The 106,261-nt window shown below is 40.0% G+C and overlaps 4 protein-coding genes across 11 annotated transcripts; 2 read left to right on the plus strand and 2 right to left on the minus strand.

Annotated features, from left to right (window-relative positions):
* Positions 1-8,966: 8,966 nt before the first annotated feature.
* Positions 8,967-26,544, minus strand: pcdh12 (protocadherin 12). Of its 4 annotated transcripts, none has more exons than XM_037077953.1 (6): positions 26,491-26,544; positions 23,233-26,138; positions 19,935-20,017; positions 15,673-15,824; positions 10,735-10,899; positions 8,967-9,776 (listed from the first exon to the last, which is right to left on the minus strand). In XM_037077953.1, the coding sequence occupies exons 2-6, from the start codon at positions 26,092-26,094 to the stop codon at positions 9,517-9,519; spliced, it is 3,522 nt and encodes a 1,173-aa protein (XP_036933848.1). In that variant the 5' UTR covers positions 26,095-26,138; positions 26,491-26,544; the 3' UTR covers positions 8,967-9,516. The 4 variants fall into 4 exon arrangements, with proteins under 4 accessions (XP_036933848.1, XP_036933845.1, XP_036933846.1 ...); XM_037077950.1 differs by having other exon boundaries at positions 19,935-20,020; XM_037077951.1 differs by having other exon boundaries at positions 19,935-20,020; positions 26,495-26,539.
* Positions 26,545-45,620: 19,076 nt separating this feature from the next.
* gm2a (GM2 ganglioside activator) lies at positions 45,621-51,168 on the minus strand. Of its 2 annotated transcripts, XM_037077857.1 has the most exons (6): positions 49,870-49,939; positions 49,560-49,712; positions 49,238-49,374; positions 48,810-48,870; positions 47,701-47,883; positions 45,621-47,580 (listed from the first exon to the last, which is right to left on the minus strand). In XM_037077857.1, the coding sequence occupies exons 3-6, from the start codon at positions 49,270-49,272 to the stop codon at positions 47,425-47,427; spliced, it is 435 nt and encodes a 144-aa protein (XP_036933752.1). In that variant the 5' UTR covers positions 49,273-49,374; positions 49,560-49,712; positions 49,870-49,939; the 3' UTR covers positions 45,621-47,424. The 2 variants fall into 2 exon arrangements, with proteins under 2 accessions (XP_036933752.1, XP_036933751.1); XM_037077856.1 differs by lacking the exons at positions 48,810-48,870; positions 49,238-49,374; positions 49,870-49,939 and adding an exon at positions 50,913-51,168.
* Positions 51,169-52,526: 1,358 nt separating this feature from the next.
* Positions 52,527-84,410, plus strand: shtn3 (shootin 3). 4 transcript variants are annotated; one of them, XM_037078239.1, is made up of 17 exons: positions 52,527-53,074; positions 60,321-60,381; positions 73,245-73,339; positions 73,749-73,917; positions 74,299-74,396; positions 74,825-74,906; positions 75,328-75,422; positions 76,244-76,390; positions 76,934-77,087; positions 79,420-79,597; positions 80,209-80,279; positions 80,717-80,820; positions 81,266-81,280; positions 81,624-81,686; positions 81,867-81,996; positions 83,296-83,599; positions 83,703-84,410. In XM_037078239.1, exons 1-17 carry the CDS (start codon positions 53,003-53,005, stop codon positions 83,830-83,832), a joined length of 1,968 nt encoding a protein of 655 aa, XP_036934134.1. In that variant the 5' UTR covers positions 52,527-53,002; the 3' UTR covers positions 83,833-84,410. The 4 variants fall into 4 exon arrangements, with proteins under 4 accessions (XP_036934134.1, XP_036934135.1, XP_036934137.1 ...); XM_037078242.1 differs by lacking the exon at positions 52,527-53,074 and adding an exon at positions 54,403-54,538; XM_037078240.1 differs by lacking the exon at positions 81,266-81,280 and having other exon boundaries at positions 52,528-53,074.
* A 4,438-nt stretch (positions 84,411-88,848) lies between these two features.
* Positions 88,849-92,530, plus strand: thoc3 (THO complex 3). The gene is made up of 6 exons (XM_037076021.1): positions 88,849-89,081; positions 89,696-89,852; positions 90,616-90,820; positions 91,483-91,644; positions 91,769-91,869; positions 92,068-92,530. Exons 1-6 carry the CDS (start codon positions 88,902-88,904, stop codon positions 92,229-92,231), a joined length of 969 nt encoding a protein of 322 aa, XP_036931916.1. The 5' UTR covers positions 88,849-88,901; the 3' UTR covers positions 92,232-92,530.
* The last annotated feature ends 13,731 nt before the right edge of the window (positions 92,531-106,261 follow it).

The following is a 106,261-nucleotide window of genomic DNA, read 5'->3' on the forward strand; positions in this document are numbered from 1 at the left end:
TAGATATAGATATTGACATGGATGGCTAACTGCTTGCCAGCACTATCTTCATGTTTCACATACAGGCATGAGTGTTTTTCTGTTTCTAAGTGTTGGCAGTAAAACTAAGTGTTTCCCAAAATGTTTAACTATCCCAAAGGAGAGAGAGTCAAAGACGAGCTGTGTTGTCAAACAGTGTTCAAACCCTTAGAAGCCGTTCACGTACTTTGTATTGGAGCATCACTACTACTGTACCAAGTAGCATGTGTATTTGAGCACGGGGATAATCTACATTCAGTGTTTCTCACCAAACCATATTGCATGTCTGTAAGGGGTATGAATATATTTTCTTCCTCATAAAACCTTTAAAATGCTGATTGTGCTCTTTCCTGCCTTTGTCGGCATGCTGCATTGTATCTTGGGGTGTTATCACAAATAAGACAGTGACCCACTCATAGAAAAACAGCTCAGTAGCAGTAGGTCAGGTCACAGACTGCACATGGAATTCTTCATACATTGAAGGTAACAATGAAAGTTAAATTATCGAATTTCACTTTGTTTGACTGTGAAACCTCCAATGATAAAAGTTACAGGACATAACTTTTAGGTGTAGTGTAGCTAACTAGCTATTGGGTGCAGAGTTTGATATTATAGAAAAAGGTTTTTTTAGTAGTATTTTTTTGTAAGTTGATACGCAGCTTTCTGTACAGCAACATCTCATCCACTCGTCGCCATTTTTCTGTTGGCATTTTCATGGATGTTGTTCGCTTTGTCAGTTGATGTCATTCCTATTTAGTTAAGTTCACAAATGGGAGCACACTGTGAATGTTGGGGGGAAAAAAAAAAGTTTACAAAGTTTGACAGCAAAGTTGTGAAGCAGTGGTGGATGTCCGTGTGTGCTAATCCTCTGCTGAAAATAGTCCACAGCAAATGAACATTTTATTCCTGTTTATGAGTGTTTGTAAAAACTACAAGGCCTGGCTGTTTTAGAGGAATTATTTAGCCTTTAAAAAAATCTATATGTGCGAGGTTTTTGTGTCACTGGTGGGCAGGATGATCCAGCCCATGGCTGGTTTTGATTTTACAAAAATTGAACCAAAGAATTCAGGATCCTTCAACTAAAACTACTGAAACTGGAGGTCATTATGTACTTTTTAATTTTTCCATTTAATTTTTGGCAAAACTGGTAAGAAATGATAAAACTGGGAGCTAAAATGTTTCCCATCATCACATAGAAAATATAATAATAATAATAATAATAATAATAATAATTCAATCTTGCTATAGCCAACCACAGCCTCACCAAACATTCAAGGCCACATGTCGATTTGTCCCATACACATGCCGGTGCCATGGTAACGGCAGTAAACAATCCTGTACTGCTCGCCGTCCTCAGCAGGGAGCTGACAGTAACATCTGAGAACATCTCGTTATTAAAAATATCGTTTATTTGAACAGAGTTTGGTGCAGAGCTGTAGCAGTTGGGGTTTTAATAACGACAGTGCTGCAGCTGCTGTGATGACTATAAAGTTTGTGGTGTTAGAAATGTTTCCTCATCTTAAAGTAGTATGTTTTGGGGGCATCATTTGTTGTGTGACTGATCATTGATCAGTTATCGATTTAAAATAAATAAATAAATAAAAAATTTTAAAAAAACTTGTTAGATGTGATATCCATCACTGAGGTTGTGGAAGGAGAAGCTGTGGATAAAACACTTGGCCAGACTCATCCTAATTTGAGTCTCATGTTTTGAGGCTGCAGTTGTTCATCCGCAGGCTGCTGCTGCCCTCCGGTGTTTCTTGCAGCTGCAGCATCAAACTGAACAACATCTCTGCTGCTCCGATGGTCTGGCATGGTGTCCATCGAGTCATCAAGCAGCAAAGGAATCAAACTCAGAAAATACTGCTGTGGAATGGTATGTTAACCTTACTACACAATAAACACCTCACCACCTGAAGCCAGAGGCAGATAACGTGGAGTGAGGTGAACTTATAAGTCATTTTCGTACTGCATTTTACATATACAATAGATTTACATAGAGCAGGATTAGTGTTATCATTCAGGTAAAGGAAGAAAGTGTGTTGTTATTGTCTTATTGTCTGTTATTGTATCCCGAACCCCTAACCCATCTTTTGCTAACCCTAACTCTTAAGTGTTTTTTTGTGCCTTAACCTAACCAGAGTAGAAGAACAGCATTGTCACAACATAACATTGAAAAAGGAGCTTAAAGAAATGTGAAGTTTAGCATTTCTAAGGCTGTGCAGACACGAATTCTGCCTCTTTGGTTGAGACATCTTTTCTCGGCACAAAGCCCGAGGCTCATTTTCTACCAAAATACCACCAACTCACTTTGTATTGAATCATCTGAATGAACATCCCACATGTGTACTGTATGCTCTGCACTGGGAACCAACATACTACACAGGTGGTCGAGAGACATCCAAGGTCAGAAGAACACTACCTGCTGGTGTTGGTTATTGCAAGTCATTTAAAGTTTTGCAGCCAGAGTTAAAATTCTTTTCTACATACAGAGGTAACTTGTATGTGATATCTTGACTTTCTGCTTGTATAAACTGGTGATTTGCTGTTGCTCCTTTTATATCAATCGACCTGTTTGGTCAGTCAGTGTTCAACTGAATAATTTATTTTGTATGTACTGTAAACCTCAAGTTATAAAGTTAACAACTCTTTAGTGGTTCTGTGCCCCTTTTTGATAAAAGAAATGATAACTTATAGGAACTTGGAGGAAAACAGGTTAAAAAAAAAAATCGAAGACTAAATAAATGCTGTTTCGTGCAGCTGCAGTCAGAAGTGGAGGCTGTAGACTTCAGGTGAATTCCGACCGCAGGGGGAAACCTCCCAAAGAGAGCCTTTTTAATTGGTCTCTTTTCGTCCACCACTTGGCAGGAATTTGGTCAAAACAATCAATAACTGCAGCCTGAGTTGAAGCAAACTACCAGAGTTTCAGAAGCATGTGTGGAGTCTAAACAGCAAACACAGCTCAAAGAAGCAGCCTACGGCAAGCCTGGAGGCCAAAACCCACCAGCAGTTTAACGCTCTGAAAGTTATACAGTACTTACAAATTAGCAGATAGTTTCACAGCATTATATATTCCCACTGGTGTTTCTATAAGAAGAAAGGGGTGATTGATGAATTGATAAAAATCATGAGTTGCTACTGTATATTTTATCAGTCTCATCATGTGTAACTTAAAATGTAACAGCAGAGAGTAACAGCCTGACTAACTGACTGACTGACCAGCCATAAGAATCCCAGTCTGATCTAGAAACTCTGATCTCAGTGCTGTTAGCAGTAAAGGCAAAACAGCTGATTGTATCAATAAGCCAGTTGCTTTTGTAGAAAGAAGAGCCAATTTTGAAGTGTCTAAAGTCATGGTGGTGAGGGCAAACATGCAGACTTTGACACTCTCCATCCAGTGAATGTCTGTCTGTTCACTTGTTTTGCCTCAGATTACAGTTAGGGTTAGGGCTGGAGCTCATGCCATGATAATATAATTCAAAGACTAATAAAGTCAAAGGTAGAATCAGTAGGATTTTTACCAGCTGTTTCTGAACTGTTTGACTGACTTCAAATAGATACATTTTGGGTTGGTAAAGTGTCCAGAGCAGCAACAAAGTGAGAAAATAAGAAAATCTTAGTCGTTAGTTGATGTAGGGAAGGCAGTGTGCAATGACGCCCAATAAAAAGAATCAAAAATTCCCCTAAAAAGACTTTGATGACCTTATTGATCCTTTTGGGAGGTTCCCTCTGGGAAATTGAAGCTCCACGTCACACACACAGCACTGTTACACACATATACAGTAAAATAGATACACATATAAATAAATAAATATAAAAAAAACACTGTAGGAATAGAAATAAATATATATATGTGTGTATACAATATATATATACTGTACACAGATACACAGTATCTGTGAAAGTTATGTTATTGCGCATGGTTATTGTAAAAGTAAGAGTAAATGTAAAAGTCTGTCAGTCTCTCTGTTCAGCTGTTCATCTGTTCACCCTCCTCCGTTTGATGAAACGGGGGGAAAAGGAGTTTTTCAGTCTGTTTGTTCGGCTCTTTGGAAGGAGCAGCCTGTCGCTGAACCGGCTCCTCCGGCTGCTGGTGACAGTGTGCAGAGGGTGGCTGGCATTGTTCAGAATGCCCCGCAGTTTGTTGAGAGTTCTCCTCTCTGCCACTGTCACCAGAGGGTCCAGCTTCATGCCGACCACTGATCCGGCCCACTTTCCCAGCTCTTCCGACCTGGAAAGCTCTGCCTTTGACGTGCTCCCGCCCCAGCACACCACAGCCTAGGGAATAATGCTGGCGACCATGGACTGGTAGAACATCCACAAGAGCTTCTTGCAGATGTTGAAGGATCGTAGCCTCCTCAGGAAGTACAACCTGCTCTGAGCCTTATTGTCCAGCTTCATCGTCTCCGATACACCCCACGATGGCTGTGTCACCTAGATGCATCAAACTAAAGGAATGAGCCTGTTTTGAAAATGTGAGGAGGAGAAAGTTCAGATGTTTGTGTTCAGATGTAGTGAGGGGAAGTCAAAAGAAATACTCAAGTATAGTACAGATACTTGAAACATCTACGTGAGTATTTGTCCTTTTTTACCTCACATATCTGCTCTTCATGTTCTGAAGGCTCAGTGGCAGACATGCTTTCTTTTGTGCAATAATCCATTCTTCATTTTCTCATGAAAAATCCCACCTGGTGACATATTGAAAAGCAGAGTGAAAGCAAGGTTTATAGGGAACCAATGTGTATGTGGATGGTGTCATTTTTCTGCAGCGAGGTCACTGCGACATCAGTATTGACTTCAGAATCATTAGTTAAGGCAAACTGTCTGTTGTCACTCTAACAGTTGATATTATTTTTTTGTGTGTGTGTTGCTGAAGTAAAAGACCTGAAAACTTGTGCACAGCTCAATAATTACAATACATTAAAACATTAATTACAATCATTTAGAGTAATTTTCACAATAAAAGAGTTAAACATAGTCAAGTCCTATCATGAGACACGGAGTGGTTTCCGTGGACTTAGTATGTTTCTCTGTTAAAACTAAAGGAAGAATAAAGAGCCGATGACTTCATCGTGCTGCATTGTTTCTCTGCACTTCTTAAACCCATCCCGCTTATTAAAGTACAACTAATAACATCAGCAGAGATCAGAAATCCCAAATCAATAAAAAAGAAAACATGTCTGAGTGTAAATTAAACTCAAACCAAAGTCCTTTTCCTTTCTCCCGTTCTCTTCTTTAATACAAACAACAGTTTATTTCCTCGGCCTAAAATTGTATTCCAGCTCTTTCATCATTCGACATGACTGGAGCAAAATTAAACACCTGTTGTTCCAACTCTGTTTCCGTACGTCTGGCTTTATTTATTGTTCCTTTACATATTTCCACGGAGGCCTGGCCGGCTGTGTTTTATTCCGCAGCAGGTGAATCTACTTTTCCTCCTCCTGGGATTTGCTCTCCGGCCCAAACGTCCTCACATTTGTGCCAGAAATGAGTTTATACTCGGTGCGTATTATTAGGCTTTACAAATAAAATACTAGTGTTGTTTTAATCGAGTTTTTATTGGATTTTGGAGTTTCTCTAACATTCTGTAACTCACAGGTGGCACATTTAATAGCAGACTGTGCATTAGCAGCTTCCAGATCTATTTCCTGCCTCAGGGCCGCTGCTCCCACACCTACCTGTTTACTCTCCATCTGTGGAGGAAGGAAAGTGTTTGTTTTGCTCTTTTTTGCTCCCCGGTAAATCTAAACTGGACCAGTTTGTCTTATAAATTAATATTTTTCTCTACAGACCGGGGTCTTTATAAATGCTCAGCACTCATTGGAAGTGTCCCAAGAAAAGTTGGACTTTAACTCACTAATGAAAGTAGTGGACTGCTGCAGACTCTCTGCACTAAGTTTACTGGGGAAAAGAAACAGAAAGAGGTTGATGAATGAATCTTAAGGTCCACGAAATACACCTGGAAGCTAAAACAGAAAGTACTGAAACGGTAATGCAAGAAGAAAAATGTGAGTAGAGGAAAAGTAAAGGACGGAAATGATCAATCAGTAAAATGAATTCCATCTAATCTAGCAATTAGTCTTAGCCTCCAGAAAAGGTTATATTTACAAAGATTACTAATGAAAACAGGCACAAAAACAGTCTAGTTGATTCTTTAGAAAATGATGACGCCTACAGAGCTTCATATTATGTGGGATGAAACATACTCCAAATATCTAGGAACCCATCCAAACTAGTTCATCGCAAAGACAGGTGATGGTTGTCAGAGATGATCAGACTCACCAGGACTACTGTTGGCAGTCAGACTAACATAGCAGTTGGTTTGGTTGCATTTGGTTTTCTGTGGTTCAGTTACTGTTGCGTGTCACATAAAGCTGTATTCGTGTGGTTTTTTTGTGTTGACATGCAAAATAAGCAAAACTTAAAGCAGAACAAATCTGATACTAAGAGAGAACGTCTGAAAAGTATAATGATGGGAATATAAGATAACAATTATAATAATAAAATAACATCACATTGAAGGATTTTGAGTCAATCTTTAGACAATATTCAAATGCCATACGTATGTTCAACTCAACCATAATGTGCACTTATAAATGTATCTGTGTGTGGTTCACAGGAGCGTAAACTGAGAGCTCGATATCGTTCATGTTTCAAATTTGAAAGAGGAAGAAATCCCTGCAGTTTCAGCTTCATCCATCCACCATAGTGACGATCATGACTTCTTCAAACTGAGTGCAGTTGTCCGTCTCCTTTCTTTGCATTGTAATTCATCAGTTGCATTAGAGAACACCATGATACTTCACTATATACAACTGTAGCATAATTCATTTTCCTAAATCCTGTTTTTTATTGTGCTCTCAAGGGAAACAAATTATTTATTTTAAGACTGGATTTGCTGTCTGTTTTTGCTAAATAACTAATTTCTTTGCTGGTTGTTCCTGAAGCTGCCACCAGGTCGTGCTGTTGCTCATGTTTTATTTGAAGCTCTAAACAGTATGCGTGCAATGTGTCCCTACAACACCAGATGGCGCTTTGCACAAGGGAAACATATGAGCAGTTTTTATCCACCTACCTTTCACACTTGTGAGAATCCTATACCTGCAGTTCTTGTGTTGAGGTTCACTTTCAACCATCTGTCATTCTAACCTTCACACAAAAATAATCATCATCCCAAAATAAGCGGCTGACTTTGAGGAGCCCAAATGTTTGTTTGATCCCACAGAAAGATGGTGATGAACCATAATGGGAGCAGATGTTTGTCACACACACACACGTGCACAAACCATCCAAACCACCAACACACAGCAGAAGAGGAGGACACACAAGCATACTACAATAAATTATAAAATGGGATGATTTTCCAGTGAAGTTTTGAATGTTGTTTGAGTTGAGATTTCTACACTTAATAACCTGAAAACATGATGACCTCTTTAGACATCCAGTTTTAACATGATACACAAACTTTATTGAAAATGTTACACAACATGAAAATGTGTTCTTGACACAAATAGTTTCACATATTTCCTCTATAAAATAAGTTTTACACACATGTTCTTAATACAAAAAAGCTTTAGAAAAAAAAATCTTGATACAAAAGGTTTTACAAAAGACTATTTACAAAGTGCTGTTCATCTGGTTTGTAATATTCAGTTAAAAAAAAGAAAAAAAAATGCTGCAAGTAAAGAGTAAGACAACTTTGGATAGAAGTTACACCAATAATTTAACAGACAACAAGGAGTTACGGCAACTTAAAATTCATTCAGTTGATATTCCCAAATCCTCTTGAAAAAAGCGACAATAACCTTAAAGTTTACTTAGAGGAGGTGGTGGACACAGGAGGTTCAGACGAAGCTGCTCTACTGTCAACAAACACTTTTTCTTCTCTGTATTCAGCTTGTTTCTGTTTAGTCTTGAGAAAAAACAAAAGACAAAGAGACGTTTCCTTCTGGTCGCCGGCTCGCTTTCTGCCAGCCAAAGAACAAAAACTGCCTCCCAGTTTATTATGTCCTGACACATCCGTCCTGAGTTAAGACGTAAAGTTTCACTGTTCCAAGTCAGAAACAACAAGAAAACCAGACAACCTTTCAACTTTCAGACTGACCATTAATATTAATTTCTCCTGCTGTTTTAAGATCTCACTGTCACTTCCTGTTTTCCTTCATATTGTCTGTTTTTTCTCCACCTCACTTGACTTTCTGTGTAAATGATCTCAGACTACATCTGTTGTCCAGTTTCTGTTCTCGTCTACAGACTTTTTTTAATTTTAATGCTCCTTCCTCCGCTCAATTCCTTTAATTAACTGTTAATCAAACCTGCATTTAAATTATTGATGCTAAACATAAAACAAGTACTGTAGTGGAGCACCATTTTAACAGGATCTGTCATTTTCGACACACATTCCAGTCACCAGAATAAAATGTTGGCAAACCTTGGATGCGTTCTTATTAGTACATCATAGAATCATCAATATCTCAACAATGATTGTCATATCACATTCAGGTTAAACGCTTATGTGCAGACCATTATGTCAGGAGGTGAAGAGGATGGTGGTAGAGCTACAGTATAGCTAGGCAAGATGGGTTCCAAGCCAAAGACCACTGTTCAAGACTGTGTCTCAACCTTTGTAAGCATTAAAGACTATATTTTTCATGAGGTGTCGGAATATTTTCCAGTTGTGTTAGTGGCAGCAAAACCTGGTACTTAAGGCAAAACATGAAGATAATGAAAGGTAAAGAAGTTTGAAGTTTCAGCATGTCTGTAGATGAGATTACTTGTATCTAGTTTCCCCTCTAAAAGTAGTGGGAAATAGGGGCAGTGAAGAAACAAAGTCAGAGGAAAGATGCAAACAAAAGACCTCCTTGTTGTACCAGAAGAAGACCGAGGACAAGTTGTCTCCTTGCTGAATTTTATCTCCTGAGTGATCTGTTTGCATGAATGTTTTTTGTTTTTTTTGTTTTTTTTTTCTTGTTCTGTATCCCTACAGAATTGTTTCTTTACAGTTGTGAATTTTACAAAGAAATAGATAAAGTTGCATGAGTTTGCATAAAATCAATACTTCCTCAGCTCCTCTGTTTCATCTCTCCATTCCTGAGTCTGGACATCGGTGCCAGAATATTTATAGACCTCAATTCTCAAATGGCATCACGCCGCCTCTCCAATCTTTGAGCCTGAATATGTGACCAGGACCAGAGCTACAAAAGCACCCACAACAGTCAGATTAGTGTGAATATAATGAGCCAGACATCAGCTTCATGTTCACTCTTAGTCCTCTTTGGAAGTGACACATCCTTTTATAAGTAACCTCTAATTCTACAAAAAATAATTAATCATGGCAGTATTTACAGGTGCTGTCATATCTAATGATATGATATTTGATCATTAATGCCTCTAAAATCCCAAAATACTCCTCAGACACAGAGGCGTAGGAAACATTTCCTGATCTGAGCTACTAGTCTGCTCTCAGTCTTTTCCAGTGTAACGTGTCACGTAAGAAACTTATTGATATAGTCCTGAGGTTGGAGCCACACCCGACCTCTTCTCTGTGTTCCCAGAGTTCCTTGGTGCGTTGCCTGGGACGGTCATAGCGGTGCCATCCAATCCAAGCGAGCGGCGGTATGCTGCAGAGAGTCGGTACAGGACGTCAGGCCGCGGGCCGGGGTGGGCGTCAGCTTTCTGCGTCATCAGCATCTCAAACAGAGTGCTGACCTCTGACAGGAGGGCGCCGCCCAGTGGGCCGTCCTTCTCTGGAGTTTTACCTGAGAGGAAGAGAAGAAGAGGGGAGGTGTCATTAACAGAAGTTGTACTTACTACTTCTACTACAATATACCAATGAATTAATCAATCATCGAATAATTGCCTGTACATTTTGAAACAGAGAAAAAAATTAATGGTAACTATTAGGGCTGTCAAAGTTAACGTGTTAATTACACGTTAACGCAGCAACCTCTTAACGCGTGATTAACGCTCAACATTAAAGTGGCAGAAGAATAAGTAAGGCAATCAGAAGAATAAGAAGCAGGGTTGGCGCTCGGGAAAAACACGGTGGACTGAAAAGGCGAAAGTGAGAGGAAATGGAGAAAGGACTTATGAACGGCAAATTCACTCTCACTGCCAGACGGTTCGGTCGATATGACAAAAGTTGTCGTACTGTCGACATGAAATGAGTTACCATTGAAGTACGTCGAGTCTCAAATATCATGTACAAGTCAAACATGGCAGATGCAGAGAGCCCACCGCCCCCCGCCAAAAGCAGACATCACCATGTTTTTATCCCATTTAGGGTGAGGGAATATTTTTGAGCCTTTTATTTTCCTGCATGATTGGAAGTGTTGAACAAACACTTTCAAAAAGCAAGGATATTTGCCTAACCCTAACCCTTTCTTATGTTGTTAAAAGTATTAAGAACATGAAAAAATACATCAAGGTACACTTAGAGCAGAAAAAAAATGTGCCAAAAAATCACGATTAATTGTGATTTAAAAAATTTATCTTTTGATAGCTCTTGTAAGTATGCAAACATTTCTCGTGAAGAAAGGCAATGTGTTCAAAAGATAAAGTGGTGAGATAAAGAAATAAAAATCTATATTTGTTTCAAGTAACTAAAGTACACTTATTATTATTATTATTATTATTATTATTATTATTATTATTATTATATTTCAAATGGCATCAACAAATCAGATCAACAAATGGCAGCAGTTTTTTGTGTTTTACCAAAGGTGGAGAATGATGAGGAGTCCAGGGCGTCGCGGGGAAGCAGCTCGCTGTCAGTGGATGGAGGTCCATTGGGGACAAAAACGTTGTCGTGGTAATCAGCAGTGAGGGGTAGAGAGAGTCTGGCCATCCACGCTGGATCGTTGACCTCCGAGAAGACATCATCTACAGAAAGAGATCCACATAAGATGTTTTATTGGTCTACGGTTCATTTCAGGGCTGGATTCAAGTCCTTGTGCAGATCAATGATTGAAGTCACAGGGAATAAACAATTAAGAGATTATAAAAAATGTTAAGTGGGGGGGACTTACAGGAGGTGCCACTTTCAAATCTTGCTAGCTCATTCACTAGCTCTCCAGGATTGTAGACCCTAGCTTTAAATATGAGGATTTACTGCTTTTCTCTGAACTTTATCACAGTAAATATTAAGATTTTGAATGTTACTGAAATCAGGGTCCTGCAGTAAAAAGGAAACTCAAAAAAAGCAACCTGGCTTTATTTGTGAATGTATACGAGTCAAACTTTCGTGTAAAAGCATAATTACCACAAAAGAGGTGTAAGTAAAACATGAGCCGTGATCTTAAAGTATTTAAAACAACAAAGGCCTCTTTAATTATTCATTCAGGCCAGAAGTTGATGTTCTAGATTGGTTTCTCATTTTCTAAACTGAAATCTGAAGGGACTCATTTATAAAATCCTCAGACACCCAGTTGGATATACCTTCAACAGGACAGATTAAAAGTAATCTCTTCTTTTAGCTTCTCTCTGACTGCTGGATGAGAATATGGCAGGAAGAGAAGAAGGAAACGACACAGTGGTTTTATCTGGCAGCTGACAACAGGCTTTTCCTGCCATCCATGGCGTCCTGACGCGCTCCCAACGTACGGCAAAACATCACGTCCACACCGACATAACACCCCCCGGTGTGTTCGCTGCCTCCAGCCTGACATTCCTGTCAGTGTAAGAGGCGTAAACACCGGGTGTGTCCGGGTGAAAGCACACAAACCGAGTCTCTGAGTCACAAACAAACACGTCCAAGAAGATTATATAATTATACGTCTCTTTGCATTTATTCATTTACTGTAAAACCTTATGTCTGCTGGATGTTTTCAGATATAATGCTCTCGTTTTGTCCGATCTTATCCTCATCACTTCCAGTTTATGTCCTGTTCTTCCTGGTTGTGTCTCGTTTATCTGTTCACACAACATGTCTGAGCTATTTAAGTTTCATCTGATCTAACTGAAACATGGAAGAGCCTCTCCCAGCACGGAGCTGGAATCAGCTCATGCATGTGGAGGATTACTTACGGAAGGTGAGGGGAGAGAAAACACAACTTGTGATGAAAAGAAACATGTTCAAAGGGGAAAGACGAGCATAGACGCCTATACCGCAGGTTAATATTCTCATTAATGTAAGTTTTGAGAGACATTAAAGAAAATGACAAAAAAAAAATGCCTGAGAGTGTCAAAGAAAAGGAGAAGAGAAATTTTGAAATCTAACCTTTGCAGAGAGGTGCTATTCATGTAAAGTTGTGACTTCTGTAATCGCTGACTTTGTTTGGTTTGTTTGTCAGCAGGATTACAAAAAGATACAGAGCAACATGAAGTGTTGGTGCCCATCTTGATGAAAAGTGGTTTACAGTAAAATCCTATTATTTAAATACATATGTAGGGTATTCAAACATTTTTGTGAAGAATGATACGTTTTAGTGTTAAATTATTTATGACAGGATGAAATGATTGTCGCAGAACCAAAAAAAAAAAAAAAAAAACGCCTCTCCAGTTTTAATAAATACACTGAAAGTCTTCCAGCTCTGGTTTGATGTGGCCTGCAAGATGTACCAGTTACAAAATAAATCAGTAAAATAAGTATATAAAATCAGTCTAAAAATTATAAGAATATAAGTTGCCATTCTTGTAAAAATGCCCTTCAAATATGTAGGATTCCTTCATGCTAATTATGAACCTGTGTGAGTCAGTAAATAAAGGAAACTTTTGATCACCTTTCTGAATCGTAAAAATAAAATACAAAAGGTGTGGCCCACCATTGACTTTCAGTTTTGGGAATCAAAGAAAACAAAAATGGAGCTCATTTAAAACCAGATTGTTTTAATGATGAATGTCAAATGTGAATGTACTAGTAATCATTAACTCAAACCACAGATTAATGAAATGGGGTCAGAGTTCAACACTGTGGGTCTCTGCACTCAGTCTGCTGAAGAGCTGTGGTCTCCTTCATCTAACCACGACCAGATGTAGAGAGTTAACTTACGAACACACACATAAGCTTAACACACACACACACACACACACACACACACATACATATATTATTCACCCCGTGTGGCACAAACCTCCCCCGGAGTTAAGCCCCCTCCTCCTCTTTCCTCCTTTTGTTTTGGCACTTTTTCACCACAGATCCTCCCAATGCTCAATTCTCCTGAAATTACTGAACGTATCGAGTTTCAGCAGATCCTGCACAGATAAAAAAGTCTGCTACAATAATGTCTTTCCCTGCATTTAACCTGTAGGCTAAACCTCCCTTAACCCCTTATTTTATCTGGAGAATCAAATTTGAACACATTTTTTTTTTTTTTTCTGGGCCAGTCATTATTTTGCAAGCACTATGATGAGGATTAGAGCTTGACAGATACATTCAAATCACAGACAGCTGCCTTAAAAAGCCCTCAAACCCTTCAAACTAGATTGTAATATCATTGTGAATGAAGAGAACATGTATTACACATTAACATGGTAAAATACCGCCATCATGAACGTAACTTTAACAACATCTGAAGAAGAAAACACACATCCACATTCTTTTCCACAGAACCATAAACTCTTCTTTCAACAGCTGTAACATCACCTTCTCACCTGCACAAAGGAGCAGGTCTGTGTGTGTGTGATTCATCGTGACAGTCCTCAAGGTGAAGCAGTTACAGTCAGAAAGAAAAAGTAAGAAACAAAGAGAGAGGAATGTGTTGCTGCGACGGCCTCATCAAAGCTGAGCTGTCTCAGTACGCTGGTGTGAGTTACACTGATAATACAGCCCCGCAGGCTGGACGTGAGTCAAGCATCACACTCACACCACAACACACTCCCACTCACTCTTTCTGTTCCTCTCTCTCCCTTCATAAAGTGACGCTCACTCCACCATCATCAGGCAGTAAAAACCCCTCTTTACGCCCAGGGCTCTGACCACTACAATACTAGGAAGAAACTGTTTAACACACACACACACACGCACACACACACACACACACACACACAGATACTCACAAACAATGTGGCCTACAAACCAAGCTGGCCTTTACACTGTGGAATTCCCAGCTTAACAAAAAGCCTCCAGTATGTTTGATGTTTGGCAGCTAAAACTCCTTAGTTAGACTTTGAAAAAGTGAGAGCCATGGTTGACTGATTAAAATGAGTCCTGCCTCGCTACCCAACCTCCAGAGTGACGCTGACTGCTAACAAAAATTCCTTGCACAACTGCTGTAATTAGTAGAGGCTAACATGCTAATAACACAATGTAATGACCAAAAAGTTGGATTAATGGTTCCATATCAACATTCTAACATATTCATGTTGATGATAATGTCACTAATATAAGAATACTATTGTACAAAAACATGCTAAATGCTACATGCCAATAACCCAACATGCTTACAACTTCAATATGCTAACACTTACTTGCTAAAATATTTTAGCAATGCTTACATGCTAGCATGCTAGGTCTATCACTGTAACATTATAATAACAATGTAATCCTTATACAACTAATCAAATGAGCATATAACACTGGCACACTAGTAACATTAGCATAATATCACCACCATGCTAATAACCCTAACATGCAGCCTAGCCCATATGCTAAGACCATGACTATGGTAATAACACTATCACTTTTTATCTCTGATACTTACAATAAAAGGCTAATAATATGCGACACTATCACTTCCAAGCTTAAAACCACTACATGCTTAAAAACATAACATGCAATACTAATAATGCTGAAAAGACTGTCTGCTATGATACTAACAACCTAGTAACACTATCTGCTAATAAACCTTAAAAGCTAATAACAATGTTGTTCTTATCAAAATAACTCCTGCACACTGCATAACTGCACAAACAGCATATGATGCTAACAACTGTAACATGCTATTATTACTGTCATGTTAATAACAACACACTAATACTAACATGCTATTAAAACTAAAGTATACTAAATAAAAAGTTATCATGAAAACAATCATGCTAATGAGAGCTAACTAAAACTTAAATGCTAATTACATTAGTACCAAAAAAACATCAAGATATCTCTGTTGGAATCGGAATAATGTTCAGCATTTTTTTATAAAGTGAGCTGCTGAAACTACACTTGCTTTTTAAGAAAACTTAACTGATTCTAACAAGACATTTTATAGTTTCAGTAGTTCAGTTTTGGGGAATTTTAAGTGTGAAAACATCACATTTGAAGACAAAGAAAGAAAACATATCTATCAACAGTTTGAATTTAAGTAAGAGACTCAGATGAATGGAGCGTGTGGGTGGATGTGGATGTAAAACCTGCGACTGTGTTATTTCCTGCTGTCTTCCTGTTTTCTACATTTGTCAGTATGCGTCCATTGTGAGTGACCAGTCTGTACGTTCTACAGGGGCTGAAGTTCAGCTGCTTTTGTCCCCGTGAATCAAAGAGTTTCACCAGGAGGTCACGGCTCAACTCAGTGACACCAGGAGACTTTACACAATCATATATAGACAGTAAAGACAAACATTGTAGAGTCAGACTATACCAGAATTAGAAACATCCCCAAAATTTGATTCCCTAGTGACTGGAGCATCTCATTCACCATATCCCAAGAATTATTGTTAAGCAGCAGATGATTTTGTTGCGCCTCGATCAATGTGTTACTGTTTGTGTTTATGTGTGCGTACCTGCGTTGTTGAGCAGGTTGTTAAGCCCCTCCTCCAGCTGTGGGTCTATGGGCGACTCTCTTCCTGGTTCCCAGTCGACATCTCCAGCCTCGCTCTCACCGTGTCCGCTGTCTTTGGTGCTCTGCCAATCAGAGCAGTCCTGACCTCCATATCTGCACAGAACGCACAACTGTCAGGTAACATCAGAGATGACACGTTTCTCCATCGAGCATGTCCGAAAACACAGAGAGGAATTTTATCTCAAGTGTTTCAGTCCAACTGAATAGGCACGTCTAGTTAAGTTACATTCATCAGTTTGATTTGAAACAAATTCAGTAGAAAAGTTCATGTTTTTAGTCACACGTTTAGAAAATAAACAAAAATAGACCAGTGAAGTCAAGTCAATTTTATTTGGAAAGCCCCAAATCACAAACCACTCTCTTACACCCTTCTTCATTGGAGGCTTGATAATTCTAGCCATGTTTATGATGACAATAAACTGAAATTTATCATGGGAAGTTGGGAAATCTCTAGCCATGTATGAGGCAATAAAACCAGGTGCATTAAACAAAATGTCTGGACATCCCGCTGCATTCGTGCCAGCAAAAAAAATGAAGAAGCAGATCTCGGGACAATACCCAGCCATGCTTAAAGCAACAAAATCCAGATATTTTTGATGGGAGGTCAGAACATCTTGTGCTGTGTATTTGAAGCCAATACATGATCTTTTCCTAACCCTAACCTAAGCGGTGATTGGGCTGAAATTGAGGGACAAACATGGATATGATGACCCCTGAGCAGGCCTCTCCTTTCAGGACCATGATGGGCTGAGATTGGTCATCAGGAAGAATTAGGTCACCTGGTCAAGTTGCAAGACACAACGACACTTCGATAAACTGGTGGCAGTCCGCCACTCACTCTCTCCAAGTGTCCACCCTGTTTGGTTATGTTGTATTCAGCTTGTCTGAGCCTTAGTTTGCTTCTAATTCACGTAAAATACTCTTATTTTAGTTACAACTCATGTGCATTCTCCCCTCCTTTGTCCAGCTGCGAGCCAGTTTGTGACATGAACAAAGAAACATCACCTGAACATTTTATTTATTCTTTCCCAAAGAGAAACAAAGAACAATAATCCTGATTTGAAAAAAAAAAAAAAAAAAACACAGACAGAACTCCAGTGCTAGATCTCAAGATCAGACCAGAGGTCTGTCACAAGATAAGATGGTGATAAAATGCCTGAGCTATTAGCTGGCAAATCCACTGATAACACCCCCAACCTCAGCACACACACGACTTTAAACCTGAAGGGCTGCGCAGTATCTGAGTGTGTAGCTGCAGGCGGGCTCAGACAGGAAGTACCAGTGAGATAACGGTGAGCTCACAGATGAGTTAGTCACTCCAAAGCAAACGTATACAAACTCATTTTATTCAGGCACTGCAGATTAAAATCTTATCTGAGTGTGAGGTGAGGAGATGATTTCACCTCAAGTTACTTCATGACAACTCTCAAAAACTAATGCTAATGTTCAAATAATGATTAGGACCTAAAACAATTGGAATCATGAACAAAACAAATACTAATAATAAATCCTTAATATGGAATAATATGGTGTGTTAATGTAATGTGTGTTAATGTTAATTAATGATAATCTGGAAAAAAAAAAAAAGGTTTGTGTGTGTGTGTGTGTGTGTGTGTGTGTGTGCGCGCGCATTTGTGTGTTATTTGCATTTGCAACAGTGCCATGTGTGTATCAAGGTGATGTCAGATCTAATCTCATCGCCAGGTTGCCGCTGAGGTAGCTGCTTCCTGTTAGAGACTCTGAATCACTCAGACAAAGCTGCCATAACTTGCCTGCACACACACTTAAACACACACGGACACACACGCAAACTTGAATACTTCAGGGGTTATGAGACACTCTTCCTGTGACATTGACTATTGGACTTTTGTGTCCTGTTTGTCTGTTGCTGTTATTTCAGTCACAGCAGGTCAGTCGGTCAGAAACACGGACAACTTCTGACTTTCACCACATCAACAAAAAGCAAAAGTCAAGAGCAGCTTTACTCTTACTTTGTCTCTGTTTTTACCCTGAATAAGAAAGATGTCGGGGCATTTTCCCAAAGTGGGCCCCAGGCTCTGTTTTTGTTATTGCTTCAACCGGTTGCTGCTATCCTGACTGTGAATTTTGATTCAGCCATATTGATTTTCTGTTTCTGGAACAGTGAACCGCACAAAGGTGAAGTAAGGACAGAGGGGGTTAATTCAAATAAGGAAGATTAAGAATTATTGGTGAAAGGTTCACCCAAAAATTGAAATTCAGTCATTTGTCCTCATATGATGGAAAATCAGGTGACATTTTGTACTCCCCAAACATTTCTGGAGTAAAACGGTGTTGCAGCATTCTCCTACACAACTAGATATGAATAAAAACATTAAAAAAGCAACTCAATAAAACATAAAATGGCTCCATGCAGCAAAGTCTGTGGAAACCCCAATATCCAAATTAATTTGAAAAGTTATTTATGTTATTTACCCTTTTTTTAAAGCAGAAATTGTCACTGTAACTGCTAAGCAAAAAGTGTTAGCTTGGAAGTGGGTGAACAGGCTTGATCGCACTTTAAGGGTGGAAATAAAATATTTTAAAATCACTTTGGGATCACAGGGTTTCTGGAGACAAGGATTATACCAGACAATCTGTATGGATCAGTTGTTTGTCTTCAGCTACTTCAGTTATTTAGCAGCCAGAAATGTTTTGTGGACTATGACACTTCACCTGACTTTCCTTCAGCATTGAGGGGGGAGATGATGACTTAATTTAAATCAAAATTTGAACATTTCTTTTAATACATGTAGCAGAACCATCACTGAGTCACTGCTGGTAATTTGGTGGTTCTGTCACAAATATCATAATAACAATGAAAACTTTCTGCTCCATGTACTTAAACTTTGTCTATCACAGCTATATAAAGGCAGTGAATATATGGTAAATGATGTTCATGGTGTCCAGGGCCATGTTGAAAATGAAATGTTGCATCTCAAAGAGTCTCAAATCTGTTTAAATCTGCAGCCTCCAGTTTGGAGTGTGGTGCACCACAGCACAGTGACGTTATGTGCAACTGGCCACTGAGTGATAGAATCACATGCAAATGACACGAGGATGCTACATTATAACCACATACACGTCTGCATGAATCAGACCGGTTGCATATAACCAATCATTTATGCAGACGTGTCAAAACAAACAAAAACAAACTAAACTGTCATGCAGAGCTAAACATCTGTGAGTCCTTAAGATAGGCGGCATTCCCCTTTAATGTCTGTCTGTTCCGCTATCAGAGGCGGCCTGGTTTGATCGGAGAGCACAGCAGTGATCACAGTCAGCCAGCTGGCTTCGAAACAATCCTCTGAGGATGAAGAGAGTGATGGAAAAGAGGAGGAAAGATAAAACATCAAGATGTTCTGTTGTGAAGTCAAGCAGCAAGGTCAACAGAACAGACTGTGGTCAGCTGTAGTGACCTGTGTTAACGGCCTCATTATTACCACCTTGAAGATTTAGTTTGCACTAAAGGGATACAATTATTGCATTTTTAAATCTTCTAATACAAAACATCTGAGTTTTGTCAAATCTGTGCTAAAAAAAATCTTACATCACGTGTTGGCGGTTAAACAGAAAAAAAAAAACACAAACAGCCACAAAATAAAGCCAGCGTCTCTGTTGTGTTTTCATTTTGAAAACCTCAGACTGAAACCCACAGGAGAGACAGACAGTGGGAGGTCCCTCTCACCACAATATACATGAAGTTACAGTCAAATTAGATTACTTTTTACTGTATAGTAAATGACACATAATCTAGAAAATTCCCAGTATGTGCCCTGCTGTTAACTTCATCTAAACGTTGAACACAGCACAATCTCTGGTTTATTTATTTAGTTATCAGATGAAACCCATGCATTAACAACTAAACGACCTGTTTCAGTCCATATGCCGTTTAGTATAACTTTCCACATACAGCCTATGACATCATGCTGACATTTACTGGTATGTTTTAAATTATGTTGGGAACTGCTGTAATCTCAGTTTTTTGGGTGTGAGTTAATGGAAAATGACACCAAATGGAAATCTGGAGGCTTTGTATCAAACACTCTTTTACTATGCACAGGAGGAGGAGCTTTTTGGGTTGACTTTGTTGTGGGTTTGTTGTGTCTGTTCTTCAGAGGAGGAGGATGGAGGGAGGAGTGGGAGGATGGAGGGATGTATTGAGGATGAGCGAGTCGGACTGACCTGCGATGAGAGTATTTGTTCCCCCTGAAGTTTGGCCTCGGCTGCAGCTGACCCTGCCGGAGGAGGGAGAGGAGCTGGGAGATCTGCTGCAGGGAGGAAGGAGAGACAGACAGAAGAGGAAAAATGATTTTCCACATAGTATAAAGACTTAATAAAGACACAGTAATCATTCTTTTCATCATCAGCTAAACTGGAACCATGAAAATCGATCCAGCATATCAGGGGTTTGAAAAATCGACTGATATTCCAACATTTATTCTGGTCGCTTGGTTAACTGATGAGTCTTCTTGTGTAAAATACTCCAGCTGATCGTGAATATTCGACCAGTGAGTGTGTCCTTGTGTAGTTTTAACTGCTGAACGGTACATGCAGCTGTTTTCAGCTCTGCTAAGGTAGAGAGTGAGTAAACATTATCAACTTTTTTTTTTTTGCTTAGTTCTACAGTGTGAGAACCGAGCGGCTGCGTCTGTCTCACTGCACATAGCTTTATGCTGACAGCTCTGTTATACAGCGGATACACACTGCACACCAGGGAGGAAACACACACACACACACACACACACACACATTGGTGAAGGTGTGTGTGTGTTGGCATTGCTAATATATGACTTTGTTTAAGCCATGACATTAGTGTGTTTTTGCACGTGCATGCTGCTGCAGCCACAGGAAATGGTCTCTACGTAGAAGCCTATTCTTCTCTGGCCCGTTTCCTTCTAGGATGGGCTGCGAAATATGGATGAGTGGAAGAGCTCTGTGTGTGTGGGTGTGGGTGGGGAGGTGTTGAGGTGGAGGTGAACTGTAAATCCCCCTCCTCGCTGGCGTCCAGCAGGCCTCTTCCTCTGCGACCTCGAGGGAGGAGAGAACCGTCTGAAGGCCAATGAGTGCCAACTGGGCCAGCTAGGAGGTTACAGGAGGAAAAGAGGGGGATTCTGGGTAAAAAGAAAAAGGCCTCTTCCTGTCTCTAATGGGATTCACGTGAGGATGTCGGACCTGGCCGAGCTCTTTGTTCTGTGTCTGCTGGGCGTTGGCAGCAACTTTTGCCCTCATTGACGCAGGTCTGTGTTTTAACCAGCGCAGCTTTTCTGTAGGTCTGAAGTGTTCAAACTAATGTTTCTGATGACTCTCTGATTGTTAATATCTGTCTGAATGTTTCTGGATGATTTATTAAGTATAACTGATAGATTTGAAATGGATTTTCTTCTGCTTTAAACAGCACCTAACAGTGGCTCTATCTATGTTTTGGTTAAACTTCATATTTGATTGTAGTGGACCAAAGCTTTCTAAAGATACCACATATGTCATGCAAAATTTTGGCAAAATGTATTTTTGCTAACTGAAGCAAGTCCAAGAGGATAGAAACTGAGCCTGACCCGAGCTCGACGGGAGTTCTGTTTATTAGGTCAGAACCCAACTTGAGCCCAATACATTTAATGTAAGGTGAAGCACTGAGTTTGTGCTACCCTTTCATGCTGCTGTTGCCATGATTACCACATGTCTGTTGAGCCTGATTACAGAGTGGATGACTGTAAAAAGCTTTTATGATTTAAAATTTAGAAAATAATCTATACACGTATTTTATTCCTATGGTTACAGATGTACTTGAGTTACATCCAAGCAGTAACTGCTGCTGTCCACTGACGTGATCAACCCAAAACAAACCTGGATATCATTTCAAAGTTTTGTACCAAAATGCCTGTAGGGTTCCATCAGGTCCCAATGGTTCAGGTCAGATATTCATGCTTTAATAGAGTGCATAGCCAATCAGTTATGGTTATGGTTCACTAAGCTTCCCTCATCCATGAATGCAGAAGAGCCCATTAGTTCAGTAGTCAGTTCAGTGTTGCTCCATCATGCTGACCAGCAACATAAAAGCACAGACTTTAAAACAACGCAGCCAACCACAAATGTAATTGTTTAATCCATGGTCATTCAGTATCTGCAGCTGACAGGCGGTGCTCTGCTTCAGTATCCTACTCTGCACTCTGAGCTGCTGTTTTTAGCCCAAGCTGTTTTGCTTTCCTCCGACTGCACCAGCGCGGTAAATGTGATTTTTGGGTCATTTGTAAGCATGTCAGGGTGGTGTTAGTTTACACTACAAACACATCACAGCTTACTTTAGTCGTCCCATCCATACCCTCCTCAGAGCCTGAGTGTAGTCCCCCTCCTCCACATCCTCTTTTACCTCCTCCTCCTGGTTTCAATATGAATCTGATATGTGATATTCAGTAAAAAAGCCTGTCGGAGTTTCTCGAGGGGGATTACTGTCTGTGACACATGAGCACCTGAATAAACTCACTGCTTTTTCTCTTCACAGTCATCCGTCAGCTAGTTATACCCCCCTCCACACACACGCACACACACCTCTACCCGACTCCGACCTTCAGGCTGTCTGAGTAAGTCACCATACAGGAGGCTGAGAAAGCAGAGAGGCTGATGGGAAAGTGTAAGGAATGCTGGTGTGTGTGTGTGTGTGTGTGTGTGTGCGTGTGTGTGTGTGTGCGTTTGTTTGTTTGCGTGTGTGTTGTCTCTAATGGACTTCACTTCAGAATAATGTCAAAGCCTGTATGGGGGATACTTAATTAATCCAACTCATGTAAGCACATATTGAAATGAATATGATCAGTTTTAGATGGTGCTGTATTAAATTTAAACATTTGCCAGCAGCTGTGCATTAGTCTTAATGCTGAAGAAAAATAGATAGTAAAAAAAAAAAAGATACTGAGGAGGATGTAAATATGAAAATATCAATAAAAAACACACATTAGACATTAGGGGAATCCTCACTGCAATGCACATCAACTTGCGACTGTTGTGCAGTTATTTTCTGCCTGGAATGAGCTCAAGATTATGAGAAATAGGTTGTAGATAGGGAATTCCACAAAAGTCCTTAACATTCAAATATTAAATTACAGTTAAATTGTAATAGTGTTTCTCTGAAAAGAGAAAAACACCTCTTGATGTCACGCTGTAAAAGTGTGCTCAATATTACAAATCTCGCCTGGTCAAATGTGACTTCAGTGTAAACAAACATGGCGGACGAACCCGAAGATGCAGTAGTACTTGTTTTAGGGCCTACTGGCTGAAAAAAACAAAACCAAAATGAAACGACTATGGAAAAAGTCATGGAGACGGTGAGAGCGTGGGCTGTATGTGTTACAGCACGAGTTGGAGGTGAGTAAAAATTGTCACAAGTATTACAGATAGCTTCGAGAGCAGCGCTGAGCGCTCTGTCCACTGTGACGGAGGCCATGCGTGAAAGGGTTAAAGTGAAAATAAGTTGATAAGATACCAAACTCACCTGCACTTCTGGAGAAGCAGATGAAAGCTCTATGGAGTCTCCAAACGCAGCCATGGACAGGCGAACCAGGTTACGAAGCATCTGCCGATGTTCTGCATCGTGCCCCCCTCGTCCCTCCGAGGTCTTTGGCCTCCTGAGAGTTGCCTGAGATGCTGAACACTGCACTTCCTCGTTTTCCCCCTCAGCACGAGTCTGGCGCTTCAAAGTGCTCGAATGTGATACTGAAGAGGATGATGAAGGGTTCCTGGATGGTTGAAGAGTCCGGTAGGACATGGCGGGTGTCAGAGGTGAAGAGCCATCAAGTTCAATGTTTCCAGGTTTCCGAAGCGTTCTGCTGTGGTGGGGTTGAGACTGAGTGGCATCCCCTTCTGGGTAGCCTTGGGAATGGAAGCTAGTGTTCATGATTGATGGCGTTAACGTATACTGTCGCTCAGTTTGTAGATCCTCTGACGTCATTTGAGTCGAAGAAAGAGGCTGGGCTTCACTGTCATCTTCAGGAGGATCCTCTTTTCGCCCTCTAATGACGGGAATTAGCTGGATGTCTGACTTCCTAATGTTCTTCTGAGGGCGCCGTGGGTGGCGGGTGTATGTCGATTCTGCCTGTCTGCAGTTGTAAGCCCGGTTGTCCCGTTTCTCTGGGCGGCAGAACGTTGTCACCAAAGCAACAGCCAGCAGAAGCAGCAGGCAGGTGGCACCCAGGCAGATCGCCATCATCATGGTGAAGCTGAGCTGTCCGCGGTTACCTGGTGACGAATTCTTCAGGTGGTCCTTGAGATTGATGAAAGTCACCTCTAGAGTTGCCTTAGTGGCCAGGCTGGGACTGCCCATGTCAGACACAGCAATGTCGACCTTAAAAGTCTTCCCGATTAGCTCAGTAGCGTTGGTGGTGTTAACAAACAGCTGCCCTGTAGACTCGTCCAACCAGAACAATCCATAAGCGTTCCCATCAGTGATGAGGTAGCTGAGTTGTCCACTCAGCCCCGAGTCGGGGTCTTCTGCTCTTATGGTGGATGCAAGGAACCCAACCTCTCTGACTGAGTGATTGATCGGCAAAGTGGTGGATGCCTCTTCCATGTCATTCCCAAGCTCGGTCACAATCTCCCCCCTGTCTGCATTGACAGGAACACTTAGAGAAGCCACACCCTTTCTGGGTTTGGGCTCCTTGATGACTGGGTAGTTGTCGTTCACATCCTGGATGTCGATTTGCACTGTGGCTGTGCTGGTGAGAGGCGGATGACCCTGGTCGACGGCCTCTACAATGAAAGAGTAGGCATGGGAATCCTCGTAGTCCAGTGGAAGCTTGACGCTTATGATGCCGCTTGTTGGGTGAATGGAGAAAGACTCTGTGTCAGATTCTACTTCATTGCCATTGCGTATGAAGTAGGACACTCTTCCGCTGAGCTCCAAGTCGACATCGGTGGCTTCTACTTTTAAAGCCTGGTAGCCTGCCAAGTTGTTCTCCTTGAAGGATGCCTTATAGATGGAGGTGGAGAACACAGGGGCGTTGTCATTCTCATCCAGAACATGGACAGGCAAGTGTTTGATACAAGACAGTGGGGGATCTCCATAATCCTGGGCAAGGAGAGTGATGTTATAATGCATCACCATCTCTCGATCCAGGCTGCCATTGGTGACAATCATGTAATTGTCGCCATGGATACGTTTAAGGCGGAAAGGGCCTGATCCTTGCTGAATTTGTGCTCTCACTTTGCCATTGTTTCCTGAATCTGCATCAGAAACCATCACCAGAGCGAGGAAGGTGTCTTCTTGGGCTCCTTCTAGGACAGTCGCCACTGGTGAGTTAGGTGGAGTCCAGGTCATGTGTATCCTTGGTGCATTATCATTTACATCGCTAAGCTTGACGTGCAGTTTGCAGTGCGTGGGAATCGCATTCGGCCCGCGATCACGGGCCTGTATGATCACTTCATAAGAGGTCTGGACCTCATAGTCCAGGGGAGCTAAGAGACTCACAGCTCCAGTTTTTGGATCCACATAGAAGCGCCTCTGAACCTCCGGACGAGTGTGCTTACTGAGTGAGTACTCCACCTCCCCATTCGCACCTTGGTCAGGGTCAGTAGCCTTGAGGTTGATGATGGTCGTCCCACGGGCTATGTCCTCAGGTAGCTCCACAGTGGGGGTGCTGTCCTCAAACATGGGACTGTTATCATTAGAGTCTTGAATATTAACACGGACTAATGTGCTGCCAGACCTGGGGGGGTTCCCTTTATCCCATGCCACCAGGGTGAGATCAAATGAGGCCTGAAACTCCCGATCCAGTTCTTTGATCACCACCAGCTCAGCCTGCTTTGTCCCACCTGGAGCTACAGTCACATCCAGAGCAAAGTGTTGGTTGACTGACAGGGAGTAGGTCTGGAGGCCATTTGGTCCTGCATCAGGATCCACAGCCCGGTCCAAAGGGATTCGCATCCTGAGGCCAGCTGTCTCTGAGATCTCCACTTCCTGCACTGCACTGGGGAAGCTGGGACTGTGATCATTCTGGTCCATCACCTCCACCCGAACCCGCAGGCAGTTCACAGCACCACTCTTCCTGTAGAGGACGCTAAAGGCCAGCTCGCACAGGTCTGACCCCCGGCACAGCTCCTCCCTGTCCAGCCGGCCCTGGGTGGACACGATCCCATCTCGAGTGCTGACAGAGAAGGGAAGGGCTTTTTCGTGCTCCACCACCTGGAAATCCTCAAAAGGACCACCTTCATCTCTTTGGCGGAGGTCATCCACCAAACGGCCGACCCTGGTGCCTGCAGGCTGTTCTTCCCAAACCCGATACTGGATGGTTACTGATGATGGCTCAGAGGAGCGAGCGCCAGAGCAAAGACTCAGGAGCAGAAGAAGAGCCAGCAGCATAATGATGTGAAGTAATCTCCTGACTAGTGGCTAAACAGACATTTCTAAAAGTCAGTACAAACGAAAGAGACAAAATTATTTTAAAACTGTGTTCTTTTGAAAGTTAAAAATATTAGTAAAGTATATCCCATCTATGTATCTGTAAGAAACATGATATGGAAAGATGATCAAATCCAATTTTTCTTTAGAGTAATCTACAATTTCTTCTCACAAAACAAACAGCCTCAACCAAAAGCAGTGGAGAAAACTGTTGGTTTTGTAAAACAAATACCTAGAAAAGAAAAGAAAAGAAAAAAAAAACTTGATACAGGAGACAATTATAGCAACCTACAATTAAGATATCATCCTCTCTGTTCATAAACCTCTAGCCTCTCTCTGCCTGCTGTTATTACTCACTCACACAGCTGCTGGCGTCCTGCCTCTCACTTCATCCTCAACTCAGGAAAGTTTTGCTCAACTGAGAAAGTTTGGATTTGGGTTTCCACATGCTAGCGGAGCCTCAGCCAATCCAAAGGGAGGAGGAGGGTCATATGCAAATGTATCCAGACTCAAAACAAAGAGAAAAGCCCTCCTGCCCTGAGGAGACTCGGCACAACTCTGGAGTGCTTTTAAAGAAACATGACACCGCCTTCTCTTCCCCTTTCTGTCTGTATAAAGTCATCACGACCTGCAATCTGAGCACTTAAGATCATTTGGAAAATGTGTGTTTCTTCAAATCCCAGAGGGAGCAGGACATATATTTACACTTCACCACAGTGATATATGATTCAGGCTTTTGCTCTGACAGCAGAAATACATATAGGGCATCATCATAAATACAGTTTCACAGCTGTCAGTCATCAGTAAACTTCTTTGTGAAAGCAGTCAGGCTTTTTTTCCCCCTCAGACTATAAAGAGTAAACTAGTATTGTGTATTCTTTAAATCCAAACTTTAATGTGTCCACAATTGAAGACAAATTTCTCTTCTTTGAGCTTATACTTGTTTTTAATGTGTGTCCTTGGAAATGAACCAGATAATATGGTTGTTTCAACACAAGGAAACACTATCCTTGAAGACTCATTCAGCTATGAAGTGAATGCTGAAAATTCAGAAGCCTGTCCTTAATGTGACACAACTCACATTCCAGCTTCTTCCAATATATAATTATGAGGAGTTAAAGCATTCATCTCCAACCATGTCCAGACATTTCTAGCAAATCAGGGGCAGGAGCTCATCCCAGTCATTCCTTTGCAGTTAAAGGTTTGTTTGTTGGTGAAGGGAGTCCTTTGTATCACGTTAAATTATCATGAATTCCTGCTCAGTGATGGAACGATGGAGAAGCCATGCACAGAAGATGTATTAGATAAGCAGCTGATCAATTAAGATTTGTTTCCAGCAAAAAAAAGATTAAATTCCTGCAAACACTTCTCACCTCTGCATTGATTCGATTCATTTATATTTGACTCGCCATTTCGGTTACGAAGATTTCTGATGATCATGATGGTTGTGATATCTTGAGAAAGGTCTTTGTGAGCAAGACCTTTATTAGTAAATCAAATCAATGCAGAAAGGGAGTTTACTCGTTCCAGAATTAGATATTTTAGATGATTTGATTCTCTGCACTACAAAATGAGATGGGTGAGGGTTGTGTGCATTTAGCCTTCCACTCACTGTAGAATGTGTTTATATTAAAGATTTGGTCAAAATAGATGATTGTCCAGTGTTTGTGAAGTTTCGGAAAGTTTCATGTACTTTTTCAAAGTTTTCTCACTCCCAATTCATCAAATACGACAGCTTGGCGAGTGGCCTTAAGCTTCAACCTGTGATACTCTACCCACACTTCTAGTGTCAGTTTCGTATGTGAAGGGTTCCATTGATAGCAACTTTGCAATAATACACAAGTAACATTTTGTTAAATTTTCCAAATAAAGCATGATGACAAACAGTTCACATATTGTGACATATCATGACTTTCAGATTGTTAATAACTTGTTGTAACATAACGTAATTTATGTCTAAGGAACTAAACACACACAATATTGTATTGTATCATAATACTGTCAGAATTACAACCATTTAGTATACATTTAAGGGTGATCAGCAGTAACAGTTGGTTGAAAAAAAAATCATTAATCAATGTTTGCTAATAGTCAAACCACTATTATCTTTTAATTAATAAATTTACCTATGAAATTCTTCATATACCATAATTGCAAAAGTAAAAAAAAAAAAAATCAGGTGCTTAAAATAAACAATTGGTCAATCAATGGTTTATGAAGCATTGACGTGTTTGTTGACCACTGAAAAACTATTAACTAAAGTGTAATTCCATATAAATGTACTATTCATTAATGATGGTTGTTATAAGGTGTTATCTGATCAACGCATGCTTTAAAGGGCACAGAGATATATTTTCCTTGGACAACTTTCCAACACACTTGTTTTTCCAAGTGGTATTATTGTTGGTGCAGTTTTTGCAAAAACAACTGCTTCGTTTTAAGTAGTTTTAGTGTTTCTCAGAGTCGCAAATAACAACAACACAGGACAAAGCATGAGTTTATCCATTCATTTACTCTATAATAAAAATATGAAAGTAGACAGAAATGGTGCCAGACCTGACCAGATCATCAGTTAACCTTCTTTTCCAGGTGATTTCATGCCTTGTGGAAGACAAAATTGTTAAGTGATAGTGAGGTTTACAGGGAACCAATCTAGTACAGATTGTTTCATTATTCTATATCCATTATATTGTGCAACTAAGTTAAAGTTTAAGTTAAAGTTATAACTCAGAAGACATGTCAGTGGAAGTTTGCAGACTTGAGGAAATCCTGTCACAGTCTTTAAAAAGACTATGGAGAAAACATTATATGAGACAGTGCTTTAGATGAAGATATTTCTGTCTCTTCTGGCTCCGGTCAGATTAAAATACCTGCAGATACCAAGTTAAAACCATTAAAACCAGTCAGAGCTCAACAGCTGCAGATCCACTGAGCTGAATGACTTCCCAGCATGCTCAGCGCTTATTTTTCATTCAGTCCTGCGGGCTGAGAGAGAGTCAGGCCGAGGAAGGTTCAAGAGTATCACTTTCCTCTCGGCTCGGAGGGAGAGCAACTGTTTAAATCATAAAGACATCAGCGCTGTCATCTTCTAATGCACAGAGAGATAGATGACTGAGGACATACTGACAGGGTTAGACTGCTCTGCGCCTTTTTTTTTTTTTTTTAATGCCTTGAGCACAGGCTGAATGCCACCTAATGCCATTTCACTGAAGAGAATGTAAACATATCCAAAACTCTGCAACTCACACAAAAAACTTTCAAGATGGATGAAATACACAAGAACTATTAAATCCTAAAGGGAACCAGAAAAATTTAAAATGACTTCTAAGTCTGCAGTCGCCTGTTGAGGTGATCCAAACCTGAAACATCCAGGCAGAGCAGAGGTCAGCCAATCAGATTAGATTATCAGCAAAACAAACACCGTGAACCTCCTCTCTGCAGCCAATCAAGAGAGAGAGAGAGAGAGAGAGAGAGAGAGAGTAAATTCCCAGTTGAAAAAAGTTACAGGAAGTGAGTGCTTTTGCAGACACACACAGGAACACGTCTGTTTCTAATTAATCCACCACCTGGATGAAGGTTTGTGGTCAGAACATAGCAGACCATCAATCTTCAACTTTCTTCACTTCAAGACGCTCAGTTGAAGCTATTCAACATTAACTCATTCAGTGTTTCATCGTTTGCTTTCATTCATTGTCTTTGAAGTTTATTTATAATGTTTCTTGTGTTCTTTAACTGCTGGAAATGTCTGAATGAGACTTTACAGTTTGACAGGAAGGAAAAACTGAAATGAAAACTAAATGACTGAACAAATTAAGAACATATGCAACAGCTGCAGGGATTTGGGTCACGTTTGTGATTAAGGTTAACCTTTTTTCAGCATTATCAGCAAGTATAGCTGATCCCTCCCTCCTCTTCCATGGCTGATAACAGATCACAGCATGCTGGCTTATCACACAGACGTGTGTGTGTGTGTTAAGTAAAAGAAAAACTCCCTGAACTGTTCAACACACCACAATTATCAGTGTTCTAAGCAAACATCCAACACATTCTTCAAGATACTGAACATTGACTGGCCTTTTTTTGGAACCAGTTCCATTTAATATAATGTAATGTGTTATACAAGAGGAGGCAGCCACAGTGAGCATAATGAATAAGATAAGAAATCACCAGTCATTCGTGAAATAAACCGGAAGCTTAGTGTCAGAATCTGTCCAGCGGTGGCCCTGGATGTCATCAGGTCATCATGGTAAGTGACACCCTTCACCAACAGCCCCCTGTCCTGTCGATGACAACTTATTATAGCCTTAATAGGTGTGTAGAAAAGTGGCAGCAGATTTAAAGCTTCAGCCGAGTGTGTGTGTTTACGTTTGTGTGTGACCCCATTAGCAGCCATTAGTGCTTCATTCAACAATACATTCACCTTTTGTTTAGCCCGTCTGTGTGTGTGTGTGTGTGTGTGTGTGTGTGTGTGTGTGTGTGTGTGTGTGTGTGTGTGTGTGTGTGTGTGTGTGTGTGTGTGTGTGTGTGTGTGTGTGTGTGTGTGTTAAAGGCAGGATGTAGCTGATCTGCTGACCCACATGTTGCCAGATAAGGATCAGAGTGGAAGAAGACAAATACCACACTCTCCTGTGAGAGGATACACAGTGTGTGTGTGTGTGTGTGTGTGTGTGTGTGTGTGTGTGTCTCACCCCATTCATTTTCATATTAACTGATTGTGTTCCAGATGAAAAATGATTTTTTTTGTAGCTGTCCCTTGTCCAAAAACTACTAAAGACACCTCAGCAAGCCACACTGATGCACTCAGTGATAAGTTCCTTCATTAACATGAACACATACACTGTCAGGCAGCCACAGATAATCGTCTGCCATTCTTAGAATTTCTGTGTTCAAAGGGCAACATATCCTCAGACCCAAACATCTGAATCCAAAAATCAAATTGACAACAACCTGACCACAGCAGCATAACAGCAACACACATACTGGACCTTCCTCTAAAGGTCACAGGTGGTCAGGTTTAAAACATTTTGTTTTCGGTTAGAATGACTATGTTTTAAAGTAAGTGAATTAACTTTACTACTTTACTGAGTTAACATAACTCTCCATTGACATTTGGTTTCACGCTGGACTTAAACAGCAACCTGCTTGATAAAAGTCCTCCACTTGTTTGACCCAACCATCCACCTCGCCCTCCTCCCTATTTGGACTTTCTTGCATTAAACTACTCCTAACTTCCTCCTGTGCTGCTGCAATAATTACTACGGCCACTAGAAGTCACCACCTTACAACAAACGTAAATATGGTACATAACAAGCTGCTGAACCTGCGTCGGATTGGTGGATCCCAGCTGACAACAGGTGATGACACCAGTTTGTTCACACCCAATCAGTGATCGAGCTGAACCCGTTCACCTCCAGTTCTATTGTTTGACTGAACCACTGATTTGTGTCTCCTTCTCCTCTTCATCACCTCCACCACCCTTCTTCTCCTCCTTAAACATTTCTGCAGACATTCCTCCTCCTTCTCTCCTCCTCCTCTCCATCCTGCCTCCTCCTCCCTCACCTCTTCTCCTCCCCTGCATCTGTGGACGAGTTTCCTGTTGCAGGAAACAGCCTGATGGTGGAGGTCAGAAACAGGATGTCCTGCAGAGAGGAGAGGAGAGGAGAGGAGAGGAGAGGAGAGGAGAGGAGAGGAGAGGAGAGGAGAGGAGGTAACTATAGAGGAGATGAGGAAACTAGAGGGGGGCAGAAGAGGAGATGATAATGGAGAGTTAAAATACGGACAGGAGAGAGGAGAGGACAGGAGGAAACAGGAGAAGAATCAAGGGGATAAAATAAAGTAAGGCGAAAAGAGGACAACAAACAAGGACAGGAGATGAGAGGAGAGTAGTAGAAAGAAAAGGAAATAAGGATAGACGAGGAGATAGGGAAGCAAGAAAGGAGGGAAACAAGACAAAATGAGGTGAGGAAATGAGAGAAAAGACTGAAAAGGAGGACAGTTGATGAGAGGAGGAAACAGAGAATAGATGAAATGAAGAGAGCAGAAGTAACACGAGACTGAACAAGGAGAAGAGAGGAGGAAAGGATGAAAAAAAGGAATCCTCAAATAATATTTCCCAGATTCAGATTCAGCCACTAATTCAGACACCGGGACACATCAACATGGGTGGCACTATATCAGAAAACCTTTCTTTTATATTAATGCTAGCAAAGTGTTTGGAGGACCCAAAAAGTAGTATACTTGAAGTTCATTTTATTAAGTATGCTTGAGTATAAGTACAGCAAGTTTACTATGGACCATGTACTTGTAGCGTACTAGAAAGTATACTAATTTAATACATCTTCGGACTGAATTGGAACATTTTTAAGTTTAAAAGTATACTTTAAGTATACTTTTACAAGGTCATTTTAAGTTTACAGAAGTACACTTTCAAGTATACAACAAGTACACTCATCTATATACTACTAGTGTACTAAGTATATACTTCTCATCCACATTTTAGTTTATTAACATGTAAGTTTATAACAGGGTTAATACCTCAATGCAAATGTGTGGAGTGAAAAACATTTTTTACTGTTAACTTAAATGTAAGCACAAGTCAATGACTTGACCTTAATCTGCACTTACATCAAGATATGCTAAGTACTAGTATTTATAACTTAGCAAGTTCTGGCCAGACAATTGCCATTTATTACCACACACACTGACAACTTAACAGACGGGGACTCTCTCACTGAAAACTCCCCTTCACTCATGGTGCCAACATTTTTATCATCGTTGTTAACTTGACACAATTTAACCACAGAACAAGGATGTGAATTAACCCACAAACGTCTTACACTTCATCTTATTCACAACCACATTCATGATCCATAATTACACCAATAACAACAGTACCTAAGAGTTTTTGAGCCACAGTCCACAAGGGGCGTTACAGTATACTAAAGTACAAGTATAAGCTTTGGTATTAAAATATAAGTGTAAGTCTAAGTATTAATGTACTTAGTCTTAGACTATTCTTTATACTTTTCAGTATAAGCCAAGTATACCTCAGTATACAAAATAGTATATAAAATATAGTATATAACAAGTACACTTCAAGTATACTGCCTCAGTTTTAGTATAAAATAACTATACTTGTAGCACACTTGAATAAACTACTTTTTGCTAAGGGGAGTTTGGAAGAAAGGTAATTTGCTCCAGCATTATTGGGCATAACATGGGTGGATATGTCCTTCAAAGTTTCAGAATCTGGGTCACATCTGAGGTTGTGTGTTGATGTTTTATGTTAGATTTCAACATGTATTATTTAATCATTCTGTTTATTACACTCACTCTCTGACAGTGATCTCTGTGGCGTCTTCCTTCCTTGACGTTCCACATCCTCATCCTGATCTGCTGTCTCATATTGTGTGTTGTGTTTATATGAAATAACGTTTGGCAGCTTGTTGCTCTGCAGATGAAGCGATGATGCATTTTACTCTTCCTGTTTGTTTGGAATGAAGACAACTGCATGCAGAACTGACACAGGAATAAACAATCAAATCAGCTAATTTTAAGAGAACATCTGTATAATACCGTCATCATTTAACAGTCGTGTTAATGAACTGGTTAAATAAAGGCGACACTGAGCTGCAGACGGAGGAAACAGCAGCATCTTAACATTTTTGTGTGTATGTCTGCAGGATTAATAGTTTCTTCCTGTGATTGTGGATCTTCCTCCTTCTCACCCACACCTACTGACCTCATCAGAGCGTGCGCGCGAGCACGCACACACACACACACACACAAAATATGTGTGTATCAGGGATGAATATCAGGATCAAGATTCTGGTATTTCCCTGGATTCTTTTATCAAAATCTTCTGGTATTCAAAACCACACTGAGACACTGAGACCACAGAGGTGTGACCACTCACAGAGAAAGGGTGCTGCATCAGAGTAAAGTACTGTGTGTTTAAATGTCTTTATTTTATCAGCAACCACAAACACTGATACTGATAATATCAGTCACAGTAATCACCCTGACAGCTAATCACTATACCCTGGTTTTCATTGTACTATTTAAAAAAGTTTTTTTTTGTTTGTTTGTTGGGGGGTTTTTGTTTTTTGTTTTTTTTTTGTTTTCTGTCTGCTAGGATCTTTTTACTGGTGTGCAGGGGCAATTTTTGATTTACTGACTTGTTGTGATCGATAACCTGATCAGTTACTGGCTTTTCTTTTTGGAGTCAGGGTTCTGGAAGCAGCAAGTGCTTGGAGCACAAGACCCCATGAAAGAGAATCTGGTTCAGTCTCTTTAATGAAGTACTCAGGAATTTATCCAGGCAGAAAAAAAAAACGTTGACAATGCTTCATATAAAAGAAGCACATGGAAATAAGTAAGTAGTTATAACATATGAATAAGTGGTTGCAAAACAATGGGATGAGCAGGGCATGGAAACAGCTTGAGTCAAAATGAGTCAAGGTCAGATTTAAAGACTATATTCAGGGTCGAGAAGTGATGAGACTGGAATGAAATGTTTCCCAACATGATGGGTCTGTTAAAAAGAGAGCTCTCTGCTGTCATACAAACTGCGGAAGTGGGCTTATTTTAAGATAACAATGTATATATATATATATATATATATACTATTTTTTTTTTTAAAGTTTTTTTGTTTGTTTGGGTTTGCAGGGGCAATTTTGGATTTACTGACTTGTTGTGATCAATAACCTGATTAGCTACTGGCTCTTCTTTTTGCCATTTTAACCATGGTTATATATATATATATATATATATATATATATATATATATATATATATATATATATATATATATATATATATATATATATATATATATATATATATATATATGTATCAGGCTTTGTAAAATATGAGTCTTTGTATGTGTGTTTCTTGTTCGCCATGCTTGTGCTGTACATTTTGGGATAATGTTAACCAGCAGCACAGATGACCACTTAAATGATGTTTGATGGTGATCATTTTCAAAATATAAAGCATTTTTAAAAGGAGCCATCAAACGTGTGGAGCGGTGAGATAGAGAGCAGATGCCCATGCCTCTACAAGGAGATCAGGAGAACATCCTCCTGCCTACTCTGAAAAACACTGAGCAGCAGTTGGACAGCTATCGTATTGAGTGGCAGGAGGACAAGTCAAAGACTCTCCAGGAAAAGGAGCAAGAGTGGGAGGAGAAAGAGAGCTCCATGAAGTCCAAGCTGGAAGATCTTGAGAGCCAAGAAGAAAAAGAAGAAAAAGTGGTATAGAAAACTATTCTAGTGGAAAGGGGATTGCTCTTTGGATTGCCTTTCCAGAGGTTTCTTCCTGTGCTCCTTCTTGGTTGATCTCAGGTCATGGGGAGTTGTTCCTCATCTTCTCAGAGAGCTTGGACTGGGTGTCTGGTCCTGATCTGAGTCTGCAACACTTCTGTAACCATGGCAACTTGTGGGTACAGACAGAAACACTGGTAACAATGAAAACACATCCATAGCCATAGAAACACGCCTGTGACAATGTTAACACAATGGTAACCATGGTAACTATATATAAAACATTGAAATGTCATAACTAGATTAACCATGAATAGGCATAGATAACCATGGAAACACATTGGTTTCCATGATATTTTCTAGAGTGTTGAAATTTTGTAACTAGACTAACCATGGAAACACATCGGAAACCATAGTAACCAGCTCTAGAATGCTGAAATAGTATAAGAAGAGTAACAATAGAGTTGCATAAGTAACCATGTCAGAATGTTGAAATGTTATAATTAGAGTAGCCATGGAAACACATTGGTAACCATGGCAAACTGTTCAAGAATGGAGAAATGGTATATTTAGAGTAACTGTGCCCATGGTCAGCAGTTGTAGAATGCTGAAATGCTTTAACAAGAGTAACCATGGAAACGCGTGGGTAACCATGTCCGAAAGTTGTTAGAATATCTATGGACGAGGATGTGATGTTGACTGACGATCCTCCTGAGCTTTTCATGTAATGTTGCACTCTTCTGATGAATGACTTTTGTAAGAGTTTGATTTGTGTGTACAGGAATTGTTCATCAACTGAATTTTATCATATCAGTAACCATGGTAACAGTTCTAGAATTTTGAGATTTTATAACTAGAATAACCATGGTAACCAGTTTTAGAATGTTGAAATGTTATAAATAGAGTAGCCGTGGAAATATGTGGATAACCATGGAAACACACAATATCCATGGAAACATGTTGATAACCATGGTAACCAGTTCTAGAAAGTTGAAATGTTTGAACAAGACAAAACAAGTGTAACCATGAAAACGTATATATATATCCATGATAACATGTCGGTAACCATAGTACCATTTCTAGAGCGTTGAAATGTTTCAACTCGAGTAACCGTGGTAACTAGTTCTAGAATAATGAAATGTTTTAACTAGAGTAACCATGGTAATCATTTCTAGAATGCAAAAATGATATAACTAGAGTAAGCATGGAAACACATAGGTATCCATGGAAACATGTCAGTAACCATGTTAACCAGTTCTGTAATGATGAAATGTTTTATAATGAGAATAACCATAGTAACCAGTTCTAGAATGTTGAAATGTTTGAACTACAGTAACCATGGTAACCAGTTCTAGAATGTTGAAATGTATTAATAAGAGCAAACATGGTAACTACTTTTAGAATGTTGAATAAATGTTACTAGATTAACCATGGAAACACATAGATATTCACTTAAACATATCGCTAAGCATGGTGACCAGTTCTAGAATGTTGAACTGATATAATTAGAATAACCACAGTAACCAGTTCTAGAATGTTGAAATGAAATAACTAGAGTAATTATGGAAAAACATGGGTGTTCATGGAACAATGTTGGTAACCATTGTAACAAGTTCTAGAATGTTTAAATGTTTTAAGTAGAGTAACCATGGTAAGTAGTTCGAGAATGCTGAAATGTTTTAACTAGAGTAACCATGGAAACACATAGATATCCATGGAAATATGTCGCTAAGCATGGTAACCACTTCTAGAATGTTCAAATGTTTTAACTAGAGTAACCATGGAAACTAGTTCTAGAATGTTGAAATGATATAATTAGAGTAACCATGGAAGCACATGGATATCCATGGAAACATGTTGGTAACCATGGTAACCAGTTCTAGAATTTTGAACTGTTTTTACTAGAGTAACCATGGTAACCAGTTCTAGGATATTGAAATGATATAACTAGAATAACCATGGAAAAACACAAATAGCCATGGAAACACGTCAGTAACCAGGGTAACCAGTTCTACAATCTGGAAATGTTTTAATTGGAGTAAACATGTTAACTAGTTCTAGACTCTTGAAATGTTTTAACTAGAGTAACCATGGAAACACATAGATATCCATGGAAACATGTCGCTAAACATAGTAATCAGTTCTAGACTGTTGAAATGTTTTAACTGGAGTAACCAAGGTAACCACTTCTAGAATGTTGAAATGTTAGACTTATAGTAACTATGGAAAAAAACATAGATATTCATGGAAACAATTTGGTAACCATCTTCACCAGTTCTAGAATATTGAAATGTTTCGATTAGAGTAACCAGGGTAACAAGTTCTAGGATGTTGAAATGACATAACTAGAGTAACCATGGAAACATATTGCTAAGCATGGTAACCAGTTCTCATATGGTGAAATGATACTTGAGTAACCATGGAAACACAGATATCCATGGAAACATTTCAGTAACCATGGCAACCAGTTCTAGAATGCTGAAATGTTTTAACTACAGTAACCATGGTAACCAGTTCTAGAATGTTGAAAGGTTTCAACTAAAGTAACCATGGTAACCAGTTCTAGAATGTTGAAGTGATATAACTAGAGAAGCCACGGAAACACATAGATATCCATAAAAACATGTCATTAAAAGGGATGTAAATTATATAGTAATTCATTAATCGATAGTTGTTTCGTCTTATCGATCGATGACCAATTAATTGATAACCAGCAATTTTTCTGAGAAGCTGAATTTCCCTCTGAATAGGTTATATCTACTGTATAGGTAACACAAAATGCTATCTTCCTTATGATATAAAGAAAAAATGCAAATCATTTTCCTTAATCAAAGATTTATTCTGGGCTCACTTGAGGGCAGGGAATAACATTATGGTAGCATATCAAACATATTCTGAAAAGAAAATATCAAAATATTACACAGGCTACTTAACCTGAAAATAAATTGGGCATTCTCTCATCTGCGACATTAATAGCAGCATCATAAAAAAAAACACATTCCTTAATAGAAGAATACAGTACCATGTAGGCTACTTTAACGTGAAAATAAATTAGTGCACTGTCTCTTAGCAGCATAATAAAATAAATAAAATCAATTCTGAAAAGTAAATAAAGTGTCATCTAACCCATGTGGACTATTAGCAGCATTTATAATCCCCTTTAAACTGCGAAATGTGACAATATCACAGTAACATTAGTGTACCAGGGGCCCATTGCACAAAATTAGGATAAGTGATTAAGCCAGGATATCTTGGTTATCATGGGTCAACTTTTCCGTGATCTGGTTGCACAAAATAATAATAATAATAATAATAATAATAATAATAATAATAATAATAATAATAATAATAATAATAGATTACATTAAAAACGGGATAGGGGCAGTAGGATATGTTATGGTATAAGTTACCATGGGGATTTATTCTGTGGAGCTAGCCTGCTCCAGACCAGGCTAAGTTCCAGGATCTATTTAATCGCATCCCTTATCTCAGTCAGCAGTCATCACAAACGGAAACCAATAGTTATTCCTGCCCACTACGCATTGTTATCACATATAACATTGTGATGAATTATGATTTTAGATGATGTTGCTATCATTAGTTAATTTACAGTTTCCCATAGACTATAAGGCTATATATAAAAGTATGGAATATTAGGGCCACAGAGGAAAAATAAAAATCACAGACTTAAGAATTAAGTCATAAATTTACGAGAATAAAGTCATAATATTATAACCCCTTGTTTTAGAGAAGGAGAGTTGTTAAAATGAGGGCTGTGAAGCATTTCATGGAATTGTACTTCAGTATAGGTTTCACAGACAAGGAGAGACTTAATGTTGTGGCACATCAGCATCATGTTGTCATAAGTATCAGGACTTTTAAAAGAATATGCAAGAAAATGCATCTTTTCCGCAAAAAGAACCAGTCTCATAAATTTATGACTTTTCCTTGCTTCCTCAGTGTGGCCCTAATACTCCGTTGTATAAAATACACATCCCATATAAATAAAAATACACATCAAAGTGTAACATTATGTTCCTTTATTGAATAAGGATGAAGCAAAACGGGTAAACTATCAGCTTCTTTCAAAACTGAAGTCACACAGTGAGTCTACAAGATGGAAAGCACAGAATCAAAGCATATTATACAACACAAGGATAAATACATATTCAAAGTTCTCTATATAATACACCATGCATGTCTGCACACTGAAATAAGTGCAGGACAAATCCATACACATCAAATGAACAGACAAATGAATGGATGCAGTAGCCTCCCTACAAGCTTGTACACACACAGTATACAGCACAAACATCATAAGAGGGCAAATGAATTTAAATTACATTAAAAAAAACACAAATTCTAAGTGCACCAATAACATTGGGGAAACCTGTAACACAAAGTAATGAGTATGCTTCTATGACTGTTAACAGGTGTCCTGTAACTTGTAGATTCTCTTTTTTTTTATATACCTGCAATCCTATAGAACTCCTCTTTGATGTCACAGAGTCTTCTGTGGCCAGGGAAGGAGATGAAGACATCTGACAATGCTTTTATAGCCAGACACACACTCCTTATTGTGCGGCAAATTGTGGCCTTGTTCAGCTGTTCTGGATACCCCACTGAGTACAGGAAGCCTCCAAAGGCGCAAGGCCACACAAACCATTTGCTCCACACTCAGTTCATGGCTCCGTGCTGTGCGGTGTTTAATCCTGGGACCCAGCAGTCTGCACAGATACCTGATGCCATCTGCAGAAAACCTGTACTTTTCATACAGATGGTCATCAGGGAAGGCCAGTGGGTCCAACTGGTCCCTGAAGACCCTCTCTCGCCTGAAGGCTCTCCTGAGCACAAGTGCTTCCTCATCCACAACATCTCGCAGGAATGGGCACACCTTTTTGGCCTTCATATAGGCCAACTATGTCATTTGACTTAATAAAGGGCTGACCTTTTATTATTATTATTTTTTTTATTTAAGATGTGTCATCTTCTTGGAACTGGGGGAGGAAAGGAGAATAATGATTAATACATTGTGTTACAGTCAGGATACAGTGTGCATTGAAGGCATAACTCACCTCCCACTCAAGTATTTTTTTTTTTTTTTCAAGGTCCAATTTTCTAATTGTCCTCTTTTTTATTTTGGACTCCAGTGCAAGGTTTTCCATCTTTTTTTCCTTGTCCTTTGAAAGGTGTTATATAAATTAAAATTCAACTCATTCATAATCAGAGTACAACTGTGTTTTTGTAGATGTGAATGAACTATTTGGATTGTAATTCTGATGTTTCAGCGGAGCGGTGAGTGTGTAATTGTGCACTATTTACGCATTCAGGCGGTCAGCAATACTTTGCAATGCTTTTTCTCTTTGCTTTATTGCTGTGGCAGTGTCTTCTTTCTTTTTAATTATATCTTTTACCTCCTTGTATGCCTCCATGAGGATTTCTGCCTCAGACGGGGAAAAGTAATCAGTGAATCTGTGATCGGTGGTGGGGTCTATCTGAGGGAGCCGTGAGCTGTATACTTATCCAGGATTAGTTTCACCTAGCTTGATGAATCCGTGTCTGCTCATCCTGGCTTGGTCTTTGTGCAACCAATTAAGCCTGGACGCTCTTGTTTTGGATTCATTGAGCTCAGCTCAGTCACTTATCCTGGATGTCTTAATCCTAGTTTTGTGCAACGGGCCCCAAGACTGGACTGTCGTAGCTCTAGTTAACTTAAAATATCGGCTGCCTCATAATAGATGTGTCTGTCTTCGTAAAACAAAACAAAAACACCCCTAGTGCTCCTCATTGCATAGATAGTCCTATCTATTTTTGTTCAAGAATATCAGCATATCAACATTTTCAGGAATAAGTCAAGTGCGCAGCCTATTAGCAGTTAGGCCAGCTGCTGAGAATACACGCATGGTAACCAGTTCTAGAATGCTGAAATGTTAGAACTAAGGTAACCATGGAAATGCATCAGTAACCATGGTAACCAGTTCTAGAATGCTGAAATGTTAGAACTAAAGAAACCATGGAAACGCATCAGTAACCACGGTAAACAGTTCTTTGCTTTTCATGTAATCTTGCCCTCTTCTCTCAAATGACTTCTGTGAGAGTTTGATTTACCAACTGGCACAGAGTCACTTGCTGTCAGCGCTCTCTTACTCTTGATCTGATTGGTTGAAATTAGTATGTAATAGATGGTAAGTATTTCTTCAAAGTGCCTGCCCTTTTCTGTTTTGAGGGGTGCTTGTGGTTTAATTTGACCAATCAGAAGTAAATATTGACAGTTCAGCTGAATGAAAACAGTATAACTGTCATTAGTGACAGAGTAGTGCCAAATTAACCATTAGTCATTCCTGTTTGCAATATACCCATGACTGCACAGACAACTGTCACCTGATTACTGTGATACATGATGATTCTTAAGGAAATTCTGGAGATAGAAGGAGCTCATTTTTTTTCTATGATTACTAAGCAAAATTATGAATTTTGTTTGTGTACTGAAATGAAACTATTAAAGGTTACTACTGTAGTTCAAAATCAGATTTCTTCTTCTTCTGTAACTTAATAAATTGTACACAGAAACTGAGACAGAAACATCCAGATAAAACCAGTTTAAAGTCAGTCATGCTCTGATGATGTTAGCAAACTCAGCACTTCGACTCTAATTTGATTTTGCAAGTCAAACTGTGAAGTGGAGCTAAAAAATAAAAGAAATAAAAATGGACTTTGATTTCATTTCATTCAAAAGTCACTTTAGCACATCTTAGTGAATGCAGACACTTTCATGTTTCTAATACTGGAAATTAACTCATGATCAGAATTATTGCACTGTTATTAGATTTACAAAATAATCTCACAGACCAGGGAGTGTTTAAAGTATCTCAGCGCTAATAGTCAGTGGTAGGGCTGAAAGTGATGTTTAAATACAGAAACATGTCTCCTCAGTTTCAAAAGAACCTGTTCAGAGGAGACAGCAGAGGTTTTGTTTTTTTAAAAATCATATTTTTTTTAAATAATAGATTTATACAAACAACTAGATACCAAATGCAAAGATGGGGCCTATTCAGTCCAATGAAAACTACTCAGCCTGTGAAAAAAACAAAAATGTTTTCTAGCTCCCAGGTTTACTTCAAGGAAAGTTTTGGAAATGTTACACCCATTGCAAGAGCATAAGGAATTAGAAATCTCGGAGGTGGATGTTAAAGTGCTTTTATTACAAAAGTTCAGCTGAATTCATGCCGCCCACATTAACCTCCTCACAGCTGGCATTTCAGCTATCACTAACAGAGAAGAGGCTAAATTCCAAGAGCACACCAGAGCACACAGTAATCAATAAGTCTTACACACTTAGCAAGTCAACATATTTCAAAGTTTCACACACATGATTGCAAACCATTTAAAATCCCAACACACCTTAAACTTTCTCTGACTAATGTGGATTCAGCCTGGCCAAAGTTAAGAAGTAGATGGGGGAAGCACACACATGGATGACAACAAACAAATAAAGGGAAAATAGAAAGATAGTCAGCCCAGTCAGCAATATATGTTGTTGTTTCCAGCTCACTTGCCAGAGCCGACTAGACACAGAAAACTACTTTCCTTCACCTTCACCCCCACAGTATGGAGCGAGCTGTACATCTGCCTCACTCCACCAGTCTGAACTTAACATCCCAAACGTGTGTTCCTAGGCCTCTATCCTGCAAACTCCACTAGATGGTGCATCTCTCCTTTTTTTCTAAAACCACCATAGATCAAAAATTGAGAATAGGAAGAGTCAGAGAGGTGTCCAAAAATGTAAGCAAGGCTGGGCAGCATCGTCGTATCCATGTTTAATCCATGATTTCAATGATAACTTGTGATACAACTCTTCATCCCTTGACTTTGCTGACGGTCTCTGCAATGTGTTTTGCTCAGGTGCAGAGCAGTGTGAATATTTCTGCCCTCTCATGGCCTCGATCACACAATGCAGGTATAAGAAATGACATTATAAACCAAGTGTATTATAAATGTGCATGTGTGTATGTATGTCTGGTGTCCACATGCTTCTCTCTGGTTAAAACGCTGCAGCTGCTAGAGCACTGCACTTCCTGTCTGAGATTAAGAGAAGTGCCCTGCAGCTGTGTCACTGTATTCAAACTGCATACATATCTATCTGTTTATCACTTGTTTGAGTTCTCCTTCGAGAAATACCTGGAACACTAAACGAGAACTTTTAATTTGGATTAATAACACATGGTGTGTACATTGTGTATTTTTTTTGTTTGTTTTTTTTTTTTTTGGTTTTACTTCAAGTATTGATGCTAACAGGAAGGTCAGCATTACTGTTAAAGTTCTGTTCTCAACACATACTCAAATGAGCAGGGGTCAGATGTGAAAGCGTCCTTATGAAGAAAAAAGCTAATTGGCTGCTGAGGTTTTTTTCTTCCCCGGAGGTTCAGTCAGTCTTTCATCTCTGATGGAACCACAACAGAAACAGTTAATGAACGTTAGCAGACGCCGGCAGCTGATTTTCATCAGCAGGTTCAAAGGATCCACACGAGGCTGTAAACACGTGATCCTGATTCTCTAATTCATTTTCTATATTACTCCACACTGTTAAAACCTCTTCAGTGAGCATCAAGGGGAACTGCCTCATACAAGAAACTAGTACACACAGCTCTTCAGTCACATCCAGCTGCTTGACTTCACGTCCTGGCTGTGTGGATGTGTTTGCTCCTCCGTGTGTAATTCCTCACTTTCCTCCTTTTGTTTTCTGTTTTCTTGGCTGCTTCCTGTTAACATTCACTGCTGCAGCAACCTGAGAACTGATTTTACACTAAAATGTCTTCGTCTTAAAGAAACCAGGACATTTAGTATTATTATGATTTATTTAAGTTGTGTATTTTACATTTATTTTGCGTTTGCTGCAGACAGAAACTTGATCAATGACAACAGCTTTGAAGTGTTGTGTTTTACTCTGGTCTAGTGCTGTTTTCATGGTTGCATATAGTTTAGTAGTAATATGTCCAGTGGCAGAAGGTGCAGTAACTGCAGAAATAACAGTATTTGTACTGTTAAGAGTCTAAGAGAATAATTTAGTGTGTAGTCACTGGATTATTTTCAGAGGAAATGCTGCCACCCTGTGGTGAAATGTGGAGCTGCTGATTCATTGTGATCTACCCTGCTTGTCCTTTGTACTCATCACAGATACATGAGATGATTTATTTCATATGATCAGTAAGATGTATTACATATTGATCATAGAATTAATTAACAGAACACTGATTACTGTATTATGTTAAAAGTAGGATGAGTACTGAGATAGTAGCAGTAAAGTATTTCATGTTTTTAGGCTTCATTATTCTCTCACTTTTTTCCAAAAAGAGGAGGCAACCTGTTTGTTCAGTGAAGCTTCACTTCCTGTTTGTTTTAAAGGATTTGCGAGTTCAGTCTGGTTTTCTCCAGCGAAACTCCAACAGTTGACTTATTGAGGCCAATAAAGTAGAAAACAAAATCTCCTAACTGCTGACTTAGGTTTATTGTCCTGCTGTTTAGTTGTAAGTTGAGACCCCGTGTATAAAAAATTAATAATCAAACACAATAAGGATAAAATCATACTGACAGTCTGATCCTGTTTCCACTTCCCCTCTTCCATATTACACTGCAACTAATCACTGGTTAAACTTAAACCTGGAAAAGGAAACTTAAAGTGGAAGGCATTTCTCTCAGTTCATGTCAGAACAATTAGCTTTTATATTATGAACATTAAAGTAACTTTACACATGAAAAAAACACATTTTATTGCATAATGTTTATTAATACAAACTGTACACTGTGTGGAAACTGATCCCATCATGTCGTTAACACTGCAGAAAACAAACATCTGGCAATTTTTTGGCAAATTAAAATCAGAATGATCTAATATCATCACTGACCAGTTAACTTTGTGTGTTTAAACATTTCTTTTCAACTCCAATTCATTTTATTGTGCTCTGCAGATACAAGTTCTTCATCCTGAAGATCAAATCAGGCACTTGATAAAAAACAACAAATAATCTTAAAAAAAAAAAAAAAAACATGAAAGAAATATGGAATAACATCTCTTATACATTTGTTACCATCAGTTACACTACATACATGAACTGGATGAGCTTAGTTCCCAGCAAACCCTTTTTATATTTCTACTTTTTTTTTTTTTTTTAAGATAAAGATCAAACAATGATTGAGGCAGAGAACTAAAGGCTCTTTTTAAAAAACAAATCTCAGCGCCACAGAAAAGCATGTAAGAATGAACAATGAGCATTATTACTGTAAAAACATGTTAAAAACAGCATGTCATCAGAGAAGTCAGCAGATTGTTCTAATAGCCAAATCATCACTTTCACTTCCCACAAAAACAAATGTTCCTGTGGTCTGAAACATCAGCAGGATGGACCCGAATGTGACTCAGCAGCGAGACACGTGGAGGTTTGTGTGAGGAGATGAATACAATTCAATAAAATCTCTCCCTCTCCTGGTCACTCTTCAACTTTGATCATTCCCCTTAAGAGTGGAACAAATGTCAAACTTGACCTAAACTCTCCTTTAATTTTAACCACTGGAGACATGATTTATTTGAAGGTAGAATCTGCTTTGACTTTTATTCACAAAACAATTCAACTAAAGCTTTCCAACCGACGAGAAGGCAAACAATGTATACCTTGGCATATAGAGTCCTTGGATTTTCTCTCTATCTTGTTCACAACTTAAAAAATAGATTAAAATGATTTTTCAAAAGGCATATAGTGTTTTTGTGTTTTCTTGGATAGACTTTTTCACTAATCTTAGAGCCCTGGAAACATAATACAGTGTATATTCTAATGTAAGTGGTATTAAACATCTATTTATATGTTAAAAGAAATTCAAAACTGTTTCACTTTGTTTTCCATAATTGTGAATTCACACGAAACTTAAAATAATTATTTTTAATATGTCAATTTCGTACATTCATTCAATTATCATGTTGTAACTCTGTCCTCAGTCATTTGCTCCTTTGGGCTCATAGCACTTGCAATTGTGCATAAATTGAAAAAAAAAAATCAAATATTGTTCGGTGAAATATCAATTATTTCAATCATTTACATTTGTTTGTGTTTTCTGAGCTACAGACGTTTGGAGTCTAGCTTTTATATTCAAATAAATTATATTTCAGTAACTTGTAGTAGTTCAGTTCTAGTTTTAGCTCAGTAAAAAACTGAACAAAACGCATGTGATGATTAATCTATTTGGGCCTTAAGAGGCTCCTGATCTGTTGGATTGACTGCCCTGACTGTCAGCAGTTCAGTGTCTTTCTTCTTGTTGAAAACAGAAACATGTTGGTTAAAATCTAATTCCAAACATTTTGCTCTCTGTGCCAAGGTGCCACTGACATTGTGCAAGACTTAAAAGAGTGTAAAATGCAGCTGAAAAAAAAAAAGTTTTCTGTTTTTACCGGATGAATGAAGGTTGCAGCACTGTAGCGGGAGCGGCTTGGAAGTTTTTGATTATCAGTTTCAAAATATGTAGGACTTCCTGCAAAAAACTTTTTTGAGATCACATATTGAAAAAAGGACATAGCAACAGCTTTTCTCAGAAATATGTGACTGTGAAATTCTTATCCGCTAGTCATGAAGCACTTATAATTTTTCTTCAGTTTCGGTAAAATCTCAGCTTGTGACACATGTCTGTCACTCAGATGCCACCAGCAGGTAAAGTGAAGCATTAAAATACATAAAGAATAAAAAAGATGCTGCCTGGTGGCTCAGGTGGATCTGGAGTAAACAGGAAAAGCTTCACTTCCATGCAAAGTGGTTGTAATATTCTGCAAAGAGTCAGTAGCCAAAACAAGCGGGAAAATGATGGCAGCATTAGAACCAGATAAATGCCATCTTGTTTTTCTCATTGTCATCCCAACCTTTTGTGAACCTTCTGTGAGGTTTATTAGACTTTGAACTGTGTGCAACTTCTGCTTTCATTTCCCAATTATAAGTGATTTTTCAGTGCAAGTAAATAAAACTTGAACCTGACAGTTTCTGTTGTTGGTTCAGTCAGAGTGAAGAGACAGAGCCACTTTGAGGCAGCCCAGCTCTTTGTCCTGGCTACCCAGGATGCCCTGCACACGGTAGTTCCCGTTAGTCAGCCAGTAGGGCAGATCCATGTCGGGCAGGTGGAAGTCGGACTTAGGCAGAGAGTACGAGCCCTTAGGAGACACACAGGAGATCTCAAAGATCAGAGGCGCTCTGATGATACAGTTCCTGTAATCATTGGTAAGAAGCAAGAAAACAGACGTTCATGTATCCGAACAAGTAAAAAGACTCACAGCTTTGAAGGGGCAGCGACAGGGCAAGCCGTAGGTGTGCAGCGGTTCAGGACAGTCCTGACCCGGAGGGATCAGCTGGTTCAGGACATCACAGGCGTCTTTATAGTGACAGCTGCCCAGCTCATCCAGACAGGGAACCTTCACCCAGAAACCTGCCACCTCCTTCTCCAGGGTCACGTTCAGCTGAGGAGCAGTGAAAGAGGAAGAGGGGGCAACAATGTTTGAAGGTCTTTGATAGCTCCTCTGAGATCCTTTTCCAAATTATTTCAACCCTGGTTCAAACTATTTCAAAAAAGAGAAAACTGCTGAAGGACACAACTGGCTAAGATGCTGCACAACACTCCATTATTTTGTCCTTTAGTTTCCACTGCAAAGAAAGAGGTGAGGAGCATCCCAACACTTTAAATACATGAATGTTGTTTCTAATCAGAGTTAATAAAGACAATTGAATAAATATATTGCTTATATATCAAATCAATGTTTGTAAATGGATTCTTTTCGAAAGTCTGTGAACACACACAATGACTCACTGCAGTGTATTATCAGATTACAGACAGTTATAAGACCATCTGATCAGATTTGACATCACTTAGACACACAGCTGATTGTTTACAGTTGTAATCTTCAGTCCAGTTTATTATATAAGAAGATTTTTCCAAATGTTGACTCACTTAGTTCAACTTTGAAGCAAACAAACATGACATTACATTATTTCTCTCTTTTCTTCTCTTCTCTTCTCCAATAACTGCTCGATCACTATGACAAATGCAGTGTATTGTATTCTGAAATTAGCTGCCATAAAATTCACAGACTGCAGCTGATACAACGCCTGCTGTCAGGAGATTTTACTGCTTGTCTTTAAAGCCTGTATCTGTGATTTGTTAACTTCCTACAGTATGATCGTGATAGCTGTTGGAGATCCTGTGGCAGGGACCTTCAAAAAGGTGACCAAACCTTAATAAATATGATCTAGTCCCATGTCACAAAACAGCTAACAAGTACAAGTAACTCAAAATTAAGTTTTCTTCATTCACTAGTAGAACCTGTGCTGATTAATAAGTGTCAAAATACACGTGAATTAGTGATGAGCAAGACCTCAAGAGTCTTACCCGGCTCATAAACCTACTCCTGCTCTGTCCTGAGATAGACAACCAGGATCCGAGGTCATCACTGGGGAAAAGAAGGGGGAATTCTCAGATCTGAAAACAAGAAGGGGCATTCTGCAAACATTTTATTGTCAGATATATGTGGAGTATTAAATTAATGGAATGGGTCTTAATTAATATGAGAAGGATATAAATACCATGACTAATAAGAGAATTGTTTTCAAGCTCATACAAGTTAAAACATGATTTGTAAAATCAAATCAAAGGCATAAAGCCCTTTATCAACTGTAATCTGTTTTCCAGTCAGTTTTGTTTGTTTGTTTGTTTGTTTTTTAATTAAAAAATACAATAACAAAACATAAACAGTTAAAATCCTCTTCATCTGGAACTGATCCCAGCTCTGTTTGTGGCACAGAGTCTGATCTGCTCACATGAAGCTCACAGGATCAGCAGCAGATCCAGACATGCCTCTTTCTGCTTCACACGACAACAAGCTGCTCACTCAACACAGACAAGACATAATCAGCACACTGCTGATTACAGCTCTGTTTGGCTCAGACACACTTATCTGCAATGGAGGAATACCAGTGTCTTAATGATCACTACAGCAACTGCAGACATTTCTGCCTTTTCCCAGTAACCCTACTATCTCACTTTGTCCAGAGCCTGAGGCATCTGACTTAACAACAGCATTTCATGATGGAATACAGTCAAGTGACTTGGTGGAGACGTTAGTACTTTATATGTACTCACAGAGAGGGGAACGCTGAGCTCGACAGATGTGGATCCAGAGGCCGAGGCCGTCAGGTCTCCTGGGATGGCGATGGGATCTGGAGACACTGTCAGAGTCTTCAGCACAGCTGGAACATCTGGTTGCCCGCAGTTCTTCCAGTCAAAACCAAAAAACTGTCCATGACAAAAACAACAGGGTCAGCACTCTTATTGTATTAATTTTGCACTAGTTTAAAATAGAATAAAATTATAAAGTTCTAGCAAATTATTCAAATAAGGCATTCCATGTTTGAAAAGCACTAAAGAGAAGTTAAAAAAAACCTAGTCCTACCTCCTTTGTCTATATTTTACCAGCAGGCTTTATTATTGAAAAAACAAAACAAAACTATTCAATCAGTTTCCATGACAACCATCTCATTAAACAACAACAGATCAAACAGAAACAAGAGCAAAACAAACAAAAGAACAAAAAACATTCAAACAATCCCAGAGCAAATCAGTCAGATTTGAACTAACAAATCACACAATTCCATCTCACATCTCATTTTTAAAGAGCCTTTTAAGTTTGATGAATCTCGTGAAATCGTGTTGTTTCATTGACATATAGTGAATCCATATTGTTTTGTCCTGGGTTTTTTCTGTCAGTGTGTTTTGTCTAACAGATATGTTTTTTTGTCTCCTGCACAGAGACTAAGGATGTAAATTAGCTTGAAGTCAACTCTGGCACAGCTCAGAAGCCAAAACACACAAACAAAGAAGAAATATAAATGAATAAACATGCCGAATCTGACAACACAAACCAGCATTTACACGCTCTTTGGCTATTTACTGCAAATACTAGATATTTTACATTAGTGTACCAACTCTTATCCAAGTCCTGTCAGTGTATTTAACACGTTTGAATATGTTCCTTCAGACAACCTTCTTGTCTGTGTTTGGTTCATTTCCAGACCATATGAAAATCAACCTGCACAGACTTGAAACATGAGTGAACACAGTCAGCATGGGCCTTATGCAAATCACTCCTCTTCAATGCCTCTTATAAATAAGATATTTATCTTTGTTTTTATCTGATCTTATGTCTATGTAAATTCTATCTGAATGCAAGTTATTAGTGTTATAGAGATGGAACGTCTTCTTCTCCTAAACATTTTTAGTAGTAGTAAAACAACAAATTAATCCATAAAATAGAAACCAGGATCAAAGCACCAGGAAATGCTCATTGTGAGATCTCAACTTCTTCTGTTAAATGATGTTATTTGGAAACAGTCGCTTCAGGTTCAAGTTACAGTTTAAAGGACATATGAAGAGATCAGTGCAATAATATATCAGTGTTATTATATTAGTTAGTAACATCAGCAGTACCGGACTCACCTGAGCCTTGGTGACCCTCTTCAGTCCGGACGAACTGCTGCAGTTCACCTGAGTTAAAAATGCCACCAGGCACACAGTCACCGTCACAGCTGTTAGGTTATCCATCGTTTTGTCTCTGGGTGAAGATTAGAACACAACCCGGAGGAGAGTCCAACCTCTGTGAAGACTGTGAGCCGTTAAACTGAGAGAAAACTGACCCTGCAGAAGTCTCTTGGTCCGCTGCTGGAGACACTTCCGTATTTACTTCCGCAATGACCCACACTGTCACGTGGCGTCGCTACCACATCACGTGACTTTGGTCTCAGTGTTTCCACAGTTTCTGTCTGGAAATAAACGTTTGGTTGTTTTTACTATTAGCCTTCATGCAGAATGGATTGCTAAAGAATTTTCTTTTGAACCAAAAAGTAAAACTTATACATTCCTGCCCCTTTGTCACTCCTCAATGTGTAACCCTAAACTGCATGAGTGACTGGATTTTACAATTTCAGTTTATTTACAATCCAAACATCATCCCAGTGTTACGAAATAAATAAGAACACCCCTATACAAGCTTTCCTCCTCCATATACCTGCCAAAAATATCTGTTTATCTTTATATTATAATCACTGGGGACAGATTATTTCCCCTCTCTTTAAACTTTATTTAACTGTATAGAACAGAGGAACATTGAACTGAAATATTCATCTACGCTTTTATCCCTAAAAACTATATCATCACTATAATCTCTATCTTATCTCTGATATCTGATTTTGCACTGACTCCTCTATTGAGTAAAGGTTAAAAATCAAATCCTCTTTGATGAGCTTTTAAATGACCTTTAATTTCGAAACATTTTTAATTATTTAATTTGTTTTATTGATTGCATCTAATTCATTTGTGCTCTGAAATATAGAGGAGGAGGTGGAGAGGATGTCCTGTGACTCTGTCACATGTGTTTTGTAAATTGTGATTTTGTTGCAATGTGGTTTTGATTTTGGGCTACATAAATAAATCTGATTTATTATTATCTATGTCTTGTCGATGGTTGAGAATCATCTGTATTTACAAGTTAATGCCACTAGATGTCGCTGTAATACAGCTATTTTGACACACACCAGAAACCTCTCTCTCTCTCTCACACACACACACACACACACACACACACACACACACACAATGTCCACAGAGCTCAGTGTCAAACACTGACCTTTGCAGCTGATCTGAGATCTCTGCAGGGAGAAAAAATGTTTTATTTAACCGAATCTACATTTAAATACACTTCAAACAATCATATTATAGGCAACTATATGCAAATAACAACAACAACAGTCATAATAATAATAATAATAATAATAATAATAATAATAATAATAATAATAATAATAGTTGTAGGAGTACTTTTACAGTCTGGTTGTTATTTTATGATTTTAAGACCGTTTGCTCTTAGGTAGGATAACAACACGGCAAAAAAAGCGAGCTTTGAAAAAACATTCAGTCTGCACATAAAAATCAATAACATACAAGGACAATAAAAAGATAATTGAACTGTTTTAATTTAAATATGCATTCATGACTGTGATCATGTTATTCCTTATTTTCGATCGCGGACATTGAATGCAACGCTCGTATGCAAATGTCGGACTCTCCCGGCAACACTTGAACGCACCCCGACTCCGTTGGTGGGGATCTCAAAAGTGACAAAAAAAAAAATCTCTCTAGTGTGATTTTATATGATGATGTTGTTGCTCAGGTGGAGATGTGGAACCAAATTTGATTATAAGACGAATTATTTAAATTCTGTGAGAACATTTCCAAAAATGGTTCAGTCGGACTGCCCGCAGCACTGAGGCAGGAGGAAGAGGAGGCAGGAGGAAGAGGAGAGAGGAGGGGTTCAGGGGGAGCCAGATGATGCTGTCAGTGAAAGGAGGAGCAGCAGCAGCAGCAGCAGCAGCGCACCGAGCTCCTCTCCATCATCCCATGTGCCTGGAAGAAGAAGAGAAAATGGGATCGGAACCAGACATGTGCTACTAGAACGCAACCGCTGTGTAGTTTCTATTAAATAACCGTGGAAGAAGACGGAAATTGGACTATTTTATCACTCTTCTGGAAAAATGCTCCCCTGCTCAGCGTCCGTGCAGATGGAGGGATGTGAGGGGGAGAGGGACACGCACATGCAAACAGAGGTAAACCGATAAGAAGCGTAAAACAGCTCAAATGTTTGCTCCCAATCTGCTTTATTCTGCATGCAAATCACTCTAAAGGTTTCCTAAAGGATGCGTCTACTCTCTCCGGCTCAATGGGGGGTTTTGCAGGCTGATTTTGAGCCGGTAAGATTCGCCGGCCGGCTTCTCCAGGAGGTTATTGTAGACATGAAAGAGCCGGACCCCTCCCTAAATGTGTCGCTCCTCTCGCCATTTCGGGAGAGGAGAGCAGAAATTACACTTTATATTTATATCAGTGCTGGATTGTGTAGGTTTGATTATGAGATTTTTTTTTTTATTATTTTTTTTTTTTAAAGAAAATGAATTTGATCCTTCTGTAGAGAGAAATGTGCTGACAGTGTTAATTCATCCCTTTCACATCCTCAGAGGGGGAAAAGCCTCGCCTCAGGTTTCATCTGATATTTAACAGAAATGTGTCTGTCTCAATAAACCTTCATGAGTTCAACTGCCTCCAATCTGCTGTTGGATGGATGGTTTTATCCCAGACATCCCAATATAAGTAGTTAGCATACTGGGAATTCAACTCACTACTCCTCTTAGTGATAGTGCCTTGCTTTGTCCATGTAATTACCTAAGGAATTGAATGCATCACACTTGTTAGTGGCTATGTCTCCACCCTTTGAGATACAAGGACAAAATCAAAGCCCTAAACCTGCAGTTTGTAATGCTTTAAACAGGGAGTTGAACCCTCCACCCTCACATGTTTCATAATGCCTTACTCCTGCTCTTTACGTCTTATTCCTACTTGTTTAGTTGGCAACAGATCTAAACCAATGTCAGTATCTTGTTCTTGCCGTGTAGTCACTGGGAATGGATCCCCCCAACCATCAAAGTATGATAATGCCTTGCTCTGCCCATTGACCTCTAAACACCTGACACCGTTGTGTTTATGTTTGCATTACATTGGGAATGGAACCTTTAACCTAGGATTGCCTTCCACCAGTCAGAGTTAGTGCCTTGCCTCATCCATTGTTCTACAAAGAGGGGAATAAAACAAGTAGCCCTGCCTTGCTCTAGTTTGTGCCTGTATCTTGCTACTGAGATACTGGGAATTGAACCCCCAACCACTGGAGCCTGTATATAAAGAAGTGGACACCCTTGTTGCCCAACCCTTTTAAAGTCTTGCTCCAGTCACTGAGTATCATAAAGACAGATAAAAATCAGACTGCTCAAAAACTTCAACTCCCAGAAGGCTTTGCTAGCACCTCTAAATCTAAATCTGCTGCTGGCTCCGATCTTGCGAACAGGAAGGGACTACCCGGGTGCAATCATTCCACCTGGTGTGTGGGCTTTCAGATCTGTCACTTACATTTTATTCCTGCTGGCTCAGGTGTGTCATCGAAGCTCCACGCACAGCTTTGTCACACCTGAGCCTGCAGGATTTACTTCCTTGAACGCAGTGGAAAGCTTGTAAATTGACTTGAGGTAAGATTATCTCAGTGGATAAAATATTTTTTTGTGTTTTTTGGTGTCACATTTGAAGTTGCGTATCACTGTTAGGTGCATCAGTACAGATTTATTTAGATGATGTGCAATAGCTCTGAAACTATAACTTAACTGTTACTTAATTGCTTAAAAGTGATGCATGTCCTGAGTGGCTCTTGTTCCCCTTCATTCACTCCAGTGATGTTGCAGAAAATCCTTATATAAAGTTTCAAGCCTGGACATCATGCCAGCAAACTATGATGAATCATGGCTGGTATAAAAAGTTCCAAAAGAGAATGATAATTAGCTTCACAGCTAGCTAGCATAAAACATTTAGCAAACATAAAACAGGAGCAGCACAGCTAACAAAGCTTTGTTACCTCACAATGGTGACATTCATGATTGATTTTGCAGTTTGAAATGACTTCCAGCAGCAGATGTCGGCCTGTGCAGTCAGTTTAATTGTGTGGGGATTTATACGTTTGTATTTAAAAGATAACGAGCTGTCGCGCATCCCTGTACTCACTGAGCAGCAAAGGGAATTGAACCGCTCACCCCAGCAGCATCAGTGCCTGCCAGTCCGCCAGTGAACCCTTTGCCCTCGCTGGGCTCCTCAGGGAAATCTGAGCTGACAGTGTGTGAGACTGCAGGTAGAGCTGGGAGAAAGTGGGCCAAGTGCTTCCTGCTGCTGCTGGAGGAGAGAGACTGAGACAGAGCTGGGTGCTGACGTCCTTTTTGTCCTTTTATCTGTGAATATCGTCTCGGTTTTGTCGCAGTTGCGCCCTCTCAGAGACTCAAATAGTAACATTAAGAATCCACATCCCCATCAGGTCGAACACTATTATTTTAAATGTCAGAATACATTCAGAACATCTGTCATGACTGCACACTTAGTAAACATCAGACGAAGGGTGTGTGAGGTTTGCCTACATCTTTATCATGTACTAAGTGCTTTTCACATAATTAAATCAGATTGTGCTAGTCTGATTTTAAGAAGGTTGGAGGTGATGCAAGAAGCAGGATCAGATGTGACAGTTACACCTGGCATCAGCATGCAATCTGTGTCTGGACGAGATAGAATTCATGTTAACGTCAGGTGTTAATACAAGCAGAATACTGAGGATCAGATCTCACTCAGGTGTTAATGCAATCCATACAGCATGACCTCATACTCAAAATAATCCAGCCAGCAGGTTGAAAGGTCGCCTGGCTTTCCCTCTTCTTGCTAGCTTGAGTAAGGTTGGCAGTAGATTGCAAGCTAGAGCTGCAGCAGTTAATCAATGAGTTGTCAACTGTTAAAAAAAAAAGTTGGTGATAATTTGTCAAAATTCTCGGATTCAAGCTTCTTAAATGTGAGTATTTCCTGCTGTCTTTCCTCCTCCGTAAACCGAACATATTTGGGTTGAGAGCATTTTTTTGATGAAATAAGTCATTGATTAATCAAGAAAATAATCAACAGATTAATCAGCAAGGAAAGTAATCATTAGTTGCAGCCCTACAGCAAACGTTCCCTCACAAAAAATGACCTGTAATTAATGCCCGTTTTTGTCGTTTGTGACGAGTTGCGCACTTAAGGTGACACAACAGCTCTTAATTCCAGAGGGAAATACATGTGATCATTAATGATCAAATGCCATTTCGAGATATTGACCACAAGTTAATATCAGGTACTAACGGGGCGTAACTGATGATGTGTTCAGGTACTCCATGTAAACTCATGAAGTCCAAAGCTTACCTATCACCTGCAAGTTGCCCTCAGATGCCCTTGAACATGAATGGGACTAATGAATTAAAGTTGTCAGTGTTACAACGTGACAGTAAGCATGCACAGTCTCATCTATATGTAGATACAGTTTGAGTTGTTTTTGTTTGTGTGAATCAGCCTGTGATGAACAAACAGCAGTGACTTCTTCTTTGCTCAGCTTGGTCTGATGTATTTACTGGTGACTAATGACCACCTGCATGCCTGCTAAATACAGTTTGGTCACTGGGATTTTTCCCGACTTTACCAGTGGGACAAAGATAGCCTGAATGCATCACTGAACAGCTCATGGGATACAAAAAGCCACAAAGGACACACCGGTTGTGTCCACCGCACTGTAGCAAAATCTTTTCTCAAACATATTTGTTTGGTGTACTCGTAGTACATCTTCTCTGTCGCTAAGAATAAAAATAAAAGAGAGAAATTGTGTCACAGCTCACGTCTTCCCTCTTTGTCTAACCGAGAGCTAGGATGTGACACATGTAGCAGCTCTGTTCCAGATTTAGAATAACGGGAACACTTCCTGATGAGTTGCTCTAATCAGCCTAGTAAGGACATTTTAACTTTAATTTACTGAGCACTGCTTATGGTATATTTACGAAATATGAATTTAAACTTGATGTCTTGGATGCCATCAGTCCATTTCTAGCAGAACTAAAGAGTGACAGTCTGTGTTGTCAGCGTTTCTTCAAAGTTAACGTCACCGCGCTGGTCCGATGGAAGAGGCACAATCACAGGGAAACATTTTAAACTTTAAAAAGCCATTACTGCAACATTATTGCTCTAGCTTTGATTAATTTCCAGCATAGAAGCCATTATTTGTCATCGTTACAATGAATAACTACAACAGTTAAAAATGAATGGGTATATTCTTTGTAATGATCAATTGTACATGCAGTCAGTTCATTCTTCTGGAGGTAGTTTGAAGCCAGTAAGAGCTTTTTTTTGTTGTTTGATGTTCTTTATGGTCAGGAGGTCACACAGAATGCTCCACGAGTTCCAATTACCATTTTAAATGAAGCGTGTGCTGCAGACGCAGCAGCTCTGCAGATCCTTCGCCATCGACTGCAGTCAGTCAGAGGCCCGACTGTACATCTCTGTCCAATAAAGAAAAAAGGCTGTAACTCCAGTTCTGATCAATAATGAGATGATGGCATTCCATTGTTAACCTGAGATGAGACCGGAGAGGAAAGAAGATTCACTACATAGTGTTTTTTTAGTTCAGCAGGAATTTCTTATAACTTCTCACGTCCCTCTCTGACGCTGAGCACAGGCAGACTGTATATTCAAGGGATGTTGGGGATTAACAAACAAATGCAAAGCCATGCAGTTTTTTAAATCACACAAAAAAAGGAACATTTGTGCTTTGATGCCTTTGAGAATGCAGCAGTGCTGTTGTGATAAAGCCAGGTTTAGGTTTATGTTTAGGCCATCAGTTTTAACATTTCCCCTTTTCCAGTGTTTCTGAGAAATTGCCAATAATTCAGTACCCACAAGCCTCACTCACGGATGATTTGTAGCAGGGCTGTCTGTTACAACCAAAGTATTGTATCCTGTCAGTCAGTCAGTTTTGTAATGTTTTGTAATGTTTTAAAAAAAAAAAATGAAACAATAGGTGCTTCCCTGTCATCATAGGTTATATATTGTTATATGGCATAGCTTGTAGTCTAGCTGCAAAATAAAAAAGCTTGATTTCAACCCAGGCTAAAATATCGGCATTTAACACTTCTGCTACATACCATATTCAGGTTGTGGCGTCTCCTACCATCTTTGTGTTTTGAGCCAAACCATGATGTTTCCCAACCATTACCAAGTGTTTTTTTTAGGCTAACACCTAACTAGAGTATAAGCACAACATAAAACTGACAAATAAACTCAAAGAAATATAAAGTTGCAACTTAAAGAAACAGTTATACCCCAGTTAGATATTATTGTGTCAGCCAGTTATCTCACATTAATCCAGAGCTTGATGTCAACAGCTGGAGGTTTTATCATGTTTCTACAGCCTCCAGCTTGTCATTAGCGGCTTCAGACAACAGAATTTTAATCTCTGTGATCAGATTTCGACAAAAAGTTGTTAGCAGAAGATCCAACTTGATTGTTTCTCTAGCCGTCTCAATATGGCAAGTTTTTCTTGTCAAGAAGGAAACTTGAAGGTCTTCAGAGATTGGACGTTTCTCACCAAAATGTACCTTGGGAATCTTAGTTGACTTTTATTTATTTTATTTATTTTAAGTCCAGTCTTTTGTCTTTTTTATTGATGGAAAAATGAATTGGACCTTTAATTCCAAAGCTCTGGTCGACTAACATGATTTGATACCAAATGATGTTCAGGTTTTTAGTTGGTGATTTGGATGTAATGTATTGTCCGTAGTTTTATTCAAACTGCGTCTTTCTCATCCAAAATGAAACCCACAGTTTGTCCTTGAGTGTTGACGGCAGTTTTTCTCGTTAACCTCGCTGACGTCTGCAGCTGCTGCTGCTGTCACCAGAGTTCCATCCCTCTAACATCCAACCAGGCTCCTCCACAGCTGCTCCGCCTAAATATAGCCCAGCAAGGGATACTCACACCAGATCCACTGGATGTGAAAATGAGTGGTTATGGCCTTTTTGCCTTCTGTAGGGCAGCCGTCAAGTCAGCCGGAGCAGAGAGAGTCAGTCTGTTATCAGAGCCGATGAGATATCGCTGTTAAAATGAAGGCCGGGCAACATTTTGAGATGACGGAGAAGGGCAGGGAGGGCATCAAGCAACATGAATGTTGATATGGAGGAGATGGTGAGCGGGAAGTCTTCTTGTGTTGCACTCTGCTGCTCCCCGGAGACTGTGTGCTGCTTCCAGTCCTCAGCCTTTCTGGATCTGGTGTTTTTAAACATTTCAGAGACAAACAGAAACTGAGTTTCTTTAAAAAAAAATAAAAATACTCTTAAGATGCATTTGATGCCAGCATAGGTTTGCACAGCCTGTCCCATCCCAATAATCTGATTTGTCAGTGTTTTTCTTGAGTAAAGAAAACAGACTTGATAAAACCAGATGTTCAGCAACAGTGTAACTCTCTCTAACATCAGTTTCTGCCGCTACAATAACTTAACACAATCAGTGTGAGGATTAGAGTGAACAATGACAAATTAAATCATGCTATGAATTCTTAATTTGAGGAAACGAAGCAGTAATGGCTTTTTAATTTCACATTTGTCAGCACAAACCATAAGATATTTTGGCTCTCATAACTGCGAGACTCCATGTTAGATATCCATCTGTTGGTATTTAGATGTTGACTAACACACTCAGGAACCATTTTGGTTTTTTGAATTGTACTCAAAGTGTTGTGGGATGCAGTAGTAACAGCTTGTGTAGCCCGTGGTTGTGTCTGACTCACAGTGTGAGTAACTCTACTCTGTTGGTATCAGTGACCTGTATATACAGTCTGTTGTGGAACATGATCTAATGTGTTGACCCCGTCTGTCCGTCTGTCTGCCTGTCTGTCCGTCTGTCTGCCTGTCTGTCTGTCTGTCTGTTATCTGTCTGTCTGTCTGTCTGTCTGTTATCTGTCTGCCTGTCTGTCTGCCTGCCTGTCTGTCTGTCTGTCTGTCTGTCTGTCTGTCTGCCTGCCTGTCTGTCTGTCTGTCTGCCTGCCTGCCTGCCTGCCTGCCTGCCTGTCTGTCTGTTGTCTGCCTGCCTGTCTGTCTGTCTGTCTGTCTGTCTGTCTGTCTGTCTGTCTGTCTGTCTGTTGTCTGCCTGCCTGCCTGCCTGTCTGTCTGTCTGTCTGTCTGTTATCTGCCTGTCTGTCTGTCTGTCTGTCTGTCTGTCTGTCTGTCTGTCTGTTATCTGCCTGTCTGTCTGTTATGTGCCTGTCTGCCTGCCTGCCTGCCTGCCTGTCTGTCTGCCTGCCTGCCTGCCTGTCTGTCTGTCTGTCTGTCTGTCTGTCTGTCTGTCTGCCTGCCTGTCTGTCTGTCTGTCTGCCTGCCTGTCTGTCTGTCTGTCTGTCTGTCTGTCTGTCTGTCTGATTCGTCCTGCTGCAGTGCAACAGACTGACGGAGGAGAGAGACGAGGCCGAGAGACAACTGAAACACATCAAGCGAGGTGAGTCCAGCTTCCTGTTACCTCCTCTGTCATCACAGAATGTACAGTCACACAACTTTATTTAACCCAGGTTGGAAGAAAAGTGGTTGATGTCATCAGTAAACAAAATGTAGACCTCTTTAGCCACAGTGATGGTCCAGTTTGATGGCTTGGACTGACAGCTCCAGATCTTGGATGGACTCCTGCAGGGGAAACCCTCATGGTCTTTGTAATTCCCTAACACAAGGTAGATGTTTCACATTCAGAGTAAAATGTCTCATTAATTACTGACTGGAAACAAGACTTCAGACTACAGACTTCCTGTTTCAGCCTTGACCTACTGTGTTTGTGTACCCACAGTTTTACACAGGATTATTACATTTCAGGTGTGCTCTTTTTCAGTTTTACCTCCAATTATAGTGGTTAAAATAATCTAATCTTCATAAACTTGTGCATGTTGTAATCTGTATAAACAGATACCTGAGACTTTGGTATTGGGAGAATTTAGATTTCTGTTCCTGAATGGGCTTTGGTTGCAAGGAGTTAAAGAGTCAGTGTGGGGAGCACACACTCGATGAACCCATCAGCTATTGTCTGATGACGATTAAGCTTTCAAAAATATTTATTTGCATCCATATGCAAATACCTCTAAAAATAGATCAGATGAAATGTTGTCTCCTATGTTACTGAACAGACTGTGAACAATGATGGAAGAAGAAGTATTTGCACAGATATCTGCTGGTTACACCAACAATGGCCATTATTGGCTCAGTTGCCAGGCCATATGCATGTTGTATCATGCCTGACCAACTGACTACTTCACATTCTTATTTGAGTGATGTCTCATTGTTCTCAAGGCTCAGCTATTCATTTTATTGGTGAAAACAATGTTATTTTTACCTATAGAAACAGTAGTTGTTCTCTAACAATGAAAATAAGATCCAGCATTGAATTAATCTTGTGAACTAGCCTTCAGCACACACAGTCTAACCAGATATCATGTTCCGACACATCATGCCACCTCCAATCAGACAGGTGACACCTCCACTTCCTTCTCTCTCCTCCTCCTCCTCACCTATTCACACCTTTCCTCCTCGCCTCCGTTGACATGATGTCACCAGCACCCTGTCCTCTGAATGGGTGTGTTTGAGAGGGTGTCCCCCTGTGTTTCCATGACAACTGTCAGGGTAGTTAGCCTGCAGGAGGAGAGCTTTTGTGTTTGGAGGGCACTTTGACTTCTGGTTGCACTGAGTGAGGAGCTGACCCTCAGACTTCGGTTGATGAGGCTGCAGCTTCAGTCATGACTATTGTCAGAGGTAAGAGAACATTTTGCAGGTTTATTAACAAACATCAGTTAGCAGAAGTGGTCGGTGCAGACTATGGACTTATCAGTTGAATGTCAGCCGAGGCTCCTTCAGACTGTCACAGCATCATCATCAAATCATTTTTTCAATGTAGAAAACTAGATCACTAAGAAAATCATGTCATTTCTTCATTTATTATTGCCGAAAAACAGTATAATATATTTGTATTCATGATATGTTCCTTCTGAAATAATGATACATATTTAATTACAATTAAATCCAAGCGGTTGATGTTTTTGTGGCCACTTCAGAGAATATAATGAGGTGGTCCTAGCTGTGTTAAAACTTTATTGTTCCAGAGGAGTGGTCAGTTATGTCAGTGATGAGTTCAGTCACCTGTGTGTTGAAAAAGTAACAGGAGAAGCAGGCAGTGTCCATCTGGAGTTCACCTCGGTGTAAAGTTTCAGTTTATGTTGGTCCTGGACTGTACAATAAGACAGGAAGTGGAGGGCCTTATATACATATATAATTTACATAATATGTATACATGTTCTTAATCAGTCCAGTGTGCAATCTTCTTACGATGGATATCACAATTACAACTTGAATTCAATTCAATTCAGCAGAATAACTAGCCACTCTGTTTATCATGAAAGTCACAAATAAGATCACAAGAAGATATTTTCTAATTACTCACTGGATAGTCATGTTAAAGACGTAACACGTTGTCTAGCATGTCCACATTAAAATGTCCAAAAACAACTCAAACTCTGTTTTATATTTTGCTGAATTATTACTTGTATTATCCCAAATGTTTTCCAATCATGGTAAAATCCAGAGAGTCTGTAATTTTATTCAAGGTAAAGGTATGTTTCATTTGGTAACCTAAAATCATATATTCAGATATTCCAGATGGTACATCAGACAGTGAGGTAGGTTATGATATGTGACCAAACATAGCATGCAATTTAAAACATCATGTCGTAAATGAATATTTCTGCCTGATGTCACGTCATGTAGATTTTCTTCTGCGACACCTCCCATAATTCATCAGTGCTTCACGATGTGATCAAAGTAAATAAGTAGGGTGTGTTTCAGCACTGGTGACTGGTGATTAGCCACTCTTACAGCATGGCTCTGGAGATGTTGGTGCACCAGGTCAGTGTTTTGGTTCAAACTGAAAAATCTCAACAACGATTGAGACAAAAATCTTTACATTCACAGTCCCAAGAGGGTGTGTCCTTATGACAAGGCTTTTTTTGTGCGCCATCACTGAGTCATCATCGTCATTTCAAGACTGATTTTCCTTGACATGTGGTTCAGCACAACCCCCTACCATGAGAGGAATGGTAATCAGGCTGCAAATAACCATTACTTTTTGATGGCGACCAATCTGTTGATTATTTCCTACATTCATTGAATAGTAAATGGTAGTAAATGTCGATCAGTGTTTCCCAAAGCCCAAGATGATGTCCTCAAATGTCTTGTTTAGTCCCCAACCCAAAGATATTCAGTTTATTTTAGTATCCAGAAGGGAAGAAGCCAGAGAATATTCATATAAGTGGGAAGAAGAGAGATCTGACTTTTACTTAGTCTTACATGAACCAGTTAATCAAATATAAAGATAATTGGAAATGGATTTAATAGTTCATAAGTAACTAACTAACACAAAGTAAAGTTGGATGTTCAACATGAAGCCATTTGAATCATTGGGAGGTTTTGTAGGTACACCTGAAAATCTGGATGTCTCAGATTGAACAAATATGAGCAGCTCTGCCTTCACAGGCTGCAGTGATGGACATGTAGATTTGAAATAATTCTGTCTTTCTGTTAGAGTTGAAAGTAAATTGAAAGAAACCGTAACTGTAATTAACAGACGATAGCTCCTTCAGCTGGACTTAAACCCAGACTTTGTCGTCACAAACGTGTCAGAAACTTGTCTGCAGCAGCAAAACTGGGTCTGAAATCTGAAATCAGCAGTTCTTTGCTGATCCTCCTTTTTCATTTCAGGTCCCGTCACTTCATACGTTCAGTCTTTCATTCATTCAGTCATTTATTCATTCACTGCCTCTCCCCAGAGGAGGCAGCAGTCGCTCTTGTCATGTTATTCCCATGAATTATTGAAACCTCCTGCTATGAATAATTCAGCATCAGAAATGGGGGAAGGATGAGTGTGTGTGTAGGAGGGGGTTACCTCTCCTGCCTCGCTCTTTATCCATTGTGGTCCTTTAAAAGGCTCTTCTACCTGCTACTCCATCTTTGATGGCCACATTTTAATGAATTTAATGAGGGAGACTTCTCTCGCCGCCAGGTACTTGATTCCAAGCTCGTTTGAATCTCAAAGGCCAGAATGAGCGAGTTCAGCACAGATTAACTGACTATAAAACAGTGAAAATGACCTGACCCCAGACTCTCAGATAACTCACTCATCTCCATGACGGGCAAGCACAATCATAAGCACAGTGCATTTAATCCATGATGCAACTGGGTACCTGGATGATCTTGTGGATGATTCTCCCTCTGATGTCAGCAGTGGTTGGTCAGGTATTGGTTTCTATGAAATCTGTTCCAGACATTCATGATCATCAGAAAGGGGAATCCTGCTGCCCTTGAGGTGCTGGTCGAAAAGTCAAGAATCACCAAAGTTCCCACTTGTGCAACTTTTAAGAACAGGAGTGCAGTGAACATGGGCGGATAAGTGATAACAATGCAGCACTAAGGTGGTTTTCTTGCAGGGTTTATCTCCCGGCAACCTCAGGCCTACTTCGCTATAGGACTGCTAATGTGAGCTGCATGGCTAAAAAAAAACAAGTAGAAACAGTCTAACAGGCATCTTTCATTTCAGCTCAGCTTAAAATACAGACCTAAATCCTGGAGCAACAGCGACTGATGTGCATTTGTTCTCAGTGAGTTTAAATGACCATAGTCTTTCAGAAGCTTCTCTGCTTTTAGCAGAAGTAGACATATGTCAGGCAGTGCCTGGAAGAAACTCAAGATCTTGAACTTTGTAGTTTGTCTTTGACAAAGAAGAAAGCTGCCTCTTCCCTACAGCTATGACTTCATGCTCCTGAACCTTTCAGCTGCTAGGAAGCAGGCAGAGCTGATGATGGCAGTGTGTGATTTATGCTTTGTATGGAGCCAGAACAGCAGAACAATACGTTTGTGAAGGAGCTGAGTGTCAAACATGCCTCAGAGGAAGGGATTTTAATAGTAGCCAAATCTCTGTGAGTTTCAAATCAGATGCAGACAGAGAAACAAGTACAATGCCTTACTTTCACACACCCATGATAAGAAACTGGAAAAGATGTTTTGAAAAAAAAAAACAAAGTTAATGTAATGCAAAGAAACCCCTGAGGGAAATTCCTGAAAATATCTTCAGCCTAAAAAAAACAAAAGAGAAGATGTGAATCAAGAAGACAGCAATGAATGAAATACAGCAGACAGGACAGAGCGCAGACTACATCATCTGATGCTACTGTAACTGAGCATGTAGCTGGAAGCTAACTGTGCGACCTGTAGCCTGTAGCACTGTTAGCTTCAACAGCCTAGTTATTCAGTCTACTGTACGCAGATAAAAGCCCATGGCTGCACTTTCGTTGCATTCAAGTGCTTTCAGAAAGACTGTAATTACACGCTGAGAGCATACAACACACAGCTGATATGAGACCAGGAGAGTCTCACTTACCCTGACAGAGAAGACATGATGCGGCTTTTTGGATTCAAGAAGTCATCTCAACATTTATTCTTATATTACGTTTTTGTTTTGATTCATGTGAATAATTCATGTGTCTTTATGTGCATTTTTTAGGTTAGGTCAGTCATGGACTAAACAGTTTAGAATGACAAATTGATGCAGCAATTGACTGGTTTCAACAATTTATATACTTAAGAATTGAATGAATATAAACGTAAAAAAGCACTTGACATTGACATTGACAACATTGACAATAAAAAAAAATGCCATCGCAGTTGCTTTAAATCAGTAAAAATTATCTGCAGATGGAAAGTGAAAGTGTTTTTTCTTTAAAAGTTGTGACACTTGGCATTGCCCAAAAACAAGTTTCTATATCTCGCTGACATGTTACTTGGTTGTGTCTTATATGAAGTGTAATGAGATATTTAGACGAGAAATTGACACATATACTTTGTGACAAATATACTTTGAAATATTTTGAATTATTTCAGTTTTGTATACTATATGGCACAAAGCAGATCAATACCGATTGACTAATATATAGATTCACTGATTTACTGCCAGTTCCAGCGTTAAGAAAAGCAGCTGCTTTGCTATTTCTGTTTGATAATTTACAATAAATGATCAATCCAAATAAATGTTACGTTAGTTGCCCAACATCGCAATAACAGTGCCTCACATAGAAGCTATTGAGAAAAATCCAATAATAACAGGTGTGTCTCATTCTACCAGTGTAGGAAGACATTTTGGCATCGATATTGAGTCAATGGATCATCTGACCTGGAAGCTAAACAACCAATGTTTTCATAGAAAATGTAGACTTTTCTTTAGAATATAGATGAAGAAATGAATCCTCTGTCCTGAGAGTTTTGATTCAAGCTAGGAAAATGATCCAATTGATCAAATCTCTGATTCATTTCAGGCAGCTTGACTAAACACTCAGTGGCTAAATAAGCATTGTGGATAATGTAGCTAGCAGGTTTTAAAAAGCTGTCTTATGGTCTATCATTGCACTGCTATAACACTGTTGGACTCATTATGGACAGTTAAAAGAAATGATGAGACTTGATACAGCAGAATCAGAGATATTTCCTTTTTTATTCCACACTTTCTTCTTCCTTTTTAAAACCTCTTGCCTCATTACGCACCATGCAACTTAGTCACTGAGTGACATCGCCTGTATTAGATCACATGCAGCTTCCTCTAACGTCACAAAACACGTCATACTACTTCCTTCACATATGCAGTAGAACTCTCCAAAATCTGTAGTGTAAAATTGGTGGAGTCACCCTTTAATGGACTCCTTTGCTCATATCTTGTATTTATGGTTATATTGTGTTAATAAATTAAATTGTAATCTGATCAGTGTTAACAGATGCATTGGCTGATTGACAGGCTGATTAAGGTTATATAAGTCCCATGAAAAACATACAAATGATTTAGAGATATAAGCAACAAAGAGAGAGGACAAAGAGATATCTCAGACCCAGACATCTGAATTACACATCATTTATTCATTTTGGGTTTTAACAGTTCTTCTTCTCTTACTGCTGTGGTTCATTTTAAAACACACAACAAATCATATTTCCCACTGTGAGTCTGTGGGGTCGAAGCTTAGGAGAAGCACTTGAGGCAGGATTAGTTCATCTATTGTTCACAGCTCAGCTCAATGTTAGTGTCACAGCTTAAACACAAGAGGCATTAATTCCACTTTTACTGTTGGGAATCCTTTCTAGGAAAGAAAGTGACTTTTTCAGTCACTGATGCAGCAACAAAATAAAAAAAATGATAAATCACCCAAAATTCATGATTCTTCATATTAACATATTGACACTTGGACACGAGCTGTCATGAACTTTGTGTTTGTTAATTCTTCGTCCAGCTTTTCCACAGTTCTGACACCGCACGGTGGGATTTCACCATCACTTGTGGATGAATGTGCTTACCGTTGGTTAATCCTCCAAATCGTGTTAATAACACGCATCGTCACGAAAGAGGCTTTTCCCCAGCTTCAGCCCACTGCTGGAAAACAAAGGCAGCAATCTGTTATTAGTCTGTCGGATCATTACAGGTTTTTTAAGGGCTTGTCATCTCTTTCATGAAGCCCTGAACTCAGAGGAGTTACTGACCCAGAACAGCTTCTGACAGGAGACAGAGCGCTGCAGGACAGACTCTGTCTCAATGAGAGGAAAAACCCTGCTGTCAGTTTGAGGCTGTCAGCTCTGAATTTTGTCCCCGTGCCTCTGGAGAAGATCAGTTTGTAATGTTGAAGCAGAGAGAATTCATCCCCTGCTAAGGATTCAAAGGTTTATGTGTCAGCTAATAAGTTACACAGCAGAGAATTAGAATCAGAGTCAGATTATTTAAGAAAAAATGTTGAAAGAGATTTTGTAATAACAGGCTATCGTTATTTTTACTGCTTACTAATCATGTATTAAAAATCTGATATTGTGACAGCAAGTATATTTTCAGTTTCTGTGACATACCAAACATTTTATCCACATGCTCACAAGGACAATGCTGACATGCTGTTGTTTAGATGGCAGCTGATAATATCGATCATGTCCATATGCCATATGTGAGGTATGCAGCGAGCATCCGTGTACCAGTCCGGTTTAAATGGAGGGTATCCGACCCGAACAGACGCCTCCTGTCCCAGAAAATGTCCAGAACCTTGACCTTGAGCTCTTTTGATTCTCACATGCTTAACATTTGAGTCTGCTGATAGAGATGAAGGGGGTGTGGTAAGATCCGGAGAGGAGGCAATATTCAGACAGTTAACCAATCATAACATTCTATGAACACACATTGGCAGATTAAAGCAAGAAACAACTTGTGCTAGTTTGTGTCCTGTCAAGGGGCAGACATCTCGAGAAGAAGCTTGACATGTCAGACTGGGCAACATTAACTAACAGACAGTATTCCCCCGTGATGACACCAGCTGTTGGTTCCTGTAGTAAAACAGAGTAAAAACAGAACTATAAATATCCGAGGATGTCCAGCTCTCCACCGTCATGTCTGACCCACAGAGCTGCAGCTGAACGTCAGTGCAGCCGAGCAGAGGCCGATGCGCCATGGCATGTGGGTTGAAGCGGTGGTTAAAGCGAATGATCGCAGCCCGGAGAGAGAGAGAGAGAGAGAGAGAGAGCTGAGGGTTTAAATGAGTCTCCGGCTGCGAGGGAATCACACCACCAAAGCCCATCCCGAAGCATTAAACATTGAATGGGGGATTAAAAATAGATCCAGAAGCTTTCCCTGTCCTCCTTCTCTCTCACATCATCCTCGCCTTCCTCACCGTGATCCTGACTGGCACTGAGCTGACAGATAGATGTCATCACAGGGTTCAAAGGGCACCTGGTTAAATGTCCAATGTTGCTGCAGGAAAGCTGGTCTCTTGATCTGTCAACAGAGTTTGACCCTTCAGTAACGTCTGAAACATGTATGTGAGCAGATATTGTCTTTAAATCAAAACAGGACAGGTCAGTCAGTCCACCTCTGTTAAATGTTTGATATGATGATTGATGGACAGTGTTGACATAATGTCAGAACACGTACATGTACTGTGTTGCAGAGATGCCTGCTGAAGTGAGCATGCTAACCAGCTAGCCTCGAGATCATGTGAGATTTACTCCTAAAAGCTGCTGTTGTCTGAGATGAATGATATGTTCATTTGTGTACTAAGATATGCAGCTAACAAGAGTGATATCACATTGCTAATTTGTTGTAAATGCAGTTTTGGGTTCACGTTATGGGTCATGCACAGCCAGTGTAGAAAAGCCAGAGAAAGAACATTTTCTTTTTATTTATTTTCTTTTTTGAAGTTGATCAGGGACATAAATATAGAGGAAAATGCCGCCAATTTATTTGCATGTGATCACTAGTTTCAGAAAAAAATAACACAATAACACATGTTGGTGTTGGTCACATCATTTTTTTCTTTTTCAGTCCACAGTTACGTGTTACAAAAATGTGTTTGTTAACATCAGGTTTTCATCAACAGTGCTGAGGTTTAGACTCCAGACAGGTGAGCTAAAAGCTCTGGGACTACATCCAGATCTAGCTCTTTATTGTGCTGAGGTAACCTCAATGTTCCATGTGTGAACAAATGCATTAAGATTTGATATTTTTGACATGTTCACCACAAACTTGGAAGATAGAACACATGGGCAACATATTTTCTGAAGCTATACATACAGTATGACCATCAGTTCAAACCTGCACTCGTCACTAAAACACTCAAAGAAGACATTGGAGGCTTTTGAGGCCAACAATGGCGCCGAAACTCCTCAGGGAGTAATTCCTCGTTCCTTCCTGTGCTCCTCAGCTGTCTCTAAATGGACTCTGCTTTAGTGGTTAAAAAGGAGATGATGCTTAAAGACAGCTGTTAGGGCAATGCTATATGTAATCTACTCATTTAAAGAAAAACCATTGTGAATTAAATCCAGATGAAGATTAAAAATGTTTCACATTTTATGATCCTAAATTAAGAAAGAGAGGGTTGTATAGCCTTCAGCCCAGGTGTCCGATCTCTCTGCACGCATATAATTAATGTTCTGTCTTAGAATATGAGATAGGATCCAGCTTTTTTTTGTGACATGAGTCAGGTCTTTTAAAGTATTGTTTGTCAAAAATGAAATTATACATTTCAATCAGTTTTATTCAAAAAGATGTATCGTTAAAGCTCTAAATGTCTTCATCTCTTTGAGCTTTACAAACCAAATCAAGATACGTGCAGACTGCTGCAGTCAAACTGTGATGTCCTGGACAGACTGTTCTCTAAAAGCATCCCTGCACAGTGCATCCACACACCACACACACGCTACACACAAACCAGCTGGGTTTATGGTAGTGCTGGTGAATGTGTGTGTGTGTGTGGGGGGGGGGCTGACAGTTTTGTGTCCAGTCTCATGAACAGACAGAGACACACACATTAGTCATGTGGCCTGTGAGCAGAGAGCTTTTCACCTGAGCTCCTGCGAGGTGGGATCAGGGTGACAGTCTCAGAGAGCCTGAAGGCCTCACTGACACACATACAGGTGTTAGCTGTTCCTTTCTTTTATTTCATGCGTACCATGAAAGGGGATTTACTGATAATTTTGCTAAATTATTGCAAAATTAGATTACATTTTTATATTCTTTTCAAGGAACGATGTTCAGTATTTCTATTAAAGTATTATAAATATTATATATCACTATTTAAGTGGTAAGAGATTGTTTGCTCAAGGAAAACTTTAGCCAGTATATTGTCAGCATTACTGGAACTTAAAGCTGCTACAGGGAACTTTCATTTTGTGTTATTCTGTCCTCTGTAGACAAAAAAGATATGAGCACCACCACTTTTGAATGTAAATATCTTGAACTGGAATTAGTTTCTGAAAGGAAGTGAAATAAAAAAATAATATGTTTTTTTTTTTTTTTTTTTTAATAAACACAGTTCTTTTTTTAAATTATTTTAGCGATTAAGCAACGTAACGAGAAAAATTATAAAGTTTGTTTTAGTGCCGTACAACCAGACTACAGAGCAGCCTTTCTCCTCTTTCATTCCTATCTTATCTTATCAGAATGAATGAATGTATGATAACTTACAATAAGCCCAGCTCAGTCCTGTCTTTGATTTCCCCACTGAGCAGGATTTTGCCCTCTGCAATTATTTTTGGTCCCAAACTTAGATTTAAAATTCAAAAACACGAGTGATACCCAGTGCTTTTTAGTAGAGATAAGGGGTGTTTTTGGCTGTGTGATATGTGTTCGTCTATTTGAAGAGAAAGCTCTTGCGTTAAACTTCCCGTGTAGCACAAAGTCACATGTTCCTGGATTTGCATAAAACCTGGATGTGTTTTTGTCTTTTGTGATGTTTTGTCAGGACACCGATCAGTGAGCTTCACTAAAAGCAAAAAAAAAAAAAAAAAAAAAATGAGTCTGCGGTTGTGAGATGCTCGCAGCTGTCGAACGTGTCACCAGAGCTCAGCTAGTTATTTTAAAATGACCCAGTTCTGGAGACTTTGGTGAAATCTAGACTGAAAGAAGAAACTCGACGTGTCACCACATCGAAATACACATCCACTTTTTTCCTCTCAATCCCTCATCCCTTAAATCTTGTGTGTCATTAATTAGTCTCATCACTGGCAGAGAATTCTGATCATTTTAATCCTTTTCACATAAGAATTAACGCAAAGTAGCGCAAGGAGAAAATCCAGAACTGTTTCATCTAAATTCTCTGCTCAGAATACAAAAAAGAGCTGAAACCTGACACTTTAAATTGAATCAAAGTTTAGCTACAGTCTTCTCTCTCTAAATCTTCATTGATGGTTTCAGTTTGGTTGTGGTGACCTGGACTCCTTCAGTCTGCTCTTACTGGATTGGATTACAGCCAGCAGGAAGCTCCTGCTAACATCCCTGATCCATTAACAGACTCCTTCCTGGTCGATATACAAACCTCAGATCTGATTATACTGCTCACACACACAGCTGAGGGCAGGAGGAAGGTGTAGCTGCATCCAACCACTGCCAGAGAGCCTCATTAAACTCTGATATATGACCTCTTTGTTTTTATAATATTTTTTAAGTTGTTGTTCATGCTAAAAAACAGCCTTAATGGCTCAAATCTAACTTTGCATCCTCAGCTGTCTGTTTGCTCTCTGATAGGTATATTGGAGCACACCACCAACTGAACACTGAGGCTGTTTTGAGCATAAAGCATCAGTTTTGTTTGATAGCATCACTGTCAGTCTTCAGACATGTCCATATATAATAGCTCCGTCTTTCTCTCATGGTGGATTGATGGCAGTGTGACAGGTTTTCAAACTCTTTTGTTGTCTGGATGAAACCTGAGCGAGTGCTGAGCAGGCAGGAAGGTTTCACTTACAGCTGCACGCTGCCTGTCATGAACCGCTCGACTCATGTTTGTGTGTGAATGAGTACGCTCACACTGAGTATACACTGAGCCAGGGTTGCACTGCGCTGTACCTGCTAAATGTCTGTTTCATTGGACGCTTGTGTTTAAATTTTGTGGACTTGATGAATGGTGATTGTGATACAGAGGAACAGTTAATCAGATTAAGTAATATGTGTAATGGGAATGAAATATACTGCAAAATCTGTTTGTAGTGAATACTTGAGTCCAGGAGTCTCACAGCCTGGGGAGAGAAGCTGCTCTGTAGTCTGGTGGTACAACAGATACTTCTGTATCTGAACAGACTGTGGCTGGGTGGGTGATGTCCTTTAGTATCTCTGGGCTCTGTGCAGACATTTCATCTCACTGATGTCACTGAAGCTCTGTGGATGGTACCAGTGATGTTAAGGGTGGTTTTAATCGCCCGCTAAAGCCTTCCTTCCCCCGATATCTGTCTGACCTCCTCCACCCCTACACCCAGTCTCGGACACCGCACTCATCAGGCACACACCAGCTCTCCATCCCTCACGCCAACCTACAAACCTTCGGCGACAGAGCCTTCTGTGTGACAGCTCCCACTTTGTGGAACACTTTCCCAGCTGAAACCCGCAAACTGACTTCTCTGGAGACTTTCAAAAGAGACTTAAAAACCCAAGGACAATCAGCTCTAGATCCAGCCACATCAATTAACTTTTCTATTTCTTTTTCTTACATAAATTTTCTGTTTATCCTTTTATTCTTTGTTGTGTTGTGTGTTCCACTTTGTTAAGTGTCCTTGGGTACCCTAAACAGCGCTATAAAAATTAAATATATTATTATTACTATTATTATTCCTGCCCAGTTTCCAGCTAGGATGCTTTCTTGTGCACCTCCGTAGACATTGACAAGATATGTATATAGAATATTAATACGATATATTGGGTGATCCTAAAACTGTGTGTGCGTGTGTGTGTGTGTGTGTGTGTGTGTGTGTGTGTGTGTGTCCTCCCCTCAGTGTCTCAGATGGTGATAGAGGAGGTGAGCGTCTTGCAGACTCAGCTGGAGATCGAGAAGTCGTGCCGGGAGAATGCAGAGGCCCTGGCCACAAAGGTCTCACACACACACACACACACACACACACACACACACACGCACGCTCAATAATCAATAATATAAGATTAGCATTATCAGGGTCCAGCTGGCATTAGCTGCAGCTGAGTCAGGATGACTGTGCACAGAGACGATTTGGCTTCATTATCTGTCTGTTGCTGCCTCACCGGCAAAAATGATGTGGTCGTATTAAAATTTAATCATGTTTTGATGAAGATATGACAGGTCCATTTAGTTTTGCTGGGAAAAAAGAAGAGCACCTCATATGTGTAACAATGTCAACACGAAAAACAAAAACAAAAAAAGTATTATGTAAAGGCTTCAATATTCAAATACTTTAACCACCATGATGAAGAATATTGCATTATACACTGGTAAAATGAAGTTGACCCCTGTGAACTCTGAACAGCTGAACTGTGAGAACAGGAAGTTGAAGTACCTGAGCATGTCGTCTCGTCCGTGTTTGGACGAGCTGCTGCCCAGCATCTCAGACTGCATCGCACTGGACGCTGACTCGGACGCAGACACGGCAGACGGAAGCCCCGACAACTTTGCACAGTACCAACAGCAGGTTAAAGGTAAAAAAGAAATGTGTTATTCATGTAGTTACAACACCAGGTGAAAGGTACAAGTATGTAGTATTCCTTTAGTGCCAACAGCATGTTAAAGATAAAAATATGGAGTATTCCTTTAGTGCCAACAGCATGTTAAAGATAAAAATATGGAGTATTCCTTTAGTGCCAACAGCATGTTAAAGATAAACATATGGAGTATTCATGTAGTACCAACAGCAGTCTGCTATCCCATTTTCACTGGCTAGTCATGCTCCCCAGAGGATGAACATTATCTATTTAGGGTAAGAGTTAAAGGTAGACACAATGCACTAGTGTTGATTGTTCAGCTCAGAGCTAGGTTGTATTAAATGAGTAAATCGTTGTGTTCATCCCTGTGTTTGTCAGAGCTGAGGGACACCGTGAACACTTTATTGGAGGAGAAGAAGAATTTTGTCTGTCAGATTCATGAACAGCAGAGACGGATAGAAGAGCTGACTTCACAGGTGGGGAGAAGTCCACAACACTGTCAGACAAATATTCAGAAATGTCACAGAATGTAAAACCACTGCCGGAATATAACTTATTTCCTCGAGTTCTGTACTTCAATAGAAATTTTTAGAACCAATTGCAATTTTCTTTACCGGTTATGATTTTGGATGTAATGATTTCTAACATTTACGCACACAAAAACTTGTATAAAATATATATAAAATATATATATATATATTTTTATTTTATTTTTTTTTTCAGCTTTAATATTATGGATGTGCAGCGTTTTCATATTTCTGGGGTGCCGTTTAGCTCATTTGGTAGAGCAGGCGTCCCATGTACAGAGGCTTTGTCTTCACTGCACGCCAAAAAAAATACTTAAAAAAAAAAAAAAAACATTTCTGCATAACTGCTGTTGCTGACTTACTTTGACCCTTTGCAGTCGGAGAAAGATCAGGCCGAGATGAAGGAGCTTCGTGAAACTGTCACACAGCAAAGTAAAACCATCAAGAGATTCAACAGAGGTGAGTCAACACGCAGAAACACAATAAACATATGAGAACAGAAAGGTTCAAACTCACATAACAACCAGTGATTTAATGCTTCACAGTGAACAATCACTGTGAAACACACAATCCTCCTTAATTTCATGTGAATTTAATTTCATGATTTCTATTAGCATGCTAGGTACGCTACATGTTAACATGTGTTTAAACTGAATGCAGAGTGGAGTTTTGAGGGTATATAAGTGACTATATGAATAATGCAAAGATGTAAGTGTGGGTGATGTGTGTACCTTCCAGTTAAGATAAGTCTAGAGAGCTGAGGGTTGGGATGAATTTGCACTCATCCCGAGGATTTATAACTTTTATTCAAGAACATACAGAGATAAAATGAGAACAATAATAATAAAAATATACAAATTGTGTCTCTCTGCCTCTGCAGTGTCCACGATGGCAGCCCAGGAGTACGATGGGATGAAGGAGCAGCTCGACTTGGAGCAGAGCCTCAGAGTCAAAGCTGAGACTTACGCACATGAGGTACAGAAATAATCAGAGAGACACCCTGCTGTCACATACGGTACAACAGAGTGTGGAAAATATGTAAATATACAACTAGTGTTAATACATTAGTTTGAAAAAGGGACAAGTATGAACATTAAAGCTGCGTTCATACATTTTTTGCCACAAGGGGGCAGAAAAAACATCGAACAAGCCGACAAATAGAAACTGCCTCAGTGTCACAAGTTTCCAGCTAACACATTAGCAAACAATTGCCTGTTTTTCATGCAATTTTAAGTTTAATGCCGGTTCTAATTCAATGCTGATAGTTCTCCACACATCATTTATTTTTCGCAGGTGGAGTTAAAATCTTATTTTGTTGCTTTTACAGTTTTGGAATCAATGATTTACTCCGGATTGATTGTTTGCACAAAACAATACGTTTTGTTTTTGCAGCTTTTGTGTTGGTTACAAAATCAGAAAGGATCCAATTCACATTAAAGCTGCATTTCAGAGTTTCTCCTCACTTCTGAAAATATTTGCGACTGTTCTACTTCGGCTCTCTGAATTGATCCATTCCGATGATATAACTAACTGGTTCCCATGAATTAAAATCTGTGGCGTGGTGCTGCTGTTGTCCTCAGTGATGCTGACCTGTATTTCTGGGTTGGTAATTGATGTGTGTGCCTGATTAATGAAACATCCTGAATCTGCTGTTTACTGACCTGAAAAGTGAAGAGCCTGCAGGATCAGAACAGACTGTGTGATGGACAAACTGGGATGGTGTGTTGATAGTAAAAGTCATCTTTCGTCTTTCTCCTCTTCCTGATCCCCTCCTCCTCCTCGTCATCCCCCTGCAGATGCTGGTGAAGCAGAAGGAGGCCAACAGACAGAGTATGCTCCTGCTGCAGAATGCTGAGCCCAGCGTTCAGCTGCTGAAAGCTCTGGAGGACGTCGCTGCCGTCACCAAAACCCTGGAGGAGGAGCGTCTGCAGCATCAGCAGAAGGTGAACAAGAAAAGTGAAGCAGCTTGAGATTATTGTCAGGAAGGTGGTGTTTATCCTGGCAGAGCTGAGGGTTGTTGGATTGACAGGAAGTTAAGGTCACAGTAGAATACTGAGTCATGGTCAGATTCTTTTTTTTTTTTTTTTTTTTTTTGTCTTGGCCATCATTCCTAGTATTATTATGGCTGTTGTAGAAACACATATGAGCAAGCTACATTTTCAAAGTATCCTTAAGAAAAGCCTCATCCCCTCCCTTCAGGACAAACACACATACACTGCCTGATGAGCCTACAGTAACTGGCATGCAGGGAGCAAATTTGCTATATTCAGCAAAACTCTGTCAGTCTCATGAACACATAAAACGAGCAAATGTGTTGAATGCCACAGTCATGTAAACACCACCTGTACCTCAATCTGAAGTTCCTCAGTTTGGATGCACATCTCTGTCATTTTAGGGTCATTTACACATTTATTAAAATGAAAATCAAATTTAATAATAGACTGCCCTTTATGGTGTAGCTACGATTGACATGCATGTGTGTGTAGGTGGAAAGCCTAGAGACCCAGCTGGAGCAGAGCTGTGTGAAGAAGCAGCTGGAGGCTCTGCAGATGCAGCTGGAGCTGATGGAGCTGGAGAAGAAGGAGGCAGACGTGCGACTGGAGAAGGCAGAGAAGAAGAATGTAGAGCTGGAGAACAGAGGTGGGTGGAGGTGGTGCACACACGTAAACACACACACGCACACACATTCAGAGTGGGAACAGCAGGTGGGGTTAAGAGGGTCCTCAGCTGGGTGCTGACAAAGAATACTGGAGGAAACACGTTGCATCGCAACAGAAAATACTTGTTTCTGATTGGCTGGAAGTTGAGGAGAAGGATTCAGAGAATTAAGTTATGCTGATGTGAAAATGATGGACTTGATATTTAACCGCCAGTGATCCTAGAGAAACTAATAACTGATTATTGATGAAGGTTCTCAGTCATCTAGTAATTCTAGTTGCTGTATTGTAGACAACTGGACACATTTAAGTTTCTCAAAGATGTTTCACCTCTCATCCAAGAGGCTTCTTCAGTTCTAACTAACTGGAGAGGAGTTGGCAGGCTTTTAATCTCTGTGTGTCTGATCATTTTTATATGACTTATAAGAAACTGTACATTACTAAAGAAACAATAAACAGGGATTATTGGGAGCATGAACCCCACACTCACTCTACATATGCACAATTAATGCATGCACTGAAATTTTACATCCCAAGGTGGCAGACGGTGTTCGACCCAGTTTGAGTGCTCTGATTGAGCTGCACCAAAATCAGACTGAACTGTATGTGGTTCAACTTCACTGATCTGAAGTCTGGACTTTAAAATGTTTCGGTATTCAAACGTTAGATTAATGACAGCAAAGAAACCTCCAAGAGGCCAAAATCATCTGCAAAGGAATCTGGCTGGTATGTTTTTTTTTTTTTTAGTTCAGTAAGTTTTACTTTAATGCCTTCAACTCAACAGACTCTCCACGACTTCCTCTGGACACACAGACCAGACAAATGTTGGGGATTGTCCACATCATTTTATTTCAGTATGCATTGGTGGACATTACTACATTTACAACATGTCTGGAGTCTTTTAAGATCTGAATAAGATTATGGAGAGGATTTATTTGACGTTGCCGATTCTTCACAAGTCTATAAGCAGTCTGTGGAGAATTGTATATAGGTGATGGACATGTTCTTATTATCTAAAAAGAAATAAGTCAGCCATGCCAAAAAATCCAAACCAAACTATTTTACGTGAATGTGGCACATGCTTGTGGTTGAGTACCAGCATTCACAAAGAAACCCTGAAGAAAAGTTCCACTGAAGTCTTTCTGTTGGAGGTAGAAACACAATATTATTGTGGAAACTGTCATGACATGCATGTAAGCTACAGATTACACAATCAACATTTTTTATTTCATGTACTTATCATTCCTTAAACGGACTGACAAGGTTGATTTTCTTTTAAAATGCAGAAAATCGCAAAAATAGGTTCAACATCTGTTTGAATGTTACTTTGAATGTTCACATCAATACATAGCCCAACTTGTGCTTTGAGTTCCGTCAAGGAGTATCATGAATTGTTAATATAAAAATTCCACTCTGAAAGTTCATGGTTCAGCTTTATTGTTCTGATTTCAGGGTTACGTTATGTCACATAATGTTTGTGCTTCTCATTGTTTAGTTGAATAAACCACAGTGGAAAAATAAAACAGGCAGGTCCTTGAAATGTTGGGCTTCAAAAGTCTTCATATATTCTTAATATTAAATAACTTACCTGTCAGCAACGTGTAGATTAACCTAACTCACTCTAATCCTTCATAAAATCTACCACAGCATGAGACCACATTCTACCTGCTCATATACGAACTTACCTAAAGGTAGTAATGCTTGAATAAGAAAAATCTATCCAAAAATCAGTCTTAAATTTGGTTAAAAATCATCCTAAAAAATGTCTTAGAAAGCAGTATTATATTCAAGTGGCAACACCCTGAAGAGTCTGAAAATAAAACCCCAATAATCAACAGAAAGTGTGTTGTCTCTGTTGTAGAGAGGAAGGTCACTGGTTTCCTCTTCTTCCTCTGTGGCCTCTGTGTTTACTCCTCCATTGACCCATCTGCTGCAGGAATTCTGGCAGAAATTCTCCCAGCATGCAACATGGCATCTGTGTGTGTATTTTAAATGGGTCACATGAAGTCAGAGCCAAAACCACCAACTGACTTCAACCAGAAACCGTTAAAAAGGACACAAAAGCCTCTTTTACTGGCTTACTGTGTGGCCTGGTGACCACAGATAGTGTGATGGGTAAGAGTCTTCACTCTGGAGCGAAATGTGGAGGCTGGAAGGATTTGTTTCATCACAGCTCCTACTGGAAGAAAGACAAAAACACGATGCATCGGTACTAAAACATCTGCAATAGTAACAGTACTATCAGCAGTAGCAGTACTACTGTAGTGCATGTAATTAATTTGAACTGTTTCCATTGTTTTCCCTCCTCTCTTCAGTCCACGAGCTGCAGGTGGAGACCCAGAAAAACATCACCATGACGACCAGCACGGAACCCCCTCCCCCTGAACCTGGGGTTGCGCCGCCTCCTGCCCCTCCCCCACAGCCGCCTCCTCCACCTCCTCCTCCCCCTCCACCCCCTCCCCCACCTCCCCCCTCGAGATGCAACCCCCTCAGGTGAGGAACAACAAACCACACACACACACACACACACACACGTTCCACATCGGACATCACGCTACACACACGCCTGTGGTCAGTGTCCTGGACAAAATGATCAAACCTCAGTGACAACACAGAGGATCAAATATATAACCTCAGCCTCCAGAGGACAGTGTAGTGGAGCGTCTCTTCAGAGGAGGCTCTCTGACCTGGATTTAATGCGTCTAGTTTAGAGTTTATTTGTGCAGTTTAATCAAATTTGCTTCTGTTTACATTTATTGCAGTTTTATTGTGAACTTTCATGCTGTGTAATGATGATGAATGTCTGCTGCTTGAATGCTACTTTCTGATAACAATCCCAATTACAATGCTCTGAAAAGGTCAATACATGTATTGAATACACAGTTTGTTATATTGGGAGAAGTAAGTGATTAACAAACGGGTGGTTTCAGTGGAAGCAGAAACAAACATGAAGAGACGTTACGTATCCAACCTTGAAAACTACATTTTTCAGGGCTTTGAAAGACACAGAAGATAACAAATCTTGTTTTTGATCAGCTGATCAGTGCCTAAATTGTCTATACAGAACATAAATAACTGTCAGTTGTTTTCTCTCTGTCTTTCAGCTCTCTGATCGCCATCATGAGGAAATCTTCAAAAGGCTCTAAAGCCTCAGTGAAGGCGGAGCAGCCTCCAGGTGAGTCTCACTAAACCTTCTGTGTGTGTATATATATATATATATATATATATATATATATATATATATAGTTCTTATTTCAGCTAATTAATCAACTGATAACATTTAATTCTCCTCCCATCTTGTTTTATCAGTTCTTAACCTATAATAATAAATATCTTATCCAAGAAACTCTGTGTAGGACTTTGATGTATGATGATTTGAATGATTGATAAAATTGGTAAAAAAAAAATGCCTGAAAAGATTGAAGATACCTCAGAACATGGTCGCAGACACTCTTTGCTGAAACAGTCCTGCTTCATGATTTTGCCTTAAACAACCAGAACTACTTGAATCAAAAGAGCCTCTGAAGAGATGTTACAGCAAAATGGCTCCTGGTGAGCAACTATTACATTTATGTTATATATGCAAAATGTACAATAATATTCTCTCTCTAGCTGCTGAGGGTGTGGACGAAGTGAAGTCAAAGGCGGTGAATGAAATGATGGAAAGGATCAAACACGGCGTCGTCCTGCGGCCTGTTAAGAGTCAGGAGAGCAAGGTGAGGACAACAACAGCAACAATCATGTCATGTTTTTTAAACTCTCACATATTAAAATCAGCATGAGCGCGTAAGATGAAGCCCCTTGGCCATAAAACCTCATTAATTTTGACTCTGCATTCAACAATAGTACAGAGGTCAAAGGTCAGAGCTTCCTGACAGCAGAGGTCGTGAAATATTCCGGTCACCTCAAGAAGATCAAAAACACAAAAGACACTGATGCAGCTGAAACAATGTCCCTGTTTCATCACTTCACTGCTGTTCTCCTGTTTCCACTCCTCTTCCTCCTGCTGGAAAGATCAGTAAACCTCTGCAGCTCATTGGCTCCACACGTGATGTGCGTGTGGTGTGTGTGTGTGTGTGATGTTGTGTGAATGCACTCTGTCTGATTGCTCTCTTCTCTTCTTCTCTCTCTTCTCCATGTGTGTTCTTTGTGCTGCCTCAGAGAGTAGCAGTAAAAGTGAGTATATTGATGTTTGCATCAATCATGTTGCTGGAAGTCGCTGTTGCTCTCTGGGGGGAAAAAGACGTTTCTCATTCTCTGACTCTGCTAACCCAACACACACGCGCACACACACACACACAATCTCCAGTTTTAATCAGTGAAACACACATCACTTTAACCTCCATTTCTTATAACTTCCTGGGCTGGACACTGTGTGTTCTTTGGGTTATTGCTTCTCTCTTAAGGGAAGCTGCAGCATCAGTTTTCACTTGAAAACTTGTCAGTGTTTCTTAAATGCAGCATGGATGAAATTACAAGGCAAACATATAGAGAAATGATTTGTGTTTTTAATTTACAGCCTCCTCCAATCTGTGAGGAGAAACAGCAGGAGAGTGCCATGGAAGAGCTGAAAGGCATACTGGTAAAACAGAAACAAATCTGTTATAAAGATATGTGTTGAAAGTGCTCCTGTGAAATCTAGAGAAAATATACTTAATTTGAAAGCTTAAATTCTCACTAATCTACCTGTGGGAACTATTTCATGTTCCAGTCATCACTGTGACAACAGGGACAGTTCACTGAGGGTTGTTTCTGCCTCCAGGAGACGGTGAAGAGGAGCCCCAGCCGAGGATCTCAGGAGTCGGGGCCATCCCCACCTGGGAAGAAGGACAGCGAGCTGGAGGTGATCCTGAGACGCCGACGCAACAAAGCAGGGGAAGCTGGGTCTGGAGGTAAAAACACCTTGATCCATTTTCCTTAGAGTCACTATTGTCAAAATGCTACAGCAACTACCAGATCTGGATCTGCCACAAGGGGGAGACAGAAGCCGGACACGACATCCTGTTTTACTGATTGTGAATGGAACCTTTAAACTCTCTAGTTTGTTGAGGAAATGTGTCCATTGCTCATGAAATCCATATATCCAATATTAGAAATTAATTAAAATTAATTCACAAACAGATTTAGCAAGACTAAATAAAAAAAACACACACAATAAAGATGGTTAACAAAGTGAAACTGTGGACCCAGACATGCTCAGCGTGCTCTGTTCAGGGTTCAGATGAGGTTGAGCTGTCAATTATCAGACCATGAGCTGTTAACACTGCAGAAGCCAGAGGTTGGAATCCTGCAGAGACTGCACTAATAACACTTAACACTGTGAGGGAGAAAATAATCTGAGCTGTGTGTCCAGACGGGAGCTCTGCACCATAGAAACCCCCCCCCAACACACACACACACACACACACACACACACACACACACACACACACACACACACACACACAATGAGGTCAGATTATTGCTGACATGGATTTATCTGCTTTTCCATGATTGACTGACCTCATCTGGCAGAGTGAAACACAACTGCTTGGTTTCATATCTGCAAGATATTTCCATTCATTACAAGAGCAAAGACAATGTCAGATTTAGAAAATACTTCCCCTCTATTTTCTTTTTTCACTTTGAGATCAGTGAAGTAAAGTCTGAGCCATGGAAGTGAAAGACTGATTCTTTATTTGTGCCTTTATTACAGGTGATGGAAAGTTAGAATAACAAATAAGTATATATATAATAACTCAGCAAGATGCTTTTCCCTTCAAACACACTCAGAGAATACAGTTTTTGTCATAAATCATAGATTGCACTATGCTGTTTTATCATAAGGGTTGTAAGTGAGTTGAATGCATGAAAGAGTCTGATAAAAAAAGATAATACAAAGATGTCATGCACAAGCCTGTCAGTAAATACTGAATGTGTTTAAGAGGTTTCTTGTTGTATTTTCAAAATGGGCCATTCTGCATACGTGAGTGCTTATACTTTTTATATTTAAAGTACCTTCTGATAATAGTACTTTTAATTGATTAGTAGAGAGTCAAGATTTTTTTTTTTTAACTTAGGTTTTATATTCTTTTTTTACTTCGTCTGTGAACAATCAGTTAAATTTTGAATTGAACTGAAAAGAAAACAACTTCAAAAAAAAGACAAAAAATGAAGAAAGACTTGTGTAAATGGTCCTCTGTCCTCTCTAGATGAGCGGGACGGCCAGATGAGCCACGTCTCCTCCTCAGACAGCCTGAATGGGAGGCGCACCAGCAGCGACTCGGGCAAGGATCCAGAGGGGCCCGGTGGGCTGAACGTACCCTCCGATTCTGCTGGTCCCAGGATTAGCCTTGAGAGACGGGGGTCAGGACCGGGGCCCGTCGTGGCCAGGAGGAAGAGCTCAGACACCGGCAAAGAGCCCAGAGTGGGCTCCTGGCAGGAGAGGAGGTCCTGCAGCTCCCTGTCTGAGAAGGAGACGGCAGAGTCTCCGGTCAGCAACGGTTGCATCATCAGGTGGTGATTTCCCCCGTTTGTACAATACACACTATTTGGTTTGATTACACGATTGTTGTGAATTTCTGACTGTTTCTGTTTCTGTCTCTGTCGTGCTCCTCAGCGTGGTAGAGGCTGATCAGAATGAGAAGTGCGTCCAGTCAAACGGAGTGGAGCACGCCGAATCCGCTGAGGACGCACGCGCCGCCATCTGCACCAGCCCGGTCAATGGCAGCACTGACGCTGAGTGCTAGGATGGACTCTGAGGATCCCGAGCGTGTTTCTGTTATCTGATATGTGCTTTTTTTTGCCTGGAAGGTTTAGGGTGTGATCACGTTTGCCTTCCGTATTTGTGTTTTTCAGATTTACACTAACTATTCAAAAAGTAACAGTTGTCAGTTAAGAAAAGTGACTAACATGTAGCTAACTCATTGAACTTAAGTTTTGTTTCAAGCATTTACTGAAGATTTTGCATCTCTCTACAGCATGTCGACACAGCTCGATACAGTAAGTGCCCATCCAGAGTTTGGGCATGCTGCAGATGAACAGTTCAGAACATGCTTGGTGTGAACGCACCCTAACCATCTTCATTGTAGAAGCCCCACCTCATTAAACAAACTGTATCTGTCGCTCAGAAGTTGATGAGGAATATTCAAACTTTTATTCTAGTCAGTCTGCCAACTGGCTGCTGGTGGTAGCGCTGATAGACACATGGTTTATCCAGTCACCTGTATTTTTAAGTAAGTGCCTGCCCTTTTCCAAACACTTTCTTATGGAGCCTTTCCAGGTGGTTCTTGGTGGTTAGTATAAAGTAGTAAAATGGAAAAACACATACTGCAAAGTTGTGCTTCTATACATGAAAGCTCGGATCCAAAGGTGCAAATACAGACTTGCCTTTCCTTATGTTTTTGTGGCTTTGAACAGTTTGATCAACACCTCTCCAGGTGGTTCACTGTAACAAACCATTAGGTTATTGTAGGAATAGTCTTAAAAAAACCTGAAGGAAAACCTGCATCAAGACTAAAAAAGAGTCAAGTGTTTAGCACAGTGGCTCAACTGAAATGACAAGCGAGATTAATAAAAAGTTATTTTGGGGAAAGGAAGTAAAAATAATACCAAAAAGTTGTTTAGTGTTCTGACTTTTCAGATGAAACAAATGAAAATCAATATTTAACTTTTCAATCTTTAACTCTTTAACTCTCTTTAAAATCATTTTTCTGCCCTTGGTCACACCCAGACGTGTGACCAAGGGAAGAAAAACTATTTGATTAAGTGTCAAATACTGACATTTGAATGCTTCAAGCTCCACATTGTTTTTATTCTCACTTTTGTTTGTCCCACTTTTCCTTTAGAATTTTGTCATCTTTCTCACCAGGAAGTTATTTAGTTTGATTGCATTAAAAATTAAGTGGTTTATGAAAATCCTCTTCATCAACTAAAACTAGAATCCACCTTTAGTAAACTCTAAACTAAACTGAATATGCCACTATGTGAAACTGAATAATATTACAGCTCTGTAAAAAGGCGTCTAAAAGAAGGCCCAAACTGCCCCGAATGATTAATCACAATAAGAAAAAACATGGCGACGGTGCAGTTAGTATGGGGTTTTCTACAATGACTGATGTTCTAGGGTATAAATCAATAACCGGAGCATTGATCAATCTGCTGTACATCACTTATTTTCCCTGAAGGTTTCTGAAAACGAACCTGTGGATCCTGGAGAATGAACTGTACGAGGGAAGCTGCACTTTTTTGCACAGAACCTCAGTTTTCTTCAAACACTTCGACTTGTACAGTGACTGCAAAGCTTTTAGGTTGAGTCTTTTTTCTCTACATGATGCACAAAGGATGTGTTCAGTATCACTTTGTGTCATCAGAAGGAATGCACTGTCCAACTTCTTCTGCTTCTCCTCCAAACTCTTCTTTTTTGTAGCCGGGTCTGCACAATTGATTTATGTAGAGTCATATGGGGTTCTTGGCTTCATCAGAGGCAATACTGAAACATGTTTTACTCTGTTTATAAGCGTGGAAACACTTTTCCTCTGATCACCCAGCAGATATTCATGATTTGAGCTGGGAAAAACATCTAAATACCATCCTGTAAATACGGATACTTTTCTCAAAGTTAATCATCTATCTATCTACACATGCTAGATAGATAGCCTGTGTTCATGACGCAGCCCTCAGGCTCTAACTGACTGATGTCTTCAGCCCTAATTGTGCACCCCTGGCCGTAGTATCCAGGTATTTAGACTCTCATTCGTGAACTTCTCCCTCTGTTTAGTCCAACCTCATCCAGAGGGAGGCTGAGTGAAAAACATCCAGGAACAATATTCACAACCAGGGTAACAAAAAGACTTGTCCAGAAAGCACTGACTGTGGAAAGGTTCGTCCACCTTTGCTGCTGAGGCTCCTGCCCAGGTTTCAGCGTGTCGACTATCAGTGTGTGGTAAGGCTCGTGACAGTTTGAGGTGGGAATCAGACAAATGTGACTGATATTTCAGGTTTAGGAGAAGAGAACAAGAGATTTCTCCAACAACAGCAAATACAGTAGCACAGTTCCAACTAAATCACATCTAATGGCGTGTTTGCACTGAAAACAAAGCACATTTTCACCTTTGAATCTTGTTCAACTACATTCAATGTGAGCCAAATAAAACATTCACATCCAGTGGAGAAGCAAATTCGCAGCATTCTTTGGTTGGAGTTTGGTATTAGTGAACCATGATAGATGGCCATGATGAAAATGAGGGCAGCTTTGTGTATTTGTTTCTTCACATCTTGAAAAACAGACTTTGCTTTCTGTGCGAACACACCATAACAGAAATGTTCTCAGGGTCCAATGGGACAAGATTTCACCAAAAAAAACATCTGCATTGAGAGCAAAACGTTTCGGAGAAACAAATAGAAAGCCATTTTTTTTAAAGCTTGTGGTTAAATGAGCAAAGGATTAAAACATCTTAGAAGGAATGAGGTGTTGTTTGTCTACCTCTCCACAGACACCTGCCTCCAAACCTATACAGCCTGAATTACATTTTGTTGTGTGAAAAACGAGATATCATCATCGTCCCTTCACCAAAAATAAAATGTCTTCCACACGCCTTCCTCCACTGAATCAGCTCTGAGTCCAGAGTCCTGTATGCACACATTCTGAGACGCCCTCAGTGTTTCTGTGCTCAGCGTACCGTCGTCACATTTCACCGTGCATTCCTTGACTTTTATTTCGCAGGGCCTACTGTCCATATATAGCTTTCCTGACACGCGTGATGCAACATTGAGAACAAATTTGAAGAGTATGCAATTACATGAGGCACATTTGTACGATGCATTCACAACTTGTTATTCTTTCTTAAATCACAGAATCACATTTAAAAGTGCATTTTGTTCTGTCCATTAGCTGTATTTGATTCTGATGCAAAGGACCATATGTGAAGGCATTAATGAACACTTAGGCTGCACATTAAACAACCTGTAACAGCCGTTAAGCCGCCACAGGCCTGAATATTATGCATATCGAGGTCTTGCACAGGCCTTCAGACGGCTGTAGAGTTGGTGATGTTTTGGGTCCTTGTACTGATTGCGTAGTTGTTAACCAAGTGGCTACTTGATAAAAGGATTTACTGTATCTAACAGAGTTTGGGTGACTATAGATATTGTGTGTGCTTGGGATATAAATGGAGTGTTAAAAAGTTTTTTAAAACATGGATTTCCATTTTAGCATCACTTGAAATAAACTGCAATTCAAGCTAAAACTAGTGTTTGTCTTTACTTGAAGAGAAGCCAGTGATGGAAAGTAGGACATCCAGCCTACATAAATATAGTTTATCAAGGGTCAGTTCAACCAGATTTTACAAATCATAATAATTTAAAAATGATCCGGTATATCTATATTAGTTTAATTTATCTAGGTTTTGTCACCAAAATTTCTGCCACCACCTCAAAAGTCAAGATGCCAATTAAATTGTTGTCATTTATTCATGAATTTGGGTGAACAGACCTTTCTGGGGGGGGGGGGGGGGGGGGGCAAAGAGTAGAATTTGTGGCCTGTCTTTTATACAGCATCTTTTTTTTTTTTTTTTTTTTTTTTTTTTAGGCTTTAGACTCTCTACCTCTCCAACAGGCAGGCAGAAAAACTTTCTCGGCATTGGCTGAGTCCACCTGCACATGTCATCATGTCATGATGTACACAGGCAATAAATAAATAAATTATCAGGCAAACATCTAAGTTTGTTTATCAGATTTCTCATAATCAGATAACTGCCCTTTTCCAGATGAAAGATACCAGATTATGCTATTTATTTCTCTCTCTCTCTCTCCCTTTTTTTTTTTTTTTTTACTGTCAAATGTGTACAACTCCAGAATGAATATCATGTGAAATAATAGGATCTGACACTTGAGACAATACTGCTAAACAATCTGTTGAAAATTCATTAAGTTGTGATAATTTAATTGGAGATTGACAGAGACTGTAACATTTGACTCAGAAATGGGGGGAAAAAAAAAAGATAGATAGATATATTTCAATACAGTTAACTCTGGATATCTGGATACAACCTTCCTGGAAATAAATCTAAAATGTCAGTAACATCTGATTCAGACATTTATATCCAGACAGTCTTTTAGAATGACAAAAATAATTATTACTGCTCTTGTCCTGTCCTGTCCTCTCTCTCTCCTCTCCTCTCTGTCTGTGACTATCACTATCTGTAGCTTTTAATTTAGCTTAACCCTTGTAATTGAGTAGGCTTTTGAACAATGCAGGATCAGTGTTGCAGACAGTCTGGACCTGGCGCTGTATGTAAATGGGATGTGTGCAAGGTGTGAGCAGCAGGCTCCATCCACATGCTGCTGCAGCTGCTAGCTCCGCCCTATTGGAAAGAGTGTGGGGTGGACTCAACCATTTCTAAGAATGGGAGGCGGGGGGCTAAATCTTTAAAGATGTAAATAGCACATTATTGCGTGATTATAATGAGCACTGCTTACATTGTGCTTTCAGTAAACTAGTGCAGTGCCTATAGGAAATATTTATTCCTATAGAAAAGTGGGAGGTTAAGTAGCTTTCTCATGGATGGCCAATGGCCATGGATGTATTTGAAGGCGGGCCATCAGGGATATTTAGGTTGTATATATATATATATATATATATATATATATATATATACTCAGACACACACACACACACACACACACACACACACAAATGTGGGACCAGTGTTCAGCCTTTATGGACCAAGTGCCTACTAAATCCGAAGCACAATATGGCGCTACTGCTCATGCGCCGCGGTTTACCGGCCGCCGCAGAAATATTACGTAGAGTTTCAAGATGGCGTCGCAGTACTATCAGGAGATGCAGGAGAGCTTCAAAAATAACAACAAAAGTCGAGAATTCCCCGCTCACACAGCTAAAGTTCACTCGGTGGCGTGGAGCTGTGATGGCAGGAGGCTCGCCTCTGGCTCTTTTGATAAGACAGCCAGCGTTTTTGTCCTGGAGAAGGACCGTTTGGTGAGTCGATGTGGAGAGTCCGGCTAGCATGCTAGCGTTGTTCTCGATTCAGTGAATGAATGGATGTGCAGGGTTTACCAACATGTGGGTTTATTGTAATAACCATAGCTACGATGTTTGTACGCTATGATACTGAATATCATAGCGAACAAACATCGTGACTATACCCGGTTTTGGCAGCAGGAGGAGGGTTAGATAGGCTCCCCGAACCTCTTTTTAGTGGATTATACGGCCTTATTTATTTGTTATAAATCTGTATTATAAAAAATCAGCTTTTGTTGTCAGTATCTTCCATATCATATGACCGAGCGACTGAAAACCAATGCTGAATTGTATTACTAAATGGGATAAATAAGACACACCTGGTTTTATCGGATTGCACTGCCTCCTCTATTTTACATGATTATTCATTGTGAGAATTCAGCATTTCTTTTCAGTAGCTTCCATGATATGAGACGCAGTGACTCCAAACCAATGCTGAATGGTAGTACTAACTGGAATAAATAAGACACACCTGTTTTGATTACATTTGACTGTTTTGTCTATTTTATATGAATATTTATTATGAAAATTCAGCACTTGATATTACTCAAATTAATATGTTCTGTCCTTAGGTGAAAGAGAACAACTACAGAGGTCACGGCGATAGCGTGGATCAGCTCTGCTGGCATCCGACCAACCCAGATCTATTCGTCACTGCATCTGGAGACAAGACCATCCGCATCTGGGATGTCCGCACAACCAAGTGCATCGCCACTGTCAACACGAAAGGTGGGACCTTAGTATATGTGGTGGCTGGGGTTTGATCCACAAGACGGTTTACACTAACAGAGGTTGTTTTTCTTTTTAATTAAAAACTACAAATATAAAATCATAATGAGAACTCTTATATAACAACTATTTGTTCAAATTTACTTAACAAACTGCATTATAAGCAGTGAAATTAGATTAAACGTCATCTGTTCAACTGTTTTCTTACTGTTTTGCCCTCCGATAACTGGATGAAGTTGATTATAGTGCAGCAAGATGTGAGTTGTGATCACCATTATAACAGTTATCTAAACAGAAATGAGAAGTGAGAACTTCTCGTGGAAGAACTTGCTGCCAGAAGCTTGACAGCAGGACTCCAGACGATAGTTTTCACAGTTACGCTTCCGAGTTACGCTTCCGAGTTACACCTCCTACGACTGACACAACAAACAAGATGCGCTGCCTTTTCCCTGCTGCTCTGCTTCCCTCTGTCCACATGAACTAGATGAGAGGTAAAAACCTGTGAGTCATTAAGTCCATTGAGTCCTAAAACCATAATTTCAGAGCATGAAATGTTAAAACCCTTCCTGAAAGAAAGATTCAATTTTATTCATAAAATCTGTTGCAGAACGGGTTTGATGGGGAGATTATTCAAGATGGTGGATGATGAGGCAAAGTGTGAAGGGGGAAGAGAACAAGAAAATATTAATGAAAACGAAAAAAAATAACAAACTATTTTTAGTTAATAGTCTTACGAAACAGTCTTAATTATATCTTTTTGTAGGAGAGAACATCAACATCTGCTGGAGCCCAGATGGTCAGACCATCGCCGTCGGGAACAAAGACGATGTGGTGACCTTCATCGACGCCAAGACTCATCGCTCCAAGGCGGAGGAGCAGTTCAAGTTCGAGGTGAATGAGATTTCCTGGAACAACGACAATGACATGTTCTTCCTCACCAACGGCAACGGCTGCATCAACATCCTGAGGTAGGAACTAAACAAAGCGTAACACTGGTCAGTCCTACAGAATTCCTCTGTCTCTTCCCCCAACTTTACGAATTCCTGAAAAGCTGAGTTCTGAGCTCTCAGGCAGTTTTCACATTCTAACACCTGCCAGAACACGGAGTGGGTTCTGTTTTTTTTTTAAATGCTAGGAGCCCTGTGGCTGCATGTTAGCTGTAGTGCTGCCCAACCCATTCATATTTTTTAAGAAAACAAAAATAGGCAGGCACAGTATTTTTATTGGATTTTTGCTGCCAAACATTTCTCCAGTGCTGACACAAACTTCAGAACCAAATCAAATATAACAAGCATGAACTGAAAAACGTTTACATATGTGTCTCATCTCTACTCAAAGGAAAAAACCCACCCAGGTAAATGCAGCTTCTCTTTCAAGGTTATTTGGTGTTCCACAATTTATCTTGTTCACTCAAACCTTGCACTCATTTTTTTTTTTTTGACTTGTGCAACACATTTTGTGGTTCTTTTTCTTGTAGGTTATGAAGTCTGAGATGCAACAACTCACAATGGACCTGGTGTCCAGATCCAGTTAGATGACTGTAACTTGTGCAGAGTCCCTGCTGTCTGCTCTGTATAAAATTGTGTACTGGTTAGGTTCAGACTGAAATGAATATTGTGTTTGTTTGCAGTTATCCAGAGCTGAAGCCCATCCAGTCCATCAACGCTCACCCATCCAACTGCATCTGCATCAAGTTCGATCCCATGGGGAAATACTTCGCCACAGGAAGTGCCGACGCCCTCGTCAGTCTGTGGGACGTGGATGAACTGGTGTGTGTGCGCTGCTTCTCCAGGTCAGTCTGTATGTGTGCCTGTGGGTCTTATGGTTAAATGGCATCTGTCGGTAGATAGGTGAATATCTGGACATAATAAAATGACTCATTGCACTTCAGTTAATCATCACTTGATGTGTCATAGGCTGGACTGGCCTGTGAGGACATTGAGCTTCAGTCATGATGGAAAGATGTTGGCGTCGGCCTCTGAGGATCACTTCATAGACATCGCTGAGGTGGCAACAGGTCAGTGTGACAGACACGTTGTCTGCTGTATCTCTCAAAGGAGTTAGCAGGTTATTCTTCAGACTAAAAAGACAAAATGCTTTGATTCTTGCTACTTAAATGTGAATATTTTCTAGTTTCTTTACTCCTCTAGTCAGATTTTGCTTTAAAATCATCTGACATGTCTTTCTTTGTTTCTCCAATGTTGAATATGTATAGGAGAGAAGCTGTGGGAGGTTCAGTGTGACTCTCCGACTTTCACTGTTGCCTGGCACCCGAAGCGCCCGCTGCTGGCCTACGCCTGCGACGACAAGGAGGGAAAATACGACAACAACCGGGAGGCGGGTACCGTCAAACTGTTCGGCCTCCCCAATGACTCCTGAGACAGATCTGATTAGTTGTTCCTGATTGAAATAATTTGCTTGAATTCTTTTGATCAGTCAGACCTGAAGGGAGAGCCAGGTAAAAAGGATCATGAGTAAACAAAATAAGTCCAGTCTCACTGGTGCTGCAGGTCATGAAGCTGCAGTTACCTTCTACCACCAGCAGATGGTGCAGCAGTTCCTTGAATACTATATTCTGTTTCTATACAGAGAAAAAAACAGACTCCCAGTGCTGTAATATATTGTTTTTATGTATAATATCCATTGTTTTTTTATATTAAAATTGGTCTCTTTGTAAATCTTCTGTGTCTTGATCTCTGATTCTGAATTTGTTTGTTAATGAGAATCCATGAGGTGGATATGGAGACACTATTTAGAAATGAGATCTGGTTCTTGACTGAATAAATACAGATTAAATTTAATGAAACAAAATTAAACATTAAGCGTACCTGGTATCAATATTAATCACACATGTTAATCATTATTGCCATAAAATGCGTGAAAAGCTTGGAGTCTTTAATGATCAAAGAATAATACACAGCAGTAATGTTTATATATTCATGACATGTATACATTCATATTTATGGCTGTAGCAGGAAGCTCATTTAATAACTCTGGACCTTGATCCATCCCAGCCCGCAGTGTGTGTGTGTGTGTGTGTGTGTGTGTGTGTGTGTGTGTGTGTGTAGGAACATAAAAGAAGGAGCTGAAGGGAAATAAACACGTATACTAACACAATCCCCCACAGCCCATCAGTCACACACCTAGAAAACACTCCCACTTCTGCCTCTGCACACGAGCCAAACAACACTCATGTATTAGTTGTATTTGTGGCCTCTTTAATTATTAAATACAGTTCAGTGCTGATGAAAAGCAGAGTTACTGAGGCTATAGAATTTTAGATTCTTTCGATAATTTATTATTATATTTCGGGTTATAATTTTTCAGTAAGTTTAATTTGAGGTGTGTTGCTGTCAAAAATGTAGATTCATTCATCCATTCGGTCAGTATCTCTTCACCCCCGTGAAGTTCTGTAGTCACAAAACATTTCTGGAGCTTTACAGCAAAACGGCATTCTCCTGAACAACTGAAGCAACTGGGGACTTCCAGAAGCTCTGCAATCTCAAGTTTATTTGAAAACACGTTATTTACGTACGATAAAGTATATGGCTTGAAAAAAGGTTTAAATAATACCTTGATGAGTTGTCATCCACCAAAGTACTTACCAACGAAAAGGACAGTAAACTGAATATCTTGGAGTTGTTGACAAATCAATGTCTGAAGACAACATCATGGTTTTTAGAAACACTGATCAACATTTTACACCATTTTATTGACAAAAGAACTGATCAGTTATTCCGTAAAGTAGGAGACAAATTGATCTGAGGAGATTTTCTGCTTGTCTCTCATAATTTTTGGGGTGAAAATACTGTGGTTTTATCCCTGCAGCAGGTATCTGACAGCTGGTGTTAATAGTTACTTTTCAGCAACAATTTCATTAAAATTAACTTCTGAGATAAATATCTAATTGCGTGTTTGTCTTTGTGGCATTCTTTCCTTCATCTCAGAATAAGGCATCGATCTGAAACCACCATCAGCTGACAGTGGGCGTGTCCGTCTGTCTAAGTCATTTTCTCTTGACCACTTCATCTTCTTTTGTTGTGACAGATGATTGCAGTGGGAGCCCGTACAGGAGGCCCTTGGCCCGGGCTGGTGACAGCTGGTTACTCCCTTTCCTCCAAGCCTCAGACCAGCAGGCTGCAGGATGTTTCACCTTGCAGTTTCCTGTAATCTTTGAGAGGAAGTCACAAGTCCCTCTTTTAATTAATTTTAATTTGGTTGCGCCCCATATGAGAGCCGTGCTGGCCAAGAAAACAAAGTGCTCCAAAGCCTTACTGTGGAGCGAAGGCCCTCTGCTGACTGTTGGTCCTCGTATCAATGTCTTCCAAGTATTTAAACAAAGTCAAGACAAACCTGCCTTGCTATTAAGACGACCAGCACTGAGATCAGGGTTTCAGGTCAAACTGGGATTGTTATGCTTGTTTTTTTTTTTTGCTTCGGATCATAGCCAGGCTGCTAGAGGTTGCCATGTTACTACTGGGGTCTATGTGACAGCAGCACCAACTGTTAATACCACAAAGAAATGGCAGGAGAGGGGACTGTCTCTTTCTGCTTTAATAAAACAATATCGCAGTCAGTTGGCTGCGAGTAAGATTTTCATGCTTAAATATTGCCAAAAAATGAGGGGAGAACTGCTTTACACACCCAAATCGCATGAATAATGTTTCAGTAAAACTTCACATTATGTGATGTTGCAACAAACAGTTTTCAATTTTATATCATGAAATCACTATGTTTACAATCTGTTAAGGCACAGAAAAAAAAAATACTTGGTTTGGCTTCAGAAAAGTTCATGTTTTGGCTTAAAATACCTGCTTTGGTCACTGTAGACATGGCAGGAAATGTCTGGAGGTCTAGTTGATAACACCCGCTTTCATCGTCGAAAATATGTCTGAAGGGGTTTTGACTTTCTGTCACAATTGGAAAATGTCTTAAGGGCTGCTTGAAAACATCTACTGGTGTCAAGCTTACAAATGTTAAAATGCACGATAGCGAACTGCATTCTTGGTTCCTCTCCACCTCCTGACTTCCTGTCAGCTCGCAAAGATTCATGTAAACGTGACATGACATTAATTGTACAAAAATGTCTAAACAATTTGTATGACATACACACAAGAATGAATCTGTGGTTTGCAGAAAAATTAACTGCCACCATTTGATTTGTAAACTAGCACATGATGCAGCTGGAGCTCGGCGGTGGGTGTGGGTGTAAAAATATACCATGTGCCACGTTTGCTTTGGGATCACCGCTGGAGCCAACATGCAAATCAGCCGAGTCAAGCACCTGCTATTGAATTGAGCATCGGGACCTGATGTAGCTGGATGGCCCTTGAGCATGTCATCCCATCAGTCTGATCCCAGCTGTTGTTTATTGTAGCCGACATTGTGAAGAGGTCGGTCAATATCCGCGGATGTGATTGCCAGCGAGCGTCTTGGTGTAATAAATCAAATATATCTGCCTGCGGGGTCTCCTTCATCTGCCCAGCCCATTCTGTAAGCAGGACGGTCTATCTGATTTGACTTTTAATGGTCTGATCTACATGGAGCAACCTCACCACTACGCTTACCGCCCGCCTATAAATCACTGCAGTTTGATGTGATTCTAGAGCTCAGTGGATACACAGCCGCATTAAATACTGCTGGTGGTGTTGGCAAAGACAGAATAAAGCACTGAATCTGTTGTCTTTTTGAAAATATTGTCAAGTATGTACAGGGCAAGGAGCTAACAGCACAAATCTGATGGCGTCTGTTACCATCTAACAGCCTTTTAATATTAATTTCTGCTTAATGTGCTTAACATTCCAAATATATGGAAAGTGAAACAGATACGGGCTTTCAGCCTAAATCAGGTTTCACACTGATCAATACTCCCGTTCATAAGACACCAGCTTGTCCCAAGGTGATCGTCCTCTGTTTCAGAGCTCAGATGTGCTCCAGCATGCTGATCAATCCATTCAGATACTAATGCTTTCAGACAACATGCATGAGTGTATCAGTGATGTGGTATTAGTGTATGTATTTACTCCTCTGTGTATGTGTGTGTGTGTGTGTGTGTGTGTGTGGAGGCCAGCTGCGTGCAGAGCGATAATCAGACCCATCCGTCCATTTGCTTTAGTCAAAATGAATTAGTCTCTGGATCTGTTAAAGGGCACTTCGGCCATTCTGCATAATTGCAGTGCTGCATTGACCGCAGGCTTCCTCATTGATTTCTGGGGTTTTGGTGAGATGCGGATCTTTGATGCTCACTCACACTCTGTGTTCCTGATAGGTGACCAATTTACTTCAGCTCCAGGGGAGAAAACCAACACAAATGCACCAACCTCCTGTTTAATACCAGAGATCTGCAAACACTCAGCTCGTGGTCCTGGGTTTGGAACGAGAAAAGTTTTCCATCAAGATGCCATTTTGAGGGGTTAGGGCAATCAAACAGCCCAGTCTCCAGAATAAATGTTAGCTGAGTACATTTCTGCAGAGCCACAAGTAAAATATTTTAATATAAGTAAGTAATGAAAAATACTAGAATAACTTTATGTTTGTTTAGGTCAGATGTATGCAACCTGCGGCTCTTTTGCTCCTCTGCAGTGGCTCCCTGTGCGGCTTTGACGTTTTACATGGAAATTAATAATACATATTTTTGTTATCATCATCACTGTTTTAGGCCTGCAGTGATTCTTACATTCTCTGACAGTAAACATGTGCAGGCTACACACAGATTTGTATCCATTCTTTCAAGTTAGGATTAGAAAAAAAAGAAGGATTAACTCACACTAAAATGAACTGAAATAAAATTTAAACTGTATTGTTTTTTTTTATTATTATTTTTATTGTTTTTAAATCTAGCCTGCCACAAGATGTTTTATTCATAATAAAATGAGGCAACTTTTTTATTTTGTACATTTTCACAAACACAGGGAGGACTTAAGTAGGTCTGCATATTTAGTTTTAAATTGCTGCTCTACTGGAAATGGAAATGCACAGTTCAAGTACCTTTTACTCTAAGCACAAGTAGCCCACTGCACATGATGTGAAAATGTAAATTAATGCTCATTTAGGCCTGTTAATAATCTTAAAAGGCTAATTTAGATTGTTCTAGGTGGCGTTGCTTTCATTATAAGACACAAACATGTTTTGCGGCTCCAGACAGATTTTTGGGGTGAGGGACGGGGACAAAAATGACTCTTTTAACAGTAAAGGTTGCTGGCCCCTGTTTCACGTTGAATTTTCTATTTCACTCTTTTCACATCACTGTGCTGATGGTCGGGTTAGGTTTAGGCAGGAAGTCCAACCAGTGGTTAATGGTTAGGAAAACAACATGGTTTGACTTAAAATACCTGTTTTTTGTCGCAGAGATGACAGATGGAGATGGTTCGTGTTTGCGTTCCTGGCTGGTTCAGGTCGCCAGAAAAAATGCTGGGGATGTCCGCATGTCTCTTTAAATATATCCAGCGCTGTGACTGAACTGCAATTGGTCGTTTAGCAGCCTTGTTGGCTGTAATAACATTGGCTACCATTGGTTTAAAGTTAGCTCTTCAAGGGAACCAGGCTTCTCATACAAAGATCTGTCATTCCCGCCGCTCTCTAAATTCTGCCTCTATATGCTGCCTCTCTAATGACGTCCCTCTTGCTGCCCTGTAGATAGTATTACATCTAACTGAATGAATTTTGGTCGAAATATGCAACCACTCCTCCATTTTCTAAAATGTAAAGTAAAATTACAGCCGCCTGAATCATCATCTGTGTAAGATACTTTTAGAAGCTCTTTGAAATCATTATTTTGTGTCTGCTTGTGTGGAGCATGATGTTATATACAAATATGAAAAAGAAAAACTGGTTGTCAAACTTCATTTTCTTCATCTTAACAAATAGCTCCTGAGATAAAAGATGATGAAGCTGAAATCGGATCTGTGCGGCCTCATCTACATTTCACACCCAACGTTTCATAAAACAATTATTGGTCGGAGAGGTAATTGCTGTCTCCAGATTAAAATGATTGATTCTTTAAAATTGGGATCTACGATGAATCAAAGATGTGCAAAGGTGAGAGGTTTGAGTTTCAGGAGGTTTTCCAGGACATGAAAACCTTTTTTCTTTAACTTCCCTCCAACATTCACAAGAATAACGTTAGCCCTAAATTAGCTGCACTTCTCCTTCTCTTTTCTGAAGCCAAAAAGAGCACCAGAAAACTTAAAATTGGGTTTTTATGAAGTGAATGACATCAGCAGTATCAACGTTTTTAGTGAAAAAGGATTTGGATCCCACTGAAATATGAAATCTAACATTTGGCAGCTAACAGACTTTATTAGGGAGAAGAAGTTGCCTTTAAAGATAGTTTAATTTAAATATACAGTTCTTGGAGACATTAGTTAGGAACATAGATGGTTGAATAACAGGAGTGGTGATGAAAATATGTCATTTTTTTGACACGTGTCATCTTTCTCTCCTGCTGGATAACATGAGCAGGTAGCAGCGTGTGTGCTCAGCAAACCCTCCCTGAACAAATAAAGGCAACAGCTGCAGGTCCACCGGACTCGGAGAGTTTATCACGGACAACAATAGAAGACATTCAGGTTTCTAATTTGTGGTTTTGACCTCGGGGAATAAGCAGCGAGGACGCAGATTACTGCTTTAACTGGAAGTGCAGGAGTCAGGACTTTTCTTTCTGGAGAGGCAGTGAACTGCTGACAGCCGCAACGCTCGACTGGCTGAGCCAAACACTCCGGATAAAGACAAGAAGGACACACACGAACACACACACACACACACACACTCGAGAAGGGGAGAGAGATGTGGAAAGTAAAGAGGGGAGGATAATGGAGGGAGGGAGAAAAGTGCGGACAGCAGCATCCATCTTATGGACAGTAGACTTTACATTTTTATTCTTTTCTCTCAGCAAACTGATTAAAAACACTTGGCACGTGTCACACTTTTAAACAAGATGAATCACAATGTCGATGACACTGATCGGTCCCCCGCTTTAGTCCAGATTTAAATCTCGACAGATCGGATGGACTCTAATTTAATTATGCCGATATTAACAGTCCCAACAAGATGAACCCTAATATTCTTGATCATCTAGTGACTTTTCCTCTTAAAGAGGTTAAAATAACTCATCGTTGACTTTGGGTTTAACACAGAGAAAAAAAACTGCTGTCTCCTGGATGAAAGTATGACCATCCACCTTGTCCTCCTCCATATACACCATCGCTCTTTACACTCCTTAACCTGACTGTCCCCTTTATCGCTTTAATAATTACGTTGAACATATCCATAGTCTGCAGTGAAATGCCAAAGTTTTACTTCGGTGCTGGTTTATCTCCAGCCTTGCCTCCGTCATCTCACACTTTCATATTTCGGTGCATGACCTTGAAAACATCTTGAGCCTCGTGCTGTGTTTTATAGTTTAGTAGTAAGTGTTGGCATACTATCACATTAACCTAACATCATGCTTTTCTTGCTGACTGGCCTTGTCTTCTTATCACAGGTAGTGAAGTTATTCTTGTTGCGTGTGGACCGCACACTTCTCTTTTTTGATTGTAAAACTTCAGTCACATTCATCAATCAGACTCCCCTCCTTCATTCAAGATGGTACAAAGAAGAATTCCTACTTTCACCTGATGGCTCTCTTTCATGTCATTTTTCCTGCTCAACAAATTGTAGATGTTGTTTCCCGAGACCACAGCAGTCCTCCTCCTCCTGTTTTTTTTTTTTTTTACCGCTGTTACGACAGAGAGATGCTGCAGCAATTAATCTTATCTCTTCTTCTCTGAACTATTTCCAACAAACAAAGCATTTAACAACAGTGATGGATCGTTTGGTGAAGCGAGAGCAATGGCTTGTTCACCGATGATAAACTGGATTCCTCTCTGTGACTAATGGACTAATCAGAGCTGGAACGCCACACAGCCGAGGAAGAGGAGGAAACAGACCAAAAATAGGGAACACAAATACAAGAGCTGCTTTGGTGAACCTGTCCAGGAGCAGATACATATACAGAGGTTTAATGCATTCTGTGTCTTTACCTTCCTTCCTTTCTATGTCCTCACTAGCTTGTGATGAAGGGTTGTAATTAGGGTTGTGAGCTAATTTTCCCTCCATGCTAGTCATTTCCTATGTTACCCAGAATGCAGGAAGTGTTGTTGTGTAAACAGTAGAGAGACAAGTGACACCTCACCAAGTGTGGCTCAATGCAGTTTGTAGAATATGAAAAAACTGGATCTACTTCAAAGCCCTTGGACTGAAGTTTAATCAGCTTCAGCTAAAGACAGCTTCACTGTGTTTAATTTTTCATGGCTTTATGACTGTGATTAAATATAGCAGGGGGGAGAAGGAAAGAAGGCATTATCAATGGGATGACTAAAGAAGGAAGAAAAGATAAAAGAAGAAGATAGGTTAAAGTAAGAGGTGAACAAAAGGACAGTGCTGTAGGAAGGAGGCAACGATAGTTATAAAGTTATAAGGATAGACAAGGGAGAAATTATAGGAGGTTAGAGAGTATAGCAGGAAGCAACAAGGGAGGTGTGTATGTGAAGAAGGCAGAGAAACACGAAAGAAAAATTAGGGGGAAGCGAAAAGAAGTTAGAGAAAGGAAGAGATTATTAAACTCTATGTCTTTTCATTTATTGGCAGTGCAAAGTAAAAGTGACCACTGAAACACCTCTTTTCAGGGCAATTATGAGATGTATTAACCATCTGAAAAGTAAAGTGTGAAAGTTCATTACCGACACTGAAACAGATTATTATCATTTTTTGCATCACAAACAAAATGACTTGTTTCTGTTTTAAAATTTGAGTCATTCTGTCTCATAACATATGTCAAAGTCTACAAGAGATGCATGATTAAATAATTTTATTCCAAAATCAAGTTGGCCTCGGGTAAACTGGTAGTTAGACGACTTGGTTGGCTGAACTCTCTAGTGAACACCCTCTTTGGGCCCCATGACATGGACAAGCTGGGAAATCGAAATGTATTGACTTGATGAGCCACTGAGCAGCTTTCATAGGACTGAACGGGGCCCTGCCAGGCTCCTCGAACTTCATGCCAAATACATCCAATCAGGATGGAAACAATAGTTACATTATTCGCTGGACATCAAGAGGGGGGGAGGTCAGTGGGTCATGATGAATTTGCGATTTAATCAAACCACAAAGTGGACAACAATAAGCTAGTCAGCGTGCCATTTTCTTTTGTGGCTGTCCAATGTTAACGGGTTGTATTTGTGTTTTTCTTGCACCAGCGGCAGAGCTGATGCAGTGGATTGTGAGCTGTAGTTTTCCCTGTAAACACACCAACCAACCTCTTCAGCCGTCGTAGCTGCAATGTTTCTGGGCTAGTTCGGCACAGTGGACAGGCCAGGTGTGTGTAGGGTGGCCCAGCGGCAAGTTGTAGAGGTGCTGGTGATGACTCGCCTGCTCACCTCAGGCCCTGACCATCAGAGTGAAACTGAGCATGGTCCCAGTGAATCCAGCCTACTCCAGTAAGGGTTGTCAAGAGAGTCGAAACAGAAAGGGGAGTGGATTCCCTTTCAGATTTCTCTGGCAAACCACATATTGTTGCACGTGGGACACACACATCATGCCGCAGGTCAAACCTTAAAGCATTAATTCTGAAACTGTGAATTAGAAGTGTGATAATTAGGTGTTTTAGGGCTGCGTGTGAGCAGATGGAGCACAAACACATCAGAAAACACACACAGTGTTATCTGTTTATGAATTATTCACAGTGATCTGACTTGATGTGTTCTGGAGTGACATCTGGTCCACGCTGCTGCTGCTGTTTGTGTTTCTGTGAGACTAAATGGTCTCCAGGCCGAAGGAAAGAAAACCTTTGTTACCATCAGAGACGTTATAACATTTGAATCAAAAAAAGGTTGTATCTGCATTTTTCTTGATTTAAAACTGTAGACTTGTGTTAAAGCAATACCTATATTCAAATATACAGTCTTCTACAGTATGCCGTTTCTGATAACATTAGCTGATCGATCCTGGACCAGATCGCTGAACGTTTTAGAGACTATTTTAACTATACAAAGACATTTATGAGTTGATAATTAATTCAACCTTGAAAAGAAATGTTCATTTCAATGTTCATTTGGTCATAACATGTGTATGTGTTCCTCTTTTAGGCTGATTATTCTTCTGTTTTGATAGAAGTATTCTGGCTGAGAAGCAACAGCAACAAATCTTATCTTTTAATCAGTGAAAACATACAGAACAACATCATCTTGTTAACTTAAGGCTCAGCCTGCGGACTCTTCAGACCTGAAGACCAAGCACGCTCTAGACACTAACAGACCCAAATCACATTAATTAGCATTTTGTCTGGCAGGATATTACTATTTGAAGGCAACATGGCTTAATGCAATTACACCCTCGTGCCTGTTTTTGTCATGGAACAGCCTACAGCCGCCTCATGCGTGTCAAATTCAAAACATATAGTACAATGTTCACTTCGATGTTCCTCTGCTGTGTTTGTCAGACCACTGGGTTTGGTGTGTGTGTGTGTGTGTGTGTGTGTGTGTGTGTTTGGATGTACTTTATCAGATCATCTGTGAGTGGAGATGAAATGAAGCAGCTTCCTCCCTTATAGGAATAAACAGAATGCTTGTTTCAGGGGAGAAAACATGAGATCATCATCACAGTATCCACTGAATAATGTTTCGCTGCATTTTATTTCTGATTAAATATTCTGATGCAAGGCACAGCTCGTTTCTTCAGACAGTCATTCTACTCAGTGTTTTTTCTTTTTTTTTTTCTTTTTTCTTTTTCAGTCTGAGGTCCATTAAAGTCAAGAAGAACACATCCACATACAGGGTCTGCAGTGGTCTGTACTGTTACTGTTACTTCTTCCAGTAAATAACCACAACCTCCAACAAACTTTCTCCTTTCTCTCCTTCTGTCTCAGAGTTTCCATTTGCTTTACAAACTGTGCTACTTGTACTACTAGAGAGGAGGTCAGACACAAGAAAGGCATGGAGCTGCTGGTCAGTTTTCAAAATAAAACACCCTGCACAGACTCAGGATCTACAGCACAGTTGGAAATAGTAACAACAGAACACCAGTTAAACAGTCAAACAACAAAACCATTTGGTGACATGGACTATTCATCCACAATAGAGGCACAAAAGTCAAGGAAAAGTGACAAACAAAACATAGTCCAAGCAAGACGACAATATCAGCCACTACAAAAGACGTCATCACATTTTGAACCAAAAAAAAATCATCCCCAGACTCAAATTGTCTAACGTGCTTTAGGTGGAGTCATTTCTTCAATAACCTCAAATAGTAAAAGTATAAAGTATATTTTAGAATAATAAAGAAGACAAACACCATGTTGGGTTGTATTGTTCCGCCCAGCATCAGTAATATTCTCCAGGGGTCAGAGGCCATTTTTTCCTTCTCAGGATACAAATCTTTGTTATGGCGCTCACGTCCCCGCTCTCGCCTCGCCACAGAATCCATCCTGTGGGGTCGGCGAGAGGTTGCTCACAGAATTACACGCCCACTTCCACTGCAGAGCAACCTTTATGAAATATGCAGGCGGGTCTGATTATTGGCTGGATTAAAAGGCTTAATGTTGCCGTAGTGTGAGATCAGTGTAAGTGTGATGATGAAGCTGCGGATGGCCTTCAGGTCTATTCGCTCTGCTGTCGGCCGTCTGCTTCTTCACTTTCTCTTTCTAGAGTCATCTTAAAGAATATCTCAATAATTTACATTTTCTGCATATTGAAAAGTTAATATTTTATCACTCTCTCATTATAAGTGCACATCTTTGTGATTTATATCTCTTCATGGATTTCGCCTGAAGGAAGTGGCCTCCTTTTTGCGGAAGGAAAAGTTGAAATGAGTTACTGTGTTGAGTTCAGCCGATATAAAGGATCCGAAATAGATACAGCTTTGTGGTATGTTCCATTCTCGCAGAGTTCATCACATCCCTTTCACCTCCATCAGATGCACCGTCTGCTTCCTTCAGGCCTAACAAACATGATGCATGCACAGAACTGACATGTCAAGCTGGATTTAACATAAGCGTGAGGCTGTATCACTGTACCTGGATCCTACATGATGAGGCTGTTGGTGCGTGACAATGGGAAAGTTCACCTAGTTGTGACTTTAAAAGAGACTGATGCCAAGTCATGGATTATTATATTTAGGGGCTGTCTGAATGGGGCCAGTCCAGCGATTGAGCAGTGGTACTGTATGGCAGACAAGCTGAACACAGCTCAGTGTTTGACGTCAGTGGCTGCAGATGCCAGTCACGTGCGTGGGAGAGCAGGGTGACACAAAACAAAGCAACAGAACTGTGTTTTCTACTGTACCTCGTATCCTTCATGCTGTCATTACAGAATTCATGATAATCCACTTGCTGTTTTCAGGTTATTTCACTGTGGGGCAGAATGTGAGGTTGTTGTGTCCGTGTTTGCTTTGATTCAGCTGATTGCTCCATGCTGTTAGCGTGACACGGTGGTGAGCAGCAGCCGCCACCTGCCCTGTCTGTTTGCTTAGTGTCTCTGTGTATTAGTGTTTGCTCACTGATAAATGAAGCTGGTAATGACACTTTAACAATGAGTGCATTAGTGTTACAGCAGGCTTCACATCAACAGCCTGCAGCAGCACCGGCTGCCCTGATGGCCGATGACACCTGAACGCGGCAGTAGCTTTGTTTTATTTATAAAAAGCTGAAGCTCCGCCTCCTCTCTTGCCTCTGTCTGTTCCTGCAGCGGCAACAACTTTCTCCTTAACTGTTTCTTAAGTGTTTAAGTGTGTTTTGGTTCATGGTTGAGGTTTTTGTCCATATTCTGAGCTGAATGGTTCTCTGCTGCTGCACTGGACTACAGCTCCCACAAGGCTTTAACAGTCTTAACAATGGCTCAGGTGATTGTATTGTGTGTCCAGCTGATCCACATGTTTGTCTACTATTAGCAGTAATCCTTTAATTAATATTGATACCACAAGGTATCTTGTTTACCTTTGATGGGAGCTGCTTTGTCATTCTTTGTCGACTAATCAATCAAACATTTCTAAAATTATATATTATTTATTGATTATTAATTTGCACTGAAATGTTAAATGTTGCTTTATGAAAAATGAACATCTGCTACTAATGTTAACAATGCCGGTTATCTGTTGCGTCTAAGATGCTGGCCAAGCAAAACCACTGATTTGTTGAAAAAAAAGTTACATTTTCAATTTAATGTTGTGGCACCGCTGTGCATATAGTTATATTAAGACACACACACACACACACACACACACAAAAAACACACTTGATTAGGGTTAAGAAAAAAAAAAAAAAGGCTGGCTTTGTTGTCACGCAGCTGGAAAAAGTCCTGACTAAAACACCTGGTTTTGTAATTATGAACACTTGCCTCAGTAAGAATTACTGAAACGCTTAATTTATACCCTGGTGTCACTTTAGACTAGGTGCACGCTAACACTCTTAGCTTTGCAAATAAATGAAATATGTCTACTTTAAAAATGGTGTAAATAACAATATTGGGGTAAAAGTTATTATAACATATAATATAAATATAAAATATGTTTACTTCCTCTGGTAAGAAAAGCAAAACCCCACAAATTTAGGACCAAAAACAAAACCCCAGGCCAAACATTTGAACACAGGCTTTAGATGAGATGTTTTCTATTTCAAGCCATTAAAAACACCCAGTTTGATTTCCCTTCAATATTCCCTCATATTCATTCATATTCCCTTTTTATAGGCACAACCCCAGTGCCACTTGAGCAAACCTTTTACACCCTAAACATGTGATTGAGTTTGTGTCAGGGAAGTTTTCAGCTTAAAAGAATGAATAATATCTTTTCAAACCAATTTGGGGTCTCAGACTTGAATTAAGCCGTAACAGCCGTAATGGGCCATTTCATGGAGCTGTTTAGCAGAATGCTGCAATGCTGTTTTGCTTTTGTAAAGATCTTTGCTAGCGCGTGGCGGGGGCGCATGCATTTGTTTTGGAAGTGAGTGGCAGGGAGACCGCAGGATGGATGGTGGTGATGTAATGTATTTATATGTGATTTTTTTATTTTTTTTTTGTGCGTGTGTGTGATATATGTGATGGAGCCCAAGCACAGGTATAAATGAAAAAAAAACCAGCAGTCTGTTCGCTGATGGTCTCATCTGCCATTTACACGAGACTGTTTCATGAGCACTTAAAAGTTCCTTGTAGTCACTTTAAGCCAACATACAGCACAAGAGAAAACACAGGTACAGACCTGTAGTGACACATTTAAGAATACAATCCTGGTAAGCGAGAAAAAATGTAACCTCAGGCCCCTCAGAGGCTCCGACTGGCTCTAGTCCTGGCTTTAGTATTCCAGCATTAGACAAACTGACTTGCTTATCTCCTGTGAGGGTTTGTCCATGTGACCAGAGCCCTTAGACCTGATGCTGGTTCTGC

Source organism: Acanthopagrus latus, chromosome 18 (assembly GCF_904848185.1).
Source record: "Acanthopagrus latus isolate v.2019 chromosome 18, fAcaLat1.1, whole genome shotgun sequence".
In the NCBI taxonomy this organism is placed as follows: Eukaryota; Metazoa; Chordata; class Actinopteri; order Spariformes; family Sparidae; genus Acanthopagrus; species Acanthopagrus latus.

Coding starts and splice junctions, on each gene's coding strand:
- pcdh12 (XM_037077950.1), bottom strand. CDS start 26,094: ATGCTGCTGGCTCTTCTTCTGCTCCTGAGTCTTTGCTCTGGCGCTCGC. Junction 15,825..19,934: donor AACAAATACTCTCATCGCAG/GTCAGTCCGACT, acceptor CGTTCTGTGCAG/ATATGGAGGTCAGGACTGCT. Junction 9,777..10,734: donor CTCATCATTCTCCACCTTTG/GTAAAACACAAA, acceptor TCTTCCTCTCAG/GTAAAACTCCAGAGAAGGAC.
- gm2a (XM_037077856.1), bottom strand. CDS start 51,017: ATGGATAACCTAACAGCTGTGACGGTGACTGTGTGCCTGGTGGCATTT. Junction 47,884..49,559: donor AGCTCAGCGTTCCCCTCTCT/GTGAGTACATAT, acceptor ACTGCTCCTCAG/CTGAACGTGACCCTGGAGAA. Junction 47,581..47,700: donor GTCGCTGCCCCTTCAAAGCT/GTGAGTCTTTTT, acceptor GTGTCTCCTAAG/GGCTCGTACTCTCTGCCTAA.
- shtn3 (XM_037078239.1), top strand. CDS start 53,003: ATGCTCCCCTGCTCAGCGTCCGTGCAGATGGAGGGATGTGAGGGGGAG. Junction 60,382..73,244: donor ACTGAAACACATCAAGCGAG/GTGAGTCCAGCT, acceptor TCCTCCCCTCAG/TGTCTCAGATGGTGATAGAG. Junction 81,687..81,866: donor AAGAGCTGAAAGGCATACTG/GTAAAACAGAAA, acceptor TTCTGCCTCCAG/GAGACGGTGAAGAGGAGCCC.
- thoc3 (XM_037076021.1), top strand. CDS start 88,902: ATGGCGTCGCAGTACTATCAGGAGATGCAGGAGAGCTTCAAAAATAAC. Junction 90,821..91,482: donor GGCTGCATCAACATCCTGAG/GTAGGAACTAAA, acceptor GTTTGTTTGCAG/TTATCCAGAGCTGAAGCCCA. Junction 91,870..92,067: donor CATCGCTGAGGTGGCAACAG/GTCAGTGTGACA, acceptor GAATATGTATAG/GAGAGAAGCTGTGGGAGGTT.